The sequence below is a fragment of the Sparus aurata genome, chromosome 22 (genome assembly GCF_900880675.1).
Source record: "Sparus aurata chromosome 22, fSpaAur1.1, whole genome shotgun sequence".
Lineage (NCBI taxonomy): Eukaryota > Metazoa > Chordata > Actinopteri > Spariformes > Sparidae > Sparus > Sparus aurata.
The window spans coordinates 3600821-3744999 of record NC_044208.1 but is presented as its reverse complement, the minus strand read 5'-3'; the positions used below and the strand labels follow the sequence as shown (position 1 = coordinate 3744999).

General features: G+C 40.2%; 1 protein-coding gene across 4 annotated transcripts; it reads left to right on the top strand.

The window, feature by feature from the left end:
* The first annotated feature begins 43723 nt into the window (after positions 1-43723).
* epha7 (eph receptor A7) lies at positions 43724-136070 on the top strand. 4 transcript variants are annotated; one of them, XM_030404545.1, is made up of 17 exons: positions 43724-43922; positions 45534-45598; positions 46147-46816; positions 65573-65728; positions 74736-75071; positions 110272-110396; positions 112227-112395; positions 114966-115074; positions 117813-117868; positions 120222-120335; positions 120789-120974; positions 122442-122503; positions 122731-122940; positions 124382-124531; positions 129147-129340; positions 129969-130124; positions 131873-136070. In XM_030404545.1, exons 1-17 carry the CDS (start codon positions 43829-43831, stop codon positions 131985-131987), a joined length of 2967 nt encoding a protein of 988 aa, XP_030260405.1. In that variant the 5' UTR covers positions 43724-43828; the 3' UTR covers positions 131988-136070. The 4 variants fall into 4 exon arrangements, with proteins under 4 accessions (XP_030260405.1, XP_030260404.1, XP_030260403.1 ...); XM_030404544.1 differs by having other exon boundaries at positions 120210-120335; XM_030404543.1 differs by having other exon boundaries at positions 114966-115110.
* Positions 136071-144179: the final 8109 nt, after the last annotated feature.

Genomic DNA, 144179 nt, shown 5'->3' with positions numbered 1-144179 from the left:
TTGATGATGAATACAGTTGGTTGACCAGCATACAAGGTATGACTGTTTTGCAATGAGAAGAAACTTGTGATGGAAATTTGCCTGAAATAATCTTAAATAGATTGAGCTGTACCAATGTTGTAGCATACACATAGTGAGGGATGACTATACCACCATGCTGTATAAGGTACAGTGATGGGTCCTAAAGTTAGAATTAGTCACATACCTCAGGGCTGAGTGATACAGGAGGTTGACTTTGGATGAGGTGGATAGTGAGGCAAACCTGTAAATATTATTACCAAAATCAATCTCAGGAAGAGTCAGAGGCCAGCAACTAAGCATTTTTCTTGAAGCCATGGGAAAACAGTACTTCAGCCCATACAGAAAGCTTAGAGTGAATCTTGATTTCATGGCAAGGTGGTCTGTACGATGTTTGAAATGTAAACTCTTGTTCAGCTAATTTCCAAATTATTTTGTGGAAATCAACTGACTGAGCATGGTCGAATTTAAAAGCAATTTCAAAACTGACAGATCATGCTGCAAGCTTTTAAAGTCAGACTGCATATTTGAAAAGGCCACCTCTGTGATGGGGGCACAGGAGTGCCTGAATGTATCATCTGCTTAGAGACAATATTTGCAGAATTTTAATTTCTCACATACATTGTTGACATACATTATAAAAAGTAATGGTCCCGGGGCGCCATTTAGCTCAGTTGGTAGAGCCGGCATCCCATGTACAGAGGCTTCCTCGCTGCAGCGGCCCCGGGTTCGAGTCCCTGTTCTCTGTTCTCTCAGTAAAGCCAAAAAGCCCCAAAAATACATACTTAAAAAAAAAAAAAAAGAAGCAACGATGCCAAAATGAAGCCATGTGGAACACCCTTTGCGGTATTGGCTAGGTCCGACAAGATATTGCCATGTTTAACCATCTGTTACTCACAGACTGCAGGTGTGAAATGATGGAAATACATAACGGGCGGTCCCATAGTAAAAGCCTTTGTGAGGTCTAAAAACAGAGACAAATAAGTGAGCTTGTTGCCCAAGGCTTCTTTGATATCTTCAATGGCTGTCAGAGTGGTGGTTACAGTGATTTGGCCTGATTTGAAACTAGTGCATATACATTTTAATGTTCTGTGTTTTTTGTGTAATTGTGATGCCAAATATGATTTCAGTTGGTTGGCAACCAAAGATTAAATTTTTTAAGAGGACAGAGAGTTTGGAAATTTGCCTGTAACTATTCATTTTATAATTGCTTAAAGGAGAAGAGTATTGACTTGCTTCCAAGCAACTGGCACCTGATTAAAACCAACAGACAAATTGAATATTTGTGTGACAAGCTTTGCTATGACCAAAGCAGCAGCTTTTAATAGTTAAGGGTCCAGAAAATCAGGCACAGGTGCTTTTTGGGGTCAACTGTATTTAGTTAATGAAAAATTGGGCTTGAATGAGAAAGCAGAGGATGAGGGCATAGTTGATGCGTTAGCTCACTAAAGAATCTAGTGGGATTAAAGAACAGGACTGGTCATCAAAAGTATGACCTGCCTTTTCAAAATTAAATTATTGTTTTTTCTGTGATTGAGGCTTCTGAAATATTCAGCTTCTGAGTTAAATCAGATACTTTTATGTTCTGTGTTTCATAATTTTAAGTGATAAGTAAAACAGTCATTTGTCAAGGTTAGGTAATAGCTGACCATATGAGTGAAGTGCACTAATTTCTCAAAGCTCTGAAAGTCTGCCAATCATGAATCCTTTTGTTCTTGCTAGGGATAACTGTTTATTTCTAGAATGGAAGAGCCTGGCAAGTTCTTTGACGAACCAGGGATTATCCCTGTTCTTAGTTCCAAACTTCTTGAAAGGAGCACGTTTGCTTGCAAACAATAAAACCAATAAAAAGACAAAAGTATCATTGACTGTGGGAAACAGTGTATTTCGATCCCAGTTTATTCCTGCACAGTCTTATATAAAAGCCTGTACTAAGAAGAGATGTTTAAAGCAGCGTCTAAATACGGTGAGACCATTAGATTGACCCAACAAGGTACACAGTGATCATTTAAATCATTTCAAACACATCAATTGCTGTGTATATGCAAATGCAAGTGTCACTGTTCAGCTGAGATGGGTTGACTGGTAGGGGCTATCAATAAACCGTGTAAGATTTAAAGAGTTCCAAGCCAGCTTGAAATTCTCAGATTTATCACTGAGCCTGCCCCAGTTTAAATCCCCAATGGAATTATTTCAAATTTATTAAAATCACACCCCACTCAAATTCGTTGCAGTTTCATTGATGGCAGAGGGAGACATATGTATAGCAGCCAGTAGTTGTAGGTGGGGCATTTGTGATTTTTAGGGCCATAAATTGAAAATGTTTTGGAATTAACTAGGAAAGTAAGATAGAATAGCAACACTACCTGTCTGTCCTTTTATGGTCTGTTCAGAAAACATTCTCACCTCCAACATTTATGAAATTTAAGATACAGAAGGTTTAGGCCATGTCTCTGAGATGTCTGGGTTAGCCATTATAAATCAGGTTTTCAGTAAATCCAGTTTGGATAGTACGGAAACTTTGCGAGTAATCCTGCATCAAAATCCTTTACAGAGAAAAAGAATAAGGATATTTCGCCCAACTTTGATGTGTAATAAAAACGTATTGTCCATAGGTAGTCCAAGATTCATATACTGCTGAACTATGTACTTCCTAGAATACTTGTGTAACTAGTATGAAGTACTTCTACTGTGTACTATTTAAGTAATCCTCTGTCAAAATCCTTATTCTTGTATGTTTCATGGGTCTGATTGTGAGACTGCAGCCTGCCCCACACAGTCACTACCAGCAGCTCTTCAGAGCGGCTTCATTACAATTACTGTAAATGTTAGTAGATTCGCGCACTAGAAAAAAAGGTGCGGCTGATTTGACCAAGCAAATGCGAACCACGGCTGGCTTGACTGCAGTCAACGTAGCACCTTTCCTCATCTCATAACTATGAGATCTTTTCTCATAATTACGAGATAAGGTGTCACATTTTTTTTTTTATCCAGTGAATGCAATGCACTTCCTTAGGGTAGTAAACATCAGGCAACAAGACCATGCCTATTGGCAAATTCAGCTGGATTTGAGAGATGGCGTCAACATTTATTTTATTGTTGCCAAAGTAAAACAAGAGCAATGAGATCAGTGTTCAAGAGAGAGACATGACACTGTCAGGATAATTATCCTGGGAAAAAGTAATAACTTTACTTTGGAGGCGATGTCAAAACAAAAGAAAAGTACCAAATTTCATAGTGAGACACTAAGAAATATCAGGACATTGAATTGTCAATCTGTAGTACATTCTGTCATCATTTGTCCATTTAACAGAAGGTTGCTGACTCCTGTTGCAAATGAGTAATGGTCACAGTCTTAATTCACACAAAACAATGACAAACAAACACTTCAGTGTAGCAAGTTACTTTCTACAGGGAATAATAAGTCAGGTAATGCATTACTTTAGTGAGCAATGTGTAATAGACTAATAGACTTACTTGAGTAACTAGGCCAACACTGCAAACATCAGAGCGTATATCAAGAGACCAAACCTACTTCAACTGGGAACCATGAGAAAGTTGGAGAGTGACAGAGAGTCCCTGTAACCACAGAAACCCGGTGTCAGGAGTGAGAGACACCGACTCTTGTCCGTCTTTTCATGCTTCTATCAGTTACTATATATGTCTGAAAGTTTGCACCCCTGTTTAAAATTCTAATCCTAAAATTCTAATCCCAATTTTTTAAAATGTATTCTGATTGTCTTTTTTCTGTAATATAAATGTTGTACAGTTACCTATTTGTGTCTTGATTATCCCACTAAACATTAGACGCTTATGGACGTGCAGATCATGTCTATATTGCGTCCGTCAGTCCAAGACCAATTCTGGGCCTCTTCACGACGTGCAAACTAGGTCCACAATTTGGACGTCTAATCATGACCCCACTTGGACGTCAATATGCAGTTGAACATTTGAACGTTGGGCTAGGTCACTTTTTTGGACGTCTAAGACAGGTGCAGGGAATTGACATGATGTAAGTAATTTATTTATTTATTATTATTATTATTATTATTATTATTATTATTATCATAGGAGTAGTACTAGTAGTATGGACATGATTATTTTGTGATTAAACATTATTTTTGAATAAAAGTAATGTTTTTGTTTGTTTACATTTGCAAAAATATATATATACATACAGTCAACGCCATTTTGATTGGCTGAGGCATTGCGTCATTACAACGTACATCCTAATAGCCATTCCCATTGGCCCAGGTGTTTGTCTTCGTTTGAAGCAATTGGCCGCTCGGCTCTGTGCACCGTTGACCTATACAACAACTTACAGCAGTCCGAAAATCAGCGTCCACTAAATTGCAGGTAAGTTCGGTCAGCTCATAGACCCATAAGTTAATTTTATGTTCATTTATGCATTTATAGCGTTTGCCGTTTTAGCTTTGTTGTGTTAATCTCATTCAAATCTGTTGTCGCTATAATTAGCATTACATCTGCTATGGTTAGCTTTTGAACACAACCAACTTTGTTTACAACGAAGCCGGCGAAAAATCAATACATAGAGTGACGCGCTTGAGCTGTGGGCTGTTACCCAACCATCGTAGGCAACAGGAGCCTCCAGTGTTAACGAGCAGGAGGGCCATTGTGGTGAGCTGGGAAGCGGGTGTTAGCAGCGGATGTTAACCGCTACCGCTCGTCGAAGTTAGCATAAAGCTACCTCATCACAACGGCCATCATACTTGTTAAGTTACCGGTCAAGGCTTTTGGCGGCCGTGTATGGGTCCGTGGCTCCAGCGCTTCACTCACACTGTAGTTATTTTTCTTTGCGGTGCTGCTGCTGACAGAGACGTGCCTGCACTTGCTAACATCCGGGACAGCTAATGGGGCTAGCAGCACAACAAAACAAAACAAAGCAAAATACTAATATACAGGCGGGAGGAGGGGGAGCTTCAGACACAACCACGTGGGGGTTCGCAGCCAAATCCATAACAATTTAGTGCAATGGAGTTCTGAGTTCAGTATTGTAAAGCTTTAGCTGGGTGTTTCTAAATCAGTCTGATCCTTTTGTCAGGTGGAGTTTGGTCCTCTTTTGAAAGTGGAGTGGGGTGTCCAGCCCTTTGGAAGCCACCTAAACAAGGTACAGATTGTGACCTCATGCTCCTTTGCACACACCCAGTCAAATAAATTGTAAGACTAAACTGACTTATACTGCATCTGTGTCTACAGATGGCTATGAAAATGAGAGAATGACGAAAACACAAGAGACATGGATGAACTTCTACGTTATGACAGCGAAGATGGACATCAGAGCATTGACATTAATATCGATGTTGTGGCTGGGAGTTGTAGCAGTGTGCCTGGGACCCCACGCAGATTAACAAGTGACAGCGTTCCTGAGACATCACATGGTTTTGATTTTGACACTGATGTGGACTGTTTGTCCACTGACTCTGAATATGAACCAAATGATGATGAAGCCGAAGTGATCAGCAGGCTTGAGGATGACCTGAGACAGTGGGCTACAGACAAAGGGAATGTGTGTTTGAAAATTAACCATTTATGTGTGGGGAAAAAAAAGCCAGATTTTTGTTTATTTTCACAAGATGAATCTGGTAAGCCCTTTAATTTTTCTGTGTTCAGTTTGATTTTTACCCCAGTGTTCACACTTAAAAAATAAATAAATAAATAAATAAAATATATATATATATGTATATGTGTTTAATTGTTTTATATTTTAATTGTTCTTATGTTTGTACATAGTCACTCAGGACTAACCCTATTTTTGTAGTACAGACCAAAGAGGTGTAATTTTATTTATTGTATTTTACCACTTTGTTTTTTTCAAACTTAATTGAGGGTTATGCTGCCTGCTGTTAAGAAGTAGTAGCCTAGTAACTAGTATTTCTCAACTGAATCCTGGAGATTGGATTGTGATTTATTATTTTTAACAGCATGCCACCTTCTGAAATGGGACTACATTTATGCATAGAAACTAGAAGCAGTACAGTATAAAAATAATGTCTAATATGAGTTCTAATTTGACGTTGAAATGACGTCCACAAATACCATATTTGGACTAGAAATAGCTCCTGTATGGAGTGTTACAGCCAGGGCCTAGGGGAAACCCTGGCGCAACAAGAAATTGAGACTCCCCGCTTCCTGTTCCCCAAACACCACAAGCAGCGAACGTTTAACAAAGTTTTATTCAAAACAAACACATTTTCGACAAGCATGCTGGCAGTCTGGGTCAATGGAGGAGAGTCCACAGGAACTGGGCAGAGCCTGCCTTTAAACTCTTGTCAGGCAGGAACCAATCAGCTCCCTGGGCAACCTGCAACCACTCAAACACACCTGCACCCAATCACACACACACACACACTCTCACTCAGGTAAAAAGAGGGTTATTAAAAGACAGAAACATTTGACCTCTAGGGTCATAACAGGAGGTACTGTGGATGTCATAAATGGACGTTAAGTGTACGTCGAAAAAAAAGACGTCGTCTGGAGTAACAGTCTGCACCTTGAGGTGACCTAAATTAGACGTGCAAAAATGACTTGGAAAAGACGTCGTTTGGACGTCTCTCTGCGCAGGTGGAGTGGACGTCATAAATGGACGTAAAGTATACGTTGAAAAAAAGACGTCATCTGGAGTAACAGTCTGCACCTTGAGGTGACCAAAATTAGACGTGCAAAAATGACTTGGAAAAGACGTCGTTTGGACGTCTCTCTGCGCAGTGGGATGTATTCCCTAATCTCACAAGCCTGGAAATCAACATCTATTGGATGGATCGCTTTGAAATTTGGTTCATTCATGGTTCCCAGAGGATGATTTGTAATAACTCTGGTGATCCCAAAGTTATTACAAGTCAGTATTTTAAATTACACCAATATTTATGTATTGCTTAATATCTACAAAAGTAATGACATTCCTGTGAGCCTCAGCATCTATTTCATGTTACATGCAAATTAACACATTAACATTGCAATTACTACTCACAACTTACAAAAAAAAGAACACCCCTTGCAAAAATAGCTAAATGACCCATCACCGTTGACACCATCTTTGACTTCTCTAAACATGACCCTTAAACACCTATTCGACTTTAGTTTCCAGGAGTGAAATTTTGAGGGAAATGCAACACAATTCCTTAATGTTTAGCTGATAAAATTAACATGAAACAGTTTCAGCTTTGCCATGACTTAGTTAGTTAAAGACATGTCCACTGTATGTTTATGAAAGAACAATATCTTGTTATTTCTTGTAAATTTGCACATGGACATCATCTTAGAAGACAGGGTCTGAAAAGACATGAACACGTTTGTGCCTATGTGTTAACTGAATGTGAGAGGTAGAGAATGAAAGACAGCTTCACATAGTACATTCTAAAGGTACTCCCAACACGTTTTCTAACACTTAGCAAGTAGAGGCAGTATGGGTGATAAAGTAGTAGTAGGCTGTATTTCTGTATTACCATTAATGGCTACCAAAGGCATGCTGCAAGTGGCTCATCTGCACTCCTGTCACAGTCCTAAACGAATGAGAGTAAAGGTGGGAAAATAGAGGTGTACATCCATTCGGATTGTTCTATTGCTTAAACTGTAGTGTAAGTAAAGTGTCATCCCATGTCTGCAAATATATTCCCCCTGGGGTCAAAGTCAATAACCCATTACATGGATTAAAGGAGCCTTCACCGTTCACTTCTGGACAGCAAATAGCTTCTGATTTTTATTCATTGGTTTCTATCACAAAGAAATAGTTGGTAAAGTATGTGTCAAAGCAATTTACTGCCTAACATATACTCCCACACAGAACAAGACTCATGCTGTTCGCCTAAGCATTTGGCTTCTGACTCACAAAGAGACAAAAAAAAAAAAATCCCATCTTGAAGGAAATCTTAAGCAGATGCATATAAGCAGGAAAATCCCCCTGGATAAGCTGTTATGGTGTGAAAGCCTCGCTCTGGTTATGAGCTGACAACCCAGTGCCTTTATTAAACACAGGTTTCATCTGTGACAGATCTAGAAAGGTATTTCAGCGATTCATTGCAGGTTGCGTCTAACCCGAGCTCTGGATCTGCCGGCCTGGGCTATTCAAAGCATTTAAACTACTGCAGCTGAGGAGTGAGACAAGATTTCTGCCTCCAATCTTACCCTTGGTTCATGCTTAACAATGTATTTATGTTGCGTTTAGAATACATGCTCAGTGCACACCTGAGTTCAGACAGCCTTACATTTCTCACCATTGTTACATCCTTTCAGAGCCCATTTTGAGTTAAGCTGAGGTATAATCACATCACTCTACAGTAATCCTTTGCACGTGCAATATTAAGGGTGTGAACATTGTTCTTTTCCTAAGACCCCACTGAAAGGATCATTCCAGTTTATTACATCGTGGGTCTTATTTGCATAGTTCAGAGATCGTTTCAATAACAGTGACACTGTACAAGTCCATCAGTACTGCAACAAGCCAAAATTGAAGACTATGTGCAAATGTATTGAAGATTCATTGCAAGGCAAGTCTGATAAAATCCTGGTCATAATTTGGCTCAGATTGTACTGTGCATGTAAACAGAAAAACATGTAAGCAGACACATGTCATTGATCTGCATGCTCTAATGTTTTGAAAATGCATCAAAATACTATTTTCAACACTGAAGTGGTTATAAGAATAGCAAGGGTTGTCAGTCTTTTGGTCCGGAGTGAAATATATCATCAGCTATTAGATGGATTCCTGTACAATTCTGTTAAGACATTCATGTTGCCAAAAAGATGAATCCCACTGACTCTTGTGACTTTTTTTCTACACTAGCAGGTGACATTTTTGAATAAGGGGAAATGTGTAAGTAATTGGATGTAAAGACTTAAAATGTGCTGTGCGCATATGTGTTCTTCTCAAGATGATCCTAAGCATTTCTTCGGGCACCATCTTTAAAAAGGTGTTATTTGTTAGATATTGAGAGAAGTCGAAGAGGGGCAGCATGTCACCAGAGAAACAGACAACTGCTGCTCTCCCTGGCTGTAGCTAGCTACCTTTAGCTAACTGGCTCACGGCTTGGTTAATTCTGAAGCCAGTATTGTGCGATGCTAACTTTAGGATAGCTTGGGTAGAATAACGGGGTGCAGAAATCACAGATGATACTAGCTAAACAGCTCATTCTACAACAATGGAAATCTGAGTCTAGCCCTAAATTCCACCAGTGGCTGAGGGAGCTTGGAAATGTAATTGGAATGGACTGCGTTCGTTATTATTGCTTTATATTGTTCTGTTGCCACACAGAAACAATTATGTTATTCAAACATTGTAAACTACTTAATTATTATTATTTATTTTATTTCTCTTTGTATTTCATCTTGTTCCATTTTCTTTATATAGTGTTCTTTATGTTTGTGCTTGGTTTAATCTGGACATCTTCTCACTTTGACTATGTTTCTCACAGAGACTTGTTATAGCAATGTTCATGCCTTGAAAAACACCCAAAACAAAAAAAAAAAGACTGTTTGGTGACATTTATTTAATTTGTGTTTAGTTTGAATTAAATGTTTGCTAGCCTCCATTGAAAGTAAACAAAGTAAACTTGTTGTGTTTTTCACATTAAATGGCAGTTCTTTGCAATGCTTCATGTTCATCTGACCAGAACAGTTTATCATTTGCTAGTCATACATTCTGTAGCATATATACAAAAATCTATTTCACACTGGAGAAGATCTCTGTTCATCCTAAACATATTTTCTTTCATTCCTGGGACAGTGGGAGGCCATGCTTTTAGGCCCTGGGTTCTCATAATGTCATAATGGTCATTATATTCTGTGTCATTCACATTCTATTTTGTTGGTTTGTACATGTTAGTCATAGCTCCAATACAATTGTAGGGAGTTTTATGACTCCTGACCACAGTTTTTACTGTTTCCCAACTTTTGTCTGCTGATTGTACAGCATAAAGAGGTCTTTAGACCCAATTTGTAATCCCCCAGATTATTTTCTTAAACCCTATCACAGCGCAGTAAATTCATTACCAACATACGCAGCACTGTACTTCAGGGGAGTGAATTCTCCACTTGTCCAAACACAACCTCACCATGCCCTCTGGATTCTTAGCTTGTTGGAACTTAAAGACAGAACTACAGTATCCTAACTCTGCCAACCCTGTTTCTTTAATATGTCCACATGACCTCAGGATTCAATATCCTTATTTGCCTATTTAGTTCAAGACATGCACCCCACACCAAAGTTGTTACGGCCAAGCAGTGATTTATTTAGCCAATTAAACCCGGGGATAATTAGGTGGAGACAATGAGCGAGCCGGGCAGGGAATTTGTCCAGTATGCAGAGGTTAATGATAATCCTCTTTGAGATAAGTGCCATGTGACCAATGGGAGTTCAGACTGGAGTGCCTGATCCAGCAGACATCACCGAGGCCTCTGAAGTGCATAAATTAGGATAAAGCAAGCCCCTGGCTGATTTACTGCAATTCCCCAGTGTCATGCTCATTATTGTAATGTCGTCTCCACTCTAAAATACAGCCCTCCACTCATCTGACCATGTTTGTTTCAGTCTTTAGCTCCAATAATTTTTCTTTTTACACAAAAGTATGAATAATGGATAATGAGAACAGTTGTTATTTTCTCAGTTAACATGATGACCGTGGAATAACTGAATGAGGAGAGATGAAGCCAGTGTTGTAGTGGGCTAACAGACTGCACTGGTCTTTTTTGTTGCCGATTCCAGAATTATTGACAGCTGTTTGTGTAATGAAGTAATCATTGCCTAATCAGACTGATTAAGTGTTACTTTTACTGTACTTATTCATTTAAATGACATTTTAAGATGTAACATTTAAATAGAGATGGATGTGCTAGCAGTTCCTTTTTTTTGGGGGGGGGGGGGGGGGGGGGGGGGTAATCAAAATCTGTGAGATTATAGTGACAATTGGTAAAATGCTAAATAAGCATCCAGAGATTAGGTTAAAGTTTAAAGTACTCTTACATGATCAAAATGAAAAACCAATTAAGGCATTTAAAAAAATGTGGGTAATTTAATTAAATGATGATTGGGAAACATTATTCCCAGCTGTATGTTACCATTACAGCAGTCATATGAGAACCTAGTCTCTCCAAAATAATATTAAGAAGTCCTTTGCCAGGTTGATGACAGTCTGTGTATTGAGACTCTCCACACATTTTCAATACCAGAGGTGAATGCCAACTGTCAATCAAAGTGTTTTCTGATTGTATTGCAGATAAGAAACTCTCATTATCTGGCTGGCATAGGATTATCCTTGAACATACTGTGTCTTAGAATTATTTGACAGAATTATCACACTCAAAACACTTGTTTTTATATTGTGTATGTACAGTTAGGCTATACAATGTAAATATACAGTATATGCACACACTTTATAACCCCACTAACCCTAAGGATTTTGTCAACCTGACCTTTCCCTAACTTGTGACTCTTCTGTAGGGTTAGGGATAGGGTTCACATTGCACATCTAATAATGCCATGTTGTAGTTTTTCCTAGCAAAGAGTCACAAAAACAATTCTGTATCAATCCCTTTGAATGTTATATTATTGTCTTAATTTTTTAACATTGAGTTATTTTTTGGTTAGATTTAGGGGATACAAATATTTGGTTAGGTTTAGGAAAACATAGTTTGGGTTTAAATAGACCCTTTCCTTTTGCAAGGATAACTTCTGCTATATGAATTTCTTCCTTCTCCCATGTGTATTTTTCTTAAATATACTGTACATATAATATATATCATCTATATATACAGCTTAATGAAGGTTTTTGCATTTCTGTGTACATTTTTGTTGTTAAATCTTTTAAAAATTCTGAAAAGAAGAAAGGGAGCATGGATACAAGGTTTTCCTGTGAGACTGATGTCAGAATGATGAATTATAGTGCGCCTGAAGACCTACGTGTTAGGACAGATCATAAAATGTGCCTCATCAAATCTACCGTATTAGCATTACAACAACACAGTCAGTGAGTAACAGCTGTAGCCTATGAATAAAACACTCCTTTCCTGGTGTATACTGTACTAATAGATAGCCACAGTGGCTAGCTACAGACTCATTTGAGTCAGTGCAGACAGGTGAGTAAAGAAGAGATCATAGACACACCCAGTGGGAAGTTAGAATGCTTGTCTAGACTGACGTAAAATGCAAAGTCACACATTACTGTCCACACCTTGTGGGAACTCACGTCATGTGTTTTAGGCATGTTCCTCAGATCAAGGAAACAGGGTGCAGCAGTCTGCTCATGATGACAGGCTGTATGAGGCACTACTAAGCACAGATTTTCAAAAACACACACACACTTCTCACAGGAAGTACAGATACAGATAAGTTGAGAAGGGATTTGAGCCACAGGTGGACAGAGCTGCAAACTGGGCTGTTAGTGTATTCATTTCTACCTGCTGGGAGAACTGGGGAGGGGGTTCCTGTGAGGATTGAGCTCCATCCCGATTTGCTGTGCAGCAAGCCCTTTAGCAAACGTTCAATAAACAGCTCTCACCCTTCAGGCAGCCAACTTCCATGGTTAGACCTGCAGCAGCCCAAACAAACAAAGGAAGTGCTGTGGGAGGAGCAATCAGATTCTTATTCTAAGACACACTGTGCTTCCCTTACTGTAGGACATCCTGAACGCCCTGCAGCTCACTTGAACACAGAGTGAGAGCTTTAATATCTACACTCATTCCACCTCGCATTCAGATTCCATCATTTTTATCATAGTGCAGAGTAATGAGAAGTAATGCATTTATAAGTGAATGAAGGACAAGGAATTCCTGAGTGAATAATTAGATTTAGCATATTCTAGTGCAATTATTAATTCCAAACACATCTGCAAAACTATCCAAATGGAAGTGAAATTATGATTTGTTCCAGCTGTCAGCAATAGAAGAAATGTTATTGCCACTAATTCATAATAACCTTTGTACTGTCTTCTATCTACCAATAATTGTGGTAGGTTATGAATGGTAATAGTTGGCACTGATCATTTTCAAATGTGCTATTTTAGCAAGGACATAGTGACCCATTTGTTGACCCTGGGGCAAAAATTACATGAAGGCCGCTGCTCCATTTTATAGTTTTAGCAGTTTTGATATTTCAATTAACCATTAACTTTAGTAATAATTGATTTGAATTAATACCATTTATGAATAATGATTATTATAAAGTGTAAAAGATATGTTTTTAAAACTGATGAAGCAGCTTGTTCTGTCACCCTGGCATCCATAGACACAACACTGAGGGAATGGGTACAGGAGCTGATTTAACTAATAAATGAGTTGAGTAATTTTAAACTTTGTGGATAGAGAAATGGTCTTGGATAAGGGCCAGTAAACAACACCTTTGATGCTAATTAGCAAAACTCCCTATATTCAACATATGCCATTGCTAACCATTTCTCCTAAGCTAAACTGGAAATAGCCTTTTTTGCTTGAATTGTTCTGAGGTAAATACTGATTCAACTGTGTTGTTGCTATAGAAAAATTACACCATCCCGATATAGCCTCGCTTTTACTATGCCAGTCGGTCTGCCAGCTGGTTGTATTTTTTTTTCTCTCTCTTTTTCTTTTTTTGAAGCACAAATGAAGCACATCTGCCATTGTGCAAACAAAACTGGAAAAGTCACTGTTTTCTCTGGTCCCTACCCTATCCCAAGGTAACAGTGACACAACGGTAATAACTGAAAACTCTACACTGCAAAAGTAACATAACTCTGCTGATGGAGGGGGCTAAGAGGGCGAGTGATGACTGCTTATCAATACTGTATGTTGGACTTTGTCTTTTCATAGCACTGAGATCAGAGTTCTTGGTCAAATTGGGATTCTAATAGTTGTCTTTTGCTTTGGACAGCAGCTCTTTGTGTATGTATTTGGCTACATGAGGAGATTTCAATAAACTGAGAAAAGCAGCCTGGGAAGTATGATAAGGGGCATCTACCTGGCATCCACCAGTGGGGGAGTTGCGCCATGCTACCACCCATTCCATGGCACATCAGTGTTACCTGGTAGGGTGTGCAGTGGTACATGGTTTGGCATACCAAATGTCCATCTTTTACAGCCAACACCAATTTCTCACATCAACAGACTATGTCAATAATCTTAACAGCAACCAAGTTATTTCAGTTGCCTAGGATAAGTCCTTCTGAGTTCATTCTATTGGGAGCATGAATGTGCTTATTAAAGTCGATCTACCTGAACTTTTAGCCTGATAGTGATGCTCTGGAAAAGGTCAGGAGAATTGTCCCCTTGGGATCAGTAAAGCCCTCTTGCTTTTGTACAAAGTCTTGACTGGACCTACTAAACACCGGCAGACCAAAAAAACCTTGATGACATCCTTGACATCAACAGCTAAAATGTGTCCCTTGCTGTCCAGGCATTATAATTCCCTGACCTGCTAACACCTCTGAAGTAGTACCCTTTTCAAGATCATTTTCATGACATTTGTGCTTTATTGGACAGTTTACAGAGCACAGAGATGTCCAATAAAGCACAAATGTCTATAGCCTATAGCCATGCGTGTGCTCTAATTCTTGGGATGACAAACTGCAGGTAAAAATAAAGTTGACAGGAATCTGATGGGATGTCTGAACTGCTTAGTATTGTGAGACATCAAAAAGATGAATGATTGTATGTGACAGATGTCAGCGCAGGACATGTGGTATGCCAAAGAACTGATTATGAGTTGCAATGAAGACGAGTGGGGACATATAGGAGGAAAACTCATCTGTGTGTATATTCTGTGGGTTGGATGTAGGAAAGTCAGAGCACCGACTCCAACACCCCTCGCACTCTCCATGCTTGAGTCTCGGTGACAGGTTGTGAAAGGACAAAATGCTGAGAGAGACATTTATATGGATATGAATGACAACAAACAATAACAATCAGGACAGAGAGAAAAGAAAAAGAGGGGAAAAAAGATTTGGTTTAAGGGAAATTCTGATGAAATGGCATGGCACCAGGATTAAATGGGATACACAAACAGGTTAGGATTAATCTCATTTTTTTTTTTTTTAAGGAAACAGCTCACATTAGATAGATAATAATAGCAACCATCAGAGGTATCATAAGCCCGAAAGCCCAAAACATTCCATGGCATCCCAATTCCAAAAAAATTTACTGAATGTGATCATTTTTTACATACTCAATTGAAAACAGTACAAAGACAATATATTTAATGTTTGAACTCATCAACTTCATTAATTTTTCCAAATATATGCTTATTCTAAATTTGAGGGCAGCAACATGTTTCAAAAAAGTTGGAACAGGTGCAAAAAAAGACTAAGAAAGTTATGAAATGCTCCAAAAACATTCCACCTATAACAGGTGATTGTGTCATGATTGGGTATTTGGGTATTTTTACTTTGTAAAACTCATGATTCTATAAAGGATATTATTACATGAGCTCAGGAACACTTTGTAAATGGTTGCAAATTATTGCATTCTTTTTTTATATCTGTTTTTACAGTTTGTACCAGCATTGGCAAACCAAATTTGGTTTTATTCTGACATAAAACAGTAGACAAATAACAACCTTCTTAAAAAACAACAAAATAAAAAACAGATATCCATGAAAGGAAGATTCACCCTGAAGAAGGCTGTATGATCTGTTATGCGTGGGTTGCTACTCAGCTTGTTTTTAACAAGTCAGTTTTTTCAAAAGTTTGTATATAGGCTTTTTAATCTTGCCTTGGGTGACTTGAATCATGCTTCTTTTTTAAATACATTCACACTGTGAAGCTCTGCCATACAGCTTGAGTCTAACCTGTTTGTTGCTAAGCAGCTCCACTGGAGAAGGTGGAGGTTATGGGGTTTGCTCAAGGGGCTGCTTGGTGGTGGTCATGAGGGAAGGGATAGTTTTTTTTCCCTTTCCATGTAAAGATTTTTTCTGCAGGTCTGGGGATCGAACGGCTGACCTTCCACTCAAACGGTACTTTTTAACCCTTTAAATGAAAGTGTTTCCTATTTCACTACTAAAAGGGAAAGAAAAGGAACTCACAAAATGTAAAGAAAGGAAATATTTTACACCTATTTTCCTACCACAGAAAAATACAACTGTATACTTCTGAATTCATTTGTCTCCCTTTTTTACCAAACTAAGACAAGTGTAATTGCCTCATTAACACACTTATTTTAAACTCGACATAAATAAAATAAAACTCAGGAAACCAAAACAGTCTTCGATTGTCTTTTGACAATCATCTGGTTTAGTCCAAATAAATGTGAGAATATTCCAGCCCTACAGACCATTTTCACCTGCTGCTGATGTCTGACGCTCTCTTTTTTCTTCTCCCCCTGCACGCCTCTCCTCTTCCTGCCTGCTGTGTGTTCTCATCCCAGGAGTCATAGCCCTGATCAGAGCCTCTGTTAATCACCGCCATACTGTACCCTCTGTCTTCAATTGGTCTCTGTCAGTCGCAGAGGCAGTGTTCAGTCCCAGTCTGGCGTCCAGACGTGGTCACTGTGAGGCCGTTTGACTGTGCCAAGTTCCCCGCAGTGACTTCCCCTATCATCCAAGGTTGAGCTGCTGGCAGATTCCCGTCTGCTAATGGGGCCACTTAGCTCCACGGCTAACAGAGCTACTCGCCTAGAGCAGTTAGTTTTTAAAGCCATGACAGCTATAGGTAAGAGTAGCAAGTCCAGTTTACGAGGAAGTGGTTTTGCTGTTCCCCATATTTATGAAGCTACCAAACAGTTCTGGACTTCCTCCAAATTACACCTTTAAATACTTCATATAAGTGTATTTGTGCCAGTGGAATAACATGCCATGTAAAATGATAACATAATCATTTTAAAACATGAATGATGCTTAGCAAATTGTACAAATGTTATATTGTTTTCTCATTCAGCAGGATGAGTTATTTAGTGAAATCAACAATAATAAAGGCAGGACTTTGTGTGAAAGAAACTATCCACAAACTTTTTTTAATAGACAATTAAAAGAAAAAAGTCACTTCAGTGCTATATTATGGCGTAAAATATTCCCTCCAGCTGTGGTCAGTGCTGACACTCGTATCGCAAGACTAATGCTTCCAATACTACTTCGATAAGGCCTCCTGTATTTGTGGAGACAACACATTTCCTCTGCTGTATATAGCAGGGAAACAGTCTCTTTACTGTATATATGAGGCACAGCAGGCAGCTTTGTTTGACCAGTGAAAGCCATGTTGGAGGGATGTGACCTGCATACATATATTTTGAAAACATGTCTTCACCACAGAAGGAGGAGGAGGAGTGGTAATCAGCATGCCTGTGCACGACTTGGATTCAAGCTCACTCCACTGTAGCCTTAAGTCATCAGATAGAGAAAAAAAAGCCGTAATTCTAGAAAGATCACCGAGCCCTGACAAGAAACCAAGGAGGCAATCAACACATTTATAAACACTGTTCCCACTGTATCACATTGTGCATAAAAGTTTTCTTGGACTGTAAGACACTGCAGTGGAGAGACTAATGGGATTATCATGAATATCATGCGGTGATGTGGCAGCTACACTGATGACTAGCCCAAGGGTGTGGAAAAACAATTATTGTGCAAAACCACCAAGGGGAAAAGAGGGAGCATTTTAAAACAGCAATGCATTCCCCCACCACCACCACCATCTTCATAAACCTGTGTGCAGAGAGATGCTGAGGAGCCCATGTGTTTTAATAGCTGTCACGGGATGTCACTCATTGTGACAGGTCTAACATTATTCCTGAAGCCACGAAAATGTCGTGCACACCAGCAGCTACTGTAAAGTTGATGAGCTGTTAAAGTGACTTATTATGATTTCAGATGCCTTATCTATTATGTCAAGGGAACAGGGTTTCAATTTAACGGCAAATATAACTTTACAACAGCTCCAACCCATAAAGGGGGTTTTTCACACTTCCTTTGTTATATGGCAGCTATTATTAAGCAAGGCTCTTGAAATGAGAAATAAGTGCGTCTCTTGTTCTTTATAATCCTCTGATGTTGTGATATGTCTGGCAATAAAGTGTCTGTGTCTCTTCTTACCCTTTTGTGTGTCCAAGTGGCAGTTTCGATTACACATGTTGAATCCGACATGTAAGAAGATGTGAGGCCCAATTGTTTAGAGATTTAATTATCTGATAACATTGTATGAAGTACGGCTTTTCCAATTATTGTAAATGCATGTATGGTTCCCTGTCTTGTCAATCCTTACTCTGGTCAAGCTTTCTCAGCATTTCTAAGCCTCTCTTGAATCATAACGTGATCGGTATCTTTATCTCATCCTGTGTCTGTTGTCTACCTCCTGTTTATCCCCTTAGTCACAAATCATACTGTCACTTTTTTATTGCTTCATTCTCTTGATTCCACATTTTCTGCTCCCCTCAGGTGATTCTTTGAAATAAGGCAAAGCTTTGGATGTCTGATCTCTGTCAAACAGACTATGGCTGAGGTAAACTCTGTGACCTATACTGAACATAATACTAACATATAAGGATTCTGAAAGCTACAGCCCTGCTGTTTTGCGTTTGCATTTATTTAAGCTTTTCAAAGGGATTGTTAAAGGTTAAACCAGGGGCACTTATTACCTCTTAGGCAAGATCAGCAACTGAAAACTCATGAAGCCTCTCCCCAAAAAAGCAATTCACCAATCATAACTTTAATGTTACTATGGAATATTTAGCTTCTTGAAAACTGTTGCTAAAGGCATGGGGCTACATCAAATGTAACTGTAATGTGGAAGCAATTATGTATCCACTCTACAGCTGATAAAGCTGATAAAAGAGTCAGAAGATGAGTATTCATGTCATATATTTTAAAATGTCTTAATCAGTCATTGAAATTAAAAGTACATAGGTAAGAACAGGTAATTTGTTCATTTTCAGTACTGCATAAGGGAATCTTGGTGCTATTGCCTGATGAGCCGACCCAATACGCAATGTTGGCAACTTTTTGTTATTTTTGGTTAAAATGTATGTTATGTTGTTATAGTGCATTGCATATGGTCTGGTTAGGTTTAGACACATAACCCACTTGGTTAGAGTTGGGAAAAGATCATGTTAGTTGCCATAAACATGGTTGGAAATTGTTGCGAGGAAATATCTGGCAGTTTCACACCCCCAAATGTTGTAATTATGTCTAAAAAAGGCAGTCCCTGTCTCGGCAGCCTTCACACCTGTAACTCCATTGTAAACATATCAGTGGTTTGCAGAAATATTAACCGCCAACATTTTATGCTAGTGCCTTGGCTGCCATGCACCACCAATAGCACCTGTTAGCCAAGATCAACAATTGAAAATTAATTAGACCCCTCCCTGAAAATAGCAATCATCCAATCATAGTTTGGCAACAGCAACACACAGTAGGGACTGCAGATCTGCCTTTCGACTTCTAGACATATCAAACGAATATCCAAGGAGTAGAGTGATACTCTCTATCCAAAGAGTTCAGAGGGTTTGCTTTCACAAAGTTTGTAGAAAAGACCCAGCAGGCCAATTCATCACAATGGCAACCCCAGCGTGGTCAGGCTCTGGAAATTGCCATGCAATGCAGCAAACTGTCCCTTGTAAGTTGCTGTAAAAAGACTTTACTCCAGTAGACCAAGCTGTTGTGTGCGCAGATAACCAAAAGTAAGTGGACTGTTTTGTGGTCAATGTTCAAGGAATATTCTATGTTGGTGGGTTTGAATTAGTATCTCATTGCCTGCTAGTTGGTGGTTGCCCATTCTAAAATCAGCTATGGCTAGAGAGCCATAGAGAGTTTGATAATTACGCTACATGCAAATTCTGAAGAGAGAATCTATAGTTTGCATACTTTAGATTACTGCTAACCACTGAGAGTCAGTTGCTTTATTCTTTATGTTTATTTCTTTATTAATAACTTGAGCCTATATTCTCATTTGAAGTAATAAGTGTTAATCTCCTCTTTCCACATAACCATGGATAAATCTGCAAGAATTGTGCCTGTGAGTGTATGACTTAATCCACTTAGGGCCTGTAAATTCAAGGAATGAAAATATTATCATAGCTGGCTAACAATCCTACTAGCAACTCATCACCAGATGGTGTTTGTAGGAGTGTGAGAACCACTATATATTTTTAATAAGACCTCGGGATAATATCCAGTGGTGTTTGTGATCACAAAATGTTTTTTGTTGTACCAGACCACCAGACATCTCATGTTGTGTTCATGGTGAACAAAACAGGTATTTTTAATTCCAAAACATGATATTCTCCTAAACCTTACCAAGTGGTCTAAACAGACCATACGCTCAGTGCTGTCACAACACAGAATAGAAAATGAGGCTGTTTTTTGCAGAAATGTCCAGTGCTGACATTTATTCTGGTGATAGTGTTGTTTTTTTTCTCTGTCTCTGTCATATAATCAGAAAGTTTATGATGTGGTAACAAGGTCATGAACATTTGAATTATGCAGTTGCATATCCATGCTAGATTGAATGAAATGACATCATACATAAAGCATCTCTCTCATTTTGAAATAAAAGTCTCAACAGAATATTTTTCCTTGTTGCACTGGTTCTTTAAACTGTCTTTTCCCTCTGACATCCCATAACAGCGTTTAATAAACCCATTACTGGCTCCATTTTGAAAATGCTTATTGGCATAGTGGAAGGATTTATGCACAAAACATGGAAGGTTATGGGCTTCACACTATTTCACACTGGATATGTTTGGTGACAGCTCGCTGTAATGGATTGAAAGGTGTGAATCCATATGGATTTACTATAGGGAAGTAATAAAACATGTTGGCTGGCTCTTTCAGTGGGAGTGTGTGACCCAGTCCCAGACCCTGGATGATGAACAGGCTTTCTTGGCTGATGGGGAAACGCAGATAGATTTGACATAATCACAAATGTGTGGTTTCAATCCCCACCTTCTATCAGACACATTAAAAATAGGGTTGCAAAGGTTTTACCGCTCTACTTTACAATATTACTATTATTCAAAAAGTTTTTCCTGTTTCCTTTTTCTTCTTTTATGAAGTTAATTTTAAGATTTCAGAACTAATATTTAACTAATCGTACGTGTTAATTAGTTTGTCTTTACTTCCATATTATTTTATTGACTGTATAAAAAGCCCAATCTCTCCTCCTTTCTCATATATTGCTTTTCCAATTACCTGTATCTCTGTTTAATCTCTCTTTAATCCTTTGTGCTTGATTTCTTATTAAACTCTCCTCCCTTTTGGATCCTTTTCTTGGCTCCGTCTTCTTTCTAGTTGAAATGTGTTTTTCAAAAGACCATGGAGGTTTCCGTCTCTCACCCACACAGTGTTCACTCTGCAATCTGTTGCTATCAGTTGTATGCAAATAAAGTAAACATGTAAAGCTGCTAATTCCAGTGAGCCTCAAGCATATGTGACTACAGTACATAGTCTGAAAAAGAAATGAATGAAAGAAGTTGAAAAATTCTCTGGGTTCAGTTTGAAAGCCATTTAACATTAGTTGTTGTCTACAGCAATTTAAAGAAAAAAGAACCCATGACCTGCAGTTCTCCACATAATAGCTATAAAAATCTAAATGCTACAGTCCGTTAAGATGTTATTAAGTCAGCCATTGATAATGTGTTACTCCATTAACCTTATTAATGTACATTTTTGTTTTCATTTTCTGACTATCTGACTCATATACATAGAAATACACACACACACACACATTTGAAAACGGAAAATGTTTTTGAAACCATGCAGACAGACTTCATCCCTTTACTGTATCTTTCAGACTGTGTGAACTGCAGCCCCTCCTTCCAGCCCCCTCTTTTATCTACATCACAGAACAACAAACAAAGTCTTGCTTCTGTGGTTCTGACAGCACCACCAAACCCAAAGTCACACAAGTTAACAAGTGGCATATTTCCACATGCTAATTCAGTCGCTCTGGGAAGTGGGCATGCAACAGTGACCTCTCTCTGAGTCAAAGTATGCCACCGGCATATTAATGGAAATGTAAACATAGTCAAGGGCTAAATTACAATCCTACAACTGCACCTTCTACATTTTAATAAAAATGATATACTGTTGGTGCTTGATATTTGTTTTCAGTGGAGCATGTGATAAATCTCAAAGGTCAGTGGTCAGTCCAAGCTATAATTGTGAGAAAAGCTTGAGGGTGCATCTCACACATCTGTCAAAAAACATCAACGGTCACTCTACCAAAAAGTGATCACTTCTCTGAAAAATAACACTCAGTATAATTATTAAAATCAGGAAACAGAAATGCAGTAGTTTCCATTCTCAAGGGAGACATGACCATAACAGAAGACACTGATTAACAATAAAATACAATCATCCTGTTCACCAGTGTGTTAGATTAAGTAAAAAGGATAAAGATCTGTGAAAATATTATGAGGATGACAAAGTGTATGGAAAGGTTACTATACAAATAATGCATGTCATAAATCACAGCATGGGGGGGAATAGAACCGTTTTAAATGATACACCACAGAACAAGTAGCAGATTTGATAGGAAAAAAAGAGACATTGGAAAATTGTTTTAACAGCAGTGGGATGATTTTAAGTAGCATACATTGGAAACAAAACAAACTTCATCCCACAAGGTTTGTACTTTCCTTTGGAGATGAGACTCACAGGGTTCGTACGGGTGCTTGAAATCCGTGAAAGTGCTTGAGTTTCAATGTTGTGTTTTCAAGGTCTGAAAAGTGCTTGGATTTTAGTTTAAGTGCTTGAAAGTGCTTGACATTATGTCTATGCTAATGTCATATACTCTACGTCTTTCACAAAATTGGGATCAGACTGGATAGTTTGCTTATAACAAGGAGAAATAAAATCAGTAAGAGATCCGTTTGTGGAGATGTTTCCTCCTGGGCTCTGCTGAGCCTCTCTGCTCCTCTCTGTGACCTGCCGGTCTGTGTGTGACCCCGCCCCTTTCGAAGAGAGACAGCAGGAGATGACAAAATGCCGGGAGGCTGTTGTTTTAACAAGCGTTGGCTTGAAAATGATAACTACAAACTATGGTTTAAGATAAGGACCGAATCAAAGAGTGGCGTCATGCAAGGTCTGCAAAAAAGATTTGCAGATTTGTGCAATGGGAGAGTCCAGTCACAAGAAATGTAAGTTAAGACTTTTTGAGTAACTTGGGCCAACACTGCACGTTAACGCTTTATGTTAACCGCTAACGTTAGCTAAACCATAACACGCTAAATAATAATTAACACACCATTAATCACGTTAAGTGACCTCGTTAAGTTAGCGCCTGATTGTCCGTGTGTCGTTACACATGCAGACTGGTAGCATTAGAGAAGGATGGCTGAAGAGAAGGTCGAATTTGATGCACCAGAGCTGAAAGTGCCAGAGTCAGAAACTGACTGTTCAGTTTGTCTCTGTAATGTCACACCAGGCACTAACATACGTAAGAGCTTTAAGTGTGAAAAGGAAAGGTTCACTTTTCTCCCATTTTCATGACTTACTTCTAATAAAGTAAGATTAGCCTACATTGTAAGGCCCTTTAGCTAATGTTTATGAAGTTTTTGTATGTTTTATCTGGATACAGACTGATGTGAAACAGATTGACGTTATGTCGCTGTTCTATTGGCTGATATATTATAGTCAGTAACCCAGTAGCACTAACCTGTTGAGCCAATGATAGCTTACCTTGTTATTGCTAGCCTGGACGGGGATCTTGCTCACAATTTTTCTAAAAGACGGAGAATCCACTGTTGAAAGTGGCAGCATATCTTCGACAACATACTCTGCCACAGTCTCCTCACTTCTTGAGGTTCAAGCATCGCAGAACGGGAGAATGTTTTTGCTGCTTAGTTTTTTCTCCGCTCTCATCCTCAGTTTGCTTTCTTTTGGTTACTAGCTTAATGTTAGTGTGGCACCGCTCTAGATGTTTCGTTAAATTACTTGTGTTGTTTCGCGAGGTAGAGAGATCTTTTGGTTTTGCACACAAAGTGCACGTAGCTATAATGTTCTTCACATCCTTGTCTCTGAGGAACTGAAAATAATGAGCGTATGTCCATCTTGCGAGTGTAGAGTGCAACTTGTCTGCTGCTGCAGTCGTCTTCTCCTCAATGAATAGTTCTCCAGCACTAACAGGAAGTTGTTGGCGAATTTGTATAAAAACAACACACCACTTAATTTCAGGTTTAAAATGCATTGTAGCACGCTATACTGAGGATTTGTACCAAGTAAAATATTTTTTTTGTAATGCCTTACATTACTGCGTTACAGCAAAAAGTAATGCATTACAGTAATTGCATTACTTTTGTAATGCGTTACTCCCAACACTGCATTTTGAAACATACAAATTTATGTCAAAAAAGAAAATTACAGGGTGCTCTCAGGTCTCTCTTTGTCTTGGTGCGAGTGTGTCTGAAGAGCGCCAAGTGGCTTCCATTTTTTTGGATAAAACTTTGTGTTCTCCTTTAATTTCTAAACTTTTTGCTATTATGAAACATAATTTTAGAAGTTTACAGCATAACACAGTGTACATAATTGTGATAAAAATATATATATGCTTTTATGTTCTAGTCCATGTTTTTAGCCTCTGTGCTTTTATGCTTTTATGTTTTAGTCCCTCATGTTTTTAGCCTCCATATTTTAACCCTTTACTGTTTTAGGCAACAGTTTTTAATCTCCAGTGTTTCCTCAGGGGGCCTGCCAGATTGGGAGTTGTCTCTGGTCTGGCCGTGGGGGGTGCTATCCCGTGGACAGTTCCGGCCCGGGCGACTAGAGGGCTCTGCACCTTGGTGCGGAGCCTCCTGTCTGCCCGGGTTGGGGTGGTCTCTGTGGCGGTGCTCCCTGCGACCTTGGACTGGGATCTCTCCCAGTGTGGTTGGCCCCCCAAAGGTAGCTTCCTCTAGCCTCCTCTGTACCTCAGGTCTCGCTGCCCGGCCATGTCTCTGTAGTGACAGCTAGTGTTTGTGTAGGTGTGAGTGTGTGTGTCTGTGTGTCTGTGTGTCAGCGTGGCTGTGTGTGTATGTGTGAATGTGTGTATGAATGTATACATATTTGTGTATGTCTCTGTGCATGACTGTGGGGGTGGGAGGGTTGGGTTCTTTTAACTTTCTTCTCCTGATTTTATTTGATGTTTCTCTTTTTCTGCTGTAAGGCACTTTGCGATACTTTTCTGTATGAAAAGCGCCATATAAATAAAGGTTGATTTGATTTGATTTGATATATTCCTGTAGATCATGTATTTTACCCCAGCGATATGGTGCTGGAAAAATTTGAAAATGACCCTTAAAAGTGCTTAAAAAATGTGCTTGAATTTGACCTTGAAAAATGTGTACGAACCCTGGACTCAACAATCGACTGTCCAGAATCACTCACCCCACCTTTAATAGGAAAAGCTAACATTAACATGCTAGATATTATATGCAAGACATCAGCTATATGTAGGCTTTAATGTTAAAGAAATGACTTCAGTGATTTGCTTCATTTCTCAGAGAAAAAAAGAAGATGGATGTCACACTCATGTCTGTGCGTCAAGTGGACCTATAGAGCTGGCATCAGGACAAGGAGAACCAAACTTCATGTAAAAAAACGAAAATGGGAGCAAACAATGTGAAGACACTAAATATATAATTAAGCTATGCTAAGAACATGCTGGCTCCAGCTCCATATCTAACAGGGACATGAGAGTGATATCAGTCATCTCATCTCACTCTCAGACAGAAAGCAAAATATATATTTCCCAAAATGAATTATTTCTTTCAGTATGATTTGAACTACTACTACTAGTTGATCGTTTATTAGGCTAAACACACTCAACATGAATGCAAAAAACATACCGTGTAAGCAGGAGAACTGGTCAACAGACGTAGAACAGCTAGTGACAGATCCCCTCCTGTCTCTGTTCAGGCACAATTGTGCCGTCCGTCCTGCTTCATAGCCACGATTCACTCAGCATTCTGGTCTCCCTCCTCCGACCAATAATTGTCCCAATCAGGAGATAAAATGTAGCGGAGGGGCCGGGGCTAGATGTGGACCGATCCCCATAAATCTTACATAATCCCCTTTGTTTGCCTAAAGGGCAAAAAGAACTGAATCTGGAGTCAAAAGTGCACATGGGCCGTTTTAATGACAGAGACGAGCCTGAAAGTTTGGAGCTAGCCAGTGGCGTCTCATTAATATATACACACAGGCTGGAGCCAGTGTTAAAGGATGACTACCTGCTCCCATATTCCAGCTCAGTCAGTGCTGATGTACTGCAGCTGAAACAAGTGGAGATGAGGAAGGAGTTTAAGAGAGGCGAGTGGCGATTGATGTTATAATGATAGCGGGTTTCTCCCAAAGCTTCTGCCTTGCTGTTGAAGAGCTGAGGGCTCGACTGAAACCTGCTGAGGATTCTACACATTTCCTGACTCTTCCTGACTCGTCTGACTCTTCAGACAATGGAGACGTTTCTTTTGTAAGGGCCAAACCCTAGGAGTCAAACGGGAAAAGATTGCAGGAGTGTAAGTGCTTCAGTCTGGGCACGAGCACGAAAAGTATGACAGACCTCGTGGCTATTTTGTCATCATGTGTTGATGACTTGGGTAACAGAGAGGAACAGAGACAGTTTTACATTAAAATTTACAAGACTCAGAGTTATCTTTATGTTTGATGGTTGGTGGCTTCATAGAAGGATATTTTCATATTTTTATCATAAATCCATCTTAGCTCTTACTGAACTGGACAAACTTGCTGTAAATCATAATGAATCTTTACCACCTGTTACTGAGATTTGATATTTACATCCCTAACTCGCCTTACACAGTGAGCAGGTTGTATACCTTACCTGAGAACTGTACAATCTCAGTACATCCCTTGAGCAAAAAATGTAGCCCTACCCTTTAGTTTTGCACGTTCATACCTGGGGTAGGTGCTGATAATTTGCTCAGTTAACTAGCTAGCTTGCTAACATTACATTGTAGTTGCTGATTTGTACATGACAGTCCCTTATTTTGATGGTTTTAAATCTTGCCTCTCATCAATCTTGAGCCTCATCAAGTCACAAACCAAGTGAAAGAGTAAAGGTACAATTAAAGAAACAAAACATTATATTTTGATAACATAAATATTATATTATTAATATTATAATAAATATTATTTTTGAAATATTTTTATTATTTCATTTAACATCCATCAACCAGTCTTCCTATGCACCCTTACTATCCTCCAGGATACACACGGGGAACACTACTGTCAACACTGAACTGTGGCATTGGCGATTTATCCAATATAAACATAATTTCTGGATTATGGGGACAATAATAAATGTTTAACACTTGTTTTCAAGCGACCAAAGTTGCTCACTTGGGTCAGGTTTTGACACTTTTTGCAAGGCAAATAAGAAATCCATGTAAGGTTAAAAGTTTCAAAAGAAGAAGCTAGCAAGCAGATCATTGAACTGAGCAGTTGGTTATTTCGTTACATATACTGCAACCAAAAGTGACAAAGGAACCTCCACACATGTTTGAATGTAATGGATTCTCCTGAACCTTCAGCAAATAATAACAGAATGGAAATATTGAGTATTGTTAACTGATTTCCACCATTGCTTGTGTTTGTGGGAAGACTTAAATTTACAGTTCTTATTTACTGAACAGCCAATCACCACACAGCCAAAGATGTTAACCAAAGAAACGTCTATTATGGCATTTTTGGCACCATGTTTTGGTCTTGCTCCGCATAATGTCCAGATGATGCACAGAGCAAACAGTTGAGAATGAGTTCAAGGTTATATTCTGACTTTTGTTTGCCTCTCAGCAATGTGTTTAAATGTCATGTTGTGAATGACTTTACTGCATGTTTTTGGTGTTTCCAGGGACATTCATACATTTGCATGCCATTAAGTATGCTAATTTTGTGTGCTTCATTAGAATGAAGTCATTTCAAAATTATCTTTGCCTGTTGGATATTGTTACAAAACAGAGAAAAGCACTAAATTTAACTTTTTCTCCAGTGGCAAAATGTAGCAGAAATCAGACACTGGCTCGCAGAGCTGGACCCAGAATTTAATTTCCCTATACCTGCAACAGCTACAGCTGCATGCTAAATCGGTCAGCCCATTGTGCGGCCGGCTGATTAAAGAGCAATTGTGAAAAAGAAAAGCGGATGTGTATTTCTCAGGGGTCTTGAGTGCCAGACAGTCAGCGGGGCTGAAGGCAGTGTCTGGGCGGGGGACAGCCGTTGGACAGACTGCTCGGGGGAGACACAGGCCAAACATCTAAACTGGATGCTGTCAGTGTTGCAGCGCAGGCAGCTGAAGAAACACTGAAATAAAACACCTTTCTGCTGAGCATCCTTCAGATTCAAGGGGGGGCACCTTCTTCTCTTTCAACTCAATGAAACTCAAACTGACTCGTTCACCCTGCACCCTGAATGCTGAACTCTCACTGAGGAGGTTCATTTATGGGAGACAGTTAGGTAACTGGACACTGTGGCTACATTTGGTTCTGGGTGATATACAGTATACCTAACAGTCTGATGCGTTCAGTACCTCAGCAGGCCAATATGTGCCCCACGAGCCTTGTTAATCCTATTTCCCCTCAGAAGGAGAGATTTATAGCCGGATGAGCAGCTGTACAATCCTATCACTAAACTGTGTTTTTAGTTGTGCCTTGACATTTCCAGAGTGATGGAACCTCAAAATGGCCAATACTGATCAATAGTTGAGACATTATGAGAAACTATTGGAATAATTAGCAAAAACTATTGTAATTATTCAAGAGGATTTTTTATTTGACAATGGTATGTTTCCAAAGTGAATTTTAGAGAATGTGGCTCATTCTAAGACACAAGTGAAAATGCCATGACATGAGGCATAGATTTGAAAGCCTGATTTGAAAATGTTTCGACTTTAACCCTAGGCTTTAGAATCAGAAATACTCTATTGATTCGAGGGAAATGTTGTCTCGTTAAAGTTGCTGCTTTGATAACAGAAATGTCACAGGATAGAGAAAGTATCACAAACTGAGAATATATAATAAGAAATAAAAGCAACTAAAAACATACATACAATACATACAATATATGTGCAGAAATACAAAAACTACTTGTAGTAGAAATGTGTAAAGATATGAACCTCATACTTGACTATGACTAGAGTGTTGGTAATGATTGCCAGTAATTTACTTACACATAAAATGCTAGCTACAGTGTACGGGAGTAATCACACTGTTGAATTTCATGAAACAACTGCATAATATTGCACGTCATGCAGCACAGAAAAAAAAACACATTTAAGAAAAAGATATCGGATGAATTGAAATATTGTCATGAATAGGTGAATTGCGAAATACAGTTGTGAAATAGAGTTTGAGATAAAAAAATGTCTTCATTAAAATTAACTAAATACAATTTTCTCAAAAATATTGACGTATTGAAATGATTAGTAACATCATCATTTATTTTATCATCAATGCTGTTTTTGTTTTGCGGCTTTTTGTGTTCCATACCAGCATCAGCAAACTGTCAAGCTATCATGTAATTTCATGCAACAAGGTATTAATATGCATGACAACCTGATGCGATTGCTTGCATACACTGTTTTTATGAATAATGACAGAAGCCGATGTATTGTCACTGACACATTTTCACTCAGACGTAAAGCTACCTTCCTCCCCTCCTCACGTTTCACTCCAATTTTGTTTTCAAAAAGCTCGACTGTGAGATGCTGGGTAAACTAAAGGGAAGTCATTTTAATCACCCCTAAATAAACAAACAGCACAGCAACGGTGGAGGAGCCAGCCACATCCCAGCATATAGATGATGCTGAGTAAAAGTGACCACATGTTTCCCATAAGTGCAGATGTCTGGCTATCTTCATTTGTCAACAATGATTTTAACAATCCACAACCGCACTAACAAGAGCAGTGACATAGGAAATGAGACTTCATCAGAGCAGCACACTGCAGCATTGTGATGTCTCACTAAGTGAAAGTGATTTTGTGTAAAGCCATGGTATTAGTTTAAAGTGAATAAAGGCCCATGATCTTATAATAATTTGAAACTGGACTATAAAAGCAGTGCCTTATGTGAGCAATTAGTGCTTTAACTAATTTTCTTTTGTGTGAAAATATCAAACGAATTAAAATAATTGTCTTTACATATGGTTGTCTTTAATGTAGGTACGATGAATTACTACATGTTTCATGAACAGGGAGACTGTTGAGTCATTCGAGGTGCTGCTAGTCTGTGTGTGTCTCATGTCCCAGTCTGGCTGCTCTTTTTGCTGTAATTACAGCAAAAAATTGTTTATTTCTGTACTGCGGCAGAAATTAGTTAGTTATAATGTTTTGTTCACTCTGAAGTTGCAATATCACACATCCTGTGACCCATTAACTAAGAAGCAACACACCAATCTGCTGCTTTACCTACATAACTAAAAACTGGAGCAACATCCCAGACAGAAATGTGCTTAATAAATACAACTGCATACTTCTCTTTTTGAATCTCCTAATTGGATCACAAAGAAATGTGGATTGCTCGCGTACTTTCTTGTCTCCTGATGAACCAATTTTCATAATTGCGACCCAAGGCACATGTGAGTTTAAACACAGGGGAAATTTTGTGTGGAATGATTACTCTTTCTCTGGTGCTTTGCATTTTAAAACTCCACTGCAGTCGCAGACAGACTCCAGCAGGAATGTGATTATATCAACAAAACGGTGTCAGGTGCAAATGGCTTTGAGCTGCCCCACAACAATACCAGTTGAGTTTTCAACACTTGAGATTTCCTCTGGGATGGCCATTCCATATTACCAATCTATAAAAAGAAGCAAATTGCCTGCTTGCACAACCAAACCGCCATTTGACAGGGCCTCTGGGCAGCTTCTCATGGTCGCTATTAAAGCTCTGGGTGGTGTTTCTCTCTAGGGCCTGACAGGCAGACGGCCCCCACCCTGCCTGCTGGATGCCACGATCAGCCTGCACACAGCCCCACCGGCCGTGGACGACTTGCTCGCTACTTACTGACACAGCCTGAGAGGTGCATGGGAACAAGATACAAGTGTGTACATAAGTATTTCCAACTTCTTTACACATCTCCGCAGTCTGTGGGACTGTCTTAGATGTGTAATTCAAGCCTGCAGGGACAAAACACAGTGAGAGGAGTTAAGTGCTGCCTGCTGATGAGAACACTGGATGAATGTTCAACAGATTTTCCTGGAAAGGAAAACAAAAGCTTAATGTTTGTTTTTGGGTGAGTTCATATATATATATATATATACATATATATATACACACATATATATATATATATATATATATATATATATATATATATATATATATATATATATATATATATATATATACACACACACATTTATTTTTTCTTATATATCTTATGGATATTGAAAATGACGCCCACTTTGTCACTTTTAGGCTGGCCACCTTTCTTGAAAAAGAGCAAAATCTTCCAAAATCTTTAAGGACCATAGAGTGCAAGGTCATACATGCAAGGGACTTGCCAAAATACACACATTGCATAAGAAGCAGCATAGTTCAAATGAGGACTTATCTATAACTAACTGGATTTGATTTGGACCTGTTTAATGCTTGACTAACCACTTCAGTTACACAGCTGACACTATAACTTAGCCTTCATTTCCTCAAGCCTTGATAAGAAACCAAGTGTTTAATCTGGATCCACTGACAAGACATGAGAAGCATTTCCCCTGGAAAAGCGTTGTAAATGGACCATAGTATCAAGATTTTTTGTTGGTCTAACTACTTACTCAATACATGATAGTCTAAATGATGATCCAAGGCAACAATTTCATTTTCACTGACAATTATGAAATCTTTTGCATCATCATTTACTTTTCATTTAACTTTTAACTGTCTTGTTGGTTTTGGTATTGAGTTGTAAATCTATTGATCTATCTATCATCTTTAAAAACCACAGTATAAAATCACCGTGCAAGGACAGAATGTAATCTCCTCCTCAGGTCAAAACAAGATTTTCATAGAAATATCATGACATGATCTCATAGTCCTCAAAGGTAGCTACAGTCATGTTCAGGATATTAATTAATATAATAAGTGACAATGACTGCAATGTATGCGACATGTTTTATTCAGTATCACTGCTTTTGGAAGCAGTTAGAATATACACTCCTGGCCACCTGTTTATTTTATTTTCACCTGAGTGTCAATATATTTAATTTTGACTCCTTTACAAAATATGATCATTCAAACAAGATATTATTAATCTACAATAAGTATATGCATGGTAGTGAGGTGAGGGTTTTTCAAGGCATTTAGTGGAATATATTTGATATATAATACAATTTAACAAAAGTTGTATGAATAATTATTGAAAAATTCAATGATTTTCAAAAACTGTAGATTTTTTTATTTGGTGTCTTGGAGTTAGTGTTTGGGGAATTTGAACTAATGATCTCATTTCTGAAATCCTGATGGCCCGTTTGCCTTTGTTATGTTGCAAAGCATAAAATAATACTGCAGGTGTTTCAATGTGTTTTTTTTTTGTTTCAGCAGCAGCTGCTGGTTGTGATCATTCAAGCTGCTGAGACTTAATCACATCTGATGTGAACTAATCTCAATTTATGCTGGCACACCTGGCTAACCAACCCTTAGCATTGTTTAATAAGTGTTCTTTTTTCTGCTTGTGTCCTGTGTTGATTGTTTTCAGTGTACAGAAAGTGTAAAGATACAAGTGTGTACATATTATTTCCAACTTCTTTACACATCTCAGCAGTCTGTGAAATTATCTTTTTTTGATCATATATCATTTTTTTTTTACATTATATAAACTTTCTTTTATTACACAACTTTTTTTATTACAAATATGTATTGTTTTCTTCTCTCTTATTTAGCAACTTGATAGGACTACATATTTTGGTGTTAGTAAATAAAATAAAGTTGGGTTGAATTGAATTTTCTTTTGTTAAACTGACCCCAAAGCACAGTGGATGCTAATTGAATTCATCCTGCTGCATGGAGGCTGGCCAAGCTGGAGGATGATTTTAGTTTGAGAGGTGGCCTTTTGAAAACTCGTCATTAAACAGTCTCAATATTAACTGACCAGATTATCATATGTTGTTGGTTAACATGCAAACATGCTTGTGGGTGGCAACTCTGTGGAGCATGGTCCTTGTTGCTCTGTATCTCAGTCCCTACAGGAAGTTGCGATTGTGCAACAAGTAAAGCAAATTCAACCAATCTCTGCTAATTCTGTGCAACCTTAAAATTTTGTACAATCCCAACATTCCACAAATTCAACCAATCATCATAGATTCCTGTGAATTCTACCAGTCATATCAGTCCCCTTGCAAAACTTTAAACCATACATCACCAAACTCACTGCCTTGTTTCTGAAGATGCAGATGTGCACCACGAATATGGTATATATTGAAAAATGACTGCCAGAGACTGCCGGCCTCCACTCGGTAGAGCTTCCAGGCTGTGAAGAAAGCCTTCCTCGATCGGATGGGCTTCTCCCCCAAGAATCACCATGACCAGTTTAGGACCATCCAGCTGGGGTCTGCTGGACGTACCTTTGGTGCTGGTGCGCAGTAGTTGAAGGATGCTGCGACCAGGTGGCTGCAGCCGGGGGGAGTCCGCGGGAGAGGGGCGGATATTCAAGTAGGTCAATCATCCACCCGACCCATTCGAATCGTCCCTTTGCTTTCTCTCAATCCCAGGATCGAGCCGCTACAGGTGCTGCTCTCGACCCACAGGGGCCTCAAGAGCAATACATCAGGCAATGGTGGTTTCGAGCTGTACCCAGTCTATAATCCACCAATACCTGGTTCGACCTAGGGCTTTGGTGGAGGCATCCTTGGTGGATATTAGGGTGTGCATGGGGATAAGCACAGCTACCCTCTGGTGCCAGTGGGAATTAGACACAGGGGGGAAAAGCATATTGTCAATGCCATGGTTAGCTCCCGCCTGGTGCACTTCCTTATTTTGGGCATGGATTGGCCTGGGTTTAATAGGTTAGCGGGGCAATGTGTGGGGGTGCATTCACGACCAGTAGGGACATAGGATATGTGTACAGTGCTCAGTGGTGATGCAACGTTATCCAACGCTGCAGACAGGGAGGCAGAACAGCGGGGTATTGTTTTGTGCTAGTTCTAGTGGACTACACAATGCGATATCCCGAAGCAGTGCCCCTGCGCACTATCTCTGCAAAGATTGTGGCACAGGCGCTGTTTCAGGTCATCTCCCGAGTTGGGATCCCTAACGGACCAGGGCACCTTGTGTGGGTGTGGCGGTGCGTTCACGGCCCTATCGGTTACCAGAACACAAGAGAAAAGTGGCGGCCATGCTGGTGATGGGGGAAATAGAAGAGTCGAACAGTGCCTGGTGTAGCCCCATAGTTCTGGTGGGCAATAAGGATGGGACAGTCCGGTTCTGTGTGGACTATCACAAGGTAAATGAGGTTTCACAATATGATGCCTACCCAATTCCCCGGGTCGACGAGCTCCTGGATTGTTTTTTTTTATGACACTGGATTTAACCAAGGGCTACTAGCAGATTCCCTTATCTCCAAGGTCTAAGGACAAGATGGCATTCTTCACCCCTTGAGTGAATTATTGTGTTTGAAATGGTTTGAGCAATAAAAGACAGGCTTAAATCTAGAAGTGTGTGCTTGGTGCTTGCTGAGAGGACTCACGGTAGCACGGAAAAGGCTACAACCCACTGCTGTGCCACCAGACTACAGTTCTATGGCTGTGGAACTCCTGAAATCCAAAATGTAAGTTATGTCCATTGTCAGTGATACTGGGTCCTGTTGCGTATCAGTATACAGTTTGCAGCAACACTTGACACTTCTTGCAACAGCTACACCTTCTTCCAGCCTCGTCATTTTTGCCTGCTCTGACAGAGCTCCTATTGAAGTTACATTAGCTGGAATAGGCTCCACTGGCAGAGAGCTAAGCTAGGTTTCACAGCTCTATGCACCTGTGAGTGACCGTTGGACATGTCACACACCTACACTTTTCCCTGTTGGCCAATCAATTTAGCAACAACAAGGCAAGAAAATAGCTGCTTTATTACTGTCAGTGCTGAACATAGAGCCGAAATGCTTTGTGTCACTTCCATATGAGGTTAACAGAGGATTTAATTAGAGGATGCCCTGGCAAGCATATTTAGGTTAGGTACAATGAGATGAAACATACAGCTTCCAGTTTAGTGAGATTGCTCTCATTAGTCAAGCAGTTAGAGCTGCTGTTAAGATAGTCAAGGTGTTAAGAGAATGACACATTGACAAACAGGGTAGACACAAATGTCTGTAGCTCTTCACCTTACCCTCAACTTAAAACACTTTTTACAAAGGGGAAATAGAGCCTGTGAAGATGTCTGATGGTCTTGTTTGTCACTTTTTATGGTAGCAATAATGTACTGTTCCCTAAATTTAAGCAATTAACTCCTGATTAATGTGCAATGAAGGGCTGTTGCCAGGATTTTAAAAATACTGAGGCCATAAATCCAAATTATGTCAATGCTGAAAATAGATACAGGTCCAATTTGTGAGAATTCCCAACTTGTCATATACTTACACTTTGGAATCGTAGGTCTGGCTGGCTACCATCCCAAAGTGTCAGTATTTGACAAGTTGGGAATTGCTCCATATATAGGGGGACAGGACAAGGTACATGTCGCTTGTTTGAGTAAATGCTTAATCTCTTTTTAGAATGTTAGTTTCACTGGTCAAAATTAAAACAAATTATTCAAACTATAATTATGAATACAAAACTTTGACACTCATTTGTTGAGGGGGAAATCACAAGTGCTGCCACAAAAAAATAGATAGATAAAACAGACTGTATCTGGACCAATGTTTTGTGCTTCGTCAACTCAAGTTTGATCACTTGCTCGCTCGCTTTGTGTCAGAAAGAGGTGTAAGGCATGTGTACCTTGCATTAAAAAATGGATTGCCATGTTTACTCCTTGAAACCCCAAATTTATAGAAAGAAACGACTTTGCACAATGGGATAAACACCCCATTAAGTCAGTGCATAGGAACACCTTACCCAACTGATTCTGTACAAAAACCTGCTCAATTAACACAACTCCGGAACAAAGAAGTTAAAACACATTTTACATCACCTATTTGCAAATACAAAAGCACAGAGTAAAATGCAGCACTATCTAGCTTTAAGTCAACAGTATGCGATAGCAGATCATTTGGAGACTGATCAACAACTGAAAAGAACCTTGACATAGCCCAGACTGAGCCAGCATAGCATTGCTATTGAAAAGGGGAGAAACGTGAAAACCAGGCACCCTGCAGAGCAAAGGCTGTGCCATCATTGCACCCTTAGTGAACCTGAAACAGAGCTACACTTCCACACAAAATGTGAAAAATATACTCATCTAAGAGAAACACATTTTACATAATTTTTCATGACAGATTATTACCTCCTCCAAGGATGTTATGATTTAAAGTCTGTCAGTTGGTTGGTTGGTTGGTTTTGGTCAGCAGCATTACACAAAAACTACTGAACAGATTTCTCGGTCCAGAATAGACCCCAATAAGTTTTAGTGCTGACCCAGAGAAAGGGACGGATCCAGGAATTGTTTTCTCACTTACTTTAACACTGTGAACGGTCTTGTTCAACATTTACATTTATTTCTGAGGGGAAATTAGGTGGATTTTGATGAAGAAAAAAAAAAACAAGTGTATCGAGGTGGCTCGTATCTACAAGTGAGTCCAAAAGGGGACTGTTCAGCCTTGGCAGAATTATGTGCTCTACTGGGTGCTTGTTAGCTTGAAAATGTCCAAACACTTGCTTTGGCATAGCACAGTGTTCCTTCACTTATTCTTGCCCCTAACACAAATGAATAAAAAAGAAGTTAAAACAGTGTGTTTGTGCAAGCAGCCACGTACCTGTTTGTTGACATCCGCGTCTTCCGGTAGCTAGACCAAACTAGTCAATCCGTCGAGCATGCGCTTACACCCCCACTGGCGGAGACGGAAACGTATTCCAGCATTTTCGTGTTTCTGTTCATAATGTACATGTCCATGTTACAGCCTGTCATGAGCCATGAGCCTTACAATAGCCTGTTAAGCCTGTTAAGTGCACACTCGATGGATATGCTAGTTTGGTCTAGCTACCCGAAGACGCGGATGTCAACAAACAGGTAAGTAGCTGCTTGCACAAATACACTGTTTTAACTACTTTTTTATTCAGTTTGAGTCATACACGCTACAGTGCTGTGTTGTAAGGTGTCTGCTGATGTTGCATAACTTTTGGTGTGAGATGTGGAGCATGTTAAGACGCTTAAACACAGTGTAAAGTTCTGACCCCATGCTGTTAGCGTTCAATGCTAAGTCTCCGTTCACGGAGCTCTGTAATGGCTGGACCATATGTGTTCGCGTCTTCGGTACTGGCAAGTCAAGGGTAGCTTGAGCAATGAAGCTGCATGTTTAAATCGACCAAAGATCTCCTTTAAAGCTGCTTTAAGTGCAATTCCCTTCCTCCTCTCTACGTTAACGCATGAACATGCAGTGGTTATCACCAAACATAGCAGCAAACAGGAGGAGTTCTCTGTTCTGAATGGATAAAGTGGGCAAGGATACCAGACAATGCATTTCCTCTTAAATATTATTGTATATGGAATACAGTAACAGTAGACAACAGTACCATGTGTAACTCCTGTAACCCAAGAGAAGGGGTCATCCATCCATAAAAAGTCTATGGCAATAAGACCTCCAGCCCACACAACACACACACACAACAACACAGGGTATGGAAGTTAGAAAAAAAACATGAATACCTCTACTTACCTTTCATTTTCCAACTCCAATGTGCAAATAGGACAAAGTCAACTCCAACAAAACATTTGAAATTAATTAACTCAATTAATTTGTCCATATAACAAAAATTTAATGTACCGGTACTTCTCGGACATTTCAGTATGCAGTCTTTGCCCCTTTAAAGTTCCTTTAATGTCAAAAATCTCCTACAACTTAATTGTTCCCTTTTAAGCTGTTTCACAACATTTGGTTTTGTGTTCCTTTAAAATGTGGTATCAGTTCTTACAATCAGTTTGGGCCTATAAAAAAACAACAACTGGGATCTCAGAAAAAAAGCAAATACAATTGTAAATCCTCTCAGTCAAATTCCAGGTCACAATCTTCCTACCGCCCCCTTGGAACGGTGTACATTGGCATCCAGGTGAGACCAAAACACCCACAAGCAGAGAAAGTCTTGACTTGACACAAGTGAGCAGAGCAGTTACTCTTCAGTTCAGAAGTCTCTTTTCACTTAATCATGGAAATTAAATGACAACTTAAAATAATTACATTAAGCATTTCTGAAGTTAACTGTCTTCAGTGTCTTTCTTACAACTCTCAACCTTCTGGATATCAAAATAACACGCATTAACATTTTTAGTGCATACATACCAGCTTTAAACATTGCAAAAATACACACAAAAACCTTTACTTAGCTTTACCTGAGATACATCAGCAGCTATGAATTTAGCACTTAGCTTCTAGGCCGCAATTTAGCAGACAACGTGGGCGGCTAAACAGCTCATCGATATCAACTGCAGCATACTTAATACCTCATTTACACTCAATATCCTGATTGGTTTTGCTCTCTGACTTTCATCATAAAAGTAACACAATACTGAACAGTTTCACAATGAAATTTTGATGCTATTCAGCTAACTTGTGAAGTTAACTCACCAGGATATCCATGTTAATTGGAGACTATGCCCGCCTGAGTTTCTCTCACTGACTACTCTCAACAGTAATTCGGCAACTCGGTAGTTTCCCTCATTAGCAACATTTCCAGCTTCTCTCACTTTCACCTCAACTTCCCAAACTTAATCATGAAGTTTATTTGGGTCCTCAAGCAGGGCAGTTGCTAGGAATTCTGGGCCCCCTGAAAGAATATCGGTGTGGGCCCCTCTACCCCATTCATTGCCACCTTCAATTTTCTTGTTTTTCAGTATTCTTGACGGTGCCTGGTGTAATACACCCAATTTGTTTCCTTTCTTACGATTAACAACTTAACAAGTCAGAGTATGATTATGTAAATGATGTATTATTAGTTGTCTTATTCTCATTTCACTGATTTGCAACACGTTATTACACCTCTGATTGCAAATACATTTTCAATTAACCACTCAACAAATAGGTAGTGGGTCACTAATAAACCAAAACAGCCAACCAGTGTGTACATCCCTCACTCACCATCAAAGGCATAACTGGACTGCTGGGCTGAGCATCTGCTGTGGGGTCAAACTCAGATGAAGCAGCCACTGCTGATTCTGGAGCAGCAGGGCATAAAGGTTTATTGTTCCATTATATATATTGTAAACATTATATGTTATGTTTAATGGAAAAAATGATGCAGAACTAACCTATTCTTGGACAAAATCTAAATGGGCTTCTTAGTACCATAGCTCTAGGTGGACAGCTTCACTTTACCAGGCAAAAAATATTTTTAGACCATTCAAAAGTCAGTGTAAACTGTCCACAACTCTAAATAGTCTCTTTTACTTTGTTGTTGTCAGCTATTATGGTGTCTTTTATTTTATACTGCTATGAAAACAAACAAATCTTTGAACATTTAACTTTTTTGTATTTAGGCTATTCAAATGTCCCACTAATAACATATTTTACAAGACCACATTGAACACATCATGATAACGTAACTGACCTTCGTCAGATGGTCATAATTACTGAGTAGAACTTGAATGCGTCATAATACAATTCAATGCAGCCTCTGAATGGGCGCATACTGGAGCACTGTCCAGTCACTGTAGTAGCCCCTAAATTAGTCACGCTCAGTTATAGCTACTCTAGGAACCGTTGCTCTACAATGAACTGGCGACTTGTCCAGAGTGTAGCGCGGCCAGATGACAGCTAACGTAGGCTCCAGCCTGCGCCCCGTCAAAGGTAATGTTACAGACATTAAATTAATGAACAAGTAGGCTAATTGTTTCAGCCGCCCTCGGTAGTTTTACTCTCACCATTCTTAGAAACTACGTTTTTGATGTCCTGGGCCCCTGCTCTGCTGCTCCTGCTCTGCTGCTTCTACTCCTGGCCTCCTTCTCAACTCTCTTCTGGTGTCCGGACTTGTGCTTTTTGGTGGGCATCCTAACCCTGCTGGAGTTAGCTCGCGCTCACTTAATTCCGATGAGGAAGAACTATGGGAAGAACGAACCGCGGTATGGACCAAACCATTTTTTAAGAAGGGGCTAGGGGGGTTATTGAAATGATTAAAATTTGAATATTGTATGACTTGTGGCTTTGTTTTAATTCGGATTCATTCGTATGAATATATATTAGTTCAGTGTATGCATAGCCATTTTGTCATAGAGGCTACTGGGGGCCGTGTGTGGGCCCTATAGCGGGCTGTGGGCCCTTAGAATTGTCATCACCTTTCCCCCCTATACGACGGCGCTGTCCTCAAGGTCTAACTACAACATCTGCACCTGCCTCAGCTGTGGTAGCCATAGGGGGTTGTGTTTTACATGTTTTTGCAAAGAAACTCCCCTGTGCGCAAACGCTTAATGACATAACCTTAGTGATGCATTTATGAAACATTTGTTACTCTGGAAACTACAGGGTTTCACAAGCTTGCCATATAACCCAACAAAGGAGCATAACATTTGTTTCAAACCACTTGAACGCAAAAATTATGAATGCATCCACTTCAAGCACACTCGCAACCATAAAGTCAAAGTTGGTTAAAAGTGAATTAGCAATTTGTGTAGGGTATATTATATACTATTATATTTTATTGTTATTATAAATATTATTGTAATTCATTATTTTCCTATATACTCTTTTCAACCATTTAGTAGTCACACACATGAAATTAAAAACAGACATATGACTACTAATGACCGAAAGATAATAAGCCGAATTGCTGGTCACGACACACGTTACAACAAACCATGTCACATGACTGTTCAAATTTGACAAAGAGTTTTTCAGGCACCAGGGGGGCTTGCTTCCTCTCCAAAAAAACGACAAGACACTAATGAATATTCAAATATAGTTGACACAAAATCTAAAATCACTGGGGAATGTGTGTGTACACAGTTTAACCAAACCCTGCGAAACCCTCTCTGACAGATTGGTGTAGTAAAGGTGTCATACACACAGTGTATGATAAAGGTAACATTAATCCAGATTAATTCAACAATTATTAGTCATACACTTCGATTCAGGACTCGCCTGTGTATCAAGGGCAAAAAGGATTAGCTGCAATTTGCATAATAAACAGGCCAAACAAACAAACAAAACCAGAAAAAGCAGAGGTAAATAAACCTTGAAGTAAGTCCTTGTCTGCTTCTGTCCATTTTTGGGTACACAGTTTATTAATCAATATTTGTTGGCCATAATTACAGCTGTTTTGCTTGTTGGGAGGTAATGGAGATTAATTAGTGACCTGCAACAAATGCTTTATGTATAAAGGGATAATGAGCTCCACTTTACGCTTTAATTCTTAAGTGATATGCCAAGTCATCCAAGAAAGTGGAAAATTTAACTTAAGACTTTTAAATAGTGTTTTTGTGTTTACCTTGGTTATTTCAGACCCCCGTTGGTTCCATCTATACACTCAGAGTCTCTGAAGCAGCAGAGCCGTGATGAGTTAGGTCCTGTCGTGTCAGTGGCCCATCTCAGTGGGACTGCCCCTGACTTAAAGTGACCTTCCACACATTAAAAACACCATTTAATGTATTGCCATCAAATACCGGCTCAGACATCAAAGACACTGAGGATCGAGGAGGTAAACCGAAAGGCCTTTACCCTGCGTCTGGAACTCTTTAATTGGTTATTGATCATATCAGTATCTGTGTATCATATTGTACTTAAACCTCCTTTGTCTATCAGTACACATGACATCTATTGTCTATTATTTATTTATTATCTATGATTTTCCATCTGGAAAGTTAACTGCAAACTATGCTGTGTTTTGCAAAAATCCTGTCAAGCATCAGTGCTCTGTAGCACTTTCAGGACTGTACTTTGAGGACCCTAGTTTGATACGTTTTGTTATAGTTTTGAAAGTTGATTCCACCCACATACAACATTCTGACTCATCATTCATAGTTTTAATGGTTGATTCCACCCAAATCACATGTTGATTTTTTTTTTTTTAGTTTTTTAAGGTAACACGAAGGAACAATACAAAAGAAAACAATGTGAACAAGAGTTATAAGTCAGCTGAATCCATCTCAATCAGGCCTCATTAACTCTGAGAGAGAGAGAGGGAGACAGACAGACAGAGAGATAGAGAAAACAAGAGAAGTTTTATTCATTTTCAGCATTTACATTTGTTGTGTGTCTCACACTTGTCTACATGCGTACGTTCATCTTACCCTCTGTCTCCAGCGTTGTCCAACTCGGTAGGTGGCACTGTGGTGAAAAACTAGGTCCTGACAGTGCAGCCTCCTCTACTGCAGCTGTACACTTCTCCAGCTACAGTCACTTTTCAGATTAAGACATATAAAAAAACAAAAAAAACGTAGAAGTTTATGAAATGAAAGGGCAGCACTTTATTTGAGAGTCCACTAATAAAACATAAACATTGGTATAAAATTAGACAACAAGAAGAAATAATGTGTTCTATACTAGACATCAAAGAAGCCAGTTCACCTTTGTTTGTCTTATAATAAGGTATTACTGTGTTTATTTTCTGTCTACGAAAGAACATATTATCTAGAGTTCTTGTCTAATTTGATGCAATTTACAGGTTAGTACCTGTCTGTAGGGTACTCTAAAGTAATGTGCCACCAAATTCTTCTACTTTATGGCTTGTGACCAGGGATGTAGCTGTTATTGAGGACACTGAGGTCATGTAGTTTTAATAGGTAAATATATATATATATATATATAAAGGCAAATTTATAGTTAAATAACTTTTAGTTATGTCACTCTTAAGAAAGCAATGAAATGCTTGTGTATTGGAAAGTTGCAGTTTATGTTCATAATACTTAAATGTAAATGGTTAATACTTACTGTGTAGTTCATTTCATCTATCTATCTATCTATCTATCTATCTATCTATCTATCTATCTATCTAAAAAACGAAGATTTAAAGCTTGTGTCATTGTGGAGGCCCTCATCGACAGCTGCCCAATAGCACCCCACCTCCTCCTCCCTCTGGCCACCAACATAGCTGGCCCTCTCTACATAGTTGATCTGCCAGCATGATAGTAAGTCTTAATCTGTATTTAATATAATGCAGAACTCAGATTTGTGGCAGAGGAAGCAGTGAGTTCCGCAACACTGAGTTTGTCACATGGCAGTGAACAGAGCATGCCGCTGCTGGCTCCTGAGAGGTGACACATGTGTGTTTGGATGAACGCATTAGTGTTAGAACAGACACACATGACTTTGGGCATCTGATCAAACTCTCAGTTAACAGCTGAGCATTTCGGTAAGTATCAGATAGTGACGTAACAGGACCCCGAAACAAACTTTGGAGGCTGTGAAGCTCACTGTTTGTCAGAGCTTCTGATTCAAACACTAAAAATCCTCCTGGCGTAGTGTGTGTGTGTGCGTGCGTGCGTGTGCGTGTGCGCGTGCGTGCGTGTCCACAGCATCCCTCGGCCTCTTCCTGAAGAAAAACCAAAAATATCTGATCCGAGTTGTGACAACATTTCCTCCGTCGTGCATTCCTCCAAAACCGCTCCACCTCCGCGCGCCTATTGGTTCCCCATCTCCGTTACGTTTCCTGCCCCGCGTTCCGATTGGACAACACCTCCGCCTCTCTACCTGACTGACATGCCCGGAGCCACAGTCTCCTCCCAGCGGCAGCAGACGCTATTTGAGTGGGGACCAGCGGATTGTTGTACATAGAGCCGGTTTAGTGTCGTCAATGGGAAGCACGCGGGACGGTGGCAAAGCGAGTTACGGTCTAGATTGAAATCCGCGGCTGCACCATGCTCTTCAGGTCCATCCCGTGTTTGTGGATTACGTTTTGCCTTCGTTTATGCTGTTATGTAGACAGCGCGGAAGCACAGAATGCGAAGGAAGGTAAGTTCTTAAAGTTTGGACTCCTCATCCCGCTGCATTTGGAAGACATCCTCCAGAATGAGCGGAGAGGTGTCCAAACCAGCAGACAGATCGTAGCTCTTCTATTCTTGCGTTTTAGGTGCTATTTCTTTTCCATTTTGATTAACTCAAAGGGTGGATGTATCCTGTGCCAGATGAGGCCGGTGTGCGGGGATGACAGCGCTGCGATCCCGGGCTGCTTGCGATCGACCTCTCGGTGTTTTTACGCACGGCAGTTAAACGCTGTAGAGCGCGGATTAGACGCAAGAGCTCTTCTTTTTATTTCTCCCCAGCGCCAGTGCGCTATCGGCATAAGTAGCCTGTCTCGTTAAAGATTAACAATCTATCACGACTAACTGGGTGATATCAGCGGATCGATCGTCCCAGCAGGCTCGCCTGGCCGTGCGAGAGTGAGCGAGACAGTGAGCCGTCTATGTGGACGCAGCTTCGGAAGGTTATTTCCTCCAAAGTGGCCTCGGCTCCAACAGTCCGGTCTGCTCTCGTTACTTTACAGGAAGGTACGGTAGATTTACGCGGAGCTGTTATCTGCCTCAGACGCTCAAGTTGATCAGAATCAAGGCTACAAAACACCAAAATAAGAAGAAGAAAAAAGAAAAAGCTGCGCATGGATAAAAATTGGCACTTTTAGTTGATTGAATTCTGTTTTAATTAATATAATTGTTACATGTGTAAAACAGAAAATCGGAGCAGGGCAGGTAGTGATGTTCTCAGCAGCGAAACTACAGTGAAATAACCGAGCTCGGGCAGGATGGAACAGCAGATACGAATCGTAAACCCTCCGTGTTTATATGCGGGGGTTCGCCGATATTATCACACAGAATCCTGTCAAATATAGGCCTAACATGGCATATATATATATATATATATATATATATATATATATATATATATATATATATATATATATATATATATATGTGTGTGTGTATATGTATGTATCCATCCTGCTCCCCCTCTCTCACGGTGGAGCTATCTTCTGATATTAAATATTATTAGAACAACTTATTTTTTTTATGAAAGCCGCCGTGGTGCCGCGCTGCGCTCGCGAACGCTTCCAGAGCATAAAACAGGCTGGTTCGACAAATGTCCCCTCAGATAAAAGCTGCAAACAAACTGCATGTGGAATGCTTTCATTGCTGTTTCGGGGCCGTTTTGAGCTGAAAAATATTCCCGAGCTGGAGCGCATGTTCCTGTGTGTGCGCCGGGATGGAAGCAGCAGCCGCCGCTGGGACCTGAACGCAAAAACTCCACGATAGAGTTGTTATAAACTGATGCGTGAAGTAAACCCAAATGTAATAGCTGCTAAATGCTCTCAAATACAGTGATCCCCTTCCCACTCTGCTGTGTGTTTTCCTTCTTTGTTCACACTGTCACTGTCTACATTTGTCTCCCAGAAAGTTCCCCCGCAGTCAGGAGGACCTGTCTGCTGCAGTCTGTATATAGTCACTGTTTTTTTGCTTTTGCTGCTGCTAGAAATTAGGTCACGGTTATATTCGCTATAGATATCGATGTGTGGTCTATCAGTAAAACCCAGCCCTGTGAGATTTAACCACCTGCTTCTCCTGTCACTAGTGATTCTGCTGGACTCCAAGGCACAGCAGACAGAACTGGAGTGGATCTCCTATCCTCCCAATGGGGTAAGTCTGCAGAATCTCTGCATCGCTGGCACACACACACACTCACCCCATGTCTATATTTTTTACCAGCTTTCTCTGATGTCCCACATCTGTGAGAGGAATAATATTTCCTAAACAAGATGTATATGATCCGTAGCCTAAAATTCTCAGCTAACGGAAGTCCAGAATAAAAGTAAAATAATGCACGAGGTTGTTTCTGTGACTAAACTCTCCCGGCTTCTGACATTCAGAGCACAAAGGCCTTAGGCAAACCACCAAAAACTTGCTGGTCTGATAAAAAACAGGCTGTGGGTACGTTTTTAAATAAATTATGTGAGCAGGAACAGATAAGCCGAGCACGATCACCCTTTAAAATGTGGTTATGTGATAAACAAAATGCAACCGCAGTCCCTTCATTCACTGCAGTTTAGTGTGTCTGATTTTTCATGTACCTTTGTCATAATTTATCTATAATCACATCCAGTATGATTATTAGATGTCTACCTTCACATTTTTTAAATTACACACCTCATGGATGTGTTCATTTACAAATGTATTCTTTCTTTCAGTGGGAAGAGATCAGCGGCTTGGATGAGAACTACACACCCATTCGCACGTACCAGGTTTGTCAAGTCATGGAGCCGAATCAGAATAACTGGCTTCGGACTAACTGGATAGAAAAGGGCAATGCCCAGAGAATTTTTGTTGAATTGAAGTTCACCTTGAGGGATTGTAACAGCCTACCCGGTGTGGTGGGAACTTGCAAGGAGACGTTCAACTTGTATTACCAGGAAACAGATTCGGAGGTGGGCAGGAGCCTACGGGAGAACCAGTACGTGAAAATTGACACGATTGCAGCAGATGAAAGCTTCACCCAGGGCGACCTGGGCGAGAGGAAGATGAAGCTGAATACAGAAGTGCGAATCATTGGTCCCCTGTCCAGACGTGGCTTCTACCTGGCCTTCCAGGATGTAGGAGCGTGTATTGCCCTGGTCTCTGTCAAAGTTTATTACAAGAAGTGTTGGTCTATCATCGAGAACCTGGCCACGTTCCCAGACACCGTTACGGGATCTGAGTTCTCCTCGCTGGTGGAGGTGGAGGGCATGTGCGTGAGCGACGCCGAGGAGGAGGCCGAAAACTCCCCAAAAATGCACTGCAGCGCTGAAGGGGAATGGCTGGTGCCCATTGGGAAATGTATATGCAAGGCTGGATTTCATCAGAAAGGAGACGCATGTGAACGTGAGTGCTTGTTCCTTTACTGTCATGTTCTTTATTGTCATTTAGTGACTCAGAGTTATTGTTGAATTTACTCTTAGAAACCAGTCAGGGGCATCCTGACTCTGGATTTCACACAACAAAAGGTGTGCCAAGAAAAAAAAAAAAAACATCTGAAAAACTGTCGAGTATTTGTGATTTGATTATGCAGAACAGGTAAATGACTGAAATAAACAAATGAAATTTTGTGGTGACAAATAGGATTAATGCAGCTGATCTGACGGCAGTAGAGACGGATAAAGTACTGAGGCCAAACATCCCCAGTGTAATAATTGGAATTCCTGCTAATTGATTACAAGCCCCTTAATTTATAGCCATGATTCTGTTGACACTGGGATTAAATGATAACTTGAGTTTAGCTCCTCAGCTCCAGCTCCTACTGGCAAAGAGCCAAGACAATCACCATCAGAATATACAGGTCTAGAGGAAGTCCAGCCAGTCTGTCAGTATCTTTCTGCCGTGGCCAAATGACCCTGACGGAGAGGGAAACAAATAGTTGTCGCACCGTGGCATTTAGGCCTCAGGATATTTATGAAGGAGCGTAACAGGAAGGCAAGTAACAGCCTCGCCGCGGCTCATTTGTGCATTGTTGGGCTGCTGGATCGTGCCGCCACAATTAACAATAACATGCTTTCTGTCACTTCAACTGCTCGGAGGATTATTTTCAGTGGCCACCTGACTTGAAAGATAAAAATCACTATGGATTAGAAGGGGTGACTTAGGTCACAGAACTTAAGTGGCCTGCCTTGTCGGCCAAGGCTGCCTTTTTTTTGGCAAAGCGGGCAACCTCGATCTAAGCAGCTTACGAGGAGCAGCAGCCAGTAATAATTGAATGGAATGCATCTAAGAACAAATTAGTGTCCCTGGCAGACAAGCTTTTATGCCACGCTGTCATCCATTAGGGACCCCACCGAGGGAGGTGTGTTAATGAAATATATTAGGCCATGTAATTTAGAGCAACACAGCCCGCCTCAAGTTGTACTATGTCTCTAATGTTAGTAGGCTATCGCTGATTCAACCCCACGGACCTCCTTCTTATTGTTCTTGTTATTTTAATATGCATAGACGCAAGATCCAGTTGTGCCCTTTGGTTGCTCAGAAGCCCACATTTATTTCCTCAGAGAGAGAGAGAGAAAGCTATGCAGCATAACAACCAATAGCTCCAACACGACAAAGTAATTTTAGCTACCTTTTCTTGTTATTATGCTCTCAGAACAGAATGCTGTTGCGTCTCTCTATTAATTAATCCGTTCACATGTCATCTAGAACTACTGCCGAAATGGAGGCAGCAGCATGGTGAACCTGCCCTCAGGTTGTTTAAAGTGTGAGGAAGGCTCCGTAATGTGTACGTGGATCAAATTCCAGTCTTGACACTGCACCTTTATGAGCTTTATCTCCACTGAGGCATGAGAAGCCTTTGTATTAAGGGGTAGTTAATCTAAATAAAATGAGCATCATGGTGCACCATCAGCACTTCTTCCAGCGGCTCCACTGACATTAAATTGTCCATTCAGTAGTTTCACCCCCCCACGAAATCTGAAAGCTATTCAAAGTATTTCTATCAGCCGAACAGCAGAGCAGTAAGTCCAAGTGGCTGTGACCGGTAAGAATGTGAAATCCTGGCATTTGGACCTTGGACTGGCTTGTCTTAGTGGTGTAAATGTACCGTTCATCGTTATAATAGTGATTCGTGGCAATGCAGCACCTTAAGTATAAAGGGTTCAAGCAAACTAATTTGTATAAAGTGTGATCTGAACTCACCTAAAGGACAAAGTGTCTGTACCAGTTCTTCATGGACGGGCAGAAAGATGGGCTGAAAAGCATGCCTTCAGAGAGCAGAGGACGATGCAAAGTATTGTTTAAACATAGAGATAATGGTGCATACTCATATGTACACACAATAAGCAACCCAGTCACCAGAATAAATGTTGACAGCGTATGTTTTTGCAAACCAAGGATATGTTGAATCTTTACTTTTCTTTAGGTTTAATTATTGATTTTATCTTGTGACAACTGTGCTTATGATCTGTTGGGGTTAGGACAAGATCACGTTTTGATTGCGACAAGATGTTCCAAATATATATTTTTTGTCGTCGCAACAAACACGACTGGAAATTGTCCCGAGTTCACCTTAAAAATATCTGGTACTGTCACTCACCTGTGACTCCACCGCAACCAACCAAAACGGCACATTTTCACAGTTCAGATATTTTCTGTAGATTTAAGCTCCCTACATGCTCAAATGGAATGAAAAAGCTTTTAAAGAAGTGTATGACAGCTGGAGAAGCTCTCTTGATGCATCTATGCTCTCTGTGTCCATGGATGCGGGCAAACACAAATGCAAAAGTACAATCTGTAGTTGATATAACAGCCCTAAAATCTGCTAAATAGTGAGTTTAGCTCCATTTGCAGGCAAATGTTTATCATTGTTCATTTGCATATAGTACCAATGTTGAAGTGATACAAAGTGGTCGACTGACATGTCTTTTTTTACGGGCTGACAGCACTATCAATTATTAGAAATCAAGGAGACAGATAACAGATATCTGAAAACTGATATTCATTTGCAGTAAAAATGGAAAAACAACCAGTGATAGAATGAACCCAAGTACAATTTACTCAACTACTGTTCTTAAGTACAATTATCAGGTACTTTACTTGAGGATTTCCTTTCCGTGCTATTTTATACTTCCCCTCTACTACATGTATTTGATCAATTCAATTACTATTTACTCTGCCCAGTCATATTATTTTGTCGTGTACAGGCTATTAATTGTGATGTGATCGGATAACGTTGTGGGCGGGACATCGTGTGAGAGGATGTTGCATCAGAGACAAAGCAGTACATTTTAAATTAGTTTATTTTATTAGCATCTGACAGAAAAATCACTGACATGACAATCAGAAAAATACTTCATATCAGCCCTGATGATTGGCCAGGCCCATAATCTGACTATCCCTTACACAAGACTGGTTGAAAGTCGGCAAAGTTTCCCTTTCAGGCGTTGGACTCACCATAATCCTCAGCCTACCAAATTGTGACGTGAGAAAGGTGTGTGGGCAGAGAGTTTCAGGCGCTGAAGGCGTTGAATGATTTGCACTTCTTTTGAGCCATGCTGATGCCATAAGACAGTCTCTGTCCTATTTTAGTGTCTGCGCTGTGCTATGATTATAACATGGCCGCTGAGTGAAATATTCAGCTGGAGGGTGGGTGCAGGTGGAGTGAGCAAGTTGAGCTGTCAGTCATGTCATTTGAGGAGCCCCCTCTGTGGATGCAAAGGCCTCCGCTGAACGTGTTGTGATCCACTCATTCATCACCGTCAGCAAAGAGGGACCCCTTGTCTGTCGGCCTACACCCCCCTTCCTTCTGTCGCTCTTTAACTCTTTGTGTGGCAATCTGCAGCAGTAAATGTCACTCTTCTTCTCCACCCGCTGCGTTCAGTGGTCTCAGTGTAATGGGTGTTGAAAAAGGCCAGTTGAAGTGTCCCCGCAGCCTGCGCAGCCTTCATTTTGCGAAGAAGTGCGTGTTGTGAAAATAGCGCCCATTCATCCGCTGGTCTTGTTCAGCGCTGGCCGCTGGTTGCAGTGGAGCCACAGAGTCGTTTGGACAGAGAGAGGGCCCTTGTGGGAGGACATTGGCATCGTTGTTTCACTCAATCCCGGGAATGTATGTTGTCTGATTTTGACACATCCCGTCATTGTGGCACTAAGTAACCAATGCCTGAGAAATGATTAACTGTTGACCCTCTACCAAATGAGGGAGATGCCTCTATGTGGTGGAAAACAGATAAAACAGGCTGTATCTCACTGCTGTTGGTGCATGCTAACAAGAGAATTAATGAGAGGATACAGCAACTTGTAGATGCTGGCATCATCCATCTTGACTGTCAGAGTGTTGGACAGAAGTTAGTTGGAGACTGATTGATGATGGAACCCCTGAGGGAAAGGGCTGAGCGGTTGGGGTCTGACCACGACAGCTAACGTGTATGGAGGCCACCAGGCCGCTCCAGCCCTGCAGAAAAAGCTGCACTTAGCATTTCAAATGAAGCCAGGAAGCTAGGAGTCAGGAGGTCCTCATACATCTTGATGCTCTCTTGATTGATAAGGTGTGAATTTAATACACCAAATGGCTGTCTTTTACAACTGCTCCAGAAGTTAATTATGCAAATGACAGGTGTGCACTGAATCCACATGAGACCCAAATGGACCTAAATCACTCAAGATTGAAATAAATTGGTGATGGATGGGACCTCATCCTGTCACTGCCAGTGTCTGCTTCCTGTGAATAGTGGCATTCTTGCACAGCCCAGGGCTTTTCCTACTTGTTGTCTGAGCCTGGCAGGTAGCAGTCAGACACACAGATGTGGTATTCTCTGCTCAGAATGTTACTACCAATACATGTAACAGTGTCCTAGTATTGATCACTACAGGGACAAGACATTAGATCTGGAGAAACTAAAATGTTCAATCACTCATACATCAAATCAGTTGCCAAGGGGCAACTCGATCCAAAACCAATCTGAAGACATCGTCTTATTTTCTGGTGATGGTACTTGTACTATTGTCTTCTAAATTAATAATGATTAAATGTAGTTAATGTATTGTTTAAAATTATATTTAACATATACATTTTTTCTTTGATCTTTGATCTTTTTCAGTAAATTGCTTGATCTACGTAATATATATGTATATATATATATATATATATATAATTTTGTTTGTGTTTTTATGATAGTACATCAAATGGTGGTACATCAAATGTTGGGCTATTCATTGACTATTTAAGAAGCTGTTTTCAGCTCTTTTGGTTCTCTACTGAGAACAGATGTAGACTTGTCCTCGTGAGCAGAGACCAAATTCTTGCAGTTTTTGTGCTTTATCTAGTGCCTACTCATTAGTAGAGACTAAACCACAGTTACAGTTATAAATAATAGGCAGAATGTTTGAAACTGTGCTTTGGCAAGGTGCAATAGAGAGTGTTTACTTTTCTTCCACATCCAATACACTGCCAAATGAGAAGTTTTAACAAGACAAAGTTGTTTCCTGGGATAAACTTTCTTAAGCAAGGCCAGGCCAGCAGCTCTTTCTGTTTGATCTGACTGCCCTGTCAGCACATCAAATTAAATACAAATACCTCTTTTTACAATGGTCCAATGAGGTCCACTGCCTGAATGCTGAAACAGTCAAGAAAATATTTGCTCTCACTGGTTTTGGATTCGTAGATATCACAATGAAGTAAAGATGGATCTAAAACACACAATCTCAGCACAGAGAGGTGATCTTAGAGAAGAACCCAAGGCTGCAGTGTCTGGTCACTGGTAATGGGTTTGTCTCTCACCCCTGCTGATAAAATACAGCTACTGACTCATGCATACATGAATATCAAGCTGGCTGATGGAGAAGCTTAGTTCAGTGCTGTAGGCGTACATACCAGAAAACTGTATTAAAAGATTCTTTCCAAGTGCATGAAACACTATGGTTCTTTTGGCTCTTGACCCTGTTTTTCTTAGTATACAGTGAAACATATGTCTTCTCTAGACATAGGGGGGTATTAGACATGTTGTAATGTATCGGTATTGGATTTTTTTTTTTTTTTTTTTTTTTACAAAAATGTAGTATTGGTATTCAACCTAGAGACCTTGTCATGTTTCGCTTGTGGCCCCTGCCCTGTAGCGAGTCTGTGCATGCTGCTACACTATGTTTGTTAGCAAATGGTGATGGACTTCGGTGCAGCCCTTTGACTGACTTGACACAGCAGATTTTATGAAATGTGTGCCCTTTCTGAAGAAACAGGAATTCTTCTTTCTAGGATGTATTTCTTCTTTTGTCTTTCCCCATTTCTCTGTGCGTGTCTCGCTTACTCAGGAGGACAGTGTGCAACATTAGAGTAGACTACAGGCTGTACAGTGCCAGAAACAGGTTGTGAAAACTCAAAGGTGAAAAAAAGATGTGAAAGTTTGTCATACATTGGGAGAAATATGGGAGAATTGTGACCTCGGAAGGAAACCAAGAGAAGGCGAAGAAAATCGGGAGTCTCCCAGAAATATAGTGAGGGTTGGCAAGTATGGATGTAAGACCATGTGGATAGGACTATCTATGGCTTAGGCTTGTCCAATATGTAACTATTAACTGGATTACTTACTTTTGCCTATGAATTGTGATGTAAGAAGCATATGTCTTACATGACATCTAAGCAGATTTATTGTTGTTCTTTACCCTTGATGCAAAGGAGCTAGTTTAGGGTATGTGCATTCTACTTTGACTGATTGATTCAGGAAAAAATACAATTTGAAATGAAATGTGTGTCAACCAGCATCTGAACACTCTTTCAAGCTGGAAAGAAAAAAAAACAGGGGAATAATGACTCCGCATTATCCAGGTTTTCAAATTTGGTCTGCCAGTCCACATTTGAGACCCCACATTGCTTCACATGAATAGACAGAATCCAAGTAAATAGCCCTCATTCAAAAAAAAAGGCATATGGTCAGCCATACTGGTAGGTGACTTTGTTAGCCCCTCAAAAGGGAGACCCCCACCACTTTGTGTCAGATAGCGTTATTTCCAAGTTGACACCAGGGTCTACATTTGGCCATGCATGAGGTCAGTGAATATTAACTTCATTTACACATGGCTGCAGACAAGCATAGAAGCACAATGGAGGCCTGCCTGTTGTGTTCAGTAACATGAGCGCCCTGGCTGACAGGACACTGTCAAGAAGGAAGATGGATGATCGCAGCAGTTGACCCCTGATCGCCACAAGAGTCACCTCTCCGGCCCCCTCTCCCTGCATGACAAAAGAGCCCTCCCCGCAGTGCAGCGGCCTTCATCTCCACTTGCACTAACAGGTTCAGACATCTCCATCGATCCCTGCTTCCATACACCTTGCAATTTTAAGCTTTTGCCTGTTTTAGCTATCCAAACTGTGGCGCAGATGTCTTTTTTGTAATTGCTTGCCTGCTGACTGCTTGAGAGGGATGCGATCAGACAGGCGAACTCTATGTCAGAAGACAATGTCTTTGGTGTTCTGTCTTGTGTCCCTGTGGCATAAGGGTGAAAGTGATATGTGACTCTGCTCGGGGTCTCGCCACCTTCAGAGGCAGCAGGGAGGTCCCTGTTGTCAGTGGAGCTGCTCCTCCGGGACACTTTAGACCACTGGATCACTACTTCAATCTTCCTTTAAAAGGAGAATCAATAACTTGTTACATAATTTCACACTTTTTCTCACTTGCATCCAGAGCAGAGGAAGCAGAAGTTAAAATGTGCTATGGATGAGTGTAGCAGCAAATCCTGCAGTTTTTTTTCCAGAGGAGTTGTGTTAAAATGAAGACAGCTTGGCAAAACAGGAGGCGTCCAATGTTTGCATAACCAGTGTGGGAGAACAAACAACTTATGAGCTAATCTAATGACTAATCATCTGCAGTTATTTCCTAGACTATTTGATTCATCATTTGGTCAATAGAATTTCAAAAGTCGGGAAAATATTCATTATAAGTTCACATTGTATAATACATTGACCTGTCTTTGTACTAATTTAGAATACCAGAATAGCTTGAAATGAGTGGAAAATGGAAAAAAAAAAAATCTTTGTATTTCTTTATTTATTCAGATTAACTACTCCTTTAAATGATAAATTCACCTAAAAAATGCAATTGAGTTATCATCCACTCACTTCCATGCTGATGGAAAGTCAGGTGAAGGTTTGTAGTCCTCAAAACATTTCTGGAACTTCAGAGCAAAACAGTGTTGCAGTATTTTCCTAAACAACTGAAGTAGATGGGGACTTGATTTCATATTAAAAAAATTAAAATAAAACAAAATAAAAAAGATTTTTTTTTTTTACTGGTGACCATATGTTTTGTGGACAATGACACTTCACTCTGTTTTCCATTGGCATTGGTGTGAGTATAAAGTGACGGAATTTTCATTTTTGGTGAACTGCTTCTTTTAAGAGTAATCCTGATCTGCACCAGCCCTCGTGGGCATCTGAGGCCAAGCCGATGTCTTTGTGTCAGGGGAGGCCACAGTAGTGATGAGCAGCTAGTTTGACATTGTTTCATTCCTTTCTGTCACAGCTATGGGACCAGAGCCGGGGCTGTGCGTGGTGGATTTGGATGGGTGGGGCCTGGGTCAGGAGGGTTGGTAGGCACTGGCACAATTCAGCGATAATGCTCAGTTGCTGACTGTGGACATTTTCAGTGCCGATTTCGCTTGGGCTGCAGGGGGCTATGGATCGGTGAGACCTTTGAACCCCGTGCTTTCATCCCCACGATGCAGAGTCCTCCCCTCATCTGTGATGTCTTTTAGCACGGCTCCCTTTTTAGAGCTGACCACCTCATCCATTAAAGGTAGCCGCCTGGCTGGCCTTAAGGGCCCTTTCTCCTGTTTCCATCCGAGTTAAATGAACTAAACAAAAGACGATTAGATAGGGACATTTTCCATGTCACTGAGAATCCATTTCAAAATGTTCACTCCACGCAATAGCTTAAAGAAGGAGTGTGTGTAGATATGAGCTACAGCTGATGCTCAGGCTGATCGAGAGGCTGTAAATTTACTGATGTGGGTTAAATCTTCAAATGCCCTTATTTTCCACCTCCAAAGCCATGTAGTAAATCAGCAGGAGGCTTTAAAGAGAAAACAGGTGTTCATTAGTTTGCTGTTTAATTCCTAATTGTCCCACTTTCCTGTCAAACTGCATGGCCTGGCGATAGCACCGTAGCAGGAGCATTAGCTTCAATTTTAGTATAGCTTAATCAGTGTCTGGCTTTGATCTTTGCTGTGAACAAGTGAGCAGGCACTTCCTTTGGGGTTTCTCTGCTCAGAGGGCAAAGCTGCATGCCCTCCAACACAGTGTAAGGGAATGCTAATCTTCTCTTTGTTTCTCATGGAAAGCTACTTATCTCCAGCTAAGCACAGGTACCTCGGATGAATGGCTCGGTTGTCTGTATGTGTGGAGAGTAGCAGCAGCCATTCCAAGTATGTGTGGGGTGGAGGGAGGATCCAGCACCATATGACATCAGATTTGTTTTGAACCGTTTTAACTTGTGTTTCAACGGCGCCTATTAATCCTTATTGTAGCTATGTCTGAGACTCCCTCCTTCTTCTAAAACACACGGGAGGTGTTCCCAATGAGCTCGTTCAAAACTCTATGTCCCTCCTGTGAGGAGATTTTCAGAATGGCCTCAGTTTCCTTTTCTTTGTGTGATCTGCCACTGATTCCTGGAGCTGGATAGGCGCCTTGTCTCTCATAGGTCGGAGATTAACTTGTCTGCTAGTAAAAAACCCAAACTGCTGAGCATCGCTCTCTTTATCGAACAAGAAAGAAAGATTTTGAGCAGTCCAATGGGCTCAGAGGAAAAAGAACACTTGACAAACACCTGCTGCTTCTTTTGTTGTGTCTGTGGTAAGACTATAAATCCAAAGATATTTGAGGAGGGAAAAAAGTCAGCGCCAATGGCCGGAGTAATGTGCGGCCCTTTCTTCTACGTAGAGAAGGCACCTATCGTACGAAAGTGATAGACGTGATCAGAGGCAGAGTAGGGCAGGTCTTGCAAGAGATACAGTGATTTACTATTTCCTTTGTGACGATGCTGTGTGCTTATGGTCTGGTTAGTTCAAGGCACAAACCCAACTTGGTTAAAGTAAGAAAAAGAAAATGTTATGGCTTAAAGAAGCTGCTTTCGCCCGAGGTCTTCTTTGAAATATTCAGCGAGGTTAGTACTTAATGTTGAATTTTATCCTGGCAATATGTCTACATATTAACTAATAAAATACTTGTTTTAATGCCATTTAGATGATGCCAAGCGAGAAAGAAAATGTTAGTCAGCACTGCAGTGAGCTTAATAAATAACTCATGCCTTCCTTCAAGGTGCACTTGATTTCTCTAAAACCTTTGCAGCTACAACAGTCCACACATCACCTGCACGATGAGATCAATTGAGCTGTCCTGAGCTTTTCAAGTCGAAGAAATATACTCAGCTCAGATTTTCCCCAGGTCTGCCTGCCTGTGTGAAATTACTCACAAGACGTACTGCTTCTTACATTGCAGAGGAAAACACCACAGGCTTTAGTCCATTACAGAGATGCAGCCACAGTTCAGTATGCAGAAAATGCCAGTAAACACAGCCTGATGAATGTCCACACTAAGGCCTCCTATTTATTGAGGCAGAGAACATAAGTCACATCTAATCAGAGCAACACACATAGGCCCCGGGCTACATTAATGCATGAGAAATAAGCTCTGTGTGAGCTATTGACATCCTTCTCTACAGTCAGAACGCACGGTCATGGTCCTAATCGTATGCCCTGAAAGTAAAACTGAAAAACATAAAGCAGGAGTTGGGTTTCTTAAATAGCATTTCATGGTTGTCTGAACATCCAGCTAGACACAGGGTATTTTGAAATAGCTGACAGAGAATGTTTATGGCAGTATTAACTACGGATTGCAGTGTGATAGAAGCGATCAGATGAGTAAGAGGGAGAGAAGTCCTTTGTTTTTCACAGGTAGACCGGGGCATCAGGAAGATTCCTGCAGCACCAGCCTTGACTTGTAAGGAAAAGAGATGGGTGGTGACTAATGCAATGTAGATGGAAGTGGTGTTGTATTTCAAATAAACATGAAGGCAATGCAGGCACTCCAAATATAACAATATGTGTCATACAAGGAAAGATGTTTAAAAAAGATTTCGATCAGTAAAAGAAAAACATGTAGCGAACACCAGGTCCTCATCAGGCATACACACGTTGGGCTTTTTAATATTTCCTTCCTCATTTGGCACATTTGCTCATATTTCTGGGGTGCTTGGATTTCCCTCCTCCTGCTGAAATGTGTCTATAGCACATTGTCAAATACCAAAAGCTGGCATCAGATTTCTGGTCAGATTCAAACCGGTGTCAGTCTTGCCTACTCATTCTTTAAACGAGCAGTTCCTCAATAAATATTCACACTTGACACATTTCTTGTGTGGCTGCATGTGTTTTATTTCATTTTATATCAATCTCTTGTCTAAAATGAACATCATTACATCATCACATTCAGCAGCATAGATTTGTAAAGGATACCATTTTGTTCCCACCTGTGGGCCAATGGGCTGAAGTTGTAGCCACACTACTTTTGTTGTTCATATTCAATGGATAATGTATTTCTCTTGTCATGTTTGCTTCAGTGTCCTCTGTTCTGATTTAGTTAACTATTACATTTTACGCCAAGCACTTTTTTTGACACATACATGGTCAGTGACTTAGATATAGGATTACACATGTTTTGTGACATAGGACAATATTATGAAATAAGTTGCTGGAACCTGGAAGAGGAAAGGTCAGATGTAGACCAAAGTTCATACGGAAGTTTCGATCACGTCCCATGGGCCCTCATCAACATATGGGAATTGCCAAGATAGAATAACATGTTTGTGTCACAAACTAAGGTATATTTCAAAAAAGCATTTTGCATTTTGCATTTTGTGATCACTTTAATCCCTCTATAACTCTATAATGTACTGTTATATTGAGATATCAGAGTAAGAGATCATAGGATACCCAGGCCTGCTTGCATAGAGGCTGGCTAAGCTTTCGATGTCTGAATCACTCAGGCAAAGGAAAAGACACATGGAGGAAACATGCAAAACAATAGGCAACAGGCTCCCCATCATACCAGGCCTGTGTTTAGAGATGATATTTATAAGGACATTTCCCTCTCAGAACAGCAGTGGCCATGGCAAATGTTTCACAGAAACAAATGGTGTTTTTTTTTTAAATAAGAAAATAAACTGTTTCCTTTATCGTGCTTGACCCATTCCACCTGGCATTCATCAGTGGCAGGGCCTGCATGTTGGTCCTGTCGGCTGCTCTCCTCCCTCTGCCTCTTTTATCACTCTAATGGGGTGCTATCTCCAGGCTGCTCTCTCCGGGTCTCCGTGGCCCCGCTCGGCCCTTTTCAGCGCGCATTCTTTCCACATCCATCCTGACACACAGGCGGATTTAACACATAATCAGGCCGGACGGGAGGGCAGCAGGAGAAGGGGGTAGGCCCGGCCCTGACAGGACTCGTCATGCTAGGACTGGGGAGACAGAAAGGCCCACACTAGTCATTCTCGCTCTGGCCTCTGCAAAAAAACGGGAAGGGAATCTTCCACATTTGCACACTGGAGCTCTCTCTGAGCCCCGTCTGCTGCAATATTGAGACAAATGGGGAGAAACTCAATATCCCAGCTGCCCTGCTTGGACATCTAGACTCCTCCATGCTTAGTAGTAATAAGGATTGTAACCTTGATTGGATTTGTGGTTGTAAAAGCAAGCAAGGAAGGTCAACTTTCAGTTTCTCCAAGACAGGGTGTCATTAAAGTGTTTTTGATCCTGGCACCAGTTTACCAGTGTACCAGTGCCAAAACAATACCTTAATAATTTACCAACTGAAACCTAACGTTCATGTTATACTTTCCACATCTGTGGTTGGTCCAGGGATGTGAATGTGCCAAATGCATGTTGGGGAACACAACTGTCTATGCAGACACCCAATGTAGTATAAACTGAATCAGAACTGTATGCCCTGAAAAGAATCTGATGTAGAATCTGACAGAGCAGTGTTGCTCTGGTTTCGGTCAGATTCCAGTCACATTGAGGCTTTTGCTCATAATAACGACGGTGACCTTGATTAGATTTGTGGGTTAAAAGCAAGCAAAACACATCGTTTTTTAGTTTCTGTGAACACTAGGAACTTGCATTATCTGAAATGTTTCAATACAGGTTCTGCTATGGAACTAGTTTGACTCACCAGGTGTAGACAGTTGGCATAAAGGAAGTCACTGGGCTCCCTTGCTTTGTCTCTATGATACCGTTTTTAAAATCCCAGTTGCTACATAAAAGAACAACTTCCAAGCTAGCAATGTGAATTAAATGAAATTTTGCCATTTTAATGCCGGGGCTCACCTCCCCATGTGAAAAACAGGTTCCCCTGACACTGTTTTGGTGACAGGGCACCATTGCTGCACCCTGGTTTGACTTTCTCTAGCACTGACAGAACACTGTGGAGATGGCCTAGCTATGTTAGACTGCTATGATACCTCAGTTTCAGTGTCAGAACTAAAATAAAAATGTATTTTAATGCTTTGTATCCATAATCGTTTAAATGAACCTTTACCTTATCTGCAAAGCCTGGAGGATCCACGATATTGTGATCCCCACTTCCACAAGGATCTCACTGATTCTGACCAAGCGTTCTTGGTCATATTTGATACTTGACAGATTTTTCTATGCAGTGGACATATTTTGGTATGCACTTAACTAAACCTCCCCAGAAAATAGGAGACTGCAGAGAAAACCAAAAAGGCAAATTTGGACTTGGATCTGTTTGCAAAGGCACAAGATTAACTGAGGGAAAAAAACACCAAGTGCCATGGCGTCACCCCCAGACAAGGGAAATGATTATTTTCTATTTTGGCCAGTAAGGGATATGTCAGGCTGTCGCATAAGGAGTCATTGGCACTCTCTCACCTCCCTCGCTGTCCCTCACCCGGAGTGTCATGACACTGCCAAAGCGTGAGCGAAATTGGATGTAATTCAAGAATGTTAAGAAGCTCAGCTCAGAGGGAAGAGAAATAAACCAAGATCTTACAAAAATAGAGAAATTGGTTTTCCCCCTTTTTTGTGTATGCGTGTCTGCATAAGATAAGGAGACTTTGTTTTATTCTGTGGGCCAGTGTGTGCTGAGATTGAGACTTTACAGTCACATGAGCGTTTGATTATCTCTATCCTACTTCTCTGAGGACCTCTCCTTTCTCAGGCTCCCTTTTTCTCGGTGTAAAATTGCTGACTGCAGCTTGTCCCCACACACATCACTGAATGAAAGTGCTTGACCACTGGAAGGGAAATTACAGATGCTGGCTCTGTAGCCTCCCGAGGAGCTGGCTGGAATGTAAGACTTGTATTCTTTCCTCTTTGTTTGACCTCAGCCTGCTTCTCTGAGGACTGACTAATTTCTTAGCGTCGTAAATAAGCTGGCTGTTGTGTCTAATGCGGAGCTTTTTTTTAACAGGCTCGTGTCTACAAGCACAAGGCATTGATTGGCTTTTATCTTCTTAGAAGCAGACCAGACTTACATTAATTGGCTTTTTTTTCAAAGAGTCACTATTAGGCACTTTATCCTTACTAATGTAAGTACATGTTGGGCGCTACATCTTCTTGTGCCGGTACTTAAGAGTCTGGGTTTTAGTGTGATGTTTAAACATGTTTATGCGTCAGTGTTTGACAGTAAGGTGTTAGTCATGCTGTCAGTTAAGAAGGCTACTGGGTGAACTGAGTTGGTGTAATTGCTTCGTAGATATTTCCACTCCGAAGCCAAGTGTTGCTGCAGGGTCAGCTGACAAAGTACCTCTCACTTGCTATCATCCCATCTTGGTGTCTCAGAAGAACAGTTTTCTCTTCAGCATCTGGTGCCAGGAACGAAAACTCGCCAGCAGCGAGTCAGTGTGTGCTGTATTACTGCTGCTGCCGCTGGGACAGGAATGCTGGGTCGGGATGGCTGTGTTTGTACTTGTCACTCACTGCACTGCCAGTGGTGGGGAGTGCTGCAGAAACACTTACTTGCCTGTGTCATGCAGGCATTCGATTTTTGAGGCCTCATTTGCCGCCTTGTTGCTTCTGTAAACATTTCCGGGTGCCAGTCGGACGCACTGATAAACACATGGACTTTGCTGACAGCAGCATAGAAAAATGTGTGTTTTGCTTGAATGAAAGGGCATGTTCAGTTTATGGAAACAATAGTTATAGTTTGTTTGTATCAGTTTTGATAACACTGGTCACACCAAAGTCAATTTCTGAGATTGGGAAACATGGCAATTTGGCGACAGTGAGTTGAAATGGGGCAAGAAAGTTGATCAGACAGGTTGTTAATGAGTTGACAGTTACATCAGCATGAGAACCAAAACTGATCATTTTAGGTTTTAGGTTTAAGAGTATGTATTGGCCACATTAAAGCCACATTATGTTAAAATGTATATTTTGTGTAATTTGGCGCTCACCAACCTAACCTGATGACACCACTGTGCAAAATCTAATCCCAGGTTTCTATGACATTTTATCAGATGTAATGTAGTGTTACATGCTAACTACTAACACAACTTTCTTACTATTCAATAGCCAATAGTCCAGCTCGACGTGCCTACAGCCTTTTATTTGGCAAAGACTTAGCCAGTTTGAGACTTTTGTCTCTTGCTTCTCCATGTTAGCTGTTTTTTTTCTCTTCTAAGCTTCCTCCATCAACATCCTCTTTGGTCTTTTCAGCACTGCCATGATGTTCGTAGAGGCTGCTAAGCCCGGTTCAATGGCCCATGTACCTGGCTCCATGCGCTCTGGTTCTGGTGCTGTGTTAGCAGAGTGAACACCAACACTCCCTGGTGGTACTCAAAGCAGAGTTTGCTAGAAGAGCTAATTTGTAGCTACAGTATGCAGCAGTTACAGGTTTCTTTCAGGAAACATTGTAAAATCACAGAGCTGAGACAGAGCAGCAGCAGGACATCAGAGGGAAAACCAGAAAACATGTTCTCCTTAAAATATGATTCAGTTTCACCAAAATCACTGATGTTTTTTTTGATGTAGTGACATGAAGTCTGCACACTAGGCTCCTCCCCACTCAACAAAGTTCATTGAGCGCAGAAACGAGAGACAGGCAGTGGTCTAGTTTCCAGCCTACATTATGTAACGCCTGAATAATCAAAATTATTTTTACACAACTTTAAGAGAAATGTCGTTAGGTCAGTAGTGTATGGTATGGCCGGTACCTTGAGTTTAGTTGTTCAAATTGTAATTAAGGGAGAAAATGCAAAGAAAATGCAAATGCTTTTAAAGCTTTGAAGAAAAAAAACAAAAAAAAAAAACAATGTTGTAATACATTTGAGTTTTCCAGTATAGCTGTGTTGACTTTCCAGATCACCCCCCAGTGGATCCTCTGGTCTGCTGGAGTGGTGGTGGCGATGGGAGATAGACTTGGTCCCTGCAGGGCTTTCCCACTCTGCACACTGGCCACCCAGCAGATGAGCTCTCAGAAAACCCAAAGGCAAACAGACACGCTGGCTTATCAGAATGTTTAAACAGCTCGGCATGGTGGGAGAAATCACGGTCTTAGACGGGATCTAGCCAATCTTTAACCTGCTGGAGAAAGCCCTTCAGTGTCATTATCAACATCCACAGGGGAGTGTTTACACTGCGTATCAGATTCTGCACCTAGACATGGTTTCCTCTGCTGTTTGTTAAATGTTCATCTCAACTGTACATACAGGAAAAAAAGCAGCTAAATATGATGAGTAAGCGCTTGTATACTCTGTATGTTCCGCCTGGTCAGCATTCAAACCCACCGCTTGCAGCCCCCTAATGGCTCTGTTTTCAATTACTGGCTGGAAAAGGTAAAGTCAGATTAGAGATAAAATCATGCACTTTTTCCTCTTGGAAAAAAAAAAGGTGTTGTTCCAGAAGGCTGTGGCAGTGCAATAAATGCAGAATGACAGGGCTTTCTTGTAGCTGGAATGGGGATACCCCGAGCCTCCTCTTCATGTCGCCCTGGAAGTGGTTGAACAACAAAACTCGCATGCCTCAATCCTTCTTATTCCAGACCTGTCACAGGGGCTGGTGTCCAATATATCCCCCTGGAAAAAGGAAATAAAAAAAGTAGCAGAAGCGAGATCTGTAATGGGGGTTGCCCAGTGAGAAAATCATTGCTCATTTCCCCCAGAGACTCATGAAAAATGCATTTTTGGTGTAATTTGATAGTTTGTATGCAGAACTATTCACAGAACTATAGATTTCTTACAGGTTGTTTAAGAAATCAGGTGGCCCAAGATTGCAGTTTTTCACCAGGCTTAGCTCTGTTTTGCACACACAGCCGGCCACAACCGATTAGCTGACTTCATGGCTAAAATGACCAGACCTGGAATATATAGTTTACTGCTTAGCAGTATTTAAACATTAACTTGACAAAAACATGTGATTCAGGGCGAGGCTGGCATGAATCATTGTATTTCGTTTGCTGTTTATGCTCTGCATTTGTCATTACTTGCTTTCATAGCTCTTTTGGGAAAAGAGGATCAGTCGTGATGTGAGGAAAATCTGTGAATTATTTTGGATTTAAGATTAATTCTTAAATTACTGTCTCACCACAGAGGCAGTGGTGTGTCACTCCTGATTAGTTGTATCAGACTGAGGTTGGTTTCCTGACTTGGTCAAATGTACAATGTTGAAATGATCCATGTGCTTGTGTTGGATGTGTACTCCTATCTCTCTGCTCTACTAAAGAATGTTTGCTCTCAGAGATAGGACTTGTTATAAACAAGTCAGACCTCTTTACTGACCTGAGGATTCATCAGAATAAAAATAGCCTTGTTATTTTCCTCTCAAAGTGAGAGGTTGCAGTTTATCCCTGGGCTAATGCTTCAACATGAAGCTTGCAATGCCATTTCATGGCTCAGCCTGCTTGATAAGGCCCGGGGGGGGGGGGGGGGGATCATTCAAATACTGGCTTCTTTAAGATGTGAACACAACGGTTTGTTCTGTCATGCTCTCTTCATGATGGGAATTCAGGTGTGAAGCAAAGAAGCGTTCAGACTTTGTTTGCACAGGACTAATATCACCTCGAGACATTCAGTGATTTATAATGACTGCTGAGATCATCAGTGAATATAACCCTGTGTGAACCAGGCTTAGCTCAGGTTTACTAAATAAAAAATGCTGTGAGAATTTCACGGATCTGTTGAGTTTCTGGTGATGGGTGGGTACAATTTGATTTGTTTTTGTATACCACCATGGCCGTATTAATCTATTACAGAGCCCGGGGTTAAAGAAGAACTGTGCCCCCACCAGTGTGAAAAACACAAAAATAATCAATTTTCAAATAGTCATTTAAAGAATGTAAACTTGTTTTTTCTTTTAACATGTGAGCTAAACTTCCCGATGCATGAACATTTAATGTCAAAACCAGGCAATCATCTTGTTCAAGCTAAACACAGCCAAAAAATACTTTAAATAAATAAACAAACAGAATAACTGATCAGACAATTAACCAGTAACCCTGTGGTAAGACTTGTCATCATCGTCACCATTTACTTAGCAAATGTATTATAAATGTGTAACTGATGTTCATATTACTTAATGTTTGATAAATACTATGTAGTTCTTCTAATATTTGGATGGCCATTATGGAGTTGAAATTACATTTATAAACCTTTGCAGTTGCTCAATAAATGGTTTATAAAGCATTGTATCTCAACAGTAATATAACTATAAATTCACCCTTTATTAATAATGGTTACTGGCAAAAGATACAGAAGTATTTGCTGCAGACTACAGAACAGCTTCTCTCCTCAGGCTGTGACACTCCGGATCTCATCCTCAATACTGCATCATGAATAGTTCATTTGTTTGACTTAACTATTATTAAGCAACTAGTTCGTATAATTTTTGTTTCGTCTGTGTATGTAGCTAAGGGAACAGGGGCTTTATTTTGAAATCTGGCCTAGACGATTTATTCTGTATTGCCCTTTCTCAGTTTTTCACAGAAATTAAGCTGTGAGATTAAGCACCGCACTCCACTTATTTTTTCAATGTAATTTCAATATGCAGAGTTTTGGGGCTGACTGATAAATCACATCAGATCCATACATGTCTGTGCAGAGGTATACATTTGATTTTTGGCTCTCTTTTCCTTGGCCTCAATCTCTTTTTTTCTTCCTTCTGCAGCATGCGGCCGTGGTTTCTACAAGTCTTCCTCCCAGGACCTTCAGTGCTCTCGTTGTCCTGCACACAGCTTCAACGACCGCGAGGGCTCCTGGCGCTGTGACTGTGAGGATGGTTACTACCGGGCCCTCTCTGACCCTCCATCTGTGGCCTGCACGAGTAAGTCTGCCATGACGTGGCTAGGTAACCACAGTGCAGATCACTTGGTGGGATCTGAATTTAAACAGCTACACATGCAAGGGAAAAAAAAACACACGCCAGACCTGTTCAGTGTGTATGCAGTGGTCTTATGAAAGCCCCAGATGTGTTCCAGAGCAGTTCCTCTGCCTCCCAGTATGTCATTATAATTATGTTTGCAGGCTTGCATGTCTGTTTTCTGTCTTAGCTGGTTGCTAATGATGAGAGGAGCAATTTGCCATTTCCCGTCTGAAAGATTGCAATTACAGTCAGCAGCGGCAGCCCAGGCAGCACCCTGCATCTTCATTTGTCCTGGCCAGTGTAGCAGTTATGTGACAGCCATTGATGGCTTATTTACACAGGCCGGGGGATTCAGACTGAAGGGTGGAGCTGATTTGCTTCTAAATCCGTTCTAAAACACGGATGGTTTTTTTTCCCTCCCACTGCGTACAGCTACTGTTCAGGGGTAGTGGCACACCACAGCGGGGCAATGTTAGCACTTCTTTATCTCTGGAGGTGAACAGCAACCGTAAACATAATCTCTGCACCTTATCTGCGTGTCTTCGTTCTACCGATAATGTAAGTTACACAAGACTGGAAAGGCCCACAGGCTTGTGGTTGCTACTTACATACCTCTGTCATTCTTTTTCTGATATATATAAATTAAGAAAGGGAGTGGATAAATTAACATTTCATTTTGTGGTTTGTACCGTTTTCTGTTGATTAAAAGCAACAAAAACCGACATGGTTATGGGGGAAAATCAGCACGCCTCGTTCACATCCTGCTGCTTTTTCCCTGAACACCTAAAGTAGGCCAAGTCAGAATCCCTAATGTATGTACGTGTGTGCGCATGTGTGTGTGTGTGTGTGTGACAGAGAGAGACTGCTGGAGAGATATTATGCAAGCAGTGGAATGTTATAGTGCTGCATTGGCTTGTCTCTGCATTAAATCAAAGAATCAAAGAGAAGATTGTATGGACTGGAGTTAATGTTGTAGATATCACATTCAAAATGGTTCTATGTCATTTATGGGTGTGTGTGTGTGTGTGTGGAGCAGCTCGTCGAGCAACATCTTTGTCTCCGCCTGCCCCTGAGTCTTGTCGCACCTTTTCTTACATTCTTTAATTACACTTTTGTGGAAAAATAATGTTTCTGCTTATCTTACATGAAAGAGAAAATATATTATCAGGAAAAAATGTCTTGCCAACTGTTTTTATTAAAATAGAAGGTTTGAATATCATCACTTGTGTAAGAAAGTTATTCCTCTCGTATTATTAATGAGCGACAATTTCCCACGAACATTATCTATCATCGAGACATCAGCTTTCTATTTGCATTTTGGCTGGCTGTTATCCTACCAATGCTTGGAAAGTCTGAAAGAAATGTTTTCAGTATTTGCATCTGCTCCCTCAGCATGGCAGCAAGTGGACTGTCCAGAGAGTCAGACATTTTTTGTTTTGTTTTTTGGTTGCCCCAGTGCAAAAATAGTACGTTGGATTAATGCTCTAGCCTGTGGAAGTCTTTGCCAAGGACTTGGGTCAGAATTTCCAAAGGATGTTACTTTATGCATAATCTCGAGCGCCTCTCTCCGCTGTTCTAATAGAGTAGCTAAGGTTAGTTTGTTCACACTGAACCAAGCAGCGGCGAGGTAAAGCCGCTCCAGTGTGTCATTTCGTACAGCATGCCCAGGTTGTGGAACCAAGAGAGGCGTGATGGTACACGTCGTGACATTGAGGCCCGTTTCTTCCATCTCGCCTCTGCTGCTGCTCTGATACAACCTCCGGAGGCAGATCCGAGGCAGAATGAAACTCTGCCTTCTCTCTGCCTCTGTAACTTTCACACAGATGGCGAGGCAGAATTTTGGCGCATGATTCCCGCCTTGAAAGTGCAGTGTGAATGGGGCTATAAACTAACAACCAGCTTCCAGTTCCACAGAGTCCCTTTAAACAAATGTTGGTTTTAAAGCCATGTCTACTGATTATTGTGCGACCTTGTCTGAACCTGAGCACTCGTGACACCTTGAGAAACGATGGTTGATCAGTCGGTCGTCATGCCCCTTCAGTCTTCCCCTTTCCAACTGGATCAATGACCCAAAATAGTGGCCAGACATTGCTAATCCTCATATCAATACATATTAGGTCAACCTGATACACAACAGCTTTATGGCATTTTTCTTGATTTCTTGGAACAAACATATCTTCAGCTATTCTCAAACAGAGAGATTTTATTTCTCATCCCAAAGGGGAAATGGCCTCGCCGCTTGATGATGTGATTCCACTCTGGTTTATTCCCATAAGTGCCTGACACAGATAGGGACAGAAGTCAAGCTAAGTAAATTTGAGGCCGGCCAGTGGCCGCAAACCACCAATCTCATCTGTATATCACAGATGCAACCATACAGATCCTGTTCTAAAAGACAGGTCCATTACTCACTCCTCCAACCATCCTAATCGGATGTTAACGCTTCACTCTAGCATCTCCCACTGATCAAGGGCAAGACTCACATGCAGCAGCAGAACAGGAGAAAGTTCCCACTTCTTTGCAGTGTCCTCTGGCTGTTCCCCTCTGGGTAATCACCTTGGCCAAGTAGCGCCGTAATTACTGAAGTTGCCTAATGCACACTTTCCATTATTCATTTTCATTAACTCAGGGTCTACACTTGATGACCCCATACCATTATATGTAAATATGTATTTTTAACTTGTATGAATAGCTTCACCCTTTTCCTCATTCACCCGACGCAATTTTTGCACAGCTTTTGTACGTGCATTTCCTCATTCATCACTGGATTAAGTCAGTGTGACCAATCGTCACTGTGATTTCAAGCCTTATCCAGACCAGGAGTGAATAGTAATTGAAAATGAATTTGCAGTGCCTGAACAAATAGCTTGATTGACAGATTTTTTTTAATAGGGGTTTGTAAAGCCACCATAACGTAGGCCTTAGAAAAACAGTGAGATGGATCTCTGGCACACAGAGATTAAGAATGTGTCTATGAGGATTTGAGAGGAAATGAGATGACGATGTAATGTGGGGACATGAAAGCCAAATCCACCCTGAATAAAGATGAGGGAAGAAGTTGCAAAAACATAACTCCAATACAATGTACCCTATGTGGTAAGTGTTGAGAGGGTGAGGGAGGAAAATGATTTTGTTTGTTGAATGTTTATCCCTGCCATTCACGTGCAAAGTTGTGAGAAAATGAGATTATGCTGACGGCCATGGGAGGCATTTTCTCCAGGGGCAGGGCACAGACTGGAGTTGCTGACAGGTTGGGGAGTGTGCATCAATCACGCAACAGGTGTGAGCAGTGCTGGTGCAAGCTCGGGGCAGGAAAGGGCAGTTGTGAGCGGTCGTCTTCTCCTCCCAGTCCCCGCCGCCCCCCTTAAAAATGTGCCACCTCAACAAGTTGATGTCCATCAGAGGGCCCATCCTGCCTCGAGTTGCTAGGTGACTGTGAAAGGGCTGCAGAATGTAGGCACAGACTGAAGCACAGAGCCAGGAAATCCTAGTTTTGTTATATTTTGATTGACAGCAACATCGTTTAAGATCATGCATGATGAATTCATTTCATCAATTTCATTTGTTAAGATCCTATATCCTGAAAGAGTTTGACTAAATACAGAACATCAAGCGCATTTAGATAAAATCAGAGGAGTTTAGTATAGGTTATAGTAATAAGTATGGTTTAGGTAAAAATGCAGAATGTATACGAAATGCATACGCAGGACTGAAACTGCTAAAATAAATGAAATATGAATTCATTAATTAATGCCATTTAATGCACTGAAAACTAAAACTAGTACTTAAAAAAAAGCATAGGCATTAATTCATTTGTATGTCATCGTATTTGATTTTACATTTGATATATTTATAAAAGTGTGAACTCAACTCTGCTTTAACGTAAATAAATAGGGTAGCTAATTAACACAAAGGCAAAAAAGAGGCAAATTAAATAATAATATTGATGTATGCCACATTTATGACTTTATCTTTATTTAGAATTATTTCTGGTGCATGTAATTGCATATCAATTTACTTTTTTGAGTCATTTATTTATTGCTTTAGTTTAGTTAGTTATCAGCAAAAATTGTAAGCAAAATGTAAGCAAACATTGGAAATGATACTGTTCACAACACGAAGCCTCTGTCCCCGTCCTGGTCATGCACATGTAAATTCTATGTAAATTGCTGCATTCTGTTTACTTCACATTGTAATTAGAAGAAGCCATGCAAATCTGTATTGCAGCAACTCACGACAAAAAACCCAAAACAACACATGTATGGACCTCTAATGGTTTGTATGAAGACATCATGCTAGTGATTTATCTCCTCATAATGGATTAGGCCATTGTTCTAAGGATTATTGTCTCAAAACATGCCAAGTTATGACATATATTGAGTTCAGTGCAGCACCAAGGCAGCATTGGGAAGCCCTCAAGCTGAAAAACCTCTTCTTCGAGCACTTCTCTTCTGCATGGCTTCCCTCATACAGGTCTGCTCCAGCCACATCATTAGAGGCTAGGTCACGGGGTCACAACACACATTTGTAGAGTGAGGATTACCTCATGGGTGATTTGAATACCACTCACCCCTGCTGCCCCTCTCCCCACAGCTCCCCAATTAGCGCACAGCCAGCTAATAGGCTATGGAGGGTTAAGGCAGCCCAGAGCACCTCTCAAGGCCGATAAGCACCGGATTCTTCTCTCCTAAGCTTGGATTTGCTCAGGTCTCACAACTCTGCACAAAGTGGAGATGGGCTCTGAAACATGATCTAAAAATGATCACTTACTATGTATTCTATATGGTAGGTTATTAGGTGTAGTGGATACTTAGATGCAGCTGAAGGCTGTTCTCACCACTGTTGCACAAGGGAGTTCTTTAATTATTCCACACATTCACAGGTTCTTCTTTAAAATCTGTTTCATGTTAGCATTGCAAATGATGTAGCAGGAAACATAAGCTGTGCATGCACTTATTCCATATTTATGCACAACAACAAGGATACCCTCTCTGTCTGTCTCTCTCTCACACACACACACACATACACTCATGCTTGCCCATGCTTGGTCACAGTGGTAGTGTTGGAGGGAAGCTACCAAGTGATTGAGACATTTCAGGCTGTGGGGGCTCTGGCAGGCTAATCCGTGAAATGAAACTTGACTGGGAGGAGGGGTGAGAGGAGAGAACACGAAAAGATAAGACAGAGTGGGGGTGTGAGGGACAGAAAAAAAGGAGTAAAAAGAAGAGGGAGAACGACAAGCCCTTGAGCTGTAAGGATGAGCAGACAGACAGCAGAGGCTCAGGATGTGGCGTTAATCTGTGCTGTAGGTGAAGTGGGGGCAGGAGAGTTTCATATTCCTGAGTCCAGACAGAGCATGTTCAGCAAAACAAAGTGACGCCAGAGCAGACGAAGAAGAAACAGAAGACAGGTTCAGTATGCCTTAAACAAACTGGGTCATATGATGTGTCACAACACCTTAAGGTAAAAATGTGTACACCTTTTTATAAGTGTCCACGCTTAGAAGGCTACTTAGCCTTCCCCTCTGCCTCCATATCTGTCCACTAGCTTTCAAATAATGGTTTGTCTTTTGCACATCTTTAAAGTCTTCATGTGACAAATCACAGTCTTTCCTCAAAAGCATGCATGGCAATGTACACGCGCAACAAGACCAAAGGGAAAGAAAGCTTGCGAGAAGCTCAAAATCTACTTCCGCAGATATGCACACATTAGCTTGTCTGGTAGGAGAAGGTTTGCTAACTTGTTGAACCAAGGCCCAGTTCTGTTTCAGCAGCCCAGCAGAATAAAATGTTGGCAGTTAACATTGCTGCAAAAATGCAAATATATATATGTGACAAACACACCACATTAACTTTCTTACAATATGTGTCATATCACATCCACATTACTTGTGCTGTATATGAGCAGTCCAAATGTGAAGGGAATGATGGTAGAGTTACAGCTAGGCAAGAGGGCTACCAAGCCATTGACCACAGTTTGAGACTATGTTTCTACATTTGTAAGTGTGAACCTGCTAGACATATATTATATATTATATATATATTTTAGCGAGAACATTGTGACATGCTTCAGCCTTTGTGGCATCCAAAGCAGGTAATTTTGGCCCAAACGTGATTTTTTTTCTTACCATAACCAAGTGGTCTTTGTGCCTAAACCTAACCAGAGCACAAGGACAGCACTGTCACGATATAGAATTCTAAATTAAACGTAAAGTTTCAACATATCCGTGGTTTGCAGACTGTCACTGTCAGAAGAGCCAACACACACTTTATCCAAAGCAGACTGAGGTCTTTTCTGGAAGAAAGACAAAGCTTGCAGGGTAATGAAAAAACACAAAGGTCACACAGATCTAGGGCCAGTCTAATTGTTGAGAAATCCCTGCTTTGATCTGTGGCACCTGAGACCCAATGAGAGTGGCACGAGCAAAATGAGATGTTATCATCGCTAACCGTCGCCAAGGAAATGCTAGAATAAAAGATCTCAGAGGTTCAGGTGGGAGCTAGGAGGTATGTGTGCACATGTGCGTGGGTGTTGTTGTGCGTATGTGCCGAGGCACACCTTCCCTTTGTCTGCAGTGAAGATTGAGAGTGTGGGTCGAGTGTCAGTGCCAAGGCTGGAGTCGAGTGGCACTATCAGCAGTCACTCGTCTCCACTTCACCTGCCACAGGTGGCTCTTTCATCTTGCCAGTCCACAGTCTGTCTCTTATTTTCCCCGATAATCATGAATATGGATGTCTCCATTGAGCCCTCGGTTCTAATGGGTGGAACAGGGAAAAACAACTAAGTGCTGTATTAATGAGCCCGAATATTGTGATTGCAGTTTTGGCTCTATGCATATGCATGACCTATTTTGTTTTGTGACAAATTTAATGAGTTTAGAGGTCTCTCCCCAAGATTCCCTCAAAGAATATTTCCTGAGAAAAAAAAGAACCGTTTAAATTTAGCAGAAAGCAAAATGAAGATGTTTTTAAAACACATGCATAAACAAAGAATACAAGTCATATAATCTTTACTGCATTAGGGGGAGTTTATTTATGTCAACATCTGGGCCATAAAAGCCAACAGCCTGGAATTTGAAAGATGAAAGCAGTAATTTGTTATTCATTGTTTTACGAGATGAGCTAATCTCTTTGCCATTACGTGAACATTTACTGGCAAACGGTCTGTGGTCCTGTGCACTGTTGATGACATGGAGCTAGTTGTTATTGTATGTCAAGTGAAATTGTATATGGCAGTTACAGGACAGTGATAATCCAGGTTTAAATCTTGTTCATAAATTTTGTGGGTGAGTCTTTTTTTTTTTTTTGTAGGGCATTAACTTTAAGTGTCCTGCTGTCTAAATGATATACCTTTCCAGGGAAACCCAGTAAAGCTGCTGTCTCCAGCTGGTTGTTGTATATCTTCTGAGAACAGGAAACCTTCGAGAGTGGCTGTCTGTGGGCTCTGATTCCCTGCTAAGCTAACTATGTAACCAGGTTTGAATCATTTCCATAGCAGCTGCAGATTTTATGCTGTTAACAATCACCATGTAAACAAAGCCCTTAGTCCATCTGGATGAATCACCAGCCATGTTTGCATGCATGAGTACACTGTTAAAAGACATCAGGTTGGTTTAAAATTAAAATATAAAGAATCAGGCTGCCTTAATGCTGCACTGATTTTTATTTGTATATCAACAAGGGATTCCATGACCAAAAGGGTCTCTCACAGTAAAAAAACTAAAGTTTTTAGCATCTATCAGCTGATATTTTCTTTCTTTTTTTTTTTTTTTTTAATGGCAAGCAACTTTACTGTTGTGGTTCACTCCCTCGCTCTCATTGGTCTCATTTTCAGCAACATCAGGCAGCTTGAACTGCATCAGATGAATGGAAATAGTAACTAGCTGATGAACATAGATTAACATTTAGCAGACGTTGGTGGAGGCCAAAAAGTGCTGCATAATGAAAGTCATATTCAAATCTGGTGTCTGTGCTGTGTCAACTTAATCTGTCCACAGGCAATAATTTGCTAGCAAATTTGTCATGGCCATCATTTACTAATTATTTTTAGGTATTTTAAGTTTGTTTTTTTTCCCCCCTCAAGTGGCCATAAAGCTTACGAAACTTAAGAAACTGAGGTCAGCTACTGTCAAGTTACATTTTGAAGAGCTGATAAGCCAATAAGCCTTCATTTCTAGTTAAAGCAGATTCAGATCTGATCATTAGTTTGCCACCCTACCATTTCATCACACCTCTTACTGCTAGTGGCTAAATAAAGTCAGGATAAGTGTGCATGCATAATCATTAAATCTGCGGTTGAAGTGCTTTGATACATACAATAAAACAAGGAACAAAGAAGACTTTCTGAAGAATTTTATTTCAAATGCAGTGCACGCTGGGAGGCTAATAAGCTTGCTTTTTAATAACTTAATTTGATAAATTCAGTCAACCCTCTATCACACATCATTTTTTATGGTAAGTTCTTTAATCTTTTTGAATGTGATAATTACACAATTTAAGTGTATCTATGTGTAAACTGAAAACCCCCCAACACTATATAATCTTGAAATCAAATGTATTTCATTGTGTAAAGGGAAGTGATGGAGCATTGAGGGGTAATGGGTGAGTTAGAAGAGTGTACTGTCTTGTAATTCATAAAAACAGCGACTTAAAAACAGTGCCGCATGAAATCATTCTCCCTTTGAAACTCTGGGCTACACTCCTTGATTTCACAGCCTTCTAAGACTGACCTTGGTGCCTGCCAGAGCTCACTTCCTTTCAGTGTACCTGTACCTTTTTTTGGGATCTGAGTTTTATTATAATTGAGTGTGAGTGCTTGGCTCTGGGGCTGGAGCTGGCATGTCCTATAGTGTTTTTTTTCTCTGAGAGAACAGTGAAAGCACAGATCCAGTCAATGCACACCCTTGGCTGTCACTTTCCTTGGCACCCAGTTATTTAATTCTGGCTTCCTACTTGTCCACCTCTGACAGGACCTCCCTCAGCGCCACAGAACCTGGTCTACAACATCAACCAGACCACGGTTAGCCTGGAATGGAGCCCGCCAGCTGACACGGGTGGCCGCAACGATGTCACCTACAGGGTTATATGCAGGCGTTGCAGCTGGGAACCCGAAGAGTGTGTTCCGTGTGGGCCCAATGTGGGATACTCCCCCGCACAGTCAGGATTAGTGGACACTTATGTGACGATCCTGGACCTGCTTGCCCACGCCAACTACACTTTCGAGGTGGAAGCTGTCAATGGGGTGTCAGACCTGAGCCGCACACAGAGGCTGTTTGCCGCGGTCAGCATCGCTACTGGTCAAGCAGGTAAGGACTCCTACACTCAAACACTTATAAAGATGGATAATTTTGATTTACACTTGGAAAGTTACTCTGCAATGTTCTTGTGTGAGGTAAAAGTGCTTTTTGAATTACAATTAGTGTAACATTTTGGGAAATAGAGCCTATGAATGCAAAAAGATTGGAAGCAGGAGGAAACGACTTTCCTTGCTATTTTTTACGTTCAGACAAACACCTAGCAGCACATCTAACATTCACTCAGTAACACTTTGTATTTTGTTTGTTTAGACCTTTAAATACTACATTGTACTTACGTAACACTTAATGCCCACAGGTCATAGGGTTGAATCTTTGACAAAAAGTGAATATGTTCTATTTCTATTTCCATAAATGAACCAGTTTATTAAAAGCTGAAGTTGGAAACAGTGTCCCTCACACCAGTCTATGCACAGCCCCAGTCTATCCCCCTTTGCTCCAGTTGAGAGAGCATTAGACATTAGGAACATGGCGATTGGCAGTTTAATTTTGAAACCCTCTCATATGCAAACTATGGTAATGATTTTCCATTAGCATTAATGACCATAGTCGGATATGATCCATAATATATCCAGTATGCATATTACCTAGATTAATTTAATGTGTATATCAGCACCATAGTGGCAAACATTATTAGCTTAGCAATGATGCAGACTCCCAGTGGTACCTAAATAGCTAGTACTGTATTTGCAGCTTAGTCTCAAGGGAATCAGCCATAATTAAAATGCTGTATTTTGCGGTGACAAACTCTGAAGCCTTTTTTATTCATTATTTCTATGGATCCACCCAACAAGATTTCTCTTTCATGCTTGAGCATCCATGAAATACAGTTGGCCCAAAAGAGTGCTCTGACTATGGTGACTCAAAGAAGGCTGCAGGGTATAACTGGGTGTATAACCTCTCTCTCTGGCAAACTACACCTGCCCTCTGCCTTGTGATGGCCAGTCCCGCTACTTTTACATCATCTTCATAGTGGTTTATTCAGTCACATAGAAACATCTCTATTGGGTTCGAGAGAGTGTAAGAGACAGAGAGAGAGAGACAGAGACAGAGCGAGACAGAGAGACAGAGAGAGAGAGACAGAGAGACAAAGAGAGAAAGAGAGAGAGATAGAGAGTGTAAGAGACAGAGAGAGAGAGACAGAGACAGAGCGAGACAGAGAGACAGAGAGAGAGAGACAGAGAGACAAAGAGAGAAAGAGAGAGAGAGAGAGAGAGAGAGAAAGAGAGAGAGAGAGAGAGAGGCATTGACTTGAATGGATGTGTGCTGGATGTAGTGTTGGGGATGATGTATTTCGTGATGCTGGGTTTGTGACAGAGACACGCGCTGGAATGTGCCGAGGGGTTGTCAGGCCAAGGACACGAGGATGGTGGGCAGAGGACGACCTGCAGGAAAACCCGGAAAAAACAATTAACACATGCTCTTTTAGAGTCGCTCATAATTATACGTGGCATGTTGACAACAGACAATTACTCAGTTAACCCGGTGGAATATTTTGCCATTAGCTATTGTGAAACAGAGTGGCGTGCTTGGCCAAGATGGTGTCATGTTTATTATTTCGAGTAAGTGGCACCATTTAACGTGTGATAACACTGTAATATAGAATTGGCCCAGATGGACCAGGTCGCAGATAATTTTTTGGATGAATTCCATTCAGTGTGGATATGTAATAGTTTGTATCAATCATCAATATCGCTACATTTGCTAAATTTTATTTCAATAATAATAATAAAGTTGCCTCAATTTCACAGTTGCAGGGTATCAGGATGGACTAGTCTTTGAAAGACTGCAGATCATGATGTAATACTGAAATAGCTCTTTGAAATCCAGACTTATCAAATTCCTTTTGTGGCTCTTTAAGGCAGGTTGACCCTCTCCATCTGTTTAATGCTAGGGATGGTCTGGGACAGAATACTGCCATCATATGAAGGCTGAAATTACTGAAGCAATGACATTACTAAATCAAATGTGCAGAGGAATAGTCACACATTTGTTATGGTTCCTTTAATACATTTTGGCTAAAATCAATTTGTATCTCTGAAGTAGGATAAGTCCAACAAAACATAGTTTCTGATTGCCTTGACCTATTTGACTCTTTCCTGGCCAGTTTGGTTTCACTTTTTTTTTTTTTTTTTTTAACAAAAACTACTTTGTAACATTTGACAAAAAAATCTTAAAGCAACTTGAAGTCCATTTATAAGCTTTTAAGTTGTATCTAACAGACATCACGATGAAACTATAATCATAACTCACCAGTAGGGATGAGCCAGTACTTGACACAAATGTTCTTTTCACAAGGAAGATTATTCTCTTGGTAAAATATGTCAATATTTGTACTTGTGATGAAGGAAAATCCTAGCTTTATCAATTCAAATTTCTGAAAACATTTTTGTTTAAGCACAACTCAATTACTGGTTAAGCCCCTCCCACTTCAAGCACAGATACTGATAGAGATAATGGTGTACTCTCAAGGTTTCGGCTGACTTGTCACTCAATAGTCAGAATAAGGTTTATATTGATGGTCAGTGATGGGTCTCTCTTGTTTCCCATTTGCTGCGGGGCTCATTGTCCTGCTCACCGGACCCTCACTGTGTCCAGCGCTCTCTGGGCAGTTAGGGAATGCTTGAGCGCCTTGTAATTGGAACATCGGAGCTTCCTAAAACAATCGGTCCTTCCTGAGCAAGCATGCAGGACCACTCATTAGAAAATGACTGCATTAGTTAAGCTTTTATGGCTCATCATTCAGAATTGATTAACCTTTGCGTGGTGAAGTGCTGCAGACTGTAGCTCTGAAAGAACCTTAAAAAAGGGAAGCCCTCTCCTCTATCCCTTCCCATTTTGACCTCTTGCATGATAATCAGGATGAACATAGGCTCCGAGCTGGGGACTCGGGGAATGAACACGCAGTGTGTGAATGCAGATGGTGATCCATCTGATGAGGAATTCACACCTCCCCTAATTACACCAAAGGAAATGTCTGAAGCGAGGCTGGAACTACACAAGGTGCTGAGTGCTTATTGTTCCCAGAAACCTAATTACCTCTCAGCTCTGTCTTAAATGAGTTTAAGTAGAGACTGCGAGTTCTTAAGCTTGATTTCTTCAGCTCCATCCTTGCAGCCGTTGAATAGAAATTTCGTCATGTTGAGGATTTTCGCCGTCTTTGCCATAGCTGTATGCTGGAAGTTAAGAGTGTGTTTCAATCAGCACTCCATTGTAAGTCAACAGCATCACAGAACCGGCATTGGGGGCCCTAGGAGGCCCTCTGTGCCTTAGCTTTCCTCAAGCGCACTTGTAAACAAGGCCTTTTGTTCTTCCAGCACACTTGTGAGTGGGCACCGCTCATAGAATAACCATTAATATTTATTCAAGCGGATGTTCACATCTCTGGGCCAGAAACATCACTGTGGGGAAGGGCACAGAAATAGGATTTGAAATTAGTTATGGGAAACACTACAGGACCTGTGTGTGGTTGTGTGTGTATGTGTGTGTGTCTTTGTGTACACATTCAGCTTGACACCATCGAAATGGGGTTGTGGTGCGATCAGTAAGCGGTATAAACAATAAAATGAGTAAAAGGTGGAGCTAGTGGAAATTGATTTGAATGTTGACTGCTTGTGAGCACAACACTGTTACTCTCAGATAGCAACTTTTGTAATAGTTGAGCTGTGCTTAAGTATTCACAGGCTCCATGGGTGAGTCAGAGCAGAAAACAGGGGGTGTGACTTAAGCAGATGCATTATTTAGACTGTGGTGAGTTTGACTAGAAATGCCTCAGAATGTCACTGCTGTCATTCCAGAACCCCTAAATAGATGAAGACATTGTTTCAAATCGTACATCTGTGTTTGTGTGAAGCCCTTTTGACACATGGGTGTAACCAGTGTGGCAATATGTAAACAATTTCTTTTAATTTAGGTTATAATGCAGAAAGGAAATGCTTGGGATAAATTATAATTCTTTCTTTCACACTGAGGTTTGTATTGTTATGACCATATTTACGTTTATTGTTGGGATTCATCCTCTCCTGGCTGTAGTTATTATTACACTAAGCAAAGGAGGAGGCCGGGCAAAGTGGTATAAAAAGAAATGAATCAGCACCGGGAGGAGCTCGGTGGATGAATGCGTCCAGAAACTCACAACTTTCACCCAAAAAACTGCCCTTTGTGTCCAGTGTGAAACCTTAACTCACTTTGCATTATGCACCACAATGCAACATAACATAATTTTGAGTTACATTATATAGTTATTTTAACTAAAAACATGATGTTTTCATGAAGAAACGAAGTAGTTTTGTGATAAACCTAACTGAACTGTGGTGGTTGGACGACTGTTTGTTTCGCTTGTCGTCGGTACACTGCAACACCTAGGCTGTTTTGGGAATGGTGATATATGTTGTTTTTGGAGTCATTTGCAATAAGCCTATTAGGTCATTTATGTATGAGGATGTGTCGAACTATACACTGATGACCAATCACGTTGAATGTTATACTGCATTTCTGCCAGTGCTTCTCCTTGAATTCTACACAGTGGTCCTTTAAGGTTGCAGTCATGCCTTGTCTGTACAACAGTTACATAGTTTATAATCAGTATGACTAGATTGTCTCTAAAAGCCAAGAAGTATATTGATGTCATTCCAAAACATGCACGACTAAACACACATGATAAGATAGGAGTCATTGTATTGCATTTGAAGGCTTTGTGTAAGTTGCAATTCTCACATACTTAACATCTGAGGAATTTCATAATCAGCCAACATAGTTATCTTTGGTATTTATTTTTAGCCATTCTTTGCTTCATTTGTTGTGCAACACTGTGTGAATGTAGGATGATGTTTCGGTCCCCCTCAAGTACAAACCTACTTAAACATTCAAAGATAACAACAGGCTATTCCCTTCAGTACAGTATCTCAATGCAAAAGGAAAAAGAAGAGGCGCATAAGAATGTAAGCTAAGCATCTCACTTTGATCTGAAAAGCCTCAGTGCCCTTGCATTGTGTGAGAATCAAATATTCCCATTTTGTTTTGTTGCTTCACTGTCCTCCAGTGTCTGGAGTTCAGAAAGGAAGATAGCTCTGAGTTTGATCAGAGATCACATGATCATTAAAATATTAAATGTTCAGGGGTGCAAATTGATACCCCAGCTCCTCAGTGGTAATCAATATGGCCACTTTGACACTTTATAACCCTAAATGGAAATTGTTCAGTGCATTTGTGAAAGTAACACTTGGGGAACAATAAGGGCATTGATTTATCCCTTTTTGTGTTGTAATCTGCCATGGTGGCCTTAAACAGAAGGATTGATTGATTCTGAGCAGTCCCCACTGACCAGTGCCAGCCAGTGTAATTTTCTAGTTAAGCGGATCCTCCTTTGTAGCATTTGTCCCCGGTTTTACGTTACCTGGGAGCCCATTCTTTTCACCGCCCCCCCGCTCCACATGCTCGCGGTAATTTGATGAGAGCTGGGCAAAGCAGTAAGATTCAACAGCTGCAATAAAACTGTGGTGGTCTCAAAGCAGCAGCTCGGAGCACTTAACCTGTAGCTTTTCTGTAAATGCCTCCTGATTTGTCTGTCACCCAATCCGTCAGCAATGAATAATTTTCATGGAAGGTGCACTTTAATTACTTTCCCATTTAAATGGCATTATCGTGGCCTATCTAGGTAATTAATCTCACCAAGTATCCTGTTTCAGCCTTTTATTGCTGGCAGACGAGCTCCCTAAATCCCCCCGAATCTGCCCTGCTTGAATGAGCCCTCCCTCATAGAAGCTGGCGTTGCCTCTTTCCCCTTCACTTGGTCCCTATCGCAGACATTGGACAGTCTTTTCTCTTGGTGCAGGAAGCCTGTCAGAGGAACGGGCTGTTTCACTGCGTTGGAAAGGACACAGGCAGACTGCATGCAGGGCTGTGGTTTAGAATAGGCCTTCTCTAGTAGGCTACAGGTTTAGAGGGCTGATAGCCGCTAATGGCCCATATCCTGTATGGATATTCAACATCTGTAATTTTCTTCTTATCGACGGATTCTATGAAGACACTGACACCAACAATGAATGTATCCTAGCACATATTTGTGTGCATGCATCTTCCTCTGTGCCATGGTTGATTAAAAACGTATTAAAGTTATTGTTAAAACACTAAAAGACTTGTACTGTACTGAGTGACATGTTCCTTCGTCACCATGACTACACAGATCATTTTAACTCAATCTCACAGACACTTTCTGCAGTCATAAATACTCAGAAGAACACCAAATGTGTATCATTCGCACTCAACATTAGTGAATTCACCCACACGCTAAGGAAGTCAGAAAGTATTGAGAAACAGATTGAAACGTTATTGATTTGGGTTTAATGGTGGGGAGCTGCTGACAATAAAAAAACATGTAAAGTAATTCCATGCCTTTCAGTTATACTTCACCATTTTTATGTCAAGGTCCTTGAAATAATGTATTGTTTACAGTGGTAAGGTGATCAGTGAGAAAAGGCTCAATCAGCATTTGTAAGGGTCATGTCAGATTTTCTAGACCTTGCAAATCCTACAGCTGTTCTCCAAATACTTTCTAAATTTTCATCATTGTTTCATCATTGTCTGCATATTTTTCATTTGATTGGGTTTATTGGTTGTGAATGCTTGAGACATTACTCATTCAGGCTTTCAGTGAGAAACTCTATTCAACTTTGAAATATTCAACAATATGTGTACATTCAAGATATTATTCATCTTTCAAATCCCATCAAATCTTATAAAAATATTCAACTTTCTTAGTCAATTAGGAATGACTTGAAACCTACTCATTTTCAAACTTTTCCCACTCCTTCATACATGCACATAGAAACTCTGTCCAAACTTTGAAACACTCACACAGTTCTCAGATTTTCTCACATCAGTTCAACATTTTTATAACATTCATCCGTTCTTCTAAAAATGTGTCATTTTTACATTGGTGTGTTTGGGGCAGAATGCTGACAGCAAGAGTGGAGTACTCAACTGGCAGAGAGGATAGAAGCTCAAAAAGATGTCAAAGGCCTTGTCTTCAATTTGCTCTCATTCTCACAGTGTTCACTCTGGCTGCAAAATGATTATATAATTATCATCAGCTTGTAGAAAAAATGTGCTGGTTGCAAACTTGCAACAATGTGCCTCTGGAAACAATCTGACCAAAACCTTGGACTTGGTGGGCTTTTAAATGACAGGAGCGCACACAAACTGTTACATTAAGTCCCATTAAAATGAGATGAAAAATATCTGGAGGCAGGCGAACACATCCACTTTAACGTGAATGCTCCACCAGACACATTTTGACAATAAACACCCAAAATGTGCTCGTAGTTTCTACCTTATCACCATTTGAGTGATAGCAGTTACTGTTACTGAGTGAGAAGCATGATGATGCGAGCTGAACTAAAATGCTCTCTCTCTGCTGTTGTTATATGAAATGACCCTATAATGAAATATCTGTCCTAATTCCCAAGCTTGACACACACAGTGCTGTGAAGCACCCAGCACGCACACACACACACACACACATACCTTACCTAACTCCTTTAAAATTACATATACTGAAAATAAGTTTGTACTTGTTGAAGAGATAAAATAAAGACAAAATGGCTTTGTGATTTAAAAATTCAACCTTTAAAGGGATATAAAGCATAAATAATAGGTAGAGAGCTGTAATGTGGATCACAGGGATGTAGCTGTCTGCCACAGCTCTGTACGTATTGGAGCCTGCATCATGTAACAATATATTCCAGAGAATCTGAAAAAGGGGAGTCAGCATCCAGTTGTGGACCAAATGAAAAGCAAGACATCAGCAAAAAACTGTTTCAAGATGGAAGACATGCAGTTGAAATAGTCACATGCAAAGAAATATCTGTAGCTCTTGGTTCCTTTGTTCCAACAGCTGGAGGAAGGTGGTTGTACTGGTATTCTTCTGGTACTGAAATACTCATGTAGATATCATCAAAGGAAACAAAGAGTTCACACTGACATTAAAATCACATCCAAAAAATTGATGAATCCATGTCTGAAGTCCAACTATAATTTCACTCAGCAGATTTATTTACAGTAGTAGTAGTAATTAAACATAGTTTTACCATTATTATTAGAATTGCAACCCCAGCATCTCTTCACTCATTTTTCATCAGTTTTTCTGTGACTCTTTGTATTTTCTGCGTATGATTTCTGTTTGTTTCACAGAAGCTCTGTCTCTCACCCTTTTTGCTTGTGTTTGGATGCAGTGTTATTAATTTGGAACATTTGCAGAGAGCGATATTTTTTTCATTCTGAAAACTGTCTGAAAAGTTGCAACTTTCTGATGTTTGGGGTTCAGCTGGGAATATATGGAAGTTGAAAAGGGAGCGCTGATTCACATTCAACTTTATCCTATAGGCTGTGTTCCCCTGCAGCAGACTCACACACGTCTTTAATTATTCAGACCTCAGCGAGGCAGCAGAAAGAGATTGAGGCAACTTTTTTTCTTTTTTTTTTTTCTGGCAGTCAGTCTGGTTTTTACCTTCCATATAGAAACTTAGCTTCTCAGTCAGACCTTTACCTTCCTGCAGTCACTTCTGTTTCCTTCATGGACGTCAGCTGCTCTCATTTATCAGCCGAGACATTCGACAACTCATTTTCTGCAGAAGGTGGCGACTAAACAAGTTTCCTTGAGCATTGTTGTACTTATCAACATTTGGGGGATATTACATTTGCGTGTGTATATTTCATGATATCATAAACCGTGGTGTAAATAAATAAGGATGTCTCTGCAGGAAGCTTAGGACACTGAAGTATTTGACGAGGCTCCGCTGCATGTTTACATGTTGGCGACAGGCTGGCTGAATGGTTAGAGTGACAGTCCAATGAAGTGAAGTTTGCAAGTTCACCTCACAGAGTTTCCTGCTGATTTGTCTTAAAGCAAGACGTCCATTCTGTCACTAGCCTTCACTCTGGATTAAGTGATAAACCAGAATAACATGTGCAAAATTATCAGCATCGGCTCAGATTATAATCTATCATCTATCAGCAAATCTATCTTTCCAGAGTGGTGAAATGGGTGAGAATGCTACTCAGAACCATGGAGGCCCGTTTTTGCTAAAGGAAAATAAATAAATAAATAAATAAATAAGTTAGCCTTGATTAAAATAAATACACAAATAAAAAGAATACCATGAAAAATCATAATTATGGGATAAAAAGGCAAAATTATAGGACTAAAACAACAATTTTTGGGATAAACATCTCCTCATTCTAACTTTATATCTCAATTTTATAACTCAGTATCTATGATCTAACTATGACTTTTAATCCCATAATAATGAGTTGTTTCTCATAATGTAGACTTTCTCTGAGTTTTATTTAAATTCCATAATTTTGATTTTTATCTCATAACGACTTAATATAGGGATAATTATTCCATCAAGCATAGTTTTCATCTTTTTTTCCTTTAACTGGCAGCAATTGGCTGAACACAGAAGACAGAGCTGTGAAGGATTCAATTAGTTGTCCCACCCTTGTAACACTGTGTGTGGTATTACATTTTAGTGGAAGGACAATTCCCCTTCAAATTACTGGTATCTATTAGAAAATAATAATGGCCTTTAAATGTCAGAATTGAGCCTTAAACTTTGAAAGGTTTTGCAGTTTTCTGCCACAAAATGGGGCAACTTTTAGTCAGAATTACCAGGAAGAGACAAAACACTTTTTCTTGGAAAATAAGATGTCATTTTTCACGGCTGAGATGACCATTTGTCTGTATTGTATCAGGGTTAAAGTAGAAATGTATCTGAGATATCTTTAACAAATTAAACAAACCTAAAAAAACAAGGGAACGGCAATGTTGTTTATTTCTAAGGTTCTATGATGAAACTACCAAGTTATCTCTGCTTCTGGTAGAATTTAAATACAGTAATCACAATGTCACAGAGCTGTGTTCAGATGCTGGTCAGCATACAAATGGAACGAGCTCCAACAATATATCATGTTATGTTCCCTAATTTCATTGGAGCATCATAAAAGGTTGTACTTTGAACTTTTTATCACATCTGTAATATTTTTGGCAGTCACACATCTAATGTATTTTCCTTAACTGTGAAAATGGATGTGTATCAGTGAATTGTCAATATGTATTTCTGAGCTTTAACAGTATATTTTCCTCTTCGGACATAGGTTTTTCTCGGAAAAGACATACCAGTCTCAATAGGAAGACCTCCTTTAAGTATTAAATTGAAGTAAGTGAATAATTGAAGTAAATAAATAATAAATAAATAAATAAAAGTCTTAAGACCTGCAAAAATAAAATAAAATATTTGAACAAACTGTTTTTTCATGTAATTTGGATGAACCAACCAGTGTTTTTTGAATGAGCTTGCTTTTGTATAGAAGCATCAATTGACCTTGATAGAAGAGCAACTGATGGATACATAGTCCATGAACAGATTAAGGTATGAGCATATGAGCCCTCTATGCCTCTGTGCCACCACCACAGGCTGACACATCACAAGGAGAGAGTAGTCGCTCAGTGAAATTACAGACCTGAGGGGTAGTTGATGAGAAATGTCACTGTCGACAAAAATGGAACTCTAATATATTCCATCTCAGGTTTGTTGGACACTTATTAATGTCTCTCAGTGAGTGCCACTAATTAAGGTAGTCAGTCTGCTGCGGCAGATGAAGCGTGGGACAAATAACAGTGTGACCTGAGAACAAAAGAGACGCAAAGAGAATATACATATTTAACAGTGCTGTGAAGCACCCAGCACATACACAGACACAGACACAGACACAGACAGACACACACACACACACACACACACACACACACACACACACACACACTGTTCTCGAGTTGAGCAACACAGTCCTCGTTGTGGCAGAGCAACACACCCGATCATTCGTCATCTGTCTTTAAATGCAGATGATTTTTTAAACTGTTTGTGACAAAGTTTCATTTCTGGAAAATATCATTTCTACAAACAAAATAATAACAATAGAGGAGGTTGGAAGCCAGAAGCTTTTTTTGCTGCCAGGCATAATAAATCAGAAAAATGCATCAGGTGCAAAAACAAACAAAAATAACAACAGGGATGGGCTATAATAATCGCTTATCGAAGCAACGTAAGAGGAACAATGTATTATTTTCTTTCAACAGTTACAAAAGAAAACTTAAATTCATAGGAAATATACTCTGAGTTGTTTCTGCTCCAGCCTTAAAGGAACATTTATCTTCATTATATTCATTATCTTCTCACTCCATGCCAAAGGAAAACCCATTCATTGTCACTACGTGCAATACTTGTAATCAAATAATCAACAGGTTGTTTTTTTTGCATGGTAATATTGGTTGCAGTACTACTGCCAATGAAAAGTCATCAGTCAACAGCCTTGTTTTCCTCCCTCAAAAGTTCTAACTGAAAAGTGAACTTCAGCTTCCATATTTAAAGTTGCCCTGTGAGTTTTCAAGCGTTGACCGGTCAGTGAAGGCAGCTGGCTTTGGCTCTGGAATGCAGCAGCTCTCTGTTTACTGCCCACGGGTGACTGTAAGGCCTCAGTAAACACCAAAATACTTTCTTTCCTTCGCTCTCTTTATCTACTCACTCACTTCCACTCCCTCTCCATTCTCATATACATTCAATCAAAAACACACACACACACACACACACACACACACACACACATACCATACACACCCTGTCAGCATGCACCTGTGACTCCCAGAGCCTCTCTTTATATGGAACACATGCTCGGGAATGTCACGGCCCTGGCTGCAAATGGCTCGGGCACTTTGCAATAGAGCCATTCGAGTGTTTCATTTCCTGCCGAAGGAGTTAAAAGGACTTCCAAGGGTAATAAAGCCAAGCGGGGTTGCATGCCGTAGGTGCCCCATAGCAGTGAATTCCCCCTACTGGACAAAATACACACAAACACACACACACACACATACACGCCCACACACACAAACACACACAAAACACACACAGAACAGCAGCAATCCCCAGTCAATAGCTAAACTTTGATCGCTGTATCCTGTAGACAATGGTATTTTGTCTGGTGGTGCAGAGGGATTGTTTGGAGACCACAGAGTGTTAGCATGTTAGCCAGAGAACATTTCATCTATCTCACACAGGTAAACAGCCACATCTGCCTGAGCCTGAATTTACTAGTACAATTTTAGAATAAAGTGAAAGACGGAAGAAAAATTCTTCATCCTGTTCATCATTAGTTGTTGTGGTAAAGAACAGTATTACAAACACTGTTATCTCCCCAGTGGCATTCTCAGGAGTTGGCGGAGGCCACTGGTAACATAACCTTGTTTCTGAGACACATTTTGGAACGACTGTACAAAAAAGTATTGGCAAATAAGATGAATCCTAATACTTGAAAGGATAAGATCGCCGAAAATGAATATTCTGTCTATATCTGCTAACCTCACTGCTGATGGAAAGTTGGGTGAAGTTTCATAGTTCACAAAACATTTCTTGAGCTTCACAGCGAAACAGTGTTGCAGCATTCTCCTAAATAACTGTAGTGTATGGAGACATGTTTTAAAAAACAAATGAATAAAAACACATACAATTTCTCTGTACAACTTGTCTGGTCTGAAAGGTCCGGAAGGCCCAAGGTCCTAATTTAACTTGAAAAGATGTTAATTACACCACTCATATGGGATCGTGCTTTCAGCTTATCAGCTACAATAAAGATCTCGGCTTAGAATGGGTGTAAATAATGTCTTTTCTGGGCTTCCGGAGACATTTTGTTTTGTTCCCATCAGCTTCAGTTGTTTAGCAGAATGATGTAGCACTGTTATGCTGTGACGCTCCAGAAACATTTGGCGGACTAACACTTTACTTGACTTTTACATCGGCGTGGGGGTGAGTAGATAATAACTTAATTTGTATTTTTGGGTGAACTTATCCTTGAAACCTATTGGCTTTAAATGATGTGAGGCCGTATCACAGATGCAGTGTAAGAATGGACAATGGGGCAGAAGGAGTTTACATCCTTGTGTGTGAGGGCGTAGTACATGTTATATTCATTAACATGTGATTCATGATCACTCAAATGCTGCTCTTAAAAGCTACTCCTGTACGTAGTAGGGAGTTGCTCGCTTAATGTGTCTCTTTCTTCACATTTCTTGAAGAACTTTACATTGTTCTGGAAATAACTCTTGAAGGTCAGGGTAATAAAACATTAAGATGGAACATGATGTCAAGTACATTTAAGAGCTGTTTGCAGTGTTGAGCATTTATATTGATTTCTAGCACTTTTCAGAGCATGACCTGGAATATGTTTGCTAGAACCCATTCTCTTCCTTCCTGAGGTCTATGAAATGGTTAATGGTTGTTGAATTGGCAGAGGTTTGCATTGCATAACATGGTTGTGCACTGTGGTTGCTGGTTGTGTTAGGATTTTTTGGGGGTCTGCGAGCATTACTCACTGGTGCTTTGTGAGATGAAAGAATCGGGCTAGATTGACAGCTCGGCTTTTTTCTGTCTTTCATTGTCTCATCAGCACACTGTCTCCTGCAGTGAGGAAAACTAATTATGTCTTCAACCCCCTGCTCCAACTCCCTCCCCTTTTATTCAGATCATCACACTTGGAAATCATAATGAGTTTGTGGCAGACCACTTTGGCTTTGGAAAAAGGAAAGGGGAAGAAAAAAATCCAGAGTCCATTTGCCTCCACTCAAACAGGCCGCTGGCAATTATGGACAACCTTTTGACCCTCCAAAGCTGTCGCCTTGAATTCTTTCAGGGCCCGACCATGACTTAGTTTAGTCCTGCACACCTGCTAGCTTCCTCAGCTGTACTTCTAATGCTTTAAACCAGTGCAAAACCTTTTTGTTATCAAAGCAGAGGGAGTGTGTGACAACCATCTGGTAGGCTGCTTTTAATTATTTGATATAAAACAACAGTAAAAAGATTATGGCAGTGGAGGATCCAAAAGGACATTGGTACTGGGTGTGGAGCAGATGGGCTTCACATCTGGACTAGAGGAAGTTAGTGAGGGCGTAAGGGATGCTGTGACAAGGTAACACAGCCAAGAGCTTTTACAAAGTCTCTCAGTCCCTTTGTATCAGATGATCTCCTTCACCCGTCCGTCCTCTCTGCTCATTCTGCTGCATTCTTGGACAGCTGTGACAAAGAGTTAGTGGGTCTGACTGAAGCACAGTCTTGCTGTGAAAAAAATGATTGCCCATTTAACCTTGTGAGTTCAGAGATTGTTGGCAAAAAGAACAACACATTCAAGCTGGAAATAGATCAGTTACCTTCAGAGAAACAGCTTGCAGGCAAGTGGGTGTGGAGCATGTTTTTAGAAAACAGATTCTAACAGTTAGAAGAAGAAAAAAGTGCAGTTTGCAAAGTTATTTTGGTATGTTTTGAGTTGTTTTATCTTGTTTTACCTCAGTGAAAGACTTCCTATATTTCCCAGAATGCTACGTTACCACCTCACACAATCCTATCCTATTGCATTCTGTGTGTGATTGATTACAATGAAATTATTTTTTAAATCATTTTTTCTTTTGCATTTTATAGACCAACTGGAAGTCAATAATCAACAAATTAACACCAAAACATATTGACAATTGTTCAGCTTTGGCAATGAAACAATATTTTATGTTGCTAATCCATCAAGATTAAATGTATTCAGTTGTCATTATGCAATACAAGATCTATTAATGGAGCTTTTGTTGTAATTCCTTTAGATTCTGTGCAAACTCACATTAAACTATAATTAATAGATAATAATCAAGTCAGAAAAATGAACTGTTCATGGTGGAGTGTTGAGGATGAGTTCTTGAGTCTCACAACTGGAAAGAAGCTGCTCTGTAGTTTGGTGGTAGGGCAGCGGGTACTTATGTATATTTTCTTGGATGGCAGCAGGCAACAACATTTAATGCCGGTGCATCTTCAAAATGTCAAATATTTCTGTTGGATGAAAACTCCTAGCATCGCTGGGGGCCTCGCCTGTTTTCTTTTTTAATCGTCTTCAATTGGAAGCACCGTGATGTCCCAGTAAGTTAGTAAATTGCAACTGGAAGCAAAAACTGTAGATGTCTCTGGAAACCCAACTGTCAAACATGCCTAAACCATTTTTCACTGTATCATCCAAATGAGGTATTCAGCCCCTCTATTATACTCTTTCACATGTGCTTCATAAACAGGCTGCAGGTGTCAGGTAGCTATACTCTCCAACAGTGGGTGGAGGGTAAAGTCTTCTGCTGTACAGTACCAAAAAAAAGCCCTGGCCCAAACATGTGAATTTTGTCTGCCTTCACACCTCATTCATCCACATTTTTGCTGTGTTTTCATGGTGGGCGGCTGTTATCACTGTTTTTCTTGCCATTGCACTCTCTGGAACTAAGCAGCCAGTGTCTGTCATCAAGTAATGGGACTGAGTACAGCTATTCTTCTGTGAGAACCGTGTATTCTCTAAAGAAAGATTAAATCTAAATGAAAGTTGGAAGAGCTTGTTTCCTTAGAGACCAAGCTAATTAAATTTGTAAATTCCCCCCAAATCATCTCCCTATCACGCTGGTGACTCGCCGTCGAGTGCTGCCAAAAAGTATGTCACAATGTGTTAAGACCAGTGTACATTGGCAGTAGATGTCTAGATGAGAGATGAAATGAGAGGCCTGCAGAGACTGCTGTGTTTTCAACAGGTTTGGCTTTTTTTGTATAAACACTGCTCAGGAAGAGCGATAATCACTTATTAATGTCATGATGTGATTTGATTTTGTCTTCTATGCAGAATTAAATTACATCTAGCTTGCAGGATTCGGTGACTTAATGCACTGACTGGATGTATTTCAGCATTATGGGCTTGTTAATCTGACATATTACTGATAACAACCTTGGCTTTCTGGCTGAAATTAAATTGCATTTGATAACGAGATGAATTCAGTCCAAGTGAAGCATCTGACAGCAGCTGGAGATGAGTGCATAAAGTCAGTGCCCCCCCCACACACTGAGGTTGTATGCATGGTGTGCTGCGGGAGACTTTTCCCCCAGACTGTCAACACACTTTTTGTTATTTTGTCACCTGAAGGTAGCTTGCTTTAAATTCTGTGAACATGTCTTCCATTTGCATAAGAATAAGTCACCCCTCTCCAATTAACTAGTGACAAAGTGGATTGGAGATACGCTAAGTAAACATACCGGACGTCTTACACAAAGAGGCAAAATCTGCTGTTTGTCATTGTTCCCGGGGTAATTGGGATGAGGTTTGGGAGAGGCTCAGCACCCTGAAAAGCAAACTCTGGCTCGGGCTCTCCCACTAAGTTTTAAGCCTCGTCGCCCTCGCTGCCTATCAGACAGAAATCACCAATTACAGTAATGGCAAATCCTGCGGCCAATACACAAAGGCTGACAATGATGTGACACCTTGCATGCCTTAATCAGGATGTCGGGCTTCATCTCTCAATTTATGAGCCCTCTGTCACTCGCTTTGGTACACGACTTTAAGCTGCTTTGGCCCAATATACATGGCGCTGTTATCCTTTTTGGACTTTGTTAGGAGATAAACCATCTGTAAGACACTTTGTGTTAACTCAGATTTGTAAGAATTATATGAAAACTTTTCATAAATTTCTACTTTTGTCAGACAGTAAAAGAACTGCCATGCAGGCCTAATGTTAGCTGAAATTATTTTGGGAAAAGATAAGCTAGGTTTGGTTAGCCTGGCTGATGATGGTTTCATTTTAATTAAAAACTATAATCACCCTGGTTTATCCAACATTCTGTATGAGCATACTGTATACACAAGTCTGTGTGAGTGTGTGCTTGATGACTGGACAAACATGGGCTTTGATAGACTCCTACAAATACACAACATTTTTGGTTAAAGCTGCTGATGGCCCATATTTTTAGCTTGAAATCATTATTTTACAGTATTTCTTTATCTAGGTCAATTAAAAAATCCATGTAGCAATTTTTGAAATTTCTGTTTGTAATTCTCCAAGCTTCAAACACAAAAAAATTACACAAAAACTATACAGTCTAATAGATAGATATTAAACTAGTCAGATAAATAAACTATTAATGGAGTGTTGAGGATGGGTTCAGGAGTCTCACAGCTGGAGGAAAGAAGGTTTTTTTTAATTTGATTGTCGATAAATAGATACATTTAAAAAAGGTGCTGCTTTGGCTCTGATGCATCAATCTTCAAAGTAACTAGTAACTAAAATTATCGAATAAATGTATTGAGGTAAAAAGTACCCCCAATATGTGGTGGCGTGGAAGTATAAGATTACTGGAATAAAGTAGAAAGTACCTCAAAGTTGTACTTATGCACAGTACTTGAATAAATGTACTTTGTTACACTCCATCACTGCTCTAGGGAACACAGTTATTTACAAGTTATTTCTTTGGCCTGATTAAAGAATAAGATTATAAATCTGACCAGACATTCTTTCCAAAGTTTCAGTGCTTAACAGCAATGCTAGGTGCTATGGACATTTTTAGGTCTGTTGTGAAAAAAGCATTGAGTTTTGATACCCTGCTCCAATTAACACCAAAATAAAAACCTTCTTTCATCAGCTTGTTCCTGCCGGCTGAGGCAGATTGACACCTCAGCAGACGGCTGAGTAAAACCCTAAACCTCCTTCCATCACATCCACAGGGGATAACACTGACTTGTATTACAAGGCCCGGCGCAGCCTGATAAACTGACAAACCGACATACTGTATGAGTGTGTATGTGTGTTTGTGCTCCACTCTGCTGGTGGTCCTCTTCTCGTAGGGAATCTGCATCACAAACAGCCAGCCCCCACCCCCTGCTGCTGCTTTCTGAGGCTCAATCTACACTGCTCTGCTCGACTGCAGCACAGTGGAGTCGCCTATATAGATATGAATGGTTTTACCAACTATTGTTGAGTTTAATAGTGAAGGATTAAGGGAATTCAGACAGGTTTACAAAGGGCAGACGGGGGCAGCTTTTTTTAATTGTCTCTGTGTGACTAATGGCAGTTACGTTCGGCTGAGCATTTTCGGAGACAACACAATGTGTTCAAGGCGTTGACTGCTGATTATTTCCATGCGGAGGCTGAGAATTTATTTGACCAGAGCATGGTATTTGCAGCAGGGAATGATTAAGAAATTGCTTTATGTTCCTTTTTTTATTTCTTCTTCGTGAAGAACCACTTTGATAGCTTCTCTCTGGGCCGTACCTGCTTCCATTCTGTCTTAAAGAAAATAAAAATAGGATTCCCAGCAAAGAAAAACGTAGTTAAGTACAGATTGAGTTTCTTTTTTCCTACATCTGGCCAATTTCCAAACCCTAATCAGTCTGCTGACTTCAAGGAGGTACAGTACTTTCCACGGGCTCCTTTCTTACCCAGCAGGGAGAGCAATTCATCTGCTCAGCTCGCAGTTTTATGGGACCATTCTCTGCTTCTGTCGTTTTAAGCGGTCCTCCATAAGCTTGCTACAAAGCCATGAAACAGCCAAAATGAGAAAACATTATACAGCTAATAGAGCTGTTACAAAAACTACCTTTCGGAATTGCTTAATGCCACGAGGTGCCACCTTGAGTGTGCCGGGCGTATTATGCCCTCAGTTCGTAGTATTGTTTTGAAGTCCTTCTCAATATCACTGTTATTTCCTCCCCAGCTCCACTGATGATCTCTGACATCTCATTAGAGTGTCTGTTACTTGTATTACCCGCACTAAGACAAAGTGATCATGGTGGGTATTGTGAAGTAAATTTCTGTAAGCAGCCAAAGAAGAAAAGAGTCATTATCAAGTCCAATATATAGTTGGCAGAAACAGAGGTGCTTAACTCGACGGAGGAAGTACAAGCTATGAGATTGTTTCCCAAGATACATTTTCAAGGCTAATTATCTCACAATAATGACATCATTATAATGATAGGGAGTCGGGGCTCAGGCTGCTGAGAGATGATGTTTGTTTCACACACCCACTGCCATGAACACAGCTTTTTCACAGAAAATAACTCAAACGTATTAAGAAGCTGCAGGTGTTTAAGCATTTAACCTAAAATCTATGAATGCATACATAAGCTCATCACTGAATACATTGCATGTATTATGATGAAATATTGTAATTCATGTTTGGGATATCCACAGTTTTTCATCAGCCTGCCATGATTAAGTGTAAGTTTCTTACATTTCCCAGACTTTTGGCAGCCTATTGAAAGGTGGAGTGAATCTGTTGCTGTCAGCTGTGGGTTTTATGCACAGGTGGAGAGAGCAACAGTGGGGGAAGTAGTGAAAGTCATGACCCTGACTGTAATAGTCCTGTGTGCTGAGAGTTGTTCTGGTCTGCGTCCATGATGGAAAATCTGGTAATTCAGCCTCCTCTATGATTGAGTATGCCCTTGTGTGACTGTGGAACTCTGGAGTTTTAAATCCCTGAGACATCCTTGATTGTTATTGTATACGTACATGTGGCCAGTTTCCTGATAGCATAAGAAAAAGACAACCAAATGTCTCTGGTCATTAAGGGCTAGGCGATAAATAATATAAAAATAGTTTTAGTAATGTGGATAAAATGAAAAAAAAATCCACCAAGATAAAATCAAGCGGTTGACAGTTGTCAGGGCATAGAACCAGTGATCTGTTGTCTAACAGGAGGCATAGGTGTCAGTGCGGAAAAAAGCTTCTTAAATAAAAAATCCAATCAAATGGTGATCTTCAAATACAAAAAGAGAAAAAAATTGAATCAGGGATTTGTTACACCCCTGATAATGATATAATATCTATATATTGCCCAAAACCCATGATCATTGTATATTGGGTATATTTGGGCTCTTGGTTCATGGTTTGAAGATATCCCCTTTGGCTCATGGAAAATGGGGCAACCTTTTTGATATTCTGTTCAATAAAGAATTAATTCACTCTGGGGAAAAAAAATATATGTATATATGTATATGTATATATATATATATATATATATATATATATATATATATATATATATATATATATATATATATATATACACATACTGGGAGATAAGATGTTGTCCTCAGCCAGCCCTGTGTGAGCTCGGTAAACTAAAGGTCTTCTATTTTTAAGAAAAAAAAGACCACATTAGCTTAGAATGCAGGGCTTGGCTTAGTCCATATTGTTTGTGTAAGTTTGTGCTAAAAATGTATCAATTTCACTTTATAAATAATGAAAACAACTGACCTTGGGCTTTGGGGCCCATGGGGACAGTTGCCCAGTTAGTAATGAAGTGTCGCAACAAAAGCAAGGAACTTCTCTGAAAGCTGCCAACGCTGCAGAGGCTTCAGGGTAGATTGCACCTTGAACTTAAGCAGCAGCATCTCCCAACCCTCTCTGTCTTCAGTCAAAGGTTATAATTGGTCAGCCCTGGAATCATTTTGATCTCGCCCATAAATTGGAGAGAGGAGGATCTGGACGTTGCTTTGTGTGCGAAACACCTCTTGTTTATCCAGCAGGTGTTACAGCATTACCAGGCTTCTCTCCACGCAGCAAACCTGACTCTGTGCATGCCGATTATGGCCAGTCACTCACCCTGGAAGCCAGTGTTGACTGGAGGTGAGGGGAGGCATAGGTGGGACAAAGGACAGTGGACGTGCCTTTGTAGGGCCGAGGGAGCTGGGGGCCGATCTGTGCTGAGTTCAGCCGGGCAACCTGAGTGCTGGCTTTGTCTCCACAAGCAGCCGATCACTCAGCACAGTTTCGGTTGAAAACTGTTGGGAGGATTAGAGGGCAGGCTGTGTCGTCCTGAGTCTGGGAATAACCAGCTCTTGTTAGACTCTTTTTAGCTCTGCGAACAGCTTTTACATGATGCTTGATAATAAATCATAGTTATGACGTGATCCAAACAGATTGTTGCAAGCACTGAGTTGTGGCAAACCAACTCTGAAATCATTTCAAAAGATACTTTTTTAATCCCATCATATCCATAAACCATACAGAGATAGAGCCACTGCTTGTTTCTGTCTCTGCTTAGCAATCATTAATCATAATCATTTAGCTGCTTCCATAAGTGAAGAGAACGTAAAGAAGAAAAGATGTGGCTTAGGAGGTCAGCCATTACACTTTCTCTGCAGTGATTCACGTCACTGTAAGGTTTTCCGCCGGGACAAATATGCTTTGCATGTGTTTGTGTAAAGCGACACGCCCATTCGTAAGCGCTGCCGTCTGCTTCCCTTCACGTCCTGTCATTTGCTTTTTGTCTGCACATAAAGAAGACATCAAGTCAGCTCATGGCAGACAGATGAGTGATAGAAGAGCTCACTGCTGATGACAGACACAGGAAAAGAAAGCCAGTCCTCAAACTACAGTCAGCCACTAAGTAGGCTTTTGTGCAGACTTTTTTTCTCCCTCATGCCTTCTGGCTGGAGGCCTGTCTGGAGTGTCTGGGCCGGGGGTTACTCATCACGATCACAGCTGCTGGCATCAGGTCGTCCCCTTGATTACAGGGCTGCTGTTGAGTCGACTGGGCGTTCCGGTCTTATCCCTTATCACCAGGTGCATTAACTTTGGCGGTGAGTCGCTCCATTTCCTGCAGATGCACTCGGTTGACTCAAACTGAGTGTGCCGTCAAATGAGATCTATACTTCCAGTGTTAGGTCATTATCACCATCCCATTTGAGTTTTCTCAGGCTGAATAAGGTGTCACTAGGAAGAGCTTTGAAGCAGGCATTTACTGGATCTGTGTGAGATTTATACAAAAAAAAGGCAGGGCATATACCTGCCCGTGAATGTGACCTGAGCATTACTACCTTTCAGCATGAGGTGTTTTTGAAACAGACGTCAGAATCACAAGGGCATCAGAAACTGTTTCATTAGAGAAGTTCCTTTCTCCTTAATTTTCCATCATATGAAATTGATTTTAAATTCTCCTTAAAGTTTCTTCAACTTTAGAGAAGAAACTTTAAGGAGAATTTAAAATCAATTTCATTGAATACAAACATATATGTATATGTATATGTATGTATATATATATATATATATATATATATATATATATATATATATATATATATATATATATATAAATACACACACACATGCATGATTTCATGATAACTTCATTAATGCTGTGGTCTATACAATTTCAGAAAATAGCAATAAATTGTCCATGACAGCAACAAGTTGACATTTTTAAGCTGCTTGTTTCAATGACTTGTTTTATCTAACCAACTATACAAGATGCACCGAAATATGTTTAATCTATCATGATACAATATTAACAATGCACCAAAGACAATATTAAAAATAAAGGAAGGCACTAATAAATGGACTTAATGTGACATACATGTCTGTTTTGATTTGCTTTTATGGATTATTTTTCCATGTTTTTACTGAAACAAGTCCAGTTGCTTATGATGGAGCACCAGATCACATTTAGACCAGACCTGGATGACTGAGAACCTTCATCAACATGTAATGTGTTTAATGTTGCCGTTTAGCCCTATTTAGTTCTTATTTATGGTTTGTTTCTTTTCTTTTCTTTTCTTTTGCATTTCTTTATACATTTCTGCTTCATTATGCAAATGAGGGGGCTGTCATTCAAAGTATCTTAAATATATACATTGATCGTTGAGAAATTGATAGATAAAATGGAAAATTAAGGATGGTGAATAATCAAATAAATGTGTGACTTCAGACAAAGATAAATTAATACAGAACGAAGTTAAAATGTAGATATCCAATTGTGCCACATTTAACAAATTGCCTACGTTTATTTTTTATATAGTTTTTGGTGCGTTTTATTGGCATATTCATTTATTTATTGAGTCATTCATTATTTTTAGTTTGGCAGGTTCAGTACTCCATACAAGTAATCCGTTTTGACTGATTGATTCTCTGTTTATCAGGTATTCAATTAAATGACTAACTGCTTCAGCTTTTTAGTTATATCATTGGAAAATTTGTCACTACTATTCAAAATAATGGTTTGTTGGATTCAGCTACTTAACCACACAGTACCAAAGGGTCAGTGGGGTTGAAGAGGTTTAAACAGGTTTTTTTTTTTTCCAGTTGTCTTTGACTCCGACTGCTTTATTTTCACTTTGGAGATGAAGGTGATCCCTCTAGAACAAGGTGTGTTTGCACTCTTTCCCAATTTGTCCCACTTGCTGTGCGGCAGATTGTTTTCTGTCTTCTTGCAAAATGAAATATCAAAACACCGGGCCAGTGCTAAAGTAACCAAACTCGGAATGTGTGGATGCCACTTCATCTGAAAGAGCAGTGAACTTGTTGACAGATTCAAGGTGCTCAGCAACCCGACTACAGCGCCAGGGGACCTTGTACACCTTGCACAACTGTCCACAGCAGTACGAGCAGGGTCATTTTCGGTGCTTGTCTGCCTGGTGTCGGGCTCTGATCTGATTTAACTGCATGGTGTCTGGGAGAGCTGCAGGCCTGGCCTGGATCTGTTGGCAATCAGCAGTGTGTTGGACTAGATTGCGCTGTGCAAAATTAGAGAGAGGCGGCTGGAGGGGCCGTGGATATGATTTCCCTGAGATGGAGTCTGTCCAAGACTGTGATTAAAGAGCATATGAGCTCTGATTAATACGATCATCTTCCTGATGACAGAGGTATTTTTATAATAAATTGATGTTTATGATGCCAGCCCTCAGCCATCATATGTCCCCACATTCAGCAAACACCAGTGTTGGGTATAATTTGAAATTTTAATATTTCTCATGCCAGATGCCAAATATTAGATTTCTCATTGATAAGGGACTGAGAGCAGCTGCCTCTGTGTGAAACCACAGATAAGTGTGACTATAGGGGTTGAAACCTCAAAATAATAGCAGTGCCTCAGGATTGTGACCAGTGTGCGCCATCAGTCCACAGCACATTTCCTTTTGTGAATTATCTCACTTATCAATCCCCGCAGAGCTCAGACGTCCAATCAGGGTTTCCGATTGGAGTATGGGGCCCTCAGGCTGTGCTTTGACATTTAAAGGAGGCAAAGAGGTGGAAGACCGTTTGGCTGCTTAGCAGCTCCTGTAAATATCCAGAGTCACCACGCCGGGCTCTCGCCCTAATCGCCTCTGTGCCTTTTCACTCCACGGTCTTTGTTTTATTAAGATAAATGATAAAGCCACTGTGTATGCAAACGCATATCTCTGCTTACCCTGGTCATGTATCTGAAAAGACATGCCTTGCAGCTGCTAGTAGCAAAAAGGTCAGCAAGGCAGTGGATAAGCAAAGCCAAGCGTGTACATTATAACAAGTACCAGTGCTTTCATTTGTCATCTGGCCTGTGCCTGTTCGTTTCATAGTGTATTCTTTGTGACAGTCCGTGTGCTGAGCCGGGGTTGGATAGCATCATTATAACACACCATCAAAAGGGAAATGGACAAGTCTGGTGTATTTTTATGACTTCATCAGGCTGTCTGGGCAATGAATTCTGCAGATCCCTGGACATTCAGCAATTAAGTATTAAATCAGGCTGTGCATCATGCAGTCGGGGAGCTCTCTGGGATTTACTCTGATTAAGTGGGTTCAGATGGAAAACGGTCTGTGAACAAAACTGAGGTTTATTTACAAACTCTCAAAGCTGTTCCTCTGTTTTTGACCCTGTCATTTATTCCCAGCGACCTCCCTGAAACCAGCCTGCATCTCAAAGAGTTTAGCTCCATCTCACCACACCACCCCACATCACATTACATCCTGCACACACATGCTGGCCTGCTGTGTATTGTCACCATAATTATGATTGCCAGATTAAGTCAACAAATGTTCTTAATTGGTGTTCGGGACATTTATAACAAACAACTGGGCCCCTGGTTTCTTATGTGAACGGTTAAGTATTTTAAACCAAGAGGCTCAGTTTTATGTCTGTGGTAAATACACAGTTTTGGCACAATCACGCAGCAGCACACATTCAGTTTATGTTCCATGTCATTGTCCTTTGAGTCATATTGCTGTTCCCCATCTGTTCAGTCATTCATTATGACCTTCTCAAACATGACGCTTTCTACGAGACAGAGAAGGAAATGACAGTTCACACCTGGCATTATTGAAATATGTTTCAGCCGATTGCTTGTAAGTAGATGTGTTCCACTGCTTATATTTTATGATTTTATGATATCTGTGAAAAGACGAAACATACATTTGCAAGCTCTGTATGAGAATCACCATGGCCTTTCCCAATATATATACATACATTGACTGATACACACACATATCATGCAATGGTCCATTAAATGTGGTTATTAGGGCAGAATATTTTAGAGTTTACCAATAACATTTAAGCAATTGTAAGATATTTACCAGTTAACAATAGAAATCTGTCATGAGAATATGCTGTGCTGCCCTGTATCTCCTGTTATATTCATGCTTGGAAATATTTCATTTAATTTAGGACTGTTTTACAGCTATAAAGAATGTATGTGTTAATGTGATGGAAAACCCTAATTATCCAAAACATTCCAACATATTTGTTTTTTTTTTTGTTTTTTTTATCTGACAGTTATCGGTTGAATTGCCAGAAAATTGCAATATAGTTCCAAAATTCAAATCACAGAAGCTGCAAGTTTTAGATCAAGGTATTATGAAGACGTACTGTAGTGCTCTGTGGATGTCCTGGCCTAACACCTTGTTTTCTAGATGTTTGTTTGGTACAGACCCTAACAAATCATGATTTTATTTTTTTAATTTGAATTATTTTTATGTTGCAATCATAATATCTGTCAAAACAATTGTAATGCTTGTAGCCCTAATATCATGATAGCACAATCTCTGAATTCTCTGGATCTACAGATATATCAGCAAATACTAGCTTGCAGAGCTAGAAACTGCCAGCCATGAATCATGTCAGTGTGGTTTGGGTGTTGTCATGTAAATCTGTCCATTTGTGAAAGGAACTCTCCAAGGTGCATTTAAGTGGCTATTGTTTCACCATTCCTGGTATATGATTATGTAAATTTTGGTTATGCTACAATGGAGTGTAGATGACTCTATTCTTGCTCTACATGGGGCAAAATAAATATGGCGAATCTAGCTGACTTGAAGAAATCAGGGAGTGTGCTAAGAGGCTCTGATGATAGGCTGCCAGCCCGGCTCCCTAATTTGGACACTGACATAAAGCTGAGTGCTTCTTCAATCAGCGGGGTCCCTGCTGCCTCAACAATTATGTAACAAAGCTGACCAATGATTTCTGCATCTGTTACACTACTGAATGGCATTTTGATATTATCCTAGAGCGTGTGGCGCTGAACACCACTGCGGGTTAAAATGAACTCCCTGTCAGAAGGCATTGGAGGGGCAATCATGCACAGTGCGCCTTGTGTGTGCATGTCAGTGTAGCATGAAAGCAATTTCCCCCACTGACCTTCCACTGTGATTCTGATTCCTGGCTTCACAGCAGTGCACAGAGCTATACTTAAGCTGTTAGGTGTGGGTGATGCACTCAGCGAATCACACACCAAAAAACATTTACTTGCTTGAGCGCAGGGAGAATTCGAGGAGGGATTCTATTAGCTGGAGAAATTCTCTTTGACATCTAATGCGCTTCCTTTATGGCCAAACACATCCCAGCATCATTTGATAATCATGTCTCTACCAGACCTTACTGTTGACTGTTACACTTAAGAGAAAAGGCTCTGAGGCTAAGAGAATTGGATTTGATACCTCACTGTTGTTGCCAAGGATTGATATGAATATATGATAGCGGGGTCCTTGAACTGGGAAATAATGAGTGGAAATTTGATGGCTGTGTTGAGCTGTCAGTGGTGAACGCATCAGATATGTATTAATAATCATCCCACCACCTCTGGAACTGTCAGCCCTATAGAACATGAAAGACTGAACCTAGGTCTCCTTCAAATCAGCCCTAACTAATTGCTTTCAAACGGAGCCGCCTTTGACCTCCCCGCATGGTCACTAAAGGTGTCCCTGCCTCGACCGGCATTGTTATGCAGCGAACACTGTGTCCTCTGTCAAGCTCTTTAAAACACTATTTTCAAACACACTTGGTTCAAGGGTAACCCTGACCTAGCTGAAGTGTTGGCGGTGAATAGGAATCATCAGGCTATCAAAATGTTCACTGAAATGATACCTTTTGATGGGAGGACACGCTTTAGCTGGAGCTATGTCTGGACAAAGTCTAAATGATCCTTCCATTAGAGAGCTTAGAAAGGAATTACATTTATCAGATTGGATAATATAGATAAGAGTAAAGTACAAGAGTAGAGTTTTGGTTTTAAAGGTGAGGGGACACAATAAAGTTCAGGGCCTATCCGACCTTTTCTCTAAAAGTAGCTGCCTGCTGCTAACATCAAAAGCTTGATAATTGCAGTACTGAAACAAGTATGTGTTCAGGAAAACCAAGTTAGTGAGTTAAAAGAGGCTAATCGTACTTGCATGATAATTTCCCACGATGACGAATGCCTTAAGCATCGCACATATTAATTTACCCATATTTCGAGTGCCCCCTAGCCCCTCAGAATAGAGTTACAAGGGGTAGTGGTTAAACTCTCCCCCTATGAAATGGGACAACTTTCAAGACCCTCATACGTCATCAGTAGTTTGTCGATGGCCACCTGACATTTCCAATATGCCTTCATCAGCTTGGGGAATTTCTCCTGCATTACCAAAAGCACAGACTTGCTATTTGTTTTCAGCTTCATGCTATAACTCAGGTCATCAAATAAAAAAACACCACGGTGGTGGAGTGGTGCTTTATAGGCTAACATTAGCAACCAGTGTTCCTACCCTGCCAGTCTGCACTGATATTAGAGAAGCAGCACAGTGTGCAGCAACCTCACTGCTGGACTCATATGCCAACAAAGGGAAGGAATTCATCAAAATAAGAGCTATCATCATAAATTATCAACAGCTATGTAGCGTGGGCTAGCTAGTTAGCTGCCGAGACATCAGCAAAGTGGTAGCAATTGGTTTATGCTTGTTATAACGAAAACGACCATGATACATTAAAAAAACAGAGACTTGTCATAACCATTGGTTTGAGTGTGCTTCTCGCAATCCCAAGTTTGGAAGGCCACGTAGCCCAAGCACTTCACATTACACCTCAACAAGAATCAGGACACCCTAATCGTAAGAGTGATCGCACAGACAAAGACAGAGATAGATTTGAGTAGTAGGTGCAACTGGGTCCATGTCTTGACATGTAAATTCTGTGAGTCAGCTTACTGTTGGTTCTTGTCCATGTGCAAGTGAAAGCCATGTTCCCTAACACAATGAAAAGTGCTACCAACTGCATCAGTGCTCTCTTTTCCTCCCTGTTTGGGTCTAAACAGAGGTGATGTGGCACTGCGTGGCAGCGGCTGTTGAAACGCAATGCTGTGTTGTCTAAATGCCACTGGCTTGACTCTGGCTCTGTAACCCAAGAGCAAGCAACTTGTCACACCAATTTTGACAGTTCCCCTCACATTCATCAGAGTCTGGGTCTGTTATTGTCCTCCATCCTCTACTCTGGGACTCACTGTGTATTCTCAGAGTGCACTCAGTCACTAAAGGGAATTTTGCCTTTAATTCAAGAATGCTCAAGGTACACTGCCCACTGAGTGGATGAATGGCTTTTGGAGCTATGCTGCAAGCTAGTTTCAGTCTGGCCAGCTCCGCAGACAGGTGGAGAGTAGCTGGGGGCAGATAAACATCCACCCACACACAAATACACACACAGTTTTTACAGAGTTCACACAGGCAAGTAAAATCCCACACACATACACAAGCATACAGGCATTCCTGCTGTAAAAAACAGCCAGGTTTGCATTAAATGTGTTGAAATGATCGTGCTGTCTTAAAATGCAAATTGCATTCTCCTCGCAGAGAGCGACAGAGCTCTATGAGCAGGCAGCGGTTTGACACTGAAGCAAAGTGGTGGAGAGTGAGGGTGTGGAGGTCAGAGGGGGGCTGACTGCTCCGATACATCTGCCTTGGAATCCAGCGACCCATGTCCAATTCTCAACTCATGCAAGCAATTTTCCTGAGCCTGAGTGAAGTCTTTATTTACGGCTAAAGTGTTTTTTCATTTAACCATGAGTAAAAGTTAACCAAACTTAAAGGGGAATTCCACCACTTATACACAAAAAAATTCAATCAATTCCAGTCTCCATTCATGACAGATCCCTCCCTGACTGCCTGGTTTTGCGACAGCTATGCTGAAGCAGATAGCACTTCACTGGGAGCTTTACCAGCATTCACTTTCTGCTCTGTTATGAGAGTCCAATCAACGTGTAGAAGTAATCTTGATTATGTCATACCTCGTCACTTGACCAAACTGTCACCAGGCGTTTGATTCACAGGCTGCTGGTGAGGATGTGTGAAAAAGGCTTCTCTCTAATAACCACACTCCTCTAAACTGTAAACACTGGGATGAAAGGAGAGGCTGATTAGACCTATACAGTATGACAAATGCATCAATCGCTGTCAATGTCTGAAGCACTTGATGTGATGGAGAGCAGAGCCAGCCGGATGATAACCATGTTAACATAGATTCTAGATTAAAAAAAAAAACAAAAAAAAAAAACTCTACAGCCTGAAGATGATAAAAGGGCTTTCATTAATGTGTCAAATTTGTTTTTATGGTGGATACGGTGTCTGTAGTTGCTCAGAAGTTCCCGGTTCCAAAAGAAAAATAAGTCTCCCGTGTTTTAATGTCTGCAGTTTCCTTTCCACTGTAAAAAAACATGTGCTTTATGTTTGTTTATATGACCATGTGAGGCACAAAGGACTTTATTTTATTATTTTCTCAGGGAGACATTATAATCTCCTGTTCAAATTAAAACCCTCTAAGATCTCGCACACTTCAACAGAGATGGTGCCATAGGCGCTAAGATACACTGCCTAAAAACAGCAGTAATTAATATGTGAGTTTATAGCATTGCTTCGGTCCATGAGGCAAGCGTGGAGGCAGAGAAAGACGCTTATGTAATGAACTACCTCCGCTCTGCTCTTCGCCTCTGAGTTGAAATCTGCCGGCTGAGTGAAAGAGGAGGATATTAAAAAGCACTGTCTAATGTATTCATAACAGATTCAGATGCGGAGCACGGTGACGACTGGCTTCTGGATCAGTTAGCTTTACAGAAGGAGGTTTTCAGGGTCACTAACACTTTTTCTAATATAGTAAAATGAATGCACAAATGCATAACCAAACAGTCTCTTTAACACTGGCATAACAATTATACAATATCCCACCATGCGAAGCCCCACAGGTACGTTAAAAGTCTGAGAGTGGCTGACTGCTTCTGGTCTTCATGATATCAAGTCAGTCATTAATGGCTGCCACACAGTGCTGCCTGAGTGAACCGCAGGGGAGACAGAGGAGCAGGTTTTTCATAGAATTAATGCTCAACTCTGGTCTTCCTTCCAGCACTGAGAAATCAAGAGTGGCTGCTTTACACCTTCCATGAATGATCACCTTTTAGCCTGTGGAACACAGCATCTGCTAATGCTGATAACTGATCTCATGATCTCTGCGGAAACACAAGACCGCAGCTCTCTGTCACCTGTAAGGGAGTTTAGGATGTGGCGGGGCCGCGGCTGAGTCATTGCTACTTCATCCACCGGCCGCAGCGGGGTAAATGAGGCAGATCTGGTGCCTGAGCCCACGTCGCACTCTGGAGGGAGAAGAAGCTGTGTGGGAAAGGAGCTCACCATGCTGCTCGCCAGCTCAGATACTACTTTAAAACCACGTATCTTTGACAAATGTGTGGTTTTTACAAATTAATTAATGCTTCATCACTTTTGAAATAAGTACAGCTCATATATGCATGCGTGACATTTCAGACTTTTATTGGAAGAAGTAAAAGGCCAAAGTATGAGGTAGAAAAGAAAGTGTACTATTTGGCAATAGAACCAGTGTACATTGTGTTGTTTCAATGATAAGAAAAAAAACAAAACAGATTAAAGCAAAGAGTTGAATTCAGATTATATCACAAGCAGCTTTCGGGTAAATCGATGTGTTTGTTTTGGTGCTTCTTTTGTAAGAACAGCCTGTGAGTCCTTTTCTTTCTTATTAAATGATTTTTTTTCAAAGAGAAACAGAAAACAAGAACAATTCCAAAGTGTGCAACACCACTGTTGTAAATACAAATCCCAGTACAATTTCTCCCTTAATGTAGGTGCTACCCACAAACAAAGCACATTACATCATAGCAATATTATGTCTTGGAAGGTTGTATCTAGAGGTAAACATAGATGTAACGCTGGGATCCTATCCTCTCCCTGAAGTGACATAGTGCAGCAACAAATTAAGGGGGTTGGAGTGACTGTGACAGAGACACCATTCATGCTATTATAAGACACTCTGCCATTAACTTGCTTTTGAAGTTGTTGTTTTAGGGTAAAAAAGTTACACAATGTTGCTTTAAGCTCTGCAATCAAAGATCCTTAGTTTTTTTTTGTATTTACCTGGAGAGAACTTGCGTGACAACCAGTCAACAAACTCACCCACCCATCCATGATACTCTGCTTCATCATCAGTGATCAAACCAAATATCACTCTGTCATCAGCAAATCCAACATTTAAATAAAATATCAGATAAAGTAATCTTAGTGTGTTACCATATTTACTCAAAAATGTATAATTATTGAAATAAAAACACTCTCCCAGTTAATCTTGAAAAAGACCACTGGGCCAATGTGAAACTAGAAATGTCCTTCTGGCAAGGTCCAAGAGTTCCTAACATTGGAAATAGTGTATATCCTAAAGTACTTCCTCTTTGCACATGCAGGGTAGACAAAGACATCTGCAGGGGATGAAAGCAAATGTCTGATTAAAGCAGTAAACACAGACAAGAAGCATCATTTAGTGCCCATAAAGCCGAAGCAGATTCGAGATCGGGAAGAGAAAGGTCTATATTTCAAGAGCGCCGTCTGCACGGGGGCAGAGAAAGCAGCCAAATTGGATGAAGTTAAGCTGTACTAACTGCTTGTTGTGACTCGGGAGAGAAAACTCAATCGTCCTTTTGACCGGCCGACTGCGCTGAGAAAAGATGCATTGTTCCTGTGTTTTGGGTGGATTATGAGGGGACATGTCACAACAGCAGGTTTTTGACAAGGTCTTGGGTGTCTGCTGTCGTGAGCATTACTGTCAAGAATGCCGATGAGGCCTAATGAGGTTTTAATCCAGCCGGAGTCATTAGTGGCAGGTCATCTTAAAACAATCTCGGGTCAGGCTGCATTAAGGCTACAGAGGCCCACTCCCACTGGGTCACTGAGCATGGCACCCACACTTCAGCACTTCAGCAGCCCCTGCTAGTGCAGGAAGAGGCTTTTAGTATCTAGTTAGGATTAAAAGAAAAATAGCATATCTCTGCCACATGACTCATGGTTAAGACTGTACAATATGCTTGATATATATTAATATATGATTTTTTAAAACATTACACTGCCAAACGGTACAGTGTTGTTTTCATTGTTTGTAAATTCCTCGAACAAAATTGATAACGCCACACCGTCATTAAGGATTTCACATTTTCTTTCATGTAAATTATCTGATCTGTGAAGGACCCAGAAATCGAGGTACAGCTTCTGACAAGTGTGTTTTACCTTGGAGTTTATGTTGTTCCCAGGACAGCTTCTCAAACTTGCTAAGACATGTTAATGAATATGTTTTGCCCCAAGAGCAGAATGACTCATCAAGATTTCACAGTGTGTTTACAGAAAGGATTTCTGGGCTGTTTAAAGTGCAGATTTGCAGTGAGCATATTTTTTGTAAAGCATCATCTCCTAGGGGCGAGGTTTAGTAGGCCTTTAAGAAAAGTGCTGTAAACATGATTATGATTATAATCAGGATGATGATGATGATGTAAATGTAAAATAAATTGTACCTGAAGTGCAAGGTCACAGCTGCAGAACTAGTAGCAAAAAAAAGTCATTCTGTGAATAACTAAGTCCTAAAAATAAAGTCTAAAAGTATGTCACCAGAACAATATGTCATCAGACAAGAACATGGAAGGTACTCATTACCACAAACAAATCAAGAAATAGGAGGAAAAAAATGACTTCATTAGAAACCTGTTCAACTACTTTTAAACGTGCTGGGAGACATTTCACTTGTTTCACGAAAATGTGACATTAAACCTTCACTAAATGACTTTTTAGCATATTCTCATACCAAAACAGCATCACCATGCTAGCTTGTCACTCTTCTACTTACTATTTCACTTCACTTTCTCCTTTGCTGCTGCAATTATTACTTCATCCACTAGAGGTTGCTGCCTAACAACCAACATCAGTACACAATAAGTAGACTGTTATTGTAGTCTGTCAGTTCTACATAGCATTTTAGCATCAAGCTAATTTGAGTTGGACTCTTCATAAAAGGTTTCTGAAAATCAGATACTGGTTTACTGAATACTTGTCTGTGCTTGTAGCTTTACAATTAGATGTTGTAGTTGTAGTCGCAGGAGTGGTTGCAGCATGAGCAGTAGTGTGAGCCATTGCATTATTAGTAGCTAAATCAGTGCAGTGCAATGCAGAAACAGCAGCTGCAGTTGGTGCTACATCAGTCACAGCAGTAATATGGTAGGTATAGAAGGCAGTACAAATACAATAAAAGACTGACCAAGTACTAAGACAGTACATGGCACCAATGCAGGCTTAAGCTCGGTCTGTAAAGGTTTGTTTAGCGCAGTACAGACAGTGAAATAAAGGTACTAATTTAGCAAGAGGTTCTTCAATGGAATATAATTCTTTAAAAAAAACATTTTTTTTAGATTAGGCACCATAAATTGTGCTGTAGAGGGCTTCAGTAAAACTAGGCCCTTTTCCATTTCCAAGAGAGTGCTTGAAATCATACCAAAAAGAACTTTAGAAATGTAGTAATTTGCAGAATAATTGATTCTTTTACCATTTCAAATCAAAATGATGAAAAACTAGTGCATACACGCCAGCGTTTCCAATACATTAACTACACTTGGGCAACTTGCCCAGGTTAATTAAAGTCCGCCCAGGTAGATAAATGTTTTTGTCAATCAGGATGTACAACTGTCATTTCATAATGTACACAGGGCAGGGACCTCCGTGGCCAACTTAAGATGGGCTGATTAATTGCTATCAACTTGTTCATTGACCAACACGTGAGAAAAAAGTCCACCTAAGTTATTGTCAGTAGCTGCTGATGTTATGCCCCCTGATTAGGCTCTACTTGGGCTCATTGTAGTATGCATTGAACTGTGTGTGGATTCATACAAGTCCACAGCTGTCAAAAGATGTGGAAATGTATTTATTGTGTAATGCTGGGTGTAATCCATAGTGAGAAGACCTCCTGCTGAACAGTAAAAATGTAACTCAGATGAAACAATAAAAGCATGATATAAACATTGACAAATTAGAATGTTACCAGCCTATGTACTTGGTTGTAAGCTTGTGGATGAGTGTGTGAGTGAGAGGGCCTGCTCACGCAACCTGCTGCATGGCAGAGATGAACTCTGGAGAAGAAGAAGTGAGTCACAGTCAATATAAATAAATATATGATAAATATACGACACGTTTGCGGCCCACACCACCACAACAAGTACATTTTCAACGTGTTGGAAATATTGCACACAGTTTGGCTGTTTGACAATCCTTTTTTTATTTCTTCCTGCCGCTTTCATATCGCCTACTGGCCAAACACAAAGCCAGTCCAGTGGAATTATTTTTCCAACACAAACACAAAATAATTCATATCAGGGGGAACGGACAGCTGTGAAACCTTAGAATGACTTGAGGATGGTGTTATACCATCATTTACCTATGGGTATGACAACTTAAAATATATTGTGAGTGTTTTTGTGTGAATATGTATGTGTGTGTGCGTGTGTGTGTGTGTTCACTGTGAGCAAATCTAAATGTGGTAGCACTTAACCCATGCAGCCAGACACTTCAAATGAGTCATGCAAAGAGCCAGAGATAATTTGTGTGCATAAGACTGGTGTCAGGGGGTTACAGGTACAGCCCTCTGCCTCTAAGAGGCTTTCTGAATAGTTGTGTCATCAGGGAGAGTAAGTGCCAGCTTGTTGCGCTGGAAATGTTGGAATTAATTGAACTGAATTGTCATTCATAATCTACATGTTGCAGTTATCCACTGGCTTGGGGAATGCTATCTAGCTGGGTTTGCACTGTAATTGAAATTTTGATCATGAGGTGTAAACATTTCGAAGCGTCCGTGTGAATATTCGTCAGCTCCCGAGGGCTACCAAGCGTTGGCAGAGGAGTGGGTGTAGCTGATTAGTGGCTGGCTGTATGCATGTGCGTGCAGAGAGGGTTTGCCATCCCTTTATTGACATGTTCTTGTCTAAACAGCCCCGTCCCAGGTCAGCGAGGTCATCAAGGAGAAGGTGCAGCAGCGCAGCATCCAGCTCTCCTGGCAGGAGCCGCACCAGCCCAATGGTGTCATCACAGAATATGAGATCAAGTACTACGAAAAAGTGAGTTTTTACTAGATTTGTTTGTGTCCTTGTCTCTTTCTGAATCCCTTTCCCTCCATCATCATCACATTCACTTCTGCCGACTCTACATTTCGTATTCTATCTGCACGCTGCTTTGAGTGGAATTCACAAGATTCTGCAAGTACCTTCTTTGTCTCATAATTGCAATAATGAATGAGATGCTCATAAGATTTTAATCAGGCTGTAGTCCCTCACAGCCACCCCCATGCACATGTTAGCACACACACAATCCGTAGTTGCCGTACTGGCAGAATTAGCAATCTGTTACTGTTATCTCCTTCCCTCTTGCACATAGATTATGCTGCTGCTTCCCTGTGTTTCAAGTCTGAACACATCAGCTTTTAACAGCAAGATTTAATGGAGCGAATTTAACCCAGCAAATCAAAGGCTGGTAGCAGAGCTCTGATGCCAGTCCTGGCGGCCACAGCCACTGCGAATCAGTCTCCTATGTCACGTACTGTGGCTGTGGTCCGCCCAGCTGTAAAAGCGGAAAATTGGAAACAACAACTACACCCCTAACAGACCCTGGCATTCCATTTGGGCTTTTGCCGAGCAAAACATTTACAGATCAACAACAAAGTACACAATGCGTGCAGCCTGTGCATCCAAATGGATTCCTTGATGGAGACGATTTCATATGTGTTTATGTTTTCTATGATTAAGGCTGCCTAATGATAAGATAATCACTTCAATTAAAATTAGAGATGCTGTGTCATGTACAATCAGCATTAAGCATAACTGATTAGATTAATTGAATTCTTTAACCCTAAATTATTGAATAAAAGCTAGCATTTTAAACACAAGCTGAGTAAAATCAAAATGATGAGGGTGGAATTTGTTGTGCTATATATGTTAATTTATTCATAATGCATATGTTCACAGCACATATTCCACAGTCTAACAGCAGAGTTAAACAAAAATATTGATATCCCTGACACATCAGTTCCACTTGCATTGAAGGTTCTGAAGTTTACCCAAAATTCAGACAAACAAAAATGGCTCCATGAAGTTTGTCCAGTGTAATCTACATCTCCTGAAGCCCTGAGCCCCAAATTGATTTGATAAGAGGTTTATTTACACCCTTTTTAAGCCCAAATCTTCACTATAGCGACTAAGCTAAAGGAAATAAAATAGAAAAGGGTTATTTTTAAAGTAGTGTCTATTAAAATCAATTTGGAATCTCTGGCCTTCCAGAGACTTGGATTATGCTGGGCAAGCTGAATGGAGTCAACTGCTTCAGTTATTCTAGAGAGTACTACAACACTGCTTCAACGTGAAGCTCCAGAAATGTTTCTGGACTATGAAACTTCACCCTCCATCAGCATGGGGGTGAGAAGATAATGACTGAATTAACACAGTATCAAAACAGTAGACTTGTGAGTTTACTGATGGAATTAGTGCTGTGCAAACTAAAATAGGAAGACATCTCACTGAAGTATGGACCATTATAAATAAAGGCCTGTTTTAAAAAGATATGCACTCTTTTAGAACTCATGATATAAGGCACATCCTGAATATTAAAATGACTACCACATTTAAATGGCTTCATCTTAAATTGCCACACTTTGTATCTAGGTGGATGAAACAAAGTTCAATTAATTCTTTCATTCATTCAATTTAAAAAGTAAAGGTAATTACATCTTCTGAAGTATATCTGCAGTATTCTTTAGGCAGGGACATTAGATTAGAACACTTCAATGGGACTCTGTTCTAACTTTCACACAGTAGTTGAATGTTTTGTTTTTTTTGTGTGTGAAAAAGGTGAAATAGTCAATCTTTTGATTAAGATATGATTTATCCCTTGTACAGGATCAGAAGGACCGGATCTACTCCACAGTGAGGTCCAAGTCCACGTCAGCCACAGTGAACAACCTGAAGCCCAGTACGGCTTACGTGTTCCAGATCAGGGCCTTCACGGAGGCAGGATATGGCACTTACGGCCCCAGATTAGAGATAACCACCAAAGAAGAGGCCACAGGTAGGATGTATATAAAGAATGCAAGAGTACACATTTGTTTCATTCAGTATTGCTTAGTTGTGCATTTGTATGGTCGGGACAAATACATTATTACGGTATGAACAAAAAATTGGTTCTTTGCTGATAAAATCATCAGAACATGTGCAGTTATTATGTAGATAATTGTAGGGTCAGTGTGGTGTCTTCAACCAGTGTGTTCCACATGTTTGATTCTTCGCCTATGCTCAGGTATTAAAGCCTGGCATCGTAAAGACTTGCGATAACACTCAAATGATGAGTTAAAAGAACGACAGCTGGTCATGAATGAATGAAGTTGAAGGACTTGTCTGTGTTAGCCACTGCAGCACTAAGGAATGATGTATCACTGCAAGACTGTCTCTTCTTAAGCTTTGCATTTGATAGTGTTTCACCTCTTTCAGTGATAAATGAATGAACCAACAAAGAGCATGTATTAGTATGTCTCGAAATGCACCAATGGAGAGTTTGACCACAGCCTATATTCGAACATTATTTTGGAACATAGACTTTCAATTCCAAATGTATGCACAGCCTGATAGTGTTTCCAGTGTGTGTAGTAATAACCCAGGGAAATGATTTGCTTTCAAGCAAACCAAACTTTGAGATTGCGTTGATTTTATGCTAAAAAACACATCATGGGAAAAATCACTAGTAAGTGTAGCGTCATGAGGATAAAGACATTTACATCTAATCGGTTACAGTAGCTTTGCTTTGTATCACTCTGCGTTACTTCTGGTTCTGGTGAGGGATGCTGCTGTGAGGTGTGAGGTGTTATAGATCATAATGTCTAGCATTATAAGCGCAGGCAATTTGAAAGGGAATGGGGGTGGGTTGCCAACCCCCTTTGTTAGCAAGATGACCAATGCATCTTCTTTTTTTACCTGCCATCACCCCTCTCCACTCCTAGTGTGGAGGGACACTGGAGATGTTAAGTGGAATGTGTTTTATGTCTGTTTCTATATGGAAGTGCTTAGTCTATCTTTGCATAAAGACTTGAGGCCGGTGGACAAATATTAACAATACGGCATCTAAACAAATAAAACCCTCTACAACCCTTTTGCGCTTACAGATCAAGATTCCATAGTCTATGGGCTTAAAAATGTTTAAATCAAAAATGGAATTTAAATTATGACCTTAAAATCAGATTGCACATAAACAAACATGAAAAAGGGGACTTATTTTGCCCTACTATTTTTTTGAGAAACAGCAATTCACATATCAAGGTCCACTTGATTTGGCTGGTTAGCACAGGTCTTTGTACTGGTCTCTGTACAGGCACAATGGTAACAAATGCGTCAATTTTATTGTGACACCAAGGCTGTGGCTGAGAGAGCTCCACATTTCTTATAGTGTACTATATTTACTGTCTGACATTTTATTTGACTCTCAGAATATTAATAATAATGGGTCAAAATCATTAGGATTTTTGTGTGTCTAAAATCTCAATTTACTGATCATCATAGAGGGAAATATTTAGAGTAAACTATTTAGTGTTTATAATATAAGAGGCAGTGAATAAGCAAGCAAGGGAGTGATTTTGGCTACAGCCCACAGCCACTGCACCAAGACCAAAAAACAGCTTCAGCTTGTAACGTCCCATAAAACCGTAAATTGTGGTTTCTAGGTTTCAGCTAAGAACAAACAAATTACACAAAAAACAAAGTGTGTTAAGTAGTGTGTATGTACGTAGTACCTTGTACTTTTTTTATTTCTCATGTTTTATTCTCTGCATTTTTTAAGTTTAAAGCCCCCTTTTAATTTGTGAAGAACCCCGGCATCATAACCTCCCCACCCACTTCACATCCAACATTTGTGCATAACAGGACACATTAATTACTCATACCACATGCAGAGAGCGTCCTGTAACAAGGTTACAAGTTTGCAGTGCTGTCAAAGTGTCCTTGACCGGCACAGTCAACCACTAGCCTCGACTGTGACAGCCTCGAGAGGGAATATGACAGTTGAATTCTCTTAATTCCTCCTAAAATAGAAAATTGCTAAGATAATGAAGCTTGATTGAGTAACAGCTGATCAAATGTTGCTACATTTTCCATCCCCCCTCCTCCAGAGACAGGCCACAAGAAAATCATTCTCTTTCATTTATACAGCACAGATCCGCCTGATTTAAAATGCATGAATTCCCCCCCCCCATACACCACTCGCGTTGACTTTATATGATGCTACGGCAACCCATTCTTTGGAGCAATCGGCAGTTTGTCAACGCAAACAGTTTGAGAACCGTGAGAGCTCTGAATGGGAAACAATCCAACCTGAATGTGTCTTTGTTTGAGATGAAGGGCATTGCCGTCGCCGTCTGGGACTATTAAGCCCACTTTCTGAAACAGTAGAACCGTGTGTATAATAATAGAAGCGTCCCTCCCCCACTCTCTCAGAGGGAAGGGGGGGGGAGGTTATCAATCTCCATGCCTCTCATTGGGCTCAATTATGTCCTGCAGATTGTAGTCTTTGATGTGTTGAAGTTCACACTGAGCATTTCTGTCTTTCTGAATGTCCGTCTGTGTGTGTGTTTGTGTCTGTGTCCATCTCATCAGCTGCGATCGTCTCCAGCGAGCAGAACCCCGTCATCATCATCGCGGTGGTGGCCGTGGCGGGGACCATCATCCTGGTGTTCATGGTGTTCGGCTTCATCATCGGGAGAAGGTACGCTCTCGCGGGCCCCATTGACTCTCCGCTCCTGTGAGTCTGCGCTTGTCAATTAGCCTTTCTGTCACTCACAGGCCTCCATATCTGTGGAGTCGTCACACGCACACACACGTGCACCCATCATCTCGTGGCATGCTGTGCTAATGGGTTGTGATGCATCTTTCCTTTTTTTTTCTTTTTTTTTCCCAGCCTCTGCAAAATTTTTAAGCTATTTCTGCAGCGCCATTATGAGACAAGTACCCCATAGCAAGAGAGCTTTGGCTCTGCATCCTGTGTGTGAGTGTGTGAGATCCTGAGGGCAGGATGAAGTATGGCACACATTTATTCCTCCACCATCACAAAGCACCATGCCCATTGTCATCATCACCATTCCCCTCGCATACTTCATTTGTGTTTTCATCTGCACGATGGCATTTAATCAGAGCTTGCTTTAAAGGGTGCGTTCATCAGAAGGAGTCCTCAGTAGTACAGTGTTAATGCTTGGTACGTTTTCTCTGAGTCGTAACTAGTGTTGTCATGATACTGAAATTTCTAAGTTTAAGACAGTACCTTGAAAAAAACAATATTTTATACTACGATCAAAACTACAAGGAAATGATCACAACATTTAGGGCATACAATTTTAAATTAACATTAAAAGGTAACTATAACAAAGCTTGTGTACTGTCTTCTAAGCAGAACAGAATATTACTTTTGCATGAGGCACTGCAGCAGTGTGTGTCAACACGCTGTCATAGAGGACTGCAAAAAATGCAGCTAGCAATCGAAACCGTTTCAAATATTTCATTTGATCAATATTATTCGATCAATCAATTGTTTTGAAGACACAAGTCATAACTTCAGAATATGTACAGATCTTACACACATCCCACAGGTACTGGTGTGACTTTCCAGTCAAAGAATTATCTCCGATCAATCAGTCAAAGATAAAGATCTGTGTACAAATCATGTAGAAATGACGGGCTTTACAGCTTCAGAACTTACCTTGCAATCAAGTTCAGCTTATTCTTCAGTACAAATAGGAGTTATGCAAAACACAATGCCAAAAATTAGGTCTTAATTTAGAGTTTTTCATGAAGCAGTTTAATCAAAATTTTATATAGCACCTTGCTAACTCACTGGTGTACTTTTTCCCCTCTCAGTGTCTTTTATACTCTCTGAAACACCGGCGTCTCCTTGTAAATCTAATATTAATGATTCTATGTTTGGAGTTAATGCGCATCCAAGCTATCCAAGTGCTCCAGCTGTCAGTCACTTAACATTGTCAATGCAGAAAATGAGTGGAACCATTATCTTAGAAACCTTTGGACGACTCCCACCCTGCTCCTCAATAAGAAAAGAAAACCATATGATTACAAAATCTCTTAAAGTTGCCTCGTTTCATTTAATATTATACGTCCCAAGTAAACCATGATGATGAATGTCACCTGGTCTAAAGGAAGAGTTCATCCAAACATGAAAATGCATTCATTGTCTACTCTTTTCCATGCTGATGGAAATGTTCATAGTCCACAAAAATTTCTGGAGTTTCACAGCAAGTCAGTGTTGCATTATTCTTCTCAACAACTGGAGTAAATGGGGGTTTATCTTAAAATGTAATAGCAAAATAAATAAAACGTTTCATTGAAGTTCAGGAGCGAAGGAAGATATGTATAGTCTGCAACTTTTCACTATAGCCATTCAGTTATATGTAAATCCCTTAATTACCATCTGTAAATTAATTTTCGTTGTTAGTAGCGGGGTCATCCATTCATTCTCCATTCTGGAGTGTTGTCAACTGCAGCATGTAGCCCAGTGTTACTGTTCAGAGTCTTATCTCATTGACACAAAAGTGTCAGTATTTACACTCTCTTATTGGTCTGTAAGTTACAGCAAAGCCAACATCTCCTGCTGCTTCTGATTCACATTAAAATCATTTGACTGGTGAAACATGGATTGATAATTACAAGAAATAGTGTTTTTGTCACGAGGTTAGTGTTGACAGAGATCATCAACATGTTCATAGAAAACTGGTAAAGACACAAAAAAAAAAACCCCGAAATTTTCTGTATGAAATATTTTATAATATGTGCCCTATCCCGCTATATAACCTCAAATATTTAAGTAAAATATCAATGTTCTACATGAAATTAAGATGATAGATGTTTTTGAATCATTCGTACAAATGTACCAATCATTTAGAATAATTCATTTTGTTTTTGGTATCCTTGGGATGTGGCATTGGCATTATGAGAGTCTGTGAGTCTGTGAGTCTGAGATATGCTGTTTGTTCTGAAGAGATGTAAAATAAAGGCAGTGTTTTAAGTAATGAGTATGAACAGTGAAGACATGCTGCACATGTTTCATCTCCAGTGAGTGCATGTCCATCACTTGTGGCTTATCACCTTCCCACGCCATCCCCTTTTTTCAGTTAATGCTCAAAGACCAACTTTGTGAAGCAAATCACCTGCTCGAGGCAACCTTCAACACGTTAATATTACAAATGAATATTACAAGACTTGTTGAACAGCCCTTTACAGTGCATGCATTACTTGATATGTTACATGACTAGATTTCAAGCTCCTTCCTCAGTCCATAGGCTGTTGGGTTCACAGCTCCTGCTGCTCAGCTGGGTTTCATAAGAGATTTGTCATGCGCGGCATTAGCCATCGCATTAAAAATCTTGTAATTTAGGGAGTTTATTTCCTGCGCACAATCACTTTATTCTGCCGCTCTCTCCCTCTCCCCCCATGCAGGCACTGCGGGTACAGCAAAGCCGATCAGGAGGGAGACGAGGAGCTCTACTTCCAGTGTGAGTGCCTGCATTCATCAGCCCAAACGCAAACACATATAGCATATATACACACGCAGATAGAGACATCTCAATCACTGCATACTGAACAGGAAGGGTGCCTTAAAACCCATTAGCACCCACAGGCAGGAGTATTTGATCGCAGTTCGTTTGCTTTGAGTCAAAGCCGGTAACAATCAGGCTAACATCTGCTGCTGATTGGCTAGTCTCAGTATGTCGAGATATAGAAGTTAGCAGGCTACAAATGCATGAATGTGACAGCTGTCAGAGAGGAGGATGACCTGTGAGGAAGGATTGTTCTTAAAAAAAGCCATAACTCCGATGGTTTTAGAGAGTGACAGAGTTTCTGGTTTACCATCAGTTAGCTTCGTCGTAGGGGCTGCTTCTAGGTGCCTTCTATCAGTAAGAGGTTTTGTTTTTGTTTTTTTTAACACTGATACACCACCCCTAATGATGCCCCTGGAGATACAGCTGCAGACAGCCTCCCCAAGTGGAGCCGTAATGATCTGCGCTGTAGGCAAACTGCTGATTTGGAAACAAAGGGTCACAGGTGACACAAAGTATAAGACTAAAGCTGAGACAGAGCTGCTGAGCCCAGGTTGGCTACTGCTAAGTACCTGACAGATCCACCTCCGCAGCACAGGTCCCACCAGCTGGAGAAAAAAAAAAAGGAAACTGGAAGAAAACACAAACAAGGCTAGTGTCAGGCTTAATGGAAGGCTCCACCATGCTAGATCAAATGACGACAGGCTGCCAGGGCGACAGAAGCGAGATACTGCGCAAATTCAACATGTAGACCCAATTTGTCTGCCATGTAGTGGCGAGGAAGTCGTGATAAGACATCTCCTATCAGATCCACTGACATCTCAGATGGACTAAGCAATTATAGGAGCAAGTGGAGGGAAATCTCAGCTGCCGGCATTCACTCGCCAGAGCACAATGCGTTTGTTGTATTTACACTGTTGGATTGACCGCCATGCTTGTCCTCCATGCAGAGAATAAGTGTCTCTCTAGCTGGATGAGCTCATTGTTCTATTCTGTTGTTTTGATGCAGCATTTACCCAGTGTATTATGCCTGTACTATCTCATTAAATTTTAAAGTTGACAGTTTATATTGTTATCAGTGGAATTTAAAATGCATAGTGTTATCGCCCCCATGAGTGGACTGTTCTCTTAACAGTCCATAATATTGTAATTTGCTGTTAATTTTGGAGCACTTTGCAAAGTTTGCAACCCTGTACCCTGTCACTGGCCTTTTTCTAACCTTCTTTATGTTTCTTATTTTCAACAAACCGCCTCCTCTCTTACTTTATGTATATTCATGAGCTCTTCCCTCAGCAGCGTAATTTGTAATTGAATGTTTTTAGCTTTTTTTACCAAAAAAAAAATTAGTATCCCACTTTTTCTCACACAGTCCTATTTAGTTTCTCTGACAGAGACCTGTAATTTTATTATAGAAAATGTTGCATTTCCATCTATACTAAAAGGGAAGTGTCCTTTTCTGCCTTATATTTGATTTAAATATTCTCAAAAAAATATTGCGCTTTGAATTTGTGAATAAATTTGTATTTTTTGTAACGCTTTATAAAATCCATTGTTAATAAAAGGTCAAATTCATAGTTCATCAAGCTTTATAGTTATTTCACTGTTAACAAACAATAAACAATTATTTATAATATATTATGTGTAGTCATCTATAAACACTATTTGGATGCAGATTATAAAGTTGCAAGTGATGTTTATAAACCTTTACGAAAACTGCAGTTAGGTTTGATTGGAGGGCGTGGAATAGCAAGCTGTCTAATAGCCTAAGAGACAAAACCAAGGGCATTATTCTTAACACTCAAATGATAATCAGCACTGAAATATTTCACTTTGAAAGCCAACAGCGAATTTAATTCAACTGTTTTAAATTTCCAGGTCATTTCAAGTGGTGCAATATCTAAAACTTTATTTCAAGCACTTACTGCATATTTTTAGGATTCACAAATTCAGAGAGAAAATTCAAATGTATTTAACTTGCTCACATTCATTTGGAATGTAGAAAGGTCAATATGACACCAGGCCTGATAAGTTTGTGACACAACATGAGACATTCAGTGAGGCAGTCTCAGCTGGAGGGAGGTGAAAGGTAACTGTCAGCCTCAAAAAAGTACCACGCTCGGGTTACTAAAATCTTTGCTTCCCATTTTCCTTTGTGAAAACACTTTTAACACCAGCCCCTGACTGTTCAGCAGTTCCCTCTGAATCACTGGTCTTTGTAATCGTTTGCCTGTCAAGCATCCACTGGTGCGCAGTGTGCATATTTAATCATAACAGTAATCCTCTTACCTTTCTACAGTCAAATTTCCAGGCACCAAAACCTACATTGACCCTGAAACCTACGAGGACCCAAACAGGGCTGTCCATCAATTTGCCAAGGAGCTGGATGCCTCTTGCATTAAAATTGAGCGGGTTATTGGAGCAGGTGAGCCCATCCTCTGTCTCTTACCTCTTGCTGTTTAGTTACACAGTGCTCTCATATATCACGTTGACAGCCAAATATTTACACCTTGAATGGAGACGCAGCTTTATGCATTGTATATTGATAGTGCAATTGCAAAGAGGGGGAAAAGTTCATTGCAATTAATGTGTGGGCTGCGTCTGGTAGAGGCAGCCGCAGAGGTTTCCACAGCTGAGAAATTGCTGCCACATGGGTTTTACAGAGGCGGTCAATGACAGTATGCATCTCTAGCATGTCTTATTATAGGTCTCGGTTACACTCCCCTGAGTATAACAAGATGTCGCACTCCAATTTGTATTCCACCACTGCACAGCTGCTTTGTCTCAAAATACACTAATAAATTTGTCATTGTGAAGTGCTTGATTTTTTTTCTCTACCCAACCGCCCCTCACTCATGAATGGCTTCATCCCACACAGGAGAGTTTGGAGAGGTGTGCAGTGGCCGGCTCAAGCTGCCTGGAAAACGGGATGTGTCGGTTGCCATCAAGACATTAAAAGTGGGCTACACGGAGAAGCAGAGGCGGGACTTCCTGTGTGAGGCTAGCATTATGGGCCAGTTCGACCATCCTAATGTAGTTCATCTGGAGGGAGTTGTGACGAGAGGTAATCACACTTGAATGTGACATCAAGGGTCAAGGTTAATGTGTATTTGTCACTCTACAACACAAGGTTGTGCATCATTGAGGATGAGTTCAGGAGCATCACAGCTTGCGGAAAGAAGCTGCTCCTTAGCAGCGGATTCTTCTGTATTTTTTGTCTGATGGCAGCAGGGTGAACAGACTGTGGCTGGGGTGGGTGTTGGCTTTAAGTATCCTTTGGGCTTTGTGCAGACACCTCACTAATGTCAGTGTTGCTCTATGGTTGGGCACCAGTGATGTTCTTGGTGGTTTTAACCCAAAGAAAATGGACATCCAACGGGTAGCCCTTAACTGGTTGCAGGAGATTGTTGAAATAATCCTGTTTAACTCAATCTAAAATAACAACCATAATCAGTAGAGCATTCTTTTTGCAGCTGGAAGCTAAGGCTTTTGTTTCCCATCTAATTATGTTGTATGTGCATGATGACATCATTATGTCACGTGATGTGGTGAGAAGCCAGTGAGTGCTGGGAGGGGAGTAAAGAAGCAGGCCGATGTCAGAGAAAGACTGAGAGAAACAGCAGTTCTGAGCATAGTGTATTTTGTAGTTTTGATTATCATATATGTTTTAGTTGTGAGCATATTGAGCATTTGAAGATAACCCAAGAAATAACAAATAACATTAAACAACAACAAGAAATAACACCAAGCAAAAATATAAATTTAGCCACTGGGGGAAGTATTTCCACTGCAGAGGAAACTATCAAAACGAAAATAACTGTTGCTCATGTTTCTACATTAGTAATCTTCTGGATCAATATGTTCTGTGTTTTTATGCCACGAAATTGGATGACAAAGTCAGATTTTTATATGTTTTTACACTTAAATATTTTATTGTTGTTCATTGACCTACATAACTCTGTATTGAGGGTTACGCAAATTGCAGGAATGTGAAGCATTTGTAGAAACTCGAAGAAATTACATCACAATAAGCAAAAATAGGTACTGGTGGATGATATATATTGAGGAGTTATAAGGGTTTTAGTCACCTGCTGCAGAGCCGTCCTGTCCAGGGCCATGCATGAATTGTGCAAGTTTGCGATGTTAGCAGTCAGAAGGCTTTCTATTGCTGCTCTGTAAAAGTTGACAAAAACTACAATATAAACTTTGAGTGCCATGAGACAGTTTAAAAATCATGTACGATCACTTTTATCTGAGTATATTTAGCTTTGGGATGTAAAGGCGCTGTAGTTAGAGTGACATTATATCTGATTCAATTAGCCACACTCCCTGTTTAACATTTTCTCATTTAGACACTGTAATAAAATGAACAGATGGTAACTTTTAATTAAAAGCCAATGAAACACGCAGCTAATAATAACTTGGAGGCAGTTTCGGCGCAGTTGTTTATTGTGAAGCATTATGTAAGCAAACAAAATCCAGGTATCAATTAATCACTTTCTTTTTTATTCATCTTTTTTTTTCTCTCCAGGAAAACCAGTGATGATTGTCATCGAGTACATGGAGAACGGCTCATTAGACGGCTTCCTGAGGGTGAGTATCACCTTCATAGAGCATGAGGCTCAAAGCAGCAGCATCTTTTATAACTTTTCTTTGCATTGGCTGGAAAGTGTCCCAGACAGCAGGCAGTCTGCAGCAGGATCTGTGCATCACATAAATATCATAAATCTTGTGCTAGAGCTGCTGCAGTGCTGTGACCTACATTTTCCTCATGGTCAGTGAAGATGGCTGACCTGCCTGTGTTTCTCTATGCTGTGCAGAAACATGATGGTCAGTTCACAGTCATCCAGTTGGTGGGGATGCTGCGGGGCATCGCAGCAGGAATGAGATATCTCTCTGATATGGGATACGTCCATCGAGATCTGGCTGCACGAAACATCCTTGTCAACAGCAATCTTGTATGTAAAGTGTCGGACTTCGGCCTGTCAAGGGTGATAGACGACGATCCCGAGGCTGTCTACACAACAACTGTGAGTCAATTAAAGCACTCACTCTCTCCACCCAGCGCCCTGTCTGAATTCTCTAATCAAGTCGCAGCCGGTGCATGAACATAGAGCAGAAGTTCAGGTGCACGACCATGTCGTCTGCACCGTTTTTGAAATGCAAAACAAGTTATAATTCAATACAACTTTCTGACAAGGCACCACTTTAAAGGCTTTATAAGTTCTAACAAATGCCTTATTTATGGTTTGTTAATCATTTACTAATGCTGTATAATGGTTACTGATAATGCAAGGATTAGACTTCACAAGCAGGTAATAACTTTAGGGCTGCCAGGTTAGGAAATCCTAGGAAATCAATTTTCAGTTTGTTTCCCTTACACTGTCAGCACCAAGTTTATAACATACACAATGGGCAGAAAATCAACTATCATCACATATATTCATGATCAAATAACTCTGTAAGTCAAGAAATGTGCAACCTTGAGAAATTGCATCTTTCCCTTTGTTTTTGTCATTGTAAATTGAATTATTCAGAATTTTAGAATGCACATATCAGGTCAATGGCATTAAAATTAGTAATTGACATTTGGATTAACTAAATGAATGTATAAACAAACAAACACATACATACATAAATAACAAGCCAAGTTGTGATAAATATTACAGTTTACATCCAAATATAAAAAAATAGGAAACTGTCTTCAAGGCATTCATAAACGGTCATTAGTTACTTTATTTCCTGTTACTCATAGTCTAGCCATAGCTTCTTAAAGTTGATAAGCTGTTGAATACTAGGGCTAGGCTATGTGGTTTGAAATATATTGCGATAAACAATATAAATCACAATATTTTGACATCTCTCCAATACCACTTCTTAATTACTACAATTGGGTGACAAAATCAGGTTTCTCAATATGACTATTGGTACTTTGAAAAAAATAGACCATGGATAAATAATCATCAGTACTGTGAATATAAAGTATTACAGCAAGTAGAACCATCTGGTAAGTTCAGAAAATGACATCACTTTACTGTAATGCAGTTAATGCCTTTAAAACCAGTGCAAGTCAACACTTATGTCATAACATCATATAATGACATCCAAAGCCCTAGATCATATATAGTCCATGGTAACAATTTGAACATATACAATACATTTCCCAGCTATTTTAATAGCTGTTTAGTGCATATCGCACATCCTCATTCTTATGAATGAGATCAAAATTAATCAATGAATAATGTATTAATGATTTAGTAACAATTAATGATGTCATAAGTTACATAATAACCAACCACAAATAGTGCCTTGTGAGAAAGTAGTGCCAGTATACTTACTTAAATCTGTGAGAAAGTTTTTTCTTGTTTTTTGTTTTTTGTTTTTTTTGTCTAATTGATGTTTTAGGTGAAGATGTAGGATGTGATGAATCTCATATTTATTCTAGCCACTGACCTGAATTTTACTGAACAGGGTGGCAAAATACCTGTCCGATGGACCGCACCAGAAGCCATACAGTATCGTAAATTCACCTCTGCAAGTGACGTGTGGAGTTATGGCATTGTCATGTGGGAGGTCATGTCCTATGGGGAACGACCCTACTGGGATATGTCCAATCAAGACGTGAGTTACTACCTGATATGAAGTCATTAACTTGCTACTGCTATAAGTTTTTTATTATGTTTATGGAGGACATCACAAAGGATCAAAATCTGTGTATAAAGACATTATTCATTTATTTAAAGGAACAGTCCACCCTAAAATGAAAATCACCAGTCATTATCTAATCCCCCGCACACATTGAATGATTCCATAAAACTGGTAGTCCATGTCTAATCATTCGTCTTCCAACTAAAACATAGAAAATGACAGACAAAATCTGTTCAGCTCAGTTTTGTGGTCTTTGGGGCTTCCTTGCAGAACCCCCATGAGAACAGCTTGGCGGGGACAGTAACCTTGGGCTTAATTAGTTCGAGAAGTCTTGCTATAATCATGCCATTTGAATCAATTTGAAGAAGAAACATTTGTGAAATGGGACAGGTGTAAAAATTAAGTCCTGAGAACATGGATTCAAAGCTGATATTATTATGAATAACAGAAGTGGAAAATATTTGTCATGCAGAAAACTTCTTTAAATGTTTATAATGACTTATGGTAATGTGAATCATTGTGAGCAGCAGTGTTGAGCCAATTACACAGCAAGCAACTCATACATATTCTACAGCTTGCTATTGTTGTTGTCTTCTTTTGACATAGAAGTCAGTATAAAGACATATATATATGCACTGATTTTAAAGGGTCAATTCACCAATTTTACACATCAAGATTAGTTTACTAATAAACTACTCCACTTATGATAAAAAGGTCCATGTGGCTGATTGTGTCATATTGATGTCAACAGGATCAACTCAGCATTGACTGAGAGACTAAACATTTTTAGCAGAAAGCCTGTGTTGGAGGCGTGTAGTCTGAACAATATTGACATGTACCAGTGAACGAGCATCTAATGAAAAGCTGGGTAATGTAATCCAAAAGTCAGGATATTTTAGTGTCTTCTGCTTCTGTCTCTTGCAAATCCCCCAAATTTATTGAATAAGTTAATTGATTATTGATAGATCCTGTACATAGCATGTTTTTGTTATCTCACTTGGAACAGTGAAGGTTTGATGACTAAGACATCATATTCAGTTAAACTGAAATTAAATGAGGAAGGATGGTACTCTAGAGCAGTGGACCTCAATGGACGGCCCCCGGGCCGCATCCGGCCCGCCGGCCGCCTATTTATGGCCCCCAAACTATTATTCCTTCACTATGTGTTTTTGTTGGGTCGGCACGTGTATACTGGGACTTGTCTCCATGCCAACGATACACAGACAGCTGGGTCACTCACTGCTGCGAGCGCAATTTTTAACTTTCACTTTCGTTTTTGGAGCAGTTCGCGATTGACATTTTGCCGGCTGTAGGAGCCTCTAGATTCATTCTCCCTCCAACTAGCACAAGATGTGCTTAATATGCCAAGAAACTATAGCTGTGATGAAGATTTCCAATTTGAAATGGCATTATGAGACAAAGCATTGGAATTTTGAGGAGACATTTCCTCAAAATTCAGAGGTAAGAACAACAAAAATAAATGTACTGAAATAGTCATATCAAGCTGCAAGCAGGATTCTTGTCACATCTATGACACAACAACAAAAAGCAACAGAGTGCTCACTTAGAGAGGTAGAAACTTAGTTTTATTCAACTATTTTAATTTGTCAAAATGGAAATTACATTTTATTTTAGTTTGTATTTTTGTTGTTGTTTTGAATGAAAAAGACATTTTGTTTTGAAATAAAATAATAAATATAATATATATATATATATATTACAGTATTATTGCATGTGGCCTGACCGACCTCCATACGTGGACCTTTGAGTCATTGAAAAGAAAAATGTGTGGCCCTTTAAGACTTGTATTTGAGTACCCCTGCTCTAGAGGATGGTAGCAGACCTGGTAGAGAGTCTTCCCCATGTTCTGAGGTTGCAGCTGGAGGCTGATTCCCACCTGTGACATCATAAGGAAGTTGTCCTTTGGACATCTTGAATTAAAGTTGACGTCCTAAATGAGGTCGTAAAAAATTTAATTTCAAGCCAAGTTTAAAAGACTTCTAAAAAAGACACAAAAACATGCTGGCTCCTGAGAGTTGGATATCTTTTGCTCAGGGGGCAGTCATTAAATTCAGTCAAAGCAAGATATTTTAGTTCCTGCAACTTGTACCAATGTAGCACTGAAGAACTGAATAAGAAAACAAGGAAACTAATACACATACATACAGCAAAAACCGTCACAGTCCTTCAGAGTCCCACTCCCACCTGACTGTTGATGTGAGGAAAGTCAGTGCACCGAGTAGAATGGAATTGTAGAGATTTGGGATTTATTAGGTTCTGTAATTACATCATATTGCAAGGGAAAAAACTCATATTATTTTAGAAACGCAGAAAAATGATTTCTAATTAAGATCAAAGACTATCAAATGCATTCTGTGAGGTGATGCCTTACGTTGCCCACAGTTTTCTTCCTCAAAGAACACATTTTTCCTCACTTCTTTTCACAGATGTCACAAATTGCAATCATGATTGACTCACCTGCCGCTTTCTGAGAGCTCTAGCGTGCTTTAATGCCAGCTCCCACTGAGGGAGTCCAACCTCTCCCAACCACTTGAAGGTGTTCCTTATTGCCGGACACTTGACACAGTTTGATTGATAGCAGGAGGCAAATGAGTTCTGGCTTTACTGCGCCTAGTGTTTAGCACCCACAGCATCATGGCTGAACATGATTAAGATTCTCTGGTGCTCCAAGGCAGAGGCCTGCTGATTGAACAATCAGATGTTAGAAATGCTAAACAAGATGGCCAGGCATTAAAGTGGCAAATGTGATGTTTTGAGGCTTGCTTCTTGACAGACATCAATGTCAGAAATTGTTTCACTTTGTCAAGATGTCAGCAAACATCCTCTGGAGCTGGAGGGAGAACATTATTTGAATGTTTCCAAACAGTTTCAGTGTTTTGACACCTTTTCCCTCCATGACTCATTCTTGTCTGAGCAGTCCTGACAGGAATACCTGATGAACACATGCATAAACGTATACAGCTTCTTATCCACACGATAAAGAAAGGTGAGCTAGGGGCTTAAAATCAAAGTGCATGCTGCACTTACTGTTCTGACAGCATTGACTTTTAATGAACTCTCTGCTAAACTGCATGCATGATGTGGAGTGACACTGGCTTAGGTTTTAAAGGGTCTGCAGAAAGATCTTGTCTATAATTCATCAGAGCCAAACATAGCTTTTTGTTGAGTCAAATGCAGGGAATTAATCCCAGGGAAACAACTTAGTCTACACTGTGGCATAATGCCATAAATGTCAACAATGCATTATTGAAATCAATTATAAGACTTGCTGTCAGACAGTAAAGAAGACAAGGATGGATATCAAGGATATGAGCCTATTTCAAAGAGTTGGTTAAAATCTTAGTTGCAGCATTCAGCATTTACTGAAAGCAGGAGGTGGAGAACAACAAAAATCAAGCTGGGCAAAAAAAAAAATCATGCATAACCTTTTTAGGATCAGTAGATTAGAAAAAAAACCCATCTGATTTGGTAATGAATAAATTACACAACCTTTTTCACATCACCATCAAATGAAAGCTCAGTAATGTTTTTGCTATTATCACTTGTGAATTATATCAACATTTTGTGTAGCAACTTCCCTGCTGATATGAAGGGACATGGTGACTTAACTTAACAGACATTTACAACAGATCACTTAGCTCAAGAACCAAACCTAACAGTAAGCTTTTGAATCAGTCATATTATTTAAGCCATTTAATCAAAAGGTAAAATGACTCCAAAAGGTGTAATGATCAGCCTCTATACTCTGCCATCGACTAGATGTTTCAGTCATACTTAAATGCATGCAATTTACCCTATGCAAATAACTTTTGTGGTGAAGTCCATTTACATTCACGTTCTCTTTCAAATGAGTGGTCTAAATGATTAGTCTACTGGTGTCATTGTGTCACCAGATCTCAGAAGAGGTAAATGCTGTTATTAGAAATGATCGAGTACATGAGTAATACGAGGTATCATTTATTTAAGAGGTTCTCCAACAATTCAGTGTTATACTTCCTTAAAGTTAGGGGGATGTGAGAAACAGATTTAAATGAAAATGGCCAAAATTGATGCTAAAGAGTTAAAAAATCCTGACTTTTAGTCCTTAGAAAGGTTCCAAAATGGCTGGATCCATATGCCTGGCTGATATCACATGAGTATTATTTTTCAGACTTGACAAAGGTCTCCTGGAGCCAGGAAGGTATTATGCAACAGTGTTTTACAGGCTGAGTAGGTAATGAGGCGTAAGAAACCTGTCACTCCACAATTACTGCTCAAAGCTCATCAGTGTAGCTACCTTCAATGTTTCTACTTTGTTCCCATTCACTGTGACAAAACTGGCACACAGTCATCAAATCTGGTTAGACCCTTTATTCCTCAATGCACAACATCTGCTGTAGGTAACCAACAAATGATCACGCTCTGACACGTCTGTTCACAAAATGATGATTGAAGAATATAGATGGCAAGGAGTAAACTATTCACTTTGTAAGAATAGCTTGGAGTTGTCAGGGTGATAACAAAGGGATGTGGTAAGGATTATACTTAACACTGACACTAATGACTCAATATTTTTTGCATTGTCCAGGTCATAAAGGCAATAGAGGAGGGCTACCGTCTTCCAGCCCCGATGGACTGCCCACCAGGCCTGCATCAGCTAATGCTGGACTGCTGGCAGAAAGACAGAGCCGAGCGTCCCAAGTTTGATCAGATTGTTGGCATCCTTGATAAGATGATCCGCAACCCTAACACCTTAAAAACTCCAGTGGGAACATGTACAAGGTGAGGAAATAAAACCCTAAGGTGAATCATGTGAAATCTGGCTTCATACAATAAATAATTTAAACTTTTATTTTAGCACATTAGTGGATGATCCAAAGAGTTAAGTGGATGATTTAGTCTCTATAGTTCAGAGATGAAAGATAAATCCTAGGGGATCGATACCCCCGAGCACCTTCCATCACTTTATGGTCAATAGCAGGGCTTTTAAATCAATCGCTGTAATGAGTTCCTGGTACTTTAAAGTGCAGTGGGAACTCCAGACCTCAGTCTGACGTTTGTCAGATGAATTCTATTTGCAGTCAGAACATACTTACCTGAGGTGAGATTCAAACTCAGAGGTTACAGCTGGTTAAAAAAGCACTATTATATGGAGACTGTATGTGGTGAATGCGATCAGATATTTACAAAAATACTTTTCAGAGACAAAAGCTGACATTCTCAATCTTTTTGTGAATTTTTTGATAATTGAAGACACCAATCAGCTACTTTTTTTTCCCCTTCTCGCAATTTGCTGCACTGTTGGATGCCTTTGGTCCACGCTTTGTCTCGTCTCCTGCTTGATTGTGCTTTCAGCGGAATGTTTCCTTTGTACATAAGACATAAACATCTCTCTGTGCTCGTCCCGCAGACCAATTAGTCCACTGTTAGATCAGAGCACACCAGACTTCACCGCTTTCTGCACAGTGGGAGAGTGGCTGGAAGCCATCAAGATGGAGCGATACAGAGACAACTTCACAGCAGCTGGCTACAGTTCCCTGGAATCTGTGGCCAGGATGTCGATTGAGTAAGTAGACATGAAGTTTTTCGAGTGGTTAAGAATCGGTGGAGAAGATTAATAGCAGCCGCATTTAGACTGTGATATCACCTAGACTGATGCCTGTGTTGGTTAGTATTTGACTACCTGAGAATGAGACTCAATAATCACCTGTCTTTCTCTAGAATTGTTTAATTCAGCTTTATACAAAACTACACAGAGGATCAGGCCCATTATTTGAAACATTTTCACAGACAGGCATGTATTTCTTCCCTTATGTATAACTTTACTGTCTCATTATTGTTAAGTTGAGCAATAAGCAATAATAATAAAATAAAAATCCAACACTCTTTCCCACTGGTTTTAAATGTAAACGTCTAAACAAAGTATGTTTTGTTGATTGTAGCTGAACACTTACAAAACAGCAAGGCCCAAATGATTGGAATTGATTGAACAGCATTTTATGTAAAAAAATTACAATGACTAGCATATTATTTTGCTTGGTAGAAAGTGAAAGCCATTATGAGCCCATTTTCAGCCTCGCCTTAATCTATTTCTTCTTTCAGATCATCATTAACATGAACAGAAACACCAACATGTACTGTTATTTAAGAGCTACATGTTGGCTTAGTTTTTTGACTGATCTAAAATCTCACAGGATAATGGCAAGATACGGCACAATTTTTTGTATAACACAATTCAGACACAAGGCAACTTAAAGAGCTTTACGGGGGCATAAGATTTACATTAAGAAATAAAAAATGTACATTTAGAATACATTAAAAAACAAGTATTAAGACATCAAGAAGCAAAACATTAAAACAATTTGAGAAGTAGGAAAAATCAGCTAAAATGGAATAGGTTTAAAAGAGACAAGACTAAAGATTAAAGTAACAGTGCCATTCAAAGCCTTGGAATGGCTTCAGTGAAAGGCTGTGGCACACCTTGATTTAAAAGAGGTGAGAGTCAGTTTGTTCCAGATATGTGGTGCATAATAAGTGAACACTGTTTCACCATGTTTAGTTCTGACTCTAGGGACTGAAAGCAGACCTGTACCTGAAGATCTCAGAGGTCTGGATGGTTCAGACCGTGGCAGCAGAGAAATGTATTTTGGCCCAAAACCATTCAGTGCTTTATAAACCAACAGCAGGATATTGAAATCTATTCCTTGACAGACAAGAAGCCAGTGTAAAGATCTGAGAACCAGAGTGATGTGATATCATTTTTTGGTTCTTGTTAGGACTCGAGCAGCAGCGTTCTGAATCAGCTGCAGCTGTCTGAAGCAACCTTGATGTTTTGTGGTCAACAACCATTTCAATGTCTCCCCTCACGCCATATCAAACATTTGTGTCCTCATATTCAGTGTCTTGAACTTGTGCGAACCCTTTGCTGTTTATTGCATTCTTACGCATTGAGAGCAGCTGAATGTGAGCGCGAGCCCAGACTGTGGCTTGCCCTTGAGTTGCTACTCAGACCTTCCATCGACCATCAGATGTCAACATCCGTCTCCACATCTCCATAAACTGCTCAAGGGTTCACATAAACTTTCCAAACATGCTTGCCAAGGAATAGAGCAAAACTTCAGATCACAGTTTTTTGCTTCATCATCCTTGAAATTGATGTTGAAATGTATTATAGAGATTCATAAACAGGACTGCTGTGTTGCCTTTTGTAGACCCCTTACTCTCAATAATGAAAAAGCTGAGGCCATAAATCTCACTTGTTTTGCCCCTTACTGTGGTCCGGTGCATTGATTGATGTGTTGTCCTGTCTTCCAGGGACGTGATGAGCTTGGGGATCACGCTGGTGGGCCATCAGAAAAAAATCATGAGCAGCATACAGACTATGAGAGCCCAGATGTTGCATCTCCATGGCACGGGTGTCCAGGTGTGATGGACGGGCTACAACGAACAGAAACAGAACTTCTCTGGAGCAGTGCCTCGGACGTAGCTGGGATAATTGTCAAAGTAAACGGACATCTGTTATGTCCGACTCCTCTGGCTGTGTCCAGAGTGAAATCATTCCTTTGTCCCTCAGTGAAGGATTGTGGTCCGCCTCTTTGAAGGGCACTAAAGAGAGGAAAAGGGCAAAAAAACAGCAACAAAAAAAGAAACTACCTGGACAAGACGACTTCCTTTTTTGTTTATTTTAGTTTTTTTAGAAGCGCTTACGAACTCAACCACATATCAAATGGCGCGTAGGACAGGATTTTGACTTTTACGTTTCTTTAACTTAGTGAATGATTTCTGTGCACACCATGGCTTAAGATTTCCTTTAAAAAGAACAAAAACAACTTTGTCTACTTTGCTGTGGTTTCACTTGTTACTTTTTTGGTTAATTTTCTTTCCGTCTGCCACAGTGGCTTGTTGTGGCCCCAGCAGAAGTTTTAGTTTTTTCTCTTCTATTTGGACTTGACAACAGGGTAAACTCTTATCCAAACACAGAGGGAACCTTTTAGCCGCAGATTCAAAGGTACTTTTTGTGCTGACACATGCTGGACTGTTTGAACTGTTTGCAGTGACTCATGTTTTCCTTCATGTGCTGTTGAAGTGAAAATGGTATCCTCACGTGCTTGTTTGCAGCCTACAGTAGTGGGTATTTGAAGTGGTTTTAGATTTTTTATTATTAAGGATTTTTCTGAAGAGTGCAACTCTGAGGCGAGTTGTTCTTGAATCACCAGACTTTTATATCTGAGTAGCAATATCCTTTGTCTTGTGTTCACTACAGGAAACAAAACTGTTACTTGGTTATTGAGTAGAGTGTTGCAGCACTGTTGAAAGATTGTACTGAAATTGAACCCACCGCAAATTGTTTTGCCATCATTTGCCTAAAATGTTGCACACACTGTCCATTTTCAGCTGCAAATACAATTTTTAAAGGTGGATCCAGGGAAGGTATAGATGTAAAACTGCCTTAAAATGTGTTAGATTAAGTATTGCCACTATTTTAGGCACTTCAATGGCAATGCTTTATGCGGTTCATTTAAAGTGTGGACAAGCTCCCTCCCTATGTTTTTTTTTTGTTTTCCTTCTTGTGTGATGTCTTTTTGTCTGGAACTTGAACTGGTGAAGTGCATGGATACAGTTTTAATGCCACGAGTGACACAGTCAGCAAAGAAGAAGAAGTGGACTAAATAGAGCAATAATTACCAGGTAGAAATGGTCCTCACCTGAGATTTCTAAGGTGCTAGGTTTAATCGCGTGTGTGCTGTGCTGAGACAAACCCTTTGGAACGATTCAGTCACTACCAGAAAAGGAAAGCAATGTGCTTCTTCTCCTCATAAAAAATGGTATGAAAAGTGCTTGCAAAACTGCTGTGCCAAGTCATCAGATGAAATGATCGTGTCGTGTTTTGCCACTATAATATTCTAAACATTGTATGAAAATCTAAGGTGGTGTGGAGATGTTGAATCAAGTGGCTGAAGGGGTTAAAGAGGCCCCGATTGAAATGCTACAAAGGTGCCAATTAGTCATGCTGACATCATCTTCAGACACCAGTCAAAAAGCCTCTTCAGGGTTTGGGTCTGAGAGTGTAGGACCAAACAACGGAGCCTGAGCCAAATTGTGCAATTGAATCGCAACATCACTGGCTCTGTAGACAGCCATGCAGTTCCCTTGTTTATCCATGCATCTCCGCCACTCATCCCTCACAGGCATAGATGTGATGGAACATGTATGTCTCTAAAGATTGCTCCTCTTTTCCTCCATACAGCTTTGTATGGAAAACAGCGGGAGGGGGCTTCGTAGAACATGTGCTAAAAGCCAATCAACCTTTTCAGTGCCATCTGTCTCCACCCCAACTGCAAAAAAAGAGTAAGTTTCCATGTTGAGTGTGTTTTAGTGCAGTATTCTTAGGTGAGAAAATGCAGTTTTTCAACTGTCATGTAAAGAGGAGCGGTGTTAGCTGAAGAAAACCATTACAAAGTTTTCTTTTACTGCTGCTGCTGTAACCTGGGAGATAAATCTATATTTTCAAAGCTGCAGTCATCTCTTTCAACTTTTTTCATCTCAAACACATAGAAAAACCATAACGGTGTCAGGAATCGACCTTCAGCTCGCTGACGAGCAGTAAAACCATTAGTGGCTTTCTTCATTCATTGTGTCTGCATCCACATTAAGCCAGAACACGTCTTTTTCTCTCCATGCTGGTCCTCTGTCCACACTAAGGCATACTCCTATCTTTGGTCATTTACTGCAAATGCAATATAGCTGATTAAAGATAACAGGTTGCTTTCATTCATTTGTATTTATTTTGCCCCAAAACTTTAAAATCATAAAACAGAATAATGATTTGTGGAGCAACAAACACACACATTCAAGTGTTCAAAATTATTCCATTCACTTTCATAGAGGACTGCAGGAAACTAAATATTGATGAGCTGCAATCAATGAATTATTTTGTACTTGTGTCATTGTCTGACCTCACATACACAGCACGACAGCACTACTACCTGTTTACTTTGTTTAAACAAATTATAAATCATCACAAAATCCAGGAGGTTTAACTGGTTGAGACTCAGTACACTAACTAAGCTCTATCTGTGCCACAGTTTAATCAGGCACTGGCTGTGGCCTAGTTACCAGAATAGATGTCGACACATACAAAATATGAACATATCAGTGGTTTGCAGAAACAACCAACATTTTATTCATGATGACTGGGATGGATATGCACTTTTGCCGTTTGCTAACTGACTAAAGTTAGCTTGTAATCCACTTAGCGAGGACAGGAGACAGAAGATTTTGACAAAATGACCTGAAAAGCTAATGTGGATGCTTGTTAATTTTAGGCATCAACTGGAATGATCCAGCATAGTCTGGATGTGAATTTATAATTTCACCATAGGGCACGCCTTTTGTGAGGAGACACCAGGAATTAGCCCCAACCAGCTCCGAACTCATGTCACACACACCCTCCCTTTATCCATACAGCAGAGCTCAGCAATTGGGCCTTTGCCAGACCTTTGAATTGAGTACCGGCATGAAGTCATTTCGTCAGCACAAAACTCCCCAGTTCACAAGCAGCACTCTCTCTGAACCCCACTCCCTGCTCTGATTTTAAAACCAGGCCCCTGGAGGCCCCTCACACCCCAGGGTTAAATACCTCTGTCCCCTTTTTCCTGTGCTGGGGAAACAGCGGTTGAGCCAAATTGAGATTATGGCCAGGATACAATCGATTAAATGTCCAAATCATACGTAACCTTCCCCAATAACAGTCACTTTACTGTCCGGTTCAACTTGTTTCATCCACATTTTAAACTTCAGGTGGCTCGACTCTGGACTTAAACAACTTTATTTCAACAAAAACACAAAAAGAATAAAAAATGTTTGAAAAAATAAATAAAAAAAAAAAAGGATGTAGAGTATTTGGTTGGAATCAGAACAGCAGATAAAGAATGAAGTTATTTTTCATATCCTGTGGTTCAGCAGTTGGAAATTAGTTTCACCACTGTGGCGAGGTGGTGGATAATTCCAAAGAGCGCAGCATTGTTGATTGTTTCAGAAAGAGCTGAGATCTGAGGGAATCTTTGTATATGTTCTAATTGTAAAACTTGTACATTTTATTTATATTGTTTTTTACACATATTACTCAGTAGAGAGCTCTGAATACATTGAAAATGCACTATATTTTTCTATCTCGCAGATGAATTATTGTCACCCACAAGATTTCAGTTGTACATAATTTTTCATTTAGGACCAAAGACAGCTGATAGGATTTCCATCTTTACTTTGATGTTGCTTTGATTTGCCTTTTAGTTTGTTGTACAGTAATAAAAATTGTCAATTTATTATTTATTTTTCTGTGACGAAGGTATTGAGAATATTCACTGGTCAAAAGTATTTTCCCCAGCAGCAGAACTGTAAGATCATTTAATTAGACAATTTCTTGTTACATAGACAATTCTTTTTGCTTTGTAACCTTTGTAATAGACTGTACATATATTTTTGGAAATATAATACAATCTCTATAGAAGTTTTGGCTGTCCTTTTGTCATGTTTTATCCACTGGGTGTTCATTTTATGAGCTATTTTTCAGAGTTGCAGAGATCAGAAGACAATGTCATTTTTGGTCATATTTAGTCAACTACTGTTCTACCTTTCATATTTGTCACCAATCTTTAGCCCGCGAGAACTCCAATTTTTTTGTCAAAATCAAAGAAACACATACATTTTAGCTGAGCTTTAATTGAGATAAAATACTCGTTATGTTAGTCTTTCTGTAGTCAGTGATAAATGCTAAGAAAACCTTTGTGAATATTTTAGCCTGGTCCTTGTTTGAACATACAGTATAGTACAGTATAGTATTTTTGTCAGGTCTAGGTTATATTCCACAACTGATTTCATTGGCAACATAGGCGTTGGCCATGAAACACATGCTATGTGTTTAAGATTTTATTTTTATTTTGTTTTCTTTCAAATATAGAAAAGGTCAGGTCAGGTCTGATGTCAAATAATTGAAGACTATATTTTGAGCTTTACAGATCTGTTCTCAGCATTTAACATCCTACATGGATAACTGTGTGTGATAGATGTGATAAATCTGGGCCCTGTGGTTATACTTATGTATCAGAATTGAATTGCCCTTATCTTAAACTAAGTGGTCAGACAGTTCTATCAGGATTTTTTTCACAATCTGACAACCCAAAGTTGATCCAAGTCATGGTTTAAAAATTATATATAAAACTATTATTAAAGCCAGTAGGTATAATACCAAACATTTTAAGTGGTGCTTTATCAGAAAGAGGTACCAATTTAAAGAATAAATCAAGACCTTATCAGGATTTACAGGATTTAGAATTTTCTCTACAAATGTTTTATGAGTAAGGACATGCATTCAAAAAGCTTGTTAGAATGCTGAATACTGAATATAAACAGAATTTAAATTACCTTTAAAATACAGTTGACAAGATAGTGGCTACAGTTTATGAAAAGACAGATGTTATGTAGGTCTATGATGGAGCCAGAATTCAGAGCCCTGAAGATCTTACATGTGACAACCCTTTCCCACCATGCCGGCTTCCACACCAGTCTTACTAAATAAAGGCTACATTGCTTTATACATTCGCACTGAATAAATCATGAGATTCAGAGTCATCCAATACGGGCATAGTTATTAGGAATACTGGGTTGGCTGCTGGGAAGAAGAACCAGTCATAGAGGGAGACCAGTCGTCGATCAACATCAATTTCATCTGCTATTTATCTGCCAACCAGAATATAAAGAGTCAGGATTTTTTTTTGTTTTTTCTGTTTTTTTTAAAAGACTGTTCAAAGATATCCTCTCCCTGATACAGTTGATTTTCTATTATTCATTTTGTCCTGTATTACACTCACAGCCACCGTTGAGGTTTGTATGTGTATTTGCTTGTGAGACCGCGTGGAAATGCTTGTTTATACATGCATACATGATAAGACAGCCAGAACTGTCCAAACACTCCTCAAAACATCTCAGTTTTGTACTCTAATCTTCCAGAACTTCAAATTCCATGAAGGAGCCTGAATGGATTTCTCCTGATCACATCTTTCAGCAGTTTTGGTATTTATTTTGGTAAGTCCAGTAGTGGCTCAACATGCTGTCTCCAAGCCTGCTGCACGACTGTCTCTGTGAAACAATAGTTTGGTTTTCGCATGAATTTGGCTTCCTTCTATGTGGTTCTCGGTGGCTACTCGTCACTTCTAAGTCACTGGAGCTGCACAGTCTGATCATGCTTATATGGTGAGATCATCTGCAGAAGTATTGCAGTAAGAGTCTTAGAGCGCAGAAGGTAATAGCTCTCCGGGGCTTTGTCTTAAGGCCTGGGTTTAAAATCTAAAGATGGATACTCCGCTTTATAGTCAGTATTTAAAGAAGTATTTCACTGCTGGGAAAATAGGCCTTGATTACAACTATGCAGTAAAAAGACAAATATTTTTTAAACCTGCAACAGTACAGTACAGATTTTTTGAGCCTCTGCTTTACACAATGCAGAAAAAAATATGGTGGCAACCACCGCTTCACGATCTTCCTCTATTGCAGCTAAACAATATTTCTGAAACATTTTAGGCATGATTAAGCAATGTAGTAACATAATCCTGGTTTGTAGTTTATCAGCACTGCCTAGTTTAGATAGTTTGATCAGAGTTTGGTGAGACACCCCTAAAAGAGAGAGGGAGAGCGGCCTCTCTCTCAATCCAACTACACTCTTCGATCCAACTATACTGAAATGTGGGTCTGTGGGTCCACAGACACAGAGTGTAGTTGGATCAAATGGGAGAGAGAGAGGGGCAGCTCTGCCTCTCTTTTTTGGGAGGATGCAAAAAGGGATGAAGTTACACATTTTACAGTTACACACAAGCTGGTTGAAAAGTTCCTGTTTAAATAAGGTGCCCTTAATCTGTGACCAGATCAGTGCCTTCTTTTAAGTTGTGACTGTCAAAGAAACTCAGGATGAGAAAAGTCGAGGCAACGAGGGAGCGAAAGTGAACGTGAAAGAAAGAGAGTGCACAGGAAAGACACTGCTCCTCACCTGTTTGTGTCTTCATGTCTGTAACATATTCTACAGATACAGAAGTTAAAACTGTAGTGAAAAGCTGGCATGATGTCCATATGACTGTCTTCAGGTCATTTTCAGCTTGAATTTTGAACGTGTCGCAGTAGAAATAGGCAAGACTCAGAGTTTCTAGATGATACAATGCAGCAACCAAGCTTGACACGCACGTGAGAATCGCTTCTCATTGATTCAGTGTTAACAGTCTTATCTGTTAACATGAACGCCGAAAGGAAAAGTGAGAGGTAACACCACGCAGCAGTGCTGCACACAATCCAGTGTGCCCAGCCTGTTAGCCTATTTGCTAACTTTAGCTGTGTTTGTATTTCCTTAATAGAATTTTAAATGTGAGGGAGCATATTACATATTACATTACATATCACATATTGGATATTTATGTATCAGAGTACAAAATGTCTTCATCTCTCAAACACATGATGTACGCAGAAAAACAAAGGGACCTGGCAGACTGCCAGAGGAAGATAACAGAGAGAGAAATCATTTGTATTTGGTGATTCTGCAATAATCCTGAACCCTGTGTCACCATTATTACAGTATCTGACATTTTGCATCTAATATATAAGTCAAACGAGGATATGGAGATGAATGGTTGTAAACTGTGTAAATTGATTCGGAGGAACGTGCAGGCTTGACTAATGGTTTACCTGTTGGACTCCACAGGGAAAACAGATCATGACCCATTTAGAAAACAAAGGCTTTGCTTTTCACAGTTTAAGTGAATTCTCTGAGGAAATCTTGTGTTGTTTTTACAGATGCAACAAAGGAGAGTTTTCAAGCCTAATCTGTTGCTCTTGATGAAAAATAGAGGTCATTTCCAGGGAAAAGGGCCCTGTATCCCAAAAGAAAGAATTGGTGCTTCAACAAAAGTTTAGCTTGTAGGGAAGAGCATCACTCATCAATCCATTCTCATTATGTCGTGGATTTTGTTGCAAAGTTAAATCAAATGAGTTGTTGCCTATTAGACCAAGTTGCATATATAGTGCTTTTTTTCATTGCAGGTTTGTCTGACCCCTTAAATCCTTGTGTGAACTTAAAGCGAAACTCTCGCCAAAAAGCAACCAAGGCTTTATTTGGGATTGAATATGAGTCAAACCTTTGTGTGAAAGCATAATTAGGACGAAAGAGGCACTTTTAAGATTTACTGTAGTTTCAGTTTTGGGCACGTTAATTTTGAACGGGAGTGCATGGGGAAGGACATGCTAGCATCAAAATTGCTATTTTTAGAACACTAAGAAGGCTCGACACAACATGAAACTTTGCTCGTAGCATCACTAGGGTCTCTACTCATGAACAAGAGCATTGAGAACATTGTTTGTGTACACAGAGTTTATGAAAAAGAAGGTTTTTGAACTATTCACGTTAGCTGCTGCACCTCCTGCGCGTTGCCGTCATGGCAGGCAAAAAGTGACGTTCCCTGAGTGCGACCTGACAGGCACGCTTGAGGAGCGGTTCACCATTACTCTCCTGCCTGTCAGGTCGCACGGACGGACGATGAGCGATGAGCGTCCGTCCGTCCCCCGGCTGACGGAGTTGATGACCGTCTGTCCGTCCGTCCGTGTCTTCCCCCCCCGGACTGACGTTGACGAGCGTTCGCACCCCCCCCCCCCCCCCCCCCCCGGACAGACGGTGCGCCGCAACACTAAAAATTTCAGGGGAGAACCCTGCAATCACACATCACAATTGTTTTTAATCAATTGATAGTTTTTATAGTGGCTTCTTTTAGAAAGGTGCTGCAGCCCCCTCAGAACAGCCACCTTCTGTGTCCATGGCTATTACTGACATCATGACAGGGGTGCAGACCAGAGAGGACATGCAACTTTAACTTTGCGTGCTAACTACAAACAAATCTGAGCATGCCATAACAATGTTACACTTTGAAAACGTATGGCTTGAAGTAATGTAAAGCTACAGTAACATAACTAGAACCAGAGACAATAACACCTGGCTGTAAGATGCTACCAGCTAAACCTCTGTTGAAATGGGCTGACTTGGCATATGATCAAAAACTAGTGAGTTGACAACTTTACTAACCCAGTCAAACATCAAGCGGGTATAACAGCACAAGACATAGAACTTGGGAAGGCATCTAATGTGGCTGTGTTGTTCCATGACTTGCTTCTTGCTCTGTAACCGCCTCTTTTTCTGGTCTTAGTCTCTGTTGTCCCCTCGCCCCCACTCTGGTTCTGGTGTTCATTCCTGTACTGGACTGGAAAACCTCCTCCTTCCAGCAGTCTAAAGCTGCTGTGATAGCTATGTTAACAGAGACGCACCCCCACTCCCATGGCGCAAACATCATAACTGCTCAAGTTCACTGTGTGCAGTATTGAAGAGAATGGGTTGAATTGAACTTTGCCCTGACTTTCCCTTTAATGTTGTGTGTACGCTTAAGTAAAAAGCTACTCTGGCGCTATGTCAGATGTCAACAAAATAATCTGAAAATCAAACAATGTCTCTCGGTTTAATCTTCTCTCAGGTTTCATCATTATAAGGAAAAACATCATATTTTCAGCACAGCTTATTCGCATCCCTCTGAAGCCGATTGATTGTCAATTCAGGATAAACGATTATGGCAAAGGTAATTGAGAATTCTGAGTGACAGTTACAAGGGTAAATAAACAACAAATCTCGTTTTAAAGAAAATTAGCAAACAGCAGTGGTGTTACATCAGCAGATACAATCTTTTGTGTGGAAGTTCACCCACTGATCAAGCTCAAATAATGTATGAATTCCTGTCTGAGGAAAACACATCAATGTTATTATCAAAGAAGAAGTCATGTTTTCCTTAATTTTATTTTTTATGATTTTGCTCTACAAATGAAGCACTGTTGGCTGAAGTGAAGCAACCATTAGCTGCACCAAAGGTACTGAGAAATCCACAGACAATTTAAAGTGATGCGGTTCAGTTGTTTTCGATTCTAGCGGCCTCTTTTCACAAAAGCGGAACTACACCAGCGCCTGCAGTTGTAAAGAGCTTAGTTAGCGCATTCTGGTGGTGCGCGAATTTGTTTTGGAAGCGGGTGACAGAGAGACACCGCAGGATGGATCATGATGAGGTTTTATATGTGTTTTTATACGTGATATGTAATGGCTCAAGCATTTATTATTAACTTTATAATGGTCTTGTTTGCTGTTAGAGGTCATTTATAATCATCAAAGGGATCAACAGACTCTTTCATAAACACTGAAAAGTTCACTGTAGTGACCTTAACAACTAGCTTGTATAGTGGAATATTTAGCAGCTAAGGATCCAAGCATTTTTTTCGGTCACATGGCCAGCACTGCTCCAAATTAATAGTTCTCCGTGTGCTGGATGTGTAAGTTGACATTTCTGGTGTGAGACAACCACTTTCAGGTTCGGCCTCAGGTTCTCACACTGTCCAATCAAATGTCATGCCAAATGAAACAAAGCCACATGGCCACTCCTCCATAAAAAATATCCAATATAAGTGTTCGACACTGATGTTCTGTTTGTGGCCCACATCTGTTTACAGGTTACCTTCGATTTCAATAAATACATATAGCCACCTGTTTCTGTCACCACAAACAGGACTGGAAATTGTCCCAACATTTAACCAAAAACATCAGGTTTTATTGCAACAAAAACAGCTGGAAATTGTCCTGAAATCTTGTCAAAAATGTTTTGTTGCCCGAACACAGCTGGAAAGGTTTTACCCAAATTCTACTTAAAAATATCCAGTGGTTTGACTCTCTGCCTTCAACAGTGGCCTCTCACTTGGTAGATGTCTCGCCTTGCTCACACCAGCACTATCCCCTCCATTTCCTGGCATGAACATCAGCTCATGTACGTGTAATATGAACATGATATGACATGGATTGTTAAAATGTCGAAATGACACACACGAAATGTACAAATTAAACATATCTGTGGTTTGCAGAAATGTAAAACGACAACATTTTTGCCCAGCAACTTAGAAAAATATGGTACAGGCATCTTTGATTATTTAGTGGAAATGCAGCCCTCAATAAGTCGAATGACAAAATTGTATGCATATTTGAAGCGATGTATATTGATATTTTAAGTTACATAACTGTGATTTGGGACTTCAAATTGCTTCATTGAAGTGAAATTTTCTGTTCCTCCATTTGAAGGGTCAGCCCACCCAAATTACCCTAAAAAATTATATATGCTTTTATTTGTCTGGACAGATGTGTGTCTGAGATTTATAATTATACACATGTAAAACAGAACTTAATAGAATTTTAGTTGCACTTGTCACAATATTGAAAAAGCATTTTTTTTTAATCCAACACCAACATCTCTACCCAATTCAGTCTTAATGTTTTGGAGGTGAATGGATAAGACCCAGACCACACTAGAGTGATGTTGAAACTTCAACAGGATGTAAACTCCAGTCTCATGCATGAGCATCTGACACCACAACACTGATTTCCATCGCACCACATTCAGTACACTAAAATCACAAGATGCAGAATTGTTCAATATGATGTGGCGCAGAATCTTCCAACATGCTCATAATTCACATGGATCCCGAGCCAAAAGTTTGGCCGCAGCTTTATTTCAATGCCGTTTTTACGTTAAATTTCATCTTGATTAAGTGTTGCAGCTACAGTCTGATTCATCAAATGCCTGTATTCAGAGTGTCTCAGGATACTTTGGGCTGATTGAGAGTGGCCTGGCCGCCTTGGATTCATGGGGTCCTTTTTATGTCCAGGCCTGTGGCACCTTCCTGCATTAAGTATTTAAGGAGGCAGTAAAATATGGCTCCCTGTGCTATGGTCTACAATCCCAAAGGTAGATGATCAGTTTCACTGGCTGGGAAATGCCTCAGTGGGAAAGGCTGATGGATTTGGCAGATACAATGGTTTCTTCAAAGACACAGTGGAACAGAATGAGAGATGGAACTGCTGCCATTTGCTTGCTGCTTGCTGAGAGTAGTTCAGTCCTGTGTGCAACTCTGAAGGGACTCAGAGAGACTAAATAATTTCTACCATTATTTCTATAAACTAATGTACTACAAGGAAATCGTATTACAGTAGGTAGATTCATTATAATTATAAGCAGAATGACAATGGAAAGAGGTGTTTTTATCCTATTTTCATTTATAGAGTCTTGTTTGCGTTAATTGTTATTATGCAATTTTTTAGCAAATTGTCTAATTTTATTTTATTTCGTATTATTATATTCATTGCAAACACATGTCCCATAGTCAATGCTCTATACTATGAGTGTCTTTTTCCAAGTACCATACAGTGTTTGCTCAAATAAAACTATACTAATTATCACCACTATTAAATGAAAAATGTAAAAATGTAAGTCTAGTGTTTCAAGTTGATATTTTGAGGGTTTCCATATACTAGTAGAGCTGTTTTTATATGTTTTTTCTTGTTATTTTTATTTGATGATTAAAATTAGCTTTCAGGTTTGGCTAAATTTTCACAAGTGTAAAATGAATGATTTAATATGAGATGAGATGATCCAATTTAAAGTGTCATGGCAGTAAAGGAAGTATTGTATTGTACTTCTTATAGTGCAAACAATGTATTTGTTTGTTTATT

Bases quoted from the DNA above. Each gene is read 5' to 3' on its own strand.
- epha7 (XM_030404542.1), top strand. From the start codon at position 43,829: ATGCTCTTCAGGTCCATCCCGTGTTTGTGGATTACGTTTTGCCTTCGT. The intron at 65,729-74,735 runs GTAAGTCTGCCA...CACCTCTGACAG, and splicing joins TCCATCTGTGGCCTGCACGA to GACCTCCCTCAGCGCCACAG. The intron at 112,396-114,965 runs GTAGGATGTATA...CCATCTCATCAG, and splicing joins CACCAAAGAAGAGGCCACAG to CTGCGATCGTCTCCAGCGAG.